General features: G+C 31.5%; 5 protein-coding genes, 3 long non-coding RNA genes and 1 other non-coding gene across 11 annotated transcripts; 1 reads left to right on the top strand and 8 right to left on the bottom strand.

The window, feature by feature from the left end:
- Window positions 1-15,753: 15,753 nt before the first annotated feature.
- On the bottom strand, window positions 15,754-16,197 carry LOC137832340 (uncharacterized). Its single transcript, XR_011084559.2, has 2 exons — window positions 16,099-16,197; window positions 15,754-16,020 (listed from the first exon to the last, which is right to left on the bottom strand). It is a non-coding gene; the product is annotated as an uncharacterized LOC137832340 (long non-coding RNA).
- Window positions 16,198-19,882: 3,685 nt separating this feature from the next.
- LOC137832695 (uncharacterized) lies at window positions 19,883-20,270 on the top strand. The gene is made up of 2 exons (XR_011084603.2): window positions 19,883-19,977; window positions 20,055-20,270. It is a non-coding gene; the product is annotated as an uncharacterized LOC137832695 (long non-coding RNA).
- A 29,430-nt stretch (window positions 20,271-49,700) lies between these two features.
- Window positions 49,701-50,129, bottom strand: LOC137813380 (uncharacterized). Its single transcript, XR_011081759.2, has 2 exons — window positions 49,998-50,129; window positions 49,701-49,918 (listed from the first exon to the last, which is right to left on the bottom strand). It is a non-coding gene; the product is annotated as an uncharacterized LOC137813380 (long non-coding RNA).
- A 2,753-nt stretch (window positions 50,130-52,882) lies between these two features.
- LOC137821097 (putative inactive leucine-rich repeat receptor-like protein kinase At3g03770) lies at window positions 52,883-58,848 on the bottom strand. The gene is made up of 7 exons (XM_068625525.2): window positions 56,929-58,848; window positions 56,455-56,585; window positions 55,412-55,652; window positions 54,931-55,133; window positions 54,793-54,839; window positions 54,036-54,147; window positions 52,883-53,285 (listed from the first exon to the last, which is right to left on the bottom strand). The coding sequence occupies exons 1-7, from the start codon at window positions 58,445-58,447 to the stop codon at window positions 53,028-53,030; spliced, it is 2,511 nt and encodes an 836-aa protein (XP_068481626.2). The 5' UTR covers window positions 58,448-58,848; the 3' UTR covers window positions 52,883-53,027.
- Window positions 58,849-62,677: 3,829 nt separating this feature from the next.
- NOL (NYC1-like protein) lies at window positions 62,678-70,076 on the bottom strand. 2 transcript variants are annotated; one of them, XR_016517147.1, is made up of 13 exons: window positions 69,704-70,076; window positions 68,594-68,662; window positions 68,407-68,468; window positions 68,220-68,306; window positions 67,287-67,354; window positions 67,165-67,213; window positions 66,993-67,089; window positions 66,382-66,439; window positions 65,281-65,331; window positions 64,267-64,317; window positions 64,152-64,193; window positions 63,117-63,227; window positions 62,678-62,949 (listed from the first exon to the last, which is right to left on the bottom strand). XR_016517147.1 is itself a non-coding variant. In XM_068627979.2 (13 exons), exons 1-13 carry the CDS (start codon window positions 69,972-69,974, stop codon window positions 62,902-62,904), a joined length of 1,053 nt encoding a protein of 350 aa, XP_068484080.2. In that variant the 5' UTR covers window positions 69,975-70,076; the 3' UTR covers window positions 62,678-62,901. The 2 variants fall into 2 exon arrangements, 1 of the variants encoding a protein (XP_068484080.2); XM_068627979.2 differs by having other exon boundaries at window positions 66,993-67,078.
- A 644-nt stretch (window positions 70,077-70,720) lies between these two features.
- Window positions 70,721-92,298, bottom strand: ABO6 (DEA(D/H)-box RNA helicase family protein). Of its 2 annotated transcripts, none has more exons than XM_068623509.2 (19): window positions 91,900-92,298; window positions 91,316-91,470; window positions 91,097-91,184; window positions 90,763-90,999; window positions 89,638-89,733; window positions 88,653-88,841; window positions 88,302-88,461; window positions 88,076-88,206; window positions 86,895-87,065; window positions 85,638-85,910; window positions 84,348-84,542; window positions 81,863-82,066; window positions 80,280-80,349; window positions 80,029-80,177; window positions 72,820-73,128; window positions 72,650-72,709; window positions 72,067-72,219; window positions 71,858-71,968; window positions 70,721-71,678 (listed from the first exon to the last, which is right to left on the bottom strand). In XM_068623509.2, exons 1-19 carry the CDS (start codon window positions 92,140-92,142, stop codon window positions 71,196-71,198), a joined length of 3,477 nt encoding a protein of 1,158 aa, XP_068479610.2. In that variant the 5' UTR covers window positions 92,143-92,298; the 3' UTR covers window positions 70,721-71,195. The 2 variants fall into 2 exon arrangements, with proteins under 2 accessions (XP_068479610.2, XP_090153087.1); XM_090296961.1 differs by having other exon boundaries at window positions 88,302-88,475; window positions 91,900-92,193.
- Window positions 92,299-94,753: 2,455 nt separating this feature from the next.
- TRNAG-GCC (transfer RNA glycine (anticodon GCC)) lies at window positions 94,754-94,824 on the bottom strand. Its single transcript has one exon. It is a non-coding gene; the product is annotated as a tRNA-Gly (tRNA).
- Window positions 94,825-96,161: 1,337 nt separating this feature from the next.
- LOC150023338 (photosystem II CP43 reaction center protein-like) lies at window positions 96,162-98,136 on the bottom strand. Its single transcript, XM_090297814.1, has 2 exons — window positions 98,012-98,136; window positions 96,162-97,000 (listed from the first exon to the last, which is right to left on the bottom strand). Exons 1-2 carry the CDS (start codon window positions 98,134-98,136, stop codon window positions 96,286-96,288), a joined length of 840 nt encoding a protein of 279 aa, XP_090153940.1. The 3' UTR covers window positions 96,162-96,285.
- Window positions 98,137-114,621: 16,485 nt separating this feature from the next.
- On the bottom strand, window positions 114,622-123,185 carry DOT2 (SART-1 family). Its single transcript, XM_068622908.2, has 12 exons — window positions 122,989-123,185; window positions 121,816-121,939; window positions 121,662-121,713; window positions 119,578-119,691; window positions 119,400-119,496; window positions 119,224-119,290; window positions 119,079-119,138; window positions 118,336-118,945; window positions 117,606-117,982; window positions 116,062-116,282; window positions 115,070-115,154; window positions 114,622-114,995 (listed from the first exon to the last, which is right to left on the bottom strand). The coding sequence occupies exons 2-12, from the start codon at window positions 121,936-121,938 to the stop codon at window positions 114,921-114,923; spliced, it is 1,881 nt and encodes a 626-aa protein (XP_068479009.2). The 5' UTR covers window position 121,939; window positions 122,989-123,185; the 3' UTR covers window positions 114,622-114,920.
- Between the last annotated feature and the right edge of the window lie 461 nt (window positions 123,186-123,646).

Here is a 123,646-nt window from a genome sequence, read left to right as displayed (position 1 = left end):
TAATTAAAAAATAGTTATAAAAGTATTTTTTTTTTCAATTCAAGTTCACGAAAATAAAATCATTAGAATCAACTTACGTTAAATATGATTCGATTTGAAATTTGAGATTCGATTTGAAATTTGAGATTTCATCATGATTTTTCCTTAAATTTGAGATTTCATCATGATTTTTCCTTAAATATTGATAGACTTTATTTCGGCTCCTAAATGTAAAGAAAGAATGCTAAACGCTAGAATAGTTCTAATAAATGATTTAAGTTCAATCTAAATTTTTAAAATGTTCTATCTATATGCTAAAATGATTAATAAAATCCCGTAATCAACAAACAAATAGTGTAAAAAATTATTTAAAATGTATAAATTACATAAGAAATTATTTGAATACAAGATCTAAGATTTTTATTTTTCTTTACTCAATTAAAGTTTCAAATTTAGAGGATTATAAATAAAATATAATTAATTAAAAAATAGTTATAAAAGTATTTTTTTTTTCAATTCAAGTTCACGAAAATAAAATCATTAGAATCAACTTACGTTAAATATGATTCGATTTGAAATTTGAGATTCGATTTGAAATTTGAGATTTCATCATGATTTTTCCTTAAATTTGAGATTTCATCATGATTTTTCCTTAAATATTGATAGACTTTATTTCGGCTCCTAAATGTAAAGAAAGAATGCTAAACGCTAGAATAGTTCTAATAAATGATTTAAGTTCAATCTAAATTTTTAAAATGTTCTATCTATATGCTAAAATGATTAATAAAATCCCGTAATCAACAAACAAATAGTGTAAAAAATTATTTAAAATGTATAAATTACATAAGAAATTATTTGAATACAATATCTAAGATTTTTATTTTTCTTTACTCAATTAAAGTTTCAAATTTAGAGGATTATAAATAAAATATAATTAATTAAAAAATAGTTATAAAAGTATTTTTTTTTTCAATTCAAGTTCACGAAAATAAAATCATTAGAATCAACTTACGTTAAATATGATTCGTTTTGAAATTTGAGATTCGATTTGAAATTTGAGATTTCATCATGATTTTTCCTTAAATATTGATAGACTTTATTTCGGCTCCTAGATATAAAGAAAGAATGCTAAACGCTAGAATAGTTCTAATAAATGATTTAAGTTCAATCTAAATTTTTAAAATGTTCATGCTAAAATGATTAATAAAATCCCGTAATCAACAAACAAATAGTGTAAAAAATTATTTAAAATGTATAAATTACATAAGAAATTATTTGAATACAAGATCTAAGATTTTTATTTTTCTTTACTCAATTAAAGTTTCAAATTTAGAGGATTATAAATAAAATATAATTAATTAAAAAATAGTTATAAAAGTATTTTTTTTTTCAATTCAAGTTCACGAAAATAAAATCATTAGAATCAACTTACGTTAAATATGATTCGTTTTGAAATTTGAGATTCGATTTGAAATTTGAGATTTCATCATGATTTTTCCTTAAATATTGATAGACTTTATTTCGGCTCCTAAACATAAAGAAAGAATGCTAAACGCTAGAATAGTTCTAATAAATGATTTAAGTTCAATCTAAATTTTTAAAATGTTCATGCTAAAATGATTAATAAAATCCTGTAATCAACAAACAAATAGTGTAAAAAATTATTTAAAATGTATAAATTACATAAGAAATTATTTGAATACAAGATCTAAGATTTTTATTTTTCTTTACTCAATTAAAGTTTCAAATTTAGAGATTATAAATAAAATATAATTAATTAAAAAATAGTTATAAAAGTATTTTTTTTTTCAATTTAAGTTCACGAAAATTAAATCATTAGAATCAACTTACGTTAAATATGATTTGATTTGAAATTTGAGATTTCATCATGATTTTTCCTTAAATTTGAGATTTCATCATGATTTTTCCTTAAATATTGATAGACTTTATTTCGGCTCCTAAATGTAAAGAAAGAATGCTAAACGCTAGAATAGTTCTAATAAATGATTTAAGTTCAATCTAAATTTTTAAAATGTTCATGCAAAAATGATTAATAAAATCTCGTAATCAACAAACAAATAGTGTAAAAAATTATTTAAAATGTATAAGTTACATAAGAAATTATTTGAATACAATATCTAAGATTTTTATTTTTCTTTACTCAATTAAAGTTTCAAATTTAGAGGATTATAAATAAAATATAATTAATTAAAAAATAGTTATGAAAGTATTTTTTTTTTTCAATTCAAGTTCACGAAAATAAAATCATTAGAATCAACTTACGTTAAATATGATTCGTTTTGAAATTTGAGATTCGATTTGAAATTTGAGATTTCATCATGATTTTTCCTTAAATATTGATAGACTTTATTTCGGCTCCTAGATATAAAGAAAGAATGCTAAACGCTAGAATAGTTCTAATAAATGATTTAAGTTCAATCTAAATTTTTAAAATGTTCATGCTAAAATGATTAATAAAATCCCGTAATCAACAAACAAATAGTGTAAAAAATTATTTAAAATGTATGAATTACATAAGAAATTATTTGAATACAAGATCTAAGATTTTTATTTTTCTTTACTCAATTAAAGTTTAAAATTTAGAGGATTATAAATAAAATATAATTAATTAAAAAATAGTTATAAAAGTATTTTTTTTTTCAATTCAAGTTCACGAAAATAAAATCATTAGAATCAACTTACGTTAAATATGATTCGTTTTGAAATTTGAGATTCGATTTGAAATTTGAGATTTCATCATGATTTTTCCTTAAATATTGATAGACTTTATTTCGGCTCCTAAATATAAAGAAAGAATGCTAAACGCTAGAATAGTTCTAATAAATGATTTAAGTTCAATCTAAATTTTTAAAATGTTCATGCTAAAATGATTAATAAAATCCTGTAATCAACAAACAAATAGTGTAAAAAATTATTTAAAATGTATAAATTACATAAGAAATTATTTGAATACAAGATCTAAGATTTTTATTTTTCTTTACTCAATTAAAGTTTCAAATTTAGAGATTATAAATAAAATATAATTAATTAAAAAATAGTTATAAAAGTATTTTTTTTTTCAATTTAAGTTCACGAAAATTAAATCATTAGAATCAACTTACGTTAAATATGATTTGATTTGAAATTTGAGATTTCATCATGATTTTTCCTTAAATTTGAGATTTCATCATGATTTTTCCTTAAATATTGATAGACTTTATTTCGGCTCCTAAATGTAAAGAAAGAATGCTAAACGCTAGAATAGTTCTAATAAATGATTTAAGTTCAATCTAAATTTTTAAAATGTTCATGCAAAAATGATTAATAAAATCTCGTAATCAACAAACAAATAGTGTAAAAAATTATTTAAAATGTATAAGTTACATAAGAAATTATTTGAATACAATATCTAAGATTTTTATTTTTCTTTACTCAATTAAAGTTTCAAATTTAGAGGATTATAAATAAAATATAATTAATTAAAAAATAGTTATGAAAGTATTTTTTTTTTTCAATTCAAGTTCACGAAAATAAAATCATTAGAATCAACTTACGTTAAATATGATTCGTTTTGAAATTTGAGATTCGATTTGAGATTTGAGATTTCATCATGATTTTTCCTTAAATTTGAGATTTCATCATGATTTTTCCTTAAATATTGATAGACTTTATTTCGGCTCCTAAATGTAAAGAAAGAATGCTAAACGCTAGAATAGTTCTAATAAATGATTTAAGTTCAATCTAAATTTTTAAAATGTTCTATCTATATGCTAAAATGATTAATAAAATCCCGTAATCAACAAACAAATAGTGTAAAAAATTATTTAAAATGTATAAATTACATAAGAAATTATTTGAATACAATATCTAAGATTTTTATTTTTCTTTACTCAATTAAAGTTTCAAATTTAGAGGATTATAAATAAAATATAATTAATTAAAAAATAGTTATAAAAGTATTATTTTTTTCAAAATTCAAGTTCACGAAAATAAAATCATTAGAATCAACTTACGTTAAATATGATTCGATTTGAAATTTGAGATTCGATTTGAAATTTGAGATTTCATCATGATTTTTCCTTAAATTTGAGATTTCATCATGATTTTTCCTTAAATATTGATAGACTTTATTTCGGCTCCTAAATGTAAAGAAAGAATGCTAAACGCTAGAATAGTTCTAATAAATGATTTAAGTTCAATCTAAATTTTTAAAATGTTCATGCTAAAATGATTAATAAAATCCCGTAATCAACAAACAAATAGTGTAAAAAATTATTTAAAATGTATAAATTACATAAAAAATTATTTGAATACAATATCTAAGATTTTTATTTTTCTTTACTCAATTAAAGTTTCAAATTTAGAGGATTATAAATAAAATATAATTAATTAAAAAATAGTTATAAAAATATTTTTTTTTTCAATTCAAGTTCACGAAAATAAAATTATTAGAATCAACTTACGTTAAATATGATTCGTTTTGAAATTTGAGATTCGATTTGAAATTTGAGATTTCATCATGATTTTTCCTTAAATATTGATAGACTTTATTTCGGCTCCTAAATATAAAGAAAGAATGCTAAACGCTAGAATAGTTCTAATAAATGATTTAAGTTCAATCTAAATTTTTAAAATGTTCATGCTAAAATGATTAATAAAATCCTGTAATCAACAAACAAATAGTGTAAAAAATTATTTAAAATGTATAAATTACATAAGAAATTATTTGAATACAAGATCTAAGATTTTTATTTTTCTTTACTCAATTAATGTTTCAAATTTAGAGGATTATAAATAAAATATAATTAATTAAAAAATAGTTATAAAAGTATTTTTTTTTTTCAATTCAAGTTCACGAAAATAAAATCATTAGAATCAACTTACGTTAAATATGATTCGTTTTGAAATTTGAGATTCGATTTGAAATTTGAGATTTCATCATGATTTTTCCTTAAATATTGATAGACTTTATTTCGGCTCCTAAATATAAAGAAAGAATGCTAAACGCTAGAATAGTTCTAATAAATGATTTAAGTTCAATCTAAATTTTTAAAATGTTCATGCTAAAATGATTAATAAAATCCTGTAATCAACAAACAAATAGTGTAAAAAATTATTTAAAATGTATAAATTACATAAGAAATTATTTGAATACAATATCTAAGATTTTTATTTTTCTTTACTCAATTAAAGTTTCAAATTTAGAGGATTATAAATAAAATATAATTAATTAAAAAATAGTTATAAAATTATTTTTTTTTTCAATTCAAGTTCACGAAAATAAAATCATTAGAATCAACTTACGTTAAATATGATTCGTTTTGAAATTTGAGATTCGATTTGAAATTTGAGATTTCATCATGATTTTTCCTTAAATATTGATAGACTTTATTTCGGCTCCTAAATATAAAGAAAGAATGCTAAACGCTAGAATAGTTCTAATAAATGATTTAAGTTCAATCTAAATTTTTAAAATGTTCATGCTAAAATGATTAATAAAATCCTGGAATCAACAAACAAATAGTGTAAAAAATTATTTAAAATGTATAAATTACATAAGAAATTATTTGAATACAATATCTAAGATTTTTATTTTTCTTTACTCAATTAAAGTTTCAAATTTAGAGGATTATAAATAAAATATAATTAATTAAAAAATAGTTATGAAAGTATTTTTTTTTTCAATTCAAGTTCACGAAAATAAAATCATTAGAATCAACTTACGTTAAATATGATTCGTTTTGAAATTTGAGATTCGATTTGAGATTTGAGATTTCATCATGATTTTTCCTTAAATATTGATAGACTTTATTTCGGCTCCTAAATGTAAAGAAAGAATGCTAAACGCTAGAATAGTTCTAATAAATGATTTAAGTTCAATCTAAATTTTTAAAATGTTCTATCTATATGCTAAAATGATTAATAAAATCTCGTAATCAAGAAACAAATAGTGTAAAAAATTATTTAAAATGTATAAATTACATAAGAAATTATTTGAATACAATATCTAAGATTTTTATTTTTCTTTACTCAATTAAAGTTTCAAATTTAGAGGATTATAAATAAAATATAATTAATTAAAAAATAGTTATAAAAGTATTATTTTTTTCAATTCAAGTTCACGAAAATAAAATCATTAGAATCAACTTACGTTAAATATGATTCGATTTGAAATTTGAGATTCGATTTGAAATTTGAGATTCGATTTGAAATTTGAGATTTCATCATGATTTTTCCTTAAATTTGAGATTTCATCATGATTTTTCCTTAAATATTGATAGACTTTATTTCGGCTCCTAAATGTAAAGAAAGAATGCTAAACGCTAGAATAGTTCTAATAAATGATTTAAGTTCAATCTAAATTTTTAAAATGTTCATGCTAAAATGATTAATAAAATCCCGTAATCAACAAACAAATAGTGTAAAAAATTATTTAAAATGTATAAATTACATAAAAAATTATTTGAATACAATATCTAAGATTTTTATTTTTCTTTACTCAATTAAAGTTTCAAATTTAGAGGATTATAAATAAAATATAATTAATTAAAAAATAGTTATAAAAATATTTTTTTTTTCAATTCAAGTTCACGAAAATAAAATTATTAGAATCAACTTACGTTAAATATGATTCGTTTTGAAATTTGAGATTCGATTTGAAATTTGAGATTTCATCATGATTTTTCCTTAAATATTGATAGACTTTATTTCGGCTCCTAAATATAAAGAAAGAATGCTAAAAACTACAATAGTTCTAATAAATGATTTAAGTTCAATATAAATTTTTAAAATGTTCTATCTATATGCTAAAATGATTAATAAAATCCCGTAATCAACAAACAAATAGTGTAAAAAATTATTTAAAATGTATAAATTACATAAGAAATTATTTGAATACAATATCTAAGATTTTTATTTTTCTTTACTCAATTAAAGTTTCAAATTAAGAGGATTATAAATAAAATATAATTAATTAAAAAATAGTTATAAAAGTATTTTTTTTTTCAATTCAAGTTCACGAAAATAAAATCATTAGAATCAACTTACGTTAAATATGATTCGATTTGAAATTTGAGATTCGATTTGAAATTTGAGATTTCATCATGATTTTTCCTTAAATTTGAGATTTCATCATGATTTTTCCTTAAATATTGATAGACTTTATTTTGGCTCCTAAATGTAAAGAAAGAATGCTAAACGCTAGAATAGTTCTAATAAATGATTTAAGTTAATCTAAATTTTTAAAATGTTCATTTTAAAATGATTAATAAAATCCCGTAATCAACAAACAAATAGTGTAAAAAATTATTTAAAATGTATAAATTACATAAGAAATTATTTGAATACAAGATCTAAAATTTTTATTTTTCTTTACTCAATTGAAGTTTCAAATTTAGAGGATTATAAATAAAATATAATTAATTAAAAAATAGTTATAAAAGTATTTTTTTTTTTCAATTCAAGTTTACGAAAATAAAATAATTAGAATCAACTTACGTTAAATATGATTCGATTTGAAATTTGAGATTCGATTTGAAATTTGAGATTTCATCATGATTTTTCCTTAAATATTGATAGACTTTATTTCGGCGCCTAAATGTAAAGAAAGAATGCTAAACGCTAGAATAGTTCTAATAAATGATTTAAGTTCAATCTAAATTTTTAAAACAAATGAATAATAAGAGAAAAAATAATAATTATAAAATAATTAAAAATAATGAATTTTTTTTAAAAAATAGTGTTTCAATATCATTCTAACATCGAGATATGTCATAAAAAAATTGTATTCTTTGATTAAAAAAACTCATGATTTTATGATGGCAAAACTACATTTTGCATTATTACTATCCTAAATTAGAACACTCACTATATTCATTAGTAAGGTTTTGGGAAGAAGAAATTAGAATATGATAATTGTAGAAAAGATATAATAACAAAATAACGATTTTATTTATTTAAATCCACGATGACTATAAAGAAAGTTTGATGAATTGAAACTAAAGACTTAACATCGTCTACAACAAATGACCATAAAGAAAATTTGATGAATCGAAACTAAATCTTAACATTGTCTACGACAAATACAGACTTGAGGATTAAAATTACAAAAACCAATTGCTCTGGCTCCAAATATCTTTGGACAATTATTGTAACAGTCCTCATCACAGTAATCATACAATTTCACGTCACAAATTTTTGCCTCTGTAACTTTTATTGGCCCTTCATTTTCTGCAACAAACAAAAATTTATGTAAAAAACACAACAATCTTTCAAAACAAATAATGGAGGTACGATGAAGAATTGAAAAACAAAGCATACCAATTCCAATGGAAAGAAGCAAAATCAACAAAAGTGAGAATGCGATCTTCATCGTAATTCAATTCTAGAACAATATTTCTTCCTTGAATGCAATACTAAATAGCTAGAGAATTGGTGAACTCTTTTCGAAATTGTTCTGTTGTTTGTAGTGAGTTAGAATGTCCTAATACTCCTATTTATATTATTCTTTATTAATGATAAAAACGGAACAAAATCTCTCTCTATATAATATATAGATACACACAATATTTTTCCACAATCAAATAATTTCATTTAATGCAATTGATGCATGTATATATTCACCAATTATATATACCTCGTTATTGATGTAATTTTTTTCTTAATTTATTTATAAATATTATTAAATAATATTTTTATTTTTAGTAAAAACTGCTATATCTATAAACCTGGATATTTCTATGGTATAATTATATATCTTAATTTAACTAGAAAACATATAATTCTTTTTTTATAATTAGGATTTCCATATTTTGTTTTCACACCCTCCTTCGCAAAGATTAGGGTAAATTATTGTAGATAACTTTTAAGTTTTAGTTTGACAAGTTTCAAGAAAATTTCAGCCAGTCATTATGTTAAAAACTGAGATATGATCCTCTCAAATTTTTTTAAAAAACTAAAATTTACTTATTTTAACAGTTAAATAATTAATTTTTATGGGAAAAATATAACATATTGTGCTAAACTGTGTAATTTTATTTTTCCAGAAATTCCTAAAGTATAAAAGAAGTTTACTAAGTTAAAACTTCTCCACATAATACAGGGTACTAAGTCCACATCATAACCTAACCAGCATAAAGATAATATCTAACAAGCCTACAAATTTAGCTACATGATCATAAGAATAACTTTTATTTAATTATAAATTATTATATACTAAATTTATTTTTTTATAATTATTCTCTTAAAATTTATACTAATAATTATTTATCATAATTACCTTAAAAATTATACTAATAATTATCTTAAAAATTATACTAATAGTTATTTTATAAACTTAACAATGTAAGACTGTATAAATCTGCTCTACTTATATCTATTTATTTTATTTCACTTTATTTTTATTCTTATTAGTTTTCTTTTTTATTATATAACTATAATATCTACATTAACTTTATGAATATTTTATTATTATTTATATACGTATGGACAAAAATATGAGTGAGTAATACTGGAACCCTCGTAAGTCTATTTGTCCAACATCTTTAAAATATAAATATTTATCTATATTATAAAACTTGTTATTAATAGTAATAGTTATTATAATTTTTTTTCTTTCCAATATCATTTATTTCCAATATCTTTAAAATATAAATATTTATCTATATTATAAATACTTTTTTTTATCCAACCATTCCTGTTGGGAATCCGTCCTTAATTGATTGAGACTATAACCAATGAATCTTGAAAATTGATCCATTAATTATATTCAGTGATGATCATTCCAAAATCTTGAAATTATATATATCTTGAGGACTATGAAGTCCAACCTTGAATATTGAACATAGTATTTTAAGGTATCTTGAACATATGACAAACAACATTATATCTTTATTGGAAAGTCTTCCTCTCCTTTTCTATATAAAGGGAACTAGAATGAAAGCATTTGGACTAAGCAACATAAAGAGTAAATGAGAAAATAAATAATTTTATAAATGAATTTTTAAAATTTATGCCAACTTTATAACTTTCCTAAACTAAAACATTCAAATTTTTTTTATAATTTAATTCAATTTTAATATTTATAATACAAGATTTCTAAGTATATATTTAATAATAATAAAATAAATATCATTAGAATTTCCTAAATTAATAACAGTCCATTTTTTTTCAATATTGATATGATATATTTTAAATTTATTTTATACTTAAGTTTGAAACAGATTCCCTCAATACTAATATTCCAGATTATATGAATATGAAATTTATTTTATATAAATTTAGTTTTTATTTTTTAAATTTGTTTTAATCAGAATATGAAATATTAAGATGTATTTTTGAATACTCATGTCTAATAAAAATGATAATGTGTTGTGAGTTGTGACATATTATTTCTATTTAGAAAAATATTAACAAGATAACAAATATTTAAATATATTTTATAGCTTTCAATTATTGTGACTGTATTTATAATAATTCTCTAATTCAAATTCTAAACATATATTAAAATTCAATAAATTTTTTAAAAAAGAATTACATATTTTTCTTTTTGTTTAATATATTAAATAACTATAAAATTATTTGTGTGTGTCATATTAATGAAATTTTGAATGTATCTTGTTTTGGTTACTTCGAAAGAAAATTACCCTTTCCCATCCATATCATTCCAAAATTTTTACAAAACCAAAATTTATAAATATTGCAGTTTTTACTAAAAAATAAAAATATTCTTTAATAATATTATAAATAATTAAAAAAAAATTACATCAATGACACGGTATATATATTATACTAAAAAGGAAATTAAATATTAGTATATATATATATATATATATATATATATATATATAAATAACTTTTAAACCCTTATCACTGCAATCATTACAGTGTATATGTAGATGATTGCGATGACACTTAGGATTTGACATGTTTGCTATAAAGTTATTAAAATTATAAAAATAATTTTGTTATTATTTTTTTCTTTTAAACAACTTATGCTTGGTTTTCATATTTTAATTTTAGGAGAATTCTTTATCCAAAGTTGTTTTCTTTTAGAAGAATAAATTGAAACCATTGCAATGAATAAAAAAAGCTTGTTTATGAGAGTATTTAAAATAATACTATAAGAGTAATTCTTTTAGACTATTGTCAGTTGGCAAAGTGATGATGATTAAGAATAAATATAATTTGTGTAGATTGACAATTTTATGAATTAGTAAGGGTAGACTTTATATTTAGCAAGATAAAGATAAGGTATTACCAGAATTTGTTTAACCTTGACTTTTGTAGTTGTCTTTATAAATGGTATTCTATAACTAGAAAGGAACATGAAGAGCATTTTAAGTATTATGTTGTAGTTTCACAAAGAAAGGTTATGACAAATAGTTTTATGCTAGTTGTTAAGTTTTAGTTTTGGTTTGAAAATGTTAGTTTCTTAAGTTATGTGATTTTTACAAGGGAGTATATTTCTTTTAAGTAGAGGTTATTCATGGAAGTTTCTAACTTTATGAGTGAGATTCAAAGTTTAGTTGGTTTAATAGTTTATTAGAGGAGATTGGCAAAGGGTTTATCTGTAATGTAATGTGTAGGAATAACAAAAGATGGTAGTTTTTAAGAAGAAGCTAATTGTTTAAGAACTCTCTAATCAATATGTTTTGTGATGATTCTAAGATGAGTTTAGGAGGACTGTAAACTGGTAAAGTAATGGCTTATACTTTTAGAAATTTAAAAACTCATCAGAGAATACTCTATACATTATTTTAAGATCATTGTGTTAAGCTTTGCTTTAGACATATTACATGTATAATTTTTTAGTGATTATAAAAGTATTTTTATTTTGTTTAATAAAGAAGAATTAGACATGAGAAAAAACACTTGAATGGAGTTTTCTTGAAAAGGGAGGACCTAATTTCAATATAAAACAAAGATTATATAAGTCTAGCTTTCAAGATTGATTTTGTTGGAAGGTTTTTAAGTTCCTTTCTCTGATGATATCTATTGGCTAACCCTAAGGAATGTGAGGGAAGAAACTTAGATAGACTAAGGGGACTTCTTAGAATGCTTAAGGTGAGTTTTAGTAATGTTCTTGGAGGGTTTCTTGAATAAGAGGTAAAGGTGCGAAAGATGTGATTTAGGTGGGTGATGTTCTTGATTATCTTTCTTAGTGTTTTTTAAAACTAATTGGTAAGATTTGTTGGGGAATGTTAGGAGAAGGTATCAATCAAGGTTGTGTGAATTTGGAGGTGATTTGGATGGAGTAAGGTGGCTTGGTCGAGACCTATTGCTACATTTTGCTAACTACCTAGTTATGGATCTCACAAAAGACCATACATCCTACTGTTGAACAATGAAACTTTGATAATTTTCCCAAATCTATATTGAAGACCTGCTATTATGTGTTTGTGTGTGTCTAGTTAGGTAGATTTTGTCTTGTAAATTCACATCTTATTAGTGTGATGAGGACTGGATGTAGCTATTGGTTAAGAGGGAACCAATATAATTCTCTTGTGCATTATCACTCTCTCTTACTCTTATATCTGGTATATAATCTATTTTGAAGTGTTCTGCGAGTATATCAATGAATTGAATTCTCAAAACTGCTAGTTTATATGTTGGTTATATACATGTTATGCTTTTTATAATCAGTTGAAGAGGTAAATCAATTAGTTGATTTAATTGTGTTTTCAATCTAACTCCAGTATTTGTGAAAATCTTGTGAAAACAATTAATCCCCCTCTTGTTTCAAGCCTCCTATTCTAACACTTACTATAATAATAGAGGAATACATTACAATTGGAACAATTTTCTTAGATCAAATGTTTACCACTAGTTCAAAAGTATAGCTAATTATTAGAGTGCAACTCTTTATACATTCTTAAGAGCGTAGCAACTCAAATACCATAATTTAATTGTGATGTAGCCTACCTGGTGTACACCATGTTACAACTAATGTCACCTGTAATAATGTCCACCTCAACAATTACTCAATTGAGAATAATTTCCACCTACAACAAATCCATCATAACTCCCCATGCATTCATGATCACCTCCTAATTCTCTACATAATTCACTAACATTGTACACTTTCTTTATAGTTGTGACATTGTCTTGGTTATTCTCCTTCATAGACAATAAAATGTTCATGGGTATTACTAAACTCTTAGTAATGTCAACAACCATGAACTGCTCATTATTTTTTAATCCGTAGCATATGGATGACTATATATATATGTTAGCTATATATATATATATGTTATATATATATATATATATATGTTAGCTCATAATTATGAGATCCACAAAGTAACTTCAAAATTCATACTCGATCATTGCTCTATCAATATATGTCACTTGTCACATTTTTAATATAAATAACAACATATCTCGTTCTTTTTGAAAGATTTACTACATTCCTCTTTAACTAGTTCCTTTGAATCACATTTCATCGTACGATGAACTTCCTCCATATAAGTAATAATATTTGTATGACATTTTACTTCAAAATTGATCATCTGTTTATATTAAACACAAACATCTTTACTACTTTCCACAACACAAATATCATTTTTTAAACAATAAAATTACTATTTTCTGAAACATGTAATATGGAAGTTAAGAATAACTTTCAAATTACACAATTCAAAAGTCAACTACGTGCTTCTAGATTGTTCTAAAAACAACTTACGAATTCCACAATCTAGAAGTGAAAATTACAATTTTAGATTGCACAATTAGAATTCTTGTAGTGGAGTTCTTCTCCTCTATGCAATTAGAATTCAATTCATTACACCTATGGATTGTATAATTTGAAATGCTACAACATGACTTCTAAATTGTAAAATTTGTAACTATATTGAATATGAAATTACTATTCCATATTGCATAATTTGGAAATCTTTCGAATTGTACATTCCATAAATAACTTGAAAACTAGTATTAGTGTCATTGTTGTTCAAATATTTTGAAAAAAAGAATGAAAATAAAGTTAGCTAACTTCAACCTCTATAAATTCTTCACCTTCAACAATACTCTTTGTGAAATCTAGTATGTGTATTGTTGATGAGATTAATGGCTTTTATTGATGATGTTTCTTATGTTTGATTGAAAAGTTAGCTCATTCTTTTTTTATTATGTTACGATTGTGTTTTAGCACTAGAATAAATAATTCAACAGAAGTAAATGTTGTTGAGAGCTTTAGAGTTTAGTTTATGTTGTGTATATATTTTGGTTTTTCTTCTAAATATGGGTTTGTAATACAAAGACATACTAAATACTAGTTTCAAAAGCAATATCTAGTTTGTAGATTTTACTTAATTTAAAACTACAAATTTTAGAGTGCTATGAAGGTGATTTATTATTAAAAATAAAATAATGATAAATAGTTTTTTTTTTCAATTTTAAAATTATAAATTATAATATTACAAAGTTATGTATATAAATATGTGAGATGATATTTTACATTAAAGTGAATATAATTGGTGTAGAAAAGTTATAAAATAAAATTTTAAAATTGTATAGATAGTTAGAGAGATACACTACACTAGGAATACCAAAATTGTGTGTGATATCTATATTCTCAAAGTGTTGTGAAAGTGATAGCGGTATAAATGAATATGACATGAATATTTATTTGTTTATATTTTAAATTTACTTGAAAAGTCTTATATGAAATAAGTTTTTGATAAAAAAATATGTATTGTGAAATATGTTTTGGATTAGTATATGTTATAAAATATGATAAAGATAATTGGTATAAATTGTAAAATATGTTGCAAAAATATGTGAAATGATGGATGTGATACTAAGAGTAAAAGAGTAATATATCTAAAAGTTTGATTTAAATATGGTTGATAAATAAATTTTAAAATAAAGATTTGTTTTAGTGATTATAATATTATTTAATTTCTAATTATCTTATGTTTATGATGATCTTAATTCTTTGTTGCATGGTTGTTTAAAAGGTTACACATAAATCATTATCATGAATACCAAAGTTTAGAGTATTATTTTAGTTAAATTTTAGTGATAAGTATAATAATCAATAATTATGAAACAATTGTGTAAAAAATTATTTGAAATGTATTCATTGCGTAAGAAATTATTTGAAGACAAGATATAACGTTTAAATTTTAATTTTATTTATTTAATTGAAGTTTCACATTTTAAGGCATTATAAATAAACATCATTATGAAAAATAATTAAAAAAAGTAAGGTATATGTTTTTTTTCTGAATTTAATTTCGTTAAAATAATATTGGTAGGACCGATCTTGACATCTCAAGCATAGTTTATTTTGGAGTTTAAAATTTTATTACTATTTTATTTATAAAAGGCATTTCAAATAGGGATGACAATGCAGGACGAGTCATGCAAAAAGTGCATGGCAGACTAAGTAACTCAACCTGCTAAGTCGTCCCTCATAACCGGCAGTCCGCGTGAGTCAAAAAGAAAAACAAGTTGATGTTTTATCTTAATTATTGAATTATTAATGTTTTGACTATGTTTGAGATGAAAGAATATTGATGTTTTATATCAGTAGCAAACATATGTTTAATTTTTTATTCAATTATAATCAATTTATATTCAATTTTTTTATAATTATTCAAGTTTTATATTCAATTTTTTAATACCAATGCAAAAAGTAACAAATATTTTGATTGAATTCCTTTATATTCAATTTTTTTATAATTATTGAATATAAAAGTAATAAATTAATTATTGATTGTAAATAAAAGTAATAAATTAAGAAAATAATGTCACCGTGTTAAAAGATGATAATTAAAAAAAGAGTTATTATATATAAAATTGCAATTTTAATCCACCATGGTCTTACATAAAGAAACTTTTTTGTGTTGAAGAATTTGGTGAATACTTAACAGTGCATACGACACATGCATACTGGAGGCTTAACATCATAATTACAAACACCAACTGCAAAATTTGAATACTTCCTTGGGCAATCATTGAAACAGTTCTCTTCACAGTAATCATACAACTTTACATCACAAATCTTTCCCTCTGCCACTTTCATTGGCCCTTCATTTTCTGCAACAAACAATAACTTGTTTAAAAACACAACATCTTTGAAAAAAAAAAGATGAACAGTTGAAAAGCAAAGCATACCAATCCCAATGGAAACAAGCAAAATGAACATAAGTGAGAATGTGATCTTCATCGTAATTTAGTTCTATAACAATATTTCTTACTTGAATGCAATTATGAATAAAATGATATGAAACTATGATAGACACTCCATATATATATATATACACAAATGCATATAATTTTTTTCAAACAAATTTTTTTCTTACTTGTTTATAACAATTATTGATGTAATACTTTTTAGTATTTTTATAACAAATAATTAAATATATATGTAATGACATTAAGTTGAATTAGTAAATTTAATAACATTTAATATATATTCAATACTTTTTTAAATTTTAGTTTCAAAAATTTCCAAAACTGCTTTAAATAAATTAGTCAAATTTTTTTATCTTTTTTATAAAAATTTTCATGTTAGGCATCACTATGCAACTTGACATCTCAGTTAGGCAGTCATATCATGTAACAACAATCATCTGTCATCACATGAAAAAAGTATTATTAAAAAAAAAGAAAAAAAAAGAAAAAACAAAAAAATGGGGAAAATAGGTAGACTATACCTATTCATAAAGAATTCTAAAAACAAACTAGATGAAAATCTATTATACTAATGAAATGATTCTCTATGAATAAATCATAAATTAACAAACTTATCACACACATTCCCTTCACACTATAAATCAATTTAAATTAAAGGTAACAATGATTTATTTCCATGTACGTGTGTATGCATGTATCATTATATAAAAGAAGTGGTACAATATTTGTTAAAAAAGTTAATAATCTTTTAATTAGATAATTTCACTTTCAAATAAATAAAATTAAATTATCATTTTATAAAATAAATAATTCAATAATTTTTTCATTTTAAATATTAAATAAGTATTCTTTTAAAAATAATCATTACATAATTTGCTTAACAATATTCTTATCAAATTATATATATATATATAATTATTTTTATAAAATGTTTTGTCAAGCATAGTTGTCATTACATATTAAGATGTGAACTTTAAGTCTAACTTAATCTTATAAAACTAACTTATAAAGTGAAGTTCGTACCTACTTATATATTATGAAAGATCTTTTATCTCTAGTCGATGTGAAATTTCCAACACACCTTCCTCGTGCCGAGACTTGTCAACTCGTACTCAAGACTATGTATTTGTGGGTGGTGCGATAATGGTCTGATAGCGAGTGACCTGATAAACCCAATAAATTCTTGATAAGATATGTTCTAAATTACTGTGATGCCAAATTAAGAAGTGTACTTTAAGCCTAAAATAATCTTATAATTTTATAAGAAATAATGTAATATACATGTAATTAATGACATTAACTTCAATTATTAAATGTATTAATAATTTTTAAATTTTGAATTCACGATTTTTCAAAATTGCTTTAAAATAACTCAATCAATTTTAATTAAAGGTAACAGTTATTTATTTCTAGGTACGTGTGTGCGTGTATCAATTATATAACAGAGGTGATACATTATTTGTTAAATTTTTTAATAATCTTTTAATTACATAATTTTAATTTTAAATAAATAAAATAATTTATTTTATAAAATAAATAATTAAATTAATTTTTTAAAATATTAAATAAATATTCTTTTAAAAATAATCCTTACATAGTTTTCTTAACATTTCTTACAAAAGTTTATATATATATATATATATATATATATATTTCAAATTCTATATTTAATATATTTTAATATTATTTTTACAAAATTAAATATATTTGAAATTATATTATTTTAGTGTAATAAAAGTATGAATATATTTTATTATTTTTAGAATATATATATGATAAAAACAAACCAATACAATCCGTTATACAGTTTCGGATCCGATTTCAACTATCCGATTGTATAAGCCGATATTCAAAATAAATAAAAAGTTTTTTATTTCACCAATCCGATAATTATCAAGAATATTTAGTTTTTTAAAATTATATGAAAGTGCAAGGAGAATTTACCAATATAAATATACGAGTTATCCTAGTTTTTCTTTAACCTTTATTTTAATAATATATTTTGGTTTTCCTTGTATATATTTGAGTCTTTAATGTAAACAAATACTAAATACAAGTGTCAAATGGCAATATCTAGTTTGCATGTTTTACTTTACTTAAAACTACAAATTTTAAAGTGTTAAAAAATTGATTTTATTTTAAAATCCAAAACAAATGATAAATAAAATTTTGTTTAGAATTATAGTTTATAATATTAAGAAATATTATATAATATGGTGTGTGTATGTATTATATGTGTGTATTTAGGATGACATATAAATTAAAGTGAATATACTAAAATAAAATTTTAAGAGGATAGTTATAGAGATATTGTGATAACAGCTTATAAAAATATATGATACATTTATTTGTGATAAAAGTACGTGTTGTAAAATAGGTTTGTGAAAAAAATGTTGGTAAGTGTTGTGAAATATGCTTAAGGTATATGTTATGAAGTATGATAAAGATAGTTGATATGCATTGTGAAATATCTAACAAAATTATGTGAAATAGTCAATGTCATAGTTATATGTGTAAAAGTTTGACTTAAATATGCTTGATAAATAAACTTTAAAGTAAAGATGTGTTTTAGTTATTATAATATAATTTAATTTCCAGTTTTGTATATTTATCATTTTAATTCTTTATTGTATGTTTATTTCAAAGATTATACATAAATTATAAAAATACTAAAGTTTAGGAATTTTATTTTAGTGATAAGTAAAACATCACCGTTTTTTAAGTAAAAAGTCTAACACTATAATAAGAAACAATCTTATAAATATTTTATAAGATAAACTAATTTTATAAGATTGAATTAGATATATCGTATACTTTTATTAAAATAAAATAATATAATTTAAAATATATATAATTTTATAAAATTAATATTAAAATAAATTAAAAAATATATAAATGCAAAATTTGGTAAGAATATTAAGAAAATTATGTAATGATTATTTTAAAAGAATAATTATTTAATATTTAAAAGGAATACTTTATTGAATTATTTATTTAAAAAAAGATAATTTTACTTTATTTATTTGAAAGTAAAATTATTTTATTAAAAGTTGATTAAAAAAGTTTAACAAGAAGCTCTTTTATATAATAAATAACTGTTACATTAAATTTAAGTTGACTTTTTAAAGCAATTTTGAAAAATATTGAAACCAAAATTTAAAAAATTATTAATACCTGGAAATAAATAACTGTTACATTAAATTTAAGTTGACTTTATTTAAAGCAATTTCGAAAAATATTGAAACCAAAATTTAAAAAATTATTAATACCAGAAAATAAATAGCTGTTACATTAAATTTAAGTTGACTTTATATAAAGCAATTTTGAAAAATATTGAAACCAAAATTTAAAAAAGTATTAAATATATATTAAAATTTATTTACATCTTAACATTAAATACATTTACTAATTCAAACTAATGTCATTACATATATACTTCATTATTTCTTATAAAAATAGTAAAAGTATTGTATTAATAATTGTTATAAATAAGTAAGAAAAAGTTTCATAATTCTATCAGTTAAATTAAGAAAATAATTTGATTGAAATAAATTATATAGTAAATGTTATTTGCATGTTAGGATTAAAATTTAATAAACAAGATAAATCCTAGCATTTTTTTTGGTAATAATACATTGACATTATGTAGTTGCACAAAATAGAGTCAATGAATTGTGTTGTCTCCTATGTATGAATTGTGTTGTCTCTTATGTATGTGTGTATATATAGACCGTTTATCATAGCATTGTATCAATCTAATCAGAATTGCATTTAAGGAAGAAACATTGTTCCAAAGTTAAATTGCAATGAAGATCACATTCTCACTTATGCTCATTCTGGTTCTTTTCATTGGCATTGGTATGCTTTGCTTTTCAATTGCTCATGTTTTTTTTTCAAAGATTTTGTGTTTTTACACAAGTTTTTGTTTGTTGTAGGAAATGAAGGACCAATGAAAGTGGTAGAAGGAAAGAATTGTGACGTGAAGTTGTATGATTACTGTGAAGAGAACTGTTTCATTGATTGCCCAAAAAAGTCTCAAAACAGAGCAATTGGTTTTTGTAATAATGATTTTAGACCTCCAATCTGCATGTGTCGTTACAGGTGTTAAGTATTCATCAAATTCTTCAAATAAAATTTTGCTACTTTATTTATATTCGATTATTGTTTTAATTCCAGTACAATAATAGTGAAAAATATAATTTTTTCATCATAAAAAAATTTAATTAAATTATTATAGTAATTTTTTCCTATGCATTAAGCTCTACTTCTCATTATTAATTTATTTTAATAACTTAGATTTACCTTAAAATATACATTTTATAAGATTTATTTCATTCAAATGGTTTTATACATTGAATAATTTTTCATTACTTAAGAGTAAATATCTTAAACAATTTAGATATATTTTTCTTTCTTAACTCTTTGAAATCTCTCTTAAAAATAAAATTATAATAGAATCAATCTACGTTATCTTAATAAACTTAAATTAAAAAAAAAAACATATACATTTACTTTTATAATCAACTTTTCATAATGATAATTTATTTTTAATGTTTAAAAAAATGTGAAACTTTAATGAGTAAATAAAAATAAAAATTTAAACATTAGATATTGTTTTTAAATAATTTCTTATGCAACTTGTACATTCAAATAAAAAAAAATTACACAGTTGTTTCGTAATTACATATTCTTAACAAAATTATATTGGACATCTCTAACTCTTATATTTATACAAAAACATATCATTAAAGTAAAATTGGAATATTATAACTCTTATTAAACATCACATTAAAGTATAATATGAATATTTTTAGCATATAGATAGAAAATTCTATGCTCAGTAGATTCCTATTCTTCAAGATGAAGTAAGAAACATTCTAAAAACTTATTCATCTGCTTTTTTTTTAGTGTTAGAGATTTTACTTGAAAAATAAATTGTAAGGGTGATGGTTCTACTTATCATTAAAATCCAATTAAAATAAATTATCTATATTTTCGTATTTATAATTTATGTATAATCTTTTAAATAAACATACAACAAAGAATTAAAATGATAAATATACCACAATTAGAAATTAAATAATATTGTAATAACTAAAACACATATTTACTTTAAAATTTATTTATAAGTATATTTAAATCAAACTTTTACACATATAACTCTAAGAAAAGTAAAACGTACAAACTATATATTGTCCTTTGAAACCTGTATTTAGTATGTGTTTATTATATTAAAGCCTTTAATAATGTAAAGAAAATAGGATAAATTCATAATGTATATTTAACACATAGACTTATATTTTTATAAAGATAAAAATATATAGAAGAAATAAACGAAAGGTAGGTATACTTATGATCCTCTCCTACCTTTCGTTTATTTCTTATATATGCATTCCAAAATCTATAGGTGATGCATTAGCCTATCATGGTTGACATCAAGTCATGCTTGATGAAATGAGTGTACTTCAAAATAATGGAACTTCGTAACTCGTTCCTTTACCCTTTAAGAAATCTGTTGTTGGTTGTAGGTTGATTTTTTCTATCAAAGTTGGTCTTCATTGTACTATTGATCATCTCAAAACTCAACTTGTGGTTAAGGGTTATACCTAAATTTTTGGTTTAGACTATGGTGATACTTTTTCTCCAATGGCAAAGATGGTGTTTGCTTATTCATAACCATGCTTGCTCTTCAATGATGACCTCTTTATCAATTGTATGTTAAAAATGAATTTCTTAATGGGGATTTGTAGGAAGAAATTTATATGGAGCAAACCTCTCAACTTTGTTGCTCAAGGGGAGTCTTTTGAATTGGTATGTCATCTCCGCAAATCCTTATATGGTCTTAAGCAGTCTCCTAGGGCTTTGTTTGGAAAATTTAGCAATGTTATTTAGATGTTGATTGGGCATGATCTCCATTTGGTAGAAGATCAACTTTCGAATATTGCGTCTCCATTGGTGGTAACTTGATATCTTTTGGAAGAGCAAGAAACAAAGTGTTGTGGCAAGATCCAGTGTAGAGGTAGAATATAGAGCTATGGCCTCGACTAGTTGTGAGCTTATTTTAGATACTTAAAGAATTGCAATTTGGAAAGGTGGCTCAAAGGACACTTGTATGTGATAATCGGGTTGCTCTTCATATTAGGTCAAATACTATTTTTCATGAAAGAACAAAGCATATTGAGATTGGTTGTCATTTTATTGGAGAAAAGTTTGTATCGGGAGATATCAAGACTGAGTTTATTAATTCAAATGATCTATTAGCAGATATTTTTATTAAATCCCTACAAGGACCTATGATTGATTATATTTGTAACAAGTTGGGTACATATGATTTATATGCACTAGCTTAAGAGTAGTGTTAGATATTATTAAATATTATGATAAATTATTAAATATTATGAGATATTATAGATATTGTTAGATATTATAGATAGTTTTAGATATTTCTATCTATGTATTAGGCTTATACCATATTTTCTATATATTTTTATCTTTATAAAAATATAACCTTATTTGTTCAATATACATTATGAATTTATCCTATTTTTTTTCTTTATTTTAATAATATATTTGAGTCTTTAATATAATAAACACATATAGGTCAGGTTTAAAAGTACAATATACGGTTTGTACGTTTTACTTTACTTAAAACTACAAAATTTACATGTTACGAAATTATGTGAAATAGTGGATGTCATACTAAGAGTTATATGTGCAAAAGTTTGATTTAAATATACTTATTGTTCCTGCCGGTTGACTTGAAACGCCTTCGTGCGCCTATGTCACTCTCACGCTCAGATTCCTTGCATTCGCGTGTGCCTTTCCTGTGATGAACACCTGAAAACACAAAGACAAAAGGCGCCCTAACGACCATTTGCACTCCGACGCTCAAGTCAGTACTAGGGCTATGAAACACCGAAACTGTATAATCTTGCTACTGTGTGTGTGTTTAGCGACGCAAGAGAATTCTCCCTTGTCAAGTTTGTTAACTTACTATTTATAGACTGAAACTAGGGTTTCCTCTTTACCTAAAATGGGCATTTCTCATGGGCGGGCCCAACACTTTTATTACCTTACTCTCAGGATAACCTAGCATGTGGGGTCCCTAACTGGAGTGCAACCTCTAACGGGATGACCACTTGGGTGCCTCCTCATGCACCTGATCTCTGGGGTCACCCGCCTCCAGGAGTGCCCTAGTTGATCACGTGCCATGCATGCAGCTCACCCCTGAACATGACCCTTGCAGGTCATATCCTTCCAGTGGCTCTATACTTTGTGTTACGCCTAAACGCGTCATCCACTCTACATGCATGGGCCCTCGTGATCTAGGTTTCTCCCTTACTGATAATTAGCGTGTGATTTGGGATCCACTTCTCGTGGCCCATCTCTACTGTTTGGGTTTCCGATGTCCGACCTCTCCACACTGTTTAGTGGCACGTCGGTACATCCTGATGACCGATGTTTGACCACTCTTGGCTCCTTGGCGCACGTGCTTCGCGAGGTACCCGCTTACATGGCACCCACATTAGTAATGGTCAGTCAACGCCCGGGGACTGGTCAGTACACAAGACCCCTAGCCTCGATCTGTAACGCGTTCAGCAAAGAGGCTAAGTCCTTGCCCTGGGTGACCTACGTGGCTCTGTGCGACAGGACGTAAATACGACGCCAAAGTAACGTCTTTTTGGGCCTGTCTTATCTGTGCACACGTGTCTTTGATCAACAGCTAGGGTTTAACGTCGTTTACGCTTCTTTGTTTGCTTTAAACTCTTGAAAACATGCGCGTCCAATCGCTTATTACATCATTCTCTGAAACTCTTCGATCGTTTCGCCTTCTTCCTCAAGCATTCTCGCGCTTCCTTTACGCATTTATGCATTCTCTCGCTATCGATCGTAGGTAGCCTTCATTTGCACGAAAATTTCTGAAAAATTCTCCCGAAATAGTTTTTTTTTTACTGAAATTCCACGTAAGAATCTCCACTGAGTTTGGGACAAAACGCGACAAATTCCAGGTCAAACGGATGAGTATTCACCCACAAAAAAATCAAACAGTTTCACACACAAACGAACCTTCCTTTCAGCCCCGGAAATGATCAATAAAAAATTTATTTCCAATCTTGTGGCACGAATCTGGGGCTCAAATCTTAGCCAAAACTCAATAGACACAGTGACGAACGTGTGGTATAAATTTCAGAACAAAAAACCCAAGGAGTAAGGCGTAATAAGTCCTAGATCGAGAATGAACAAAATTGTTATCGAAAAACAAAACGTCTTGGCTTTTCTTCCCCGTATCTTCCTTTTGTGATTTGTTTATGCACGTGCCTCCTTACCTGGGTGCAAAGAACATGTGAAAGTACTTGCGTAAATTTTTTAGGCGCAATACGGACGCAGAATAAAAATTGCAGAAAGTAGGAGAAAATTTCACAAGTTTTGGTAGAGGATAGCCTTGGTTTGCACAAAAATTTCTGAAAAATTCTCTAGAAATATTTTTTTCCTGAAATTCCACGTAAGAATCTTCACTGAATTTGGGACGAAAACGCAAAAATTTCAGGTCAAACGGATGAGTATTCACCCACGAAAAATATCAAACAGTTTCACACACAAACGAAACTTCCTTTCAGCCCTGACAGTGATCAATAAAAAATTTATTGCCAATCTTGTGGGACGAATCTGGGGCTCAAATCTCATCCAAAACTCAATAGACACAGTGACGAATGTCTGCTAAAAATTTCAGACCAAAACACGAAAGGAGTAAGGCGTAGTAAGTCCCAGACCGAGAGTGAACAAAACTGGTTTTCCGAAAACAAAACTTTCTGGCTTTTCTTCCCCATATCTTCCTTTTGTGATTCGTTTATGGATGTGCCTCCTTACCAGGGTGCAAAGAACATGTGAAAGTACTTGCGTGAATTTTTTCAGCGCAATACGGACGCAGAATAAAAATTGCAGAAAACAGGGGAAATTTCAAAAGTTTTGGTAGAGGATAGCCTTAGTTTGCACAAAAATTTCTGAAAAATTCTCCGAAAATAGTTTTTTCTTGAAATTCCACTTAAAAATCTACACTGAATTTGGGACAAAACGCGACAATTTTCAGGTCAAATGGATGAGTATTCACCCACGAAAAAAATCAAACAGTTTCACACACAAACGAACCTTCCTTTCAGCCCCGACAGTGATCAATAAAAAATTTATTTCCAATCTTGTGGGACGAATCTGGGGCTCAAATCTCAGCTAAAACTCAATAGAAACAGTGACGAACGGGTGGTATAAATTTCAGACCAGAACACCCAAGGAGTAAGGTGTAGTAAGTCCCAGACCGAGAGTGAACAAAATTGGTTTTCGGAAAACAAAACGAATTGGCTTTTCTTCCCCGTATTTTCCTTATGTGATTCGTTTATGGATGTGCCTTCTTACCAGGGTGCAAAGAACACGTGAAAGTACTTGTGTGAATTTTTTCAGCGCAATACCGACGTAGAATAAAAATTGAAGAAAGTAGGGGGAAATTTCACAATTTTTTGATAGAGGATAGCCTTGGTTTGCACGAAAAATTCTGAAAAATTCTCCTGAAATATTTTTTTTTCGGGAAATTCCACGTAAGAATCTCCACCAAATTTGGGAAAAAACGCGACAAATTTCAGGTCAAACGGATGAGTATTCACCCACGAAAAAAATCAAACAATTTCACAAACAAACGAACCTTCCTTTCAGTCCTGGCAGTGATCAATAAAAACTTTATTGCCATTCTTGTAGCACGAATTTGGGGATCAAATCTCAGCCAAAAGTCAATAGACACAGTGGCGAACGTCTAGTTAAAATTTCATACCAAAACACCCAAGGAGTAAGGCGTAGTAAGTCCCAGACCGAGAGTGAACAAAACTGGTTTTCCGAAAACAAAGCGTCCTGCCTTTTCTTCCCCGTATCTTGTTTTTGTGATTCGTTTATGGACGTGCCTCCTTACCTGGGTGCAAAAAAATATATGAAAGTACTTGCATCAATTTTTTCAGCAAAATACTGACGCAGAATAAAAATTGCAGAAAGTAGGGCGAAATTTCACAAGTTTTGGTAGAGGACAGCCTTTGTTCGCATGAAAATTTTTGAAAAATTCTTCCGACATAGTTTTTTCCTAAAATTCCACCTAAGAATCTCCACTGAATTTATGACAAAACGCGACAAATTTCAGGTCAAAAGGAAGAGTATTCACCCACAAAAAAAAATCAAATAGTTTCACACATAAACGAACCTTCCTTTCAGCCCTGGCAGTGATTAAAAAAAAATTTATTGCCAATCATTTAGGACGAATCTGGGGCTCAAATCTCAGCCAAAACTCAATAGACACAATGACGAACGTCTGGTCAAAATTTCAGACCAAAACATCCAAGGAGTAAGAAGTAGTAAGTCCCAGACCGAGAGTGAACAAAACTGGTTTTCCGAAAAAAAAACGTCCTGCCTTTTCATCCCCGCATCTTATTTTTTTGATTCGTTTAGGGATGTGCCTCCTTAGCTGGGTCCAAACAACATATGAAAGTACTTGTGTGAATTTTTTCAGCAAAATACGGATGCAGAATAAAAATTGCAGAAGTAGGGCGAAATTTCATGAGTTTTGGTATTGGTTTGCACGAAAATTTCTGAAAAATTCTCCCAAAATAGTTTTTTCCTGAAATTCCACGTAAGAATCTTCACTGAATTTGGGACAAAACGCCACAAATTTCAGGTCAAATGGATTTGTATTCACCCACAAAAAAAAAAATCAAACAGTTGCACAAACAAAAAAATCTTCCTTTCAACTCTGCAGTGATCAATAAAGAATTTATTGTCAGTCTTGTGTGACGAATATGGGGCTCAAATCTAAGGCAAAAATCAATAGACCCAGTGACGAACGTCTAGTCAAAATTTCAGACCAAAACACCCAAGGAGTAAGGCGTAGTACGTCCGAGACCGAGAGTGCACAAAACCTGTTTTCCAAAAATAAAATGTCCTAGCTTTTCTTCCCCGTATCTTCTTTTTGTCATTCGTTTATGGACGAGTCTCCTTCCCTGGGTGCAAACAACATATGAAAGTACTTGTGTGAATTTTTTTCAGCGCAATACGGACGCAGAATAAAAAATGCAAAACGTAGGGAGAAATTTCACAAGTTTCGGTAGAGTATAGTCTTGGTTTGCACGAAAATTTCTGAAAAATTCTCCCGCAATAGTTTTTTCCTAACATTCCACGTAAGAATATCCACTGAATTTGGGACGAAACGTGACAAATTTTGGGTCAAACGAATCAGTATCCACCCACGAAAAAAATCAAACAGTTTCAGAGGTAAACAAACCTTCCTTTCATCCGTGGCATTGATCAATAAAAAATTTATTTCCAGTCTTGTGGGATGAATCTAGGGCTCAAATATCAGGCAAAACTCAATAGACACAGTGACGAACGTCTGGTCAAAATTTTAGACCAAAACACCCATGGAGTAAGGTGTAGTAAATCCCAAACCGAGAGTGAACAAAACTGGTTTTCCGAAAACAAAACGTCCTGGCTATTTTCCCCGTATCTTCTTTTTGTGATTTGTTTATGGACGGGCCTCCATCCCTGGGTGCAAACAACATATGAAAGTACTTGTGTGAATCTTTTCAGCGCAATACGGACGCAGAATAAAAATTGCAGAAAGTAGGGCAAAATTTCAGAAGTTTCGGTAGAGTATAGCCTTGGTTTGCACGAAAATTTCTGCAATATTCTCCCAAAATAGTTTTTTCAGAAAATTCCACGTAAGAATCTCCACTGAATTTGGGACGAAACGCGATAAATTTCGGTTCAAACGGATGAGTATTCACCCACGAAAAAAATCAAATAGTTTCACACACAAACGAACCTTCTTTTCAGCCCTGGCAATGATCAATAAAAAATTTATTACTAGTCCTGTGGGACAAATCTAGGGCTCAAATCTCAGCCAAATCTCAATAGACACAATGACAAACGTCTGGTCAAAATTTCAGAACAAAACACCCAAGGAGTAAGGCGTAGTAAGTCCCAGACTGAGAGTGAAGAAAACTGGTTTTCCAAAATCAAAACGTCCTGGCTTTTCTTCCCCGTATCTTTTTTTTTCATATCTTTATGGACGTGCCTCCTTACCTGGGTGCAAACAACATATGAAAGTACTTGTGTGAATTTTTTCAGCGCAATACGGACGCAGAATAAAAATTGCAGAAAGTAGGGCGAAATTTCACAGGTTTTGGTAGAGGATAGCCTTGGTTTACACAATAATATCTGAAAAATTCTCCCAGAACAGTTTTTCCTGAAATTCCACGTAAGAATATCCACTGAATTTGGGACGACACGCGACAAATTTAAGGTGAAACGGATGGGTATTCACCCACGAAAAAAATCAAACATTTTCACAGACAAACAAACATTCCTTTCACCTCTGGCAGTGATCAATAAAGAATTTATTGCCAGTCTTGTGGGACGAATCTGGGGCTCAAATCTCAGCAAAAACTCAATAGACCTAGTGACGAACGTCTGGTCAAAAATTCAGAGCAAAACACCCAAGGAGTAAGGCGTAGTACGTCCGAGACCAAGAGTGCACAAAACTTGTTTTCCAAAAATAAAACGTCCTGACTTTTCTTCCCCATATCTTCTTTTTGTGATTCGTTTATGGACGTGCCTCCTTACCTGGGTGCAAACAACATATGAATATACTTGTGTGAATTTTTTAAGGGCAATACAGACGCAGAATAAAAATGGCAAAAAGTAGGGCGAAATTTTACAAGTTTCGGTAGAGGATAGCCTTGGTTTGCACGAAAATTTCTAAAAAATTCTCCAAGAATAGTTTTTTCAGAAAATTCCACGTAAGAATCTCCACTGAATTTAGGACGAAACGCGACAAATTTCGGGTCAAACGGATGAGTATTCACCCACAAAAAAATTCAAATATTTTCACACACAAAGGAACCTTCCTTTAAGCCCTGTCAGTGATCAATAAAAAAATTTATTGTCAATCTTGTGGGACGAATATGGGGCTCAAATCTTGGCAAAAACTCACTAGACACAATGACGAACGTCTGGTCAAATTTTCAGACAAAAACACCCAAGGAGTAAGGCGTAGTAAGTCCCAGACCGAGAGTGAAGAAAACTGGTTTTCCGAAATCAAAACGTCCTGGCTTTTCTTCCCCGTATCTTCTTTTTGTCATTCCTTTATGGACGTGCCTCCTTACCTGGGTGCAAACAACATATGAAAGTACTTGTGTCAGTTTTTTCAGCGCAATACGGACGCAGAATAAAAATTGCAGAAAGTAGGGCGAAATTTCACAGGTTTTGGTAGAGGATAGCCTTGGTTTACACGAAAATATCTGAAAAATTCTCCCGAAACAGTTTTTCCTGAAATTCCACGTAAGAATGTCCACTGAATTTGGGACTAAACGCGAAAATTTCAGGGTCAAACGGATGAGTATTAACCCACGAAAAAAATCAAACAGTTGCACAAACAAACGAATCTTCCTTTCAACTCTGGCAGTGATCAATAAAGAATTTATTGCCAGTCTTGTGTGTCGAATATGGGGCTCAAATCTAAGGCAAAAATCAATAGACCCAGTGACGAACGTCTAGTCAAAATTTCAGACCAAAACACCCAAGGAGTAAGGCGTAGTACGTCCGAGACCGAGAGTGCACAAAACCTGCTTTCCAAAAATAAAATGTCCTAGCTTTTCTTCCCCGTATCTTCTTTTTGTCATTCGTTTATGGACGTGTCTCCTTCCCTGGGTGCAATCAACATATGAAAGTACTTGTGTGAATTTTTTCAGCGCAATACGGACGCAGAATAAAAATTGCAGAAAGTAGGGAGAAATTTCACAAGTTTCGGTAGAGTATAGTCTTGGTTTGCACGAAAATTTCTGAAAAATTCTCCCGCAATAGTTTTTTCCTAACATTCCACGTAAGAATATCCACTGAATTTGGGACAAAACGTGACAAATTTTGGGTCAAACAAATCAGTATCCACCCACGAAAAAAATCAAACAGTTTCAGAGGTAAACAAACCTTCCTTTCATCCGTGGCATTGATCAATAAAAAATTTATTTCCAGTCTTGTGGGACGAATCTAGGGCTCAAATATCAGGCAAAACTCAATAGACACAGTGACGAACGTCTGGTCAAAATTTTAGACCAAAACACCCATGGAGTAAGGCGTAGTAAATCCCAAACCGAGAGTGAACAAAACTGGTTTTCCGAAAACAAAACGTCCTGGCTTTTTTCCCCGTATCTTCATTTTGTGATTCGTTTATGGACAGGTCTCCTTCCCTCGGTGCAAACAACATATGAAAGTACTTGTGTGAATCTTTTCAGCGCAATACGGACGCAGAATAAAAATTGCAGAAAGTAGGGCAAAATTTCATAAGTTTCGGTAGAGTATAGCCTTGGTTTGCACGAAAATTTCTGCAATATTCACCCAAAATAGTTTTTTCAGAAAATTCCACGTAAGAATCTCCACTGAATTTGGGACGGAACGCGACAAATTTTGGTTCAAACGGATGAGTATTCACCCACGAAAAAAATCAAATAGTTTCACACACAAACGAACCTTCTTTTCAGCCCTGGCAATGATCAATAAAAAATTTATTGCTAGTCTTGTGGGATGAATCTGGGGTTCAAATCTCAGCCAAAATTGAATGGACACAGTGACAAACGTCTGGTCAAAATTTCAGACAAAAACACCCAAGGAGTAAGGCGCAGTAAGTCCCAGACCGAGAGTGAACAAAACTGGTTTTCCAAAAACAAAAGGTCCTGGCTTTTCTTCCCCGTTTCTTCTTTTTGTGATTCATTTATGGACGTGCCTGCTTACCTGGGTTCAAAGAACATATGAAAGTACTGGTGTGAATTTTTTCAGCGCAATACGGACGCAGAATAAAAATTACTGAATGTATGGCGAAATTTCAGAAGTTTCGGTAGAGGATAGCCTTGGTTTGCACGAAAATTTCTGAAAAATTCTCCCAGAATAGTTTTTTCTTGAAATTCCACGTAAAAATCTCCCCTGAATTTGAGACGAAACGCGACAAATTTCGGGTCAAACGGATGAGCATCCACCCATGAAAAAAATTAAAGAGTTTCACACACAAACGAACGTTCCTTTCAACCCTGGCAGTGATCTATAAAAAATTTATTGCCAGACTTGTGGGACGATTCTGGAGCTCAAATCTTAGACAAAACTCAATAGACACAGTGACGAATGTCTGGTCAAAATTTCAGACCAAAACACCCAAGGAGTAAGGCGTAGTAAGTCCCAGACCAAGAGTGAACAAAACTGGTTTTCCAAAAACAAAACTTCCAAGCTTTTCTTCCTCGTATCTTATTTTCATGATTCGTTTATGGACGTGCCTCCTTACCTGGGTGCAAACAACATATGAAAGTACTTGTGTGAAATTTTTTAGTGCAATACGGACCCAAAATAAAAATTGCAGAAAGTAGGGCGAAATTTCACAAGTGTCGGTAGAGGATAGCTTTGGTTTGCACAAAAATTTCTGAAAAATTCTCCAGGAATAGTTTTTTCTTGAAATTCCACGTAAGAATCTCAAATGAATTTGGGACGAAACGCGTTAAATTTGGATTCAAACGGATGAGTATTCACCCACGAAAAAAATCAAACAGTTTCACACACAAAGGAACCTTCCTTCCAGCCCTGGCAAGGATCAATAAAAAATTTATTGCCAGTCTTGTGGGACGAATCTGGGGCTCAAATCTCAGCCAAAACTGAATAAACACAGTGACGAACGTCTGGTCTAAATTTCAGATCAAAACACCGAAGAAGTAAGGCGTAGTAAGTCCCACACCGAGAGTGAACAAAATTGGTTTTCTGAAAACAAAATGTCATGGCTTTTCCTCCCCGTATCTTATTTTTGTGATTCATTTATGGACGTGCTTGCTTACCTGGGTTCCAAGAACATATGAAAGTACTGGTGTGAATTTTTTCAGCGCAATACAAACGCAGAATAAAAATTGCATAAAGTATGGCGAAATTTCACAAGTTTCGGTAGAGGATAGCCTTGGTTTGCACGAAAATTTCTGAAAAACTCTCCCAGAATAGTTTTTTCTTGAAATTCCACGTAAGAATCTCCACTGAATTTGGGACGAAACGGTCAAATTTCGGGTCAAACGAATGAGTATTCACCGACGAAAAAAATCAAACAGTTTCAAACAAAAAGGAACCTTCCTTCCAGCCCTGGTAAGGATCAATAAAAAATTTATTGCCAGTCTTGTGGGACGAATCTAAGGCTCAAATCTCAGCCAAAACTGAATAGACACAGTGACGAGCAACTGGTCTAAATTTCAGACCAAAACACCCAAGAAGTGAGGCGTAGTAAGTCCCACACCGAGAGTGAACAAAACTGGTTTTTCGAAAACAAAAACGACTTGGCTTTTCTACCCCGTATCTTCTTTTTGTGATTCGTTTCTGGACGTGGCTGCTTACCTGGATTCAAACAACATATGAAAGTACTGGTGTGAATTTTTTCAGCGCAATACGAACGTAGAATAAAAATTACGCAAAGTAGGGCGAAATTTCACAAGTTTCGGTAGATGATAGCCTTGTTTGCACAAAACATTTCTGAAAAAATCTCCCAGAATAGTTTTTTCCTAATATTCCACGTTTGGATGTCCACTGAATTTGGGACGAAACGCAACAAATTTCGGGTCAAACGGATGAGTATTCACCCACAAAAAAAATCAAACAGTTTCACACACAAACGAACCTTCTTTTCAGCCCTGGCGGTGACTAATAAAAAATTTATTGCCAGTCTTGCGGGACGAATCTGGGGCTCAAATCTCAGCCAAAACTGAATAGACACAGTGACGAACGTCTGGTCTAAATTTCAGACCAAAACACCCAAGAAGTAAGGTGTAGTAAGTTCCAGACCGAGAGTGAACAAAACTGGTTTTCCGAAAATAAAACGTCCTAGCTTTTCTTCCCCGTATCTTCTTTTTGTGATTCGTTTATGGATGTGCCTCCTTACCTGGGTTCAAACAACATATGAAAGTATTGGTGTGAATTTTTTCAGCGCAATACGAACGTAGAATATAAATTACGCAAAGTAGGACGAAATTTCACAAGTTTCGGTAGAGGATAGCCTTGGTTTGCACAAAACATTTCTGAAAAAAATCTCCCGGAATACTTTTTTCCTAAAATTCCACGTTTGGATCTCCACTGAATTTGGGACGAAACGCGACAAATTTCGGGTCAAACGGATGAGTATTCACCCACGAAAAAATCAAACAATTTCACACAAACGAACCTTCCTTTCAGCCTTGGCAGTGATCAATAAAGAATTTATTTACAGTCTTGTGGGACGAATCTGAGGCTCAAATCTCAGCCAAAATTGAATAGACACAGTGGCGAATTTCTGGTAAAAAATTCAGACCAAAACACCCAAGGAATAAGGCGCAGTAAGTCCCAGGCCGAGAGTGAACAAATATGGTTTTCTGAAAATAAAACGTCCTGGCTTTTCTTCCCCGTATCTTCTTTTTGTGATTTGTTTATGGATGTGCCTTCTTACCTGGGTGCAAAAAACATATGATAGTACTTGTGTGAACTTTTTCAGCTCAATATGGACGCAGAAAAAAAATTCCAAAAAGTATGTCGAAATTTCACAAGTTCCGGTAGAGGATAGTTTTGGTTTGCATGAAAATTTCTGAAAAATTCTCCAGGAATAGTTTTTTCTTGAAATTCAACATAAGAATCTCCACTAAATTTGGGACAAACGGATGAGAATTCACCCACGAAAAAAATCAAAAAGTTTCACAGACAAACGAACCTTCCTTTCAGCCTTGCCAATGATCAATAAAAAATTTATTGCCAGTCTTGTGGGACGAATCTGGAGCTCAAATCTCAGCCAAAACTGAATAGACACAGTGACGAATGTCTGGTCAAAAATTCAGACCAAAACACCCAAGGAGTAAGGCGCAGTAAGTCCCAGGCCAAGAGTAAACAAATATGGTTTTCCGAAAACAAAACGTCCTGGCTTTTCTTCCCCGTATCTTCTTTTTGTGATTCGTTTATGGACGTGCCTGCTTACCTGGGTGCAAACAACATATGATAGTACTTGTGTGAATTTTTTCAGTGCAATACCGACGTAGAATAAAAATTGAAGAAAGTAGGGGGAAATTTCACAATTTTTTGATAGAGGATAGCCTTGGTTTGCACGAAAAATTCTGAAAAATTCTCCTGAAATATTTTTTTTCGTGAAATTCCACGTAAGAATCTCCACCAAATTTGGGAAAAAAAATGCGACAAATTTCAGGTCAAACGGATGAGTATTCACCCACGAAAAAAATCAAACAATTTCACAAACAAACGAACCTTCCTTTCAGTCCTGGCAGTGATCAATAAAAACTTTATTGCCATTCTTATGAAACGAATTTGGGGATCAAATCTCAGCCAAAAGTCAATAGACACAGTGGCGAACGTCTAGTTAAAATTTCATACCAAAACACCCAAGGAGTAAGGCGTAGTAAGTCCCAGACCGAGAGTGAACAAAACTGGTTTTCCGAAAACAAAACGTCCTGCCTTTTCTTCCCCGTATCTTGTTTTTGTGATTCGTTTATGGACGTGCCTCCTTACCTGGGTGCAAAAAAATATATGAAAGTACTTGCATCAATTTTTTCAGCAAAATAAAGGCGCAGAAAATAAATTGCAGAAAGTAGGGCGAAATTTCGCCTTGGTTTGCACGAAAATTTCTGAAAAATTCTCCCAAAATAGGTTTTTCCTGAAATTCCACGTAAAAATCTCTACTGAATTTGGAACAAAACGCGTCAAATTTCAGGTCAAACGGATGAGAATTCACCCACGAAAAAAATCAAATAGTTTCACACACAAACGAACCTTCCTTTCAGCTCTGGCAGTGATAAATAAAAAATTTATTGGCAATCTTGTGGGATGAATCTAGGGCTCAAATCTTAGTCAAAACTCAATAGACACAATGAAGAACTTCTGGTAGAACCTGTAGACCAAAACATCCAAGGAGTAAAGCGTAGTAAGTCTCAAACCGAGAGTGAACAAAACTGGTTTTCCGAAAACAAAACGTCCTGCCTTTTTTTCCCCGTATCTTCTTTTTGTGATTCGTTTATGAACGTGCTCCATACCTGGGTCCAAACAACGTATGAAAGTACTTGCGTGAATTTTTTTAGCAAAATACGGACGCAGAATAAAAATTGCAGAAAGTAGGGCGAAATTTCACAAGTTTTAGTAGAGGAAGCCTTGGTTTGCACGAAAAATTCTCCCGAAATAGTTTTTTCCTGAAATTTCACGTAAGAATCTCCATTGAATTTGGGACAAAATGCGACAAATTTCAGGTCAAACAGATAAGTAATCACCCACGAAAAAAATCAAACAGTTGCACATAGACACGAACCTTCCTTTCGGCCCTAGCAATGATCAATAAAAAATTTATTGCCAATCTCTTGGGACGAATCTGGGGCTCAAATCTCAGCCAAAACTCAATACATACAGTGGCGAAAGTCTCCTAAAAATTTCATACCAAACCATCCAAGGTGTAAGGCGTAGTAAGTCCCAGACCGAAAGTGAACAAAACTAGTTTTCCGAAAACAAAACGTTCTGCCTTTTCTTCACCGTATCTTCTTTTTGTGATTCATTTATGGACGTGCCGCCTTACATAGGTGCAAACAACATCTGAAAGTATTTGTGTGAATATTTTCAGCGCAATACGGACGCAGAATAGAAATTGCATAAAGTAAGGTGAAATTTCACAAGTTTCACAAGTATCTGTGCCTTGGTTTGCATGATAAATTTCTGAAAATATCTACCGAAATAGTTTTTTCCTAAAATTCCACGTAAGAATTTTCACTGAATTTAGGACAAAATGCGAAAAATTTCAGGTCAAACAGATGAGTATTCACCAACGAAAAAAATCAACCAGTTTCAGACACAAACGAACCTTCCGTTTAGCCCTGGGAGTGATTAATAAAAAATGTATTGCCAATCTTGTGGGACGAATCTGGGGCTCAAATCTCAGCCAAAACTCAATAAACACAATGACGAACGTCTGGTAAAAATTTCAAACAAAAATACCCAAGGAGTAAGGCGTAATAAGTCCTAGACCGAGAGTGAATAAAACTGGTTTTCTGAAAATAAAACGTCTTGCCTTTTCTTCCCCGTATCTTCTTTTTGTGATTCGTTTATGGACGTGTCTCCTTACCTGGGTGCAAACAACATATGAAAGTACTTGCATGAATTTTTTTAGCGCAATTTAGACGCAGAATAAAAATTGCATAATGAAGAACGAAATTTCACAAGTTCTTGTAGCGGATAGCCTTGTTTTGCAAAAAAAATTTTTGAAAAATTCTCCCAAAATAGTTTTTTACTAAAATTACATGTTTGATAATCCACTGAATTTGGAACAAAACACAACAAATTTCATTTCAAACGGATGAGTATATACCCACGAAAAAATCAAACAGTTTCACACACAAACGAACCTTCCGTTCAGCCCTGGCAGTGATCAATACAAAATTTATTGCCAATCTTGTGGGACGAATTTGGGGCTCAAACCTCAGCCAAAACTCAATAGATACAATGACGAATGTCTGGTTAAAACTTCAGGCCAAATCACCCATGGAGTAAGGCGTAGTAAGTCCCAGACCGAGAATGAACAAAACTGGTTTTCCGAAAACAAAATGTGCTGCCTTTTCTTCCCTTTATCTTCTTTTTGTGATTCTTTTATGGACGTGCGTCTTTACCTGGGTGCAAACAACATATGAAAGTCCTTGTGTGAATTTCTTCAGTGCAATACGAACGCATAATAAAAATTGCAGAAAGTATGGTGAAATTTCACAAGTTTTGGTAGAGGATAGCCTTGGTTTGCGCGAACTGAAAAATTCTCCCAAAAATAGTTTTTTCCTGAAAATCAACGTAAGAATCTCCACTGAATTCGAGACAAAACGCGACAAATTTCAGGTCAAACAGATGAGTATTCACCCACGAAAAAAATGAAACAGTTTCACACCTAAACGAACCTTCCTTTTAGTCCTGGCAGTGATCCAAAAAAAATTTATTGCTAATCTTGTGGGACGAATCTAGGGCTCAAATCTCTGCCAAAACTCAATAGACACAGTGACAAACTTCTGGTTAAAATTTCAAACCAAATCACCCAAGGAGTAAGGCGTAGTAAGTCCCAGACCGAGAGTGAACAAAACTGGTTTTCCGAAAACAAAACGTGCTTCCTTTTCTTCCCTGTATCTTCTTTTTGTGATTCGTTTATGGACGTGTCTCCTTACCTGGGTGAAAACAACATATAAAAGTACTTGCATGAATTTTTTCAGGGCAATACACACGTAGAATAAAAATTGCAGAAAGTAGGGCGAAATTTCACAAGTTTTGGTAGAGGATAGCCTTGGTTTGCGCGAAAATTTTTGAAAAATTCTCCTGAAATTCCACATAAGAATCTCCACCAAATTTGGGACTAAACGCACCAAATTTCAGGTCAAACTGATGATTATTCGCCCACGAAAAAAAATTAATTAGTTTCAGGTATGAACCCTGATTCCCGTTCACACTTGTTTACTAATTCCGGTTCTGGTAACTGTCTGTGTTACTTAATTTCTGTATCGATCACCCTCTGTTTTTGGGTTTCCTTTGATTCAAGAAACACTAAACTCGGGGAGGTGTTGATTCTTGCTATCGTAATGTCGCGTTTGCGCGTTCTACTTTCGGACATTCGCATGCTTTATCTCTGTATTTCTTCTTAAATTTTTACGCAGGCATGGTTTTGAGCGAAGGAAAACGGGCTAGGCTAAATGATATCCTCACTCTTCTTCACGGGATTTCAAAGGACGTGGGCACCTTTCTCCAGCACGCCCTTGCCTTTGCCACCACCGCGCCTTCGCCCATTCTTTCCAATTCTGGGGTTTCGGTCCCTCTTACCGCTGTCCAACCGTCTCCCACCCCACTCCCTTGCAAGGGTAAAGCGGTGGTGATTGAGTCAGACGAGGATTCTTTCGAGGGGCCAATCTGCAAAAGACCCAAGCCTACGCTGGCGATGGTTTTGCATTCTTCTTCTACCGGCGTTTCCCTTTTCCCTGACCTTGGTGGGACTGGTACTTCTACTCCTCCTGTCCCTAAGCTGCCCCTTGTCCTACAACATGCCATCAAGGACTTCCAACAAGGGGTGACTGTGGATTTGGATGAGGTCGTTGCGAGGGAGAGACTAGGCTTCAACTTTGGGGCGCTTCTCGCTCAGTTCAACGCTCTACTATCCAGGGCTGAGTCGGGGAACTCCTCGCTAGCTCACTCGTTCGCTGCCTGCGAGGCTACTCTGAGGGAGGAGGTGGTCCATCTCTCGAAACTACTCCATGCCAAGCGCCAAGAGGTTACTGCATTGGAGGCAAGAGTTATGTCCCTGCGGGTTCGGTCCAATGAGGAGTCCAAGTCCAAGATTATGGGACTTGAACAAACGTCCATCAGTCGTGAAGCGTAGTTGGGTCGAGCGGAGGCTGAGCTTCATCAACAAGCTAAGAGGTTTGAAGAAGCGGAGTCTGAGCTAACCGGGGATGTTCTCGAAGCTTATGACGAGGGATTCAAAGACGCTCTTGCTCAAGTTGCTTGTGCGCACCCTAGAATGGATATTACGCCCTTCACTGTATCGAACCTTGTTGAAAACGGGCAGATAGTTCCCAGGGTCCTTCCTTGATTTGTATTTGGTTGATGCACAAACTCTTTATTACCTGTCCGCAACTTTTACTTTCCTATTGCATGTTCCCCTCATCGTGGGAGGGGTTTTAACTGCGAACTGGGTCGTTCCTCCTTGGTGTTCTTCGCAAGGGGAACAAACTCTCAACTGACCTCGGCTTCGCTTAAAGGCGCAGAGGATTTATCTGTCAAATTATTTCATTTTACCTTGGCGCTTTCACTCACGAGGGAGGTGTTCTCTTACGAACCTACCTCTCTGCTCACTAGGCTTCTAGTGCAAGGGAAATTAAATCTTAACTGACCTCGACTTCGCAAAAAGGCGCGGATGATTTATCTGATGACTATTAACTGACCTCAGAGGAAGATTTAACTTGAACTATTAACTGACCTCAGCTTTGCTCAAGGGCGAGGAGGATTTAACTTGAACTATTAACTCGAACCTACCTATTCGCCCACGAGACTTCTAACGCTAGGAAAACAAATGTTTAACTGACCTCAGCTTCGCTCAAGGGCGAGGAGGATTTAACTGGCGAACTATTTCGTTTAACCTTGGCGTTTTCACTCGAGAGGGGAGGTGTTCTCTACAAACCTACCTTTCCGCTCGCGAGGCTTCTGTTGAAGATGGTTGCTGCCCCTTCAAGATTATGTTTGATGAAGACTTTTTATGTACATTTCATATGTATTTTTGCTTTGCTTTAAGTGTGTCTTAGGTAGTGCTTAGAGGTTGTTTAAGAGTGGGCCTTTTACTGAGTAACTCACCTCATAACCACTGGCCATGTGATAAGAACAAGCATAAGTTTTCTTAAACTGTTTTTCACATGTTTTACAAAAAACATGTTTACTGCATAAAAATAAATCTGTTCTTTTCTAAATAAACAGATTCATTTTTACATTGATGCCTTGGCTAAGTCTTGTGAAAATTAGATTTTGTGCATCATGTATTTTGACTAAGTCTTCTATCTTTCAAAACGACTGTGTTTCAAATAGTTAAGCTTTTCTGTTTTCGTTTTGAAAAATAAATTTGTTCATCTGTAAATGAATAGATTCTTTTTGTCTCTGGTGCCATATCTAGCTTAAACGTTTTTCAGTTTTATCTCTGCACCAGAATGGTTGACTAAGTCTCCTCACTTAACAAATTCTCTAACTGCTTTCGAAAATAAATTTGTTCATTTTATTTTCAATCTGTTCATTTTATAACAGCTTTAACTGTTTTTCAAAATTCTGTTATAAGTTGGTTTTCTATAAAATGAAAACTTGTTTCTGAGTTTAAACATCGTTCATACATTTGCAAAAACAAGTTTTACAGCAGAGAATTAAGAGTTTACAAAGGATTACCATTTGTTCTTCAAAGGTTTCGAAAATCACAAAGCTCTTGTTCTTGGTTTGGTTCCAAAAGCTTGGTGTGAGGTGTTGTTACTGTTCTAGCAATCTTGCCTACTGGTTTAAGGTAGATCTTTGTATCCTCAATCAGGTGTAGTCGTTTCACTTTTCATTTTCTGTAATAGTTTGGTTGAACACTCTTCTTGATAGGTTTTCTTGAAGAGTGTGTGTGAGCTGAAATAGGCTTTTTTCAGCAAGAGTACCTAAGTTCTTGTAGGTTTCAAGAACAGTGGGAATTGTGTTTGCTTGTACTGTGATTTAGTGAATTTCACCTTGGTTTTAGGTGAAGACTGGATGTAGCTCAGTTGAGTGAACCAGTATAACTGCCTTGTGTTCATTCTCTCTTAATCTCTGCACTTGAGTTTCTACATAACTGTTAAAACAGGAAAGGAATAAATTTGTTCAATCAATAATAAATCTGTTCTTTCTGGGCTCGGTTCATACTGTTCTTAATTTCTGGAAAAGTTGTTTGATTCTGATAAGAACATATAAAACTTGTTAAAAGCCACTGGAACAGATTGATTGTGATATGTTGCTCAAGAAATTGTCAAAGCTATTAATTGAACCTTAATCAATTGCTTAAAATTGAAGCTTGCTGTTCTGTGATTCACTGTTCTTAATTTCTGGAAAATTGTTTGATTTCAAGAAGAACACTTATAATTTGTTAAAAGTCACTGGAACAGGTTGATTGTAAAGGTTACTCAATTAATTAGCATGCTATCAATCGAACCTTAATCACTTGCTTGGAATTGAAGTTTGTTGTTTTGTGTTTCACTGGTTTTTGTTCTAATATCAGTGTGTGAGCATCTGGAAAATCTTTCTGCATAATCTTGTGATTACCCTTGCTGTATAAACGCTTTTCAAACACAAACAGTGCCAAAATAAATCTGTTCATTTTCACATAAATCGATTTATTTTCTGTAAACTGTGTTAAACACTGTTTCTGCGAGAAAGTTTTAAAAGGTCAATTCACCCCCCCCCCCCCCCCTCTTGAACTTTGGCACTATTAAACCCAACAACTTCTAATGCAAGGAAAACAAGTTCTTAACTGAATCGTACATAACTCGAGAAAATATTTCAATCGTAACTTATCTGGTGACCTCATTAAAAAACCCTTGTAAGGGAAAAAGAGTGTCCTCTAATACCATGTACAATACTCCTGCTTAACTGAAATAAAACTTGAAGTCAACTACATTCCATGTGCAAGGAATCGAGCCTTGCTTCAGCGCCTCAAGCCTGTGTGTTTCGTCCCGAGGTTCTCTGTTCTTCTGGGAGGATTGGTCCACACGGGAGAGACCGATCGTGAAACTAGCGGAGCTGCATTCCTTGGTACCTGGTGTTTCTCTCCAAGCCCTTAGCATACTCTGCTTCCCCTGTATGTAAGGCCTTGAAACTGATCCTGTTTCTATCCGGGGTACCCCGGTTCTAGACTCTACGGTCTTTTCAACCGGGGTTTGCGTCGTTTGGCTGTGAATGTTTCTTAGGTTGGAGACTTTCTCTGCAGTCTCTCTTTTCCCAGAGTTTCAAAACGGATCAGATTTAGTCCTGCGGGCGATTTATGCTATGGTCCCGTCGGGTTTGGAGCGACTAACCTTAGGCAGGGGGACCCCCTCAGTGTACGGTGGTCCATTGGTGACCACAGATACCCCTCGCCTTGTTTTAAGGCTATTCTCATAGCATCGCTTGGCCTCCTTGTAATCTGATTTGATGGTAATCACCTTTCCAGTCAGGTTCGGTAGCTTCATCTTCATGTGCCTTGTCGATAGCACCGCCCCTAACCTGTTCAGCGTTGGTCTACCCAACAACATATTATAAGCAGAGAAGGCATTGACGATAAGTTACCTGATACTCTTCGTACGTGACGCGGTGCCATTCGTGAAGGTGGTCCTCAACTCCAAGTATCCCTGCACCTCTACCTGGTCTCCTGCGAAACCGTAGAGACAGTCGCCATAGGGCCTTAGCATGTTGGGGGATAGTTGTAGTTTGTTGAAAGTCGTCCAGAACATTACGTCTGCTGAGCTTCCCTGATCTACCAACACACGGTGCACCTTCCTTCCTACGGTTACCGCTAAGATTACCACTAGATCATTGTCATGAGGGACAACGTCTTCCAGGTCGGCCTTGGTAAAGACCAGGTCAACGTCAAAGGCGACGTCGGTTCTTTGTGCTTCTATCGACATCACTGTTCGCGCGTATCTTCTTCGCTGAGAAGCGATACAACCTCCATCCGAGAACCCTCTTGCGATGGTGTGGACCTCACCGTGTACGGGGACTTCGTGCCCCGGGCCACCCCCTGTTGCCGCCACGTCCTCGGTCCCCTGTTTTTCTTGCAGATAATCCCTTAGGAGACCGTTCTTCACCAACTCGTCTAGTTGGTGTCTCAGCGCTAAGCAATTGCGTATGGGGTGGCTGAATGCTTGGTGGAACTCACACCAAGCGTTCTTGTTGAGCCCGAGCCTCTTGTCGGTCTTGGGAGGCACCTTCAATCTCTCCGCTATGTTTGGGATAGCGATGAGGTCTTTCAATTCTATTATGAAGTCGTGCCTTGGCGGCACGTTATCTCCCCCGCTCGCATTGGGCTTCTGATAGGGTTGCTGCTTCGCGAGGGCATTCATCTCTGTCGTCGCCTCGTGCCCCCTTAGGGTTTGAGGACGACCTATCGCGCGCGGCCGCGTGGGACTACGCATGTGCGCTTTTCACTAACTTCTTCCTCTGCCGCAACATGGGCCACCACGCGGCGCCTTATCTCGGCGAAAGTCTTGGGGTGGTTTCGGATGAGTGACTTGCTGAAGGGTCCCGGCATGATTCCCTTCACAAACGCGTGCACCACCATCTTTTCTTCTGTGAGGTTCAACCTCACCATTTGCGCTCCAAAACGGTGGAGGAACTCCTTCAAAGACTCTCCTTGATATTGTCTTACATTAAAGAGGTCATAAGAGACTGACAGGGGGGCTCGATTCGCGAGGTATTGTGCCCTGAACAGCTTTGTGAGTTGCGGGAACGACGTTACATGGCCATCAGGGAGGCTAATGAACCAGTCCATCATTGTTCCTGCCGAAGTGCTCATGAACAGCTTGCATCCCACCGCATCGGAGCCCCAACCAACATCATCTATGTATGGAAGGCCGTAAGGTGGGCCTCCGGGTCTTCCATCCCGATGAAGGTCACCTTGGGCCTTACGAGCGTGGCTGGTATTACTGCATCAACGATCTCTGGTGAGAACGGTGTTGGGAACTCTCTGGGTGGTGTCATAGGCTTCTGATCTGCACCCTCACGCTCAGTCGTGTGGGTTTGCAGGTCTCTGTGCAGTTCCTCGTTTAAACGGCGCAGTTCTTCGCTTGTAGCTTGTGACGCTACCAAGTCAGCTTGGATGCGTTCTTGGTTTGCTCTCGACGCAGCCATCTCTTCCTGAAGGGCTCGCATCGTCTCCATAACCTGTTGCAGGGTGAGGGCTTCACCCCCGTTTGGTGCAACGGGTCCTTTCCTCGTACTTCTCATTTCTTGGATCTTCCTGGTTCTTGCTAGTGGGACAGTGTTTTGTATCGTGCCCCACGTTGGACGCCAAATGTTCCTGCCAGTTGACTCGAAACGCCTTCGTGCGCCTACGTCACTCTCACGCTCAGAGTCCTTGCGTTGTGCCTTTCCTGTGATGAACACCTGAAAACACAAAGACAAAGGGCGCCCTAGCGGCCGTTTACACCCCGACGCTCAAGTCAGTACTAGGGCTAGGAAACACCGAAACTGTATAATCTTGCTACTGTGTGTATGTTTAGCGACACAAGAAAATTCTACCTTGTCAAGTTTGTTAACTTACTATTTATAGACTGAAACTAGGGTTTCCTCTTTACTTGAAATGGGCATTTCTGATAGGCGGGCCCAGCACTGTTGTTACCTTACTCTCAGGATAACCTAGTGCCTTGGATTCCTAACTGGAGTGCAACCTCTTACGGGATGACCACCTGAGTGCCTCCTTGTGCACCTGATCTCTGGGGTCACCCGCCTCTGGAAGTGCCCTAGCTGTTCACGTGCCATGCATGCAGCTCACCCCTAAACGTGACCCTCGTCATGTCCTTCCAGTGGCTCTATACTTTTTGTTACGCCTGAACGCGTCATCCACTCTACACGCATGGGCCCTCGTGATCTAAGCTTCTCCCTTACTGATAACTGGCGTGCGATCTGGGATCCACTTCTCGTGGCCCATCTCTATCTACTGTTTGGGTTTCCGATGTCCGACCTCTCTACATTGTCTAGTGGCACGTCGGTACATCCTGATGACGAATGTCTGACCACTCTTGGCTCCTTGGCGCACGTGCTTCGCGAGGTACTGACCCACGCCGCTCGTGGGACTCGCTTACATGGCACCAACATTACCAGTGATCAGTCAACGCCCGAGGACTGGTCGGCACACTTATAAATAAATTTTAAAGTAAATATGTGTTTTAATTATTACAATATTATTTAATTTCTAATTGTGGTATATTTATCATTTTAATTCTTTGTTGTATGTTTATTTAAAAGATTATACATAAATTATAAATACGAAAATATAGATAATTTATTTTAATTGGATTTTAATGATAAGTAGAACCATCACCCTTACAATTTCTTTTTCAAGTAAAAAATCTAACACTAAAAAAAACACTCATTTACAGATGAATAAGTTTTTAGAATGTTTCTTAGTTCATCTTGAAGAATAGGAATCTGTTTATCTATATGCTGAAAATATTCATATTTTACTTTAATGATACGTTTAATAAGAGTTATAATATTCCAATTTTACTTTAATGATATGTTTTGTATAAATAAGAGTTAGAGATGTCCAATCTAATTTTGTTAAGAATATGTAATTACGAAACAACTGTGTAATTTTTTTTTATTGGAACGTACACGTTGCATAAGAATTTATTTAAAAACAATATCTAATGTTTAAATTTTAATTTTTGTTTACCCGATTAAAGTTTCACATTTTTCAAACATTACAAATAAAATATCATTATAAAAGTAAAGATATATGTTTTTTTAATTTAATTTTATTAAGATAAGGTTGATGTCACATTTCAAAACTTAGAAATTTTATTATAATTTTATTTTTAATAAATATTTTAAAGAGTTAAGAAAGAAAATTATATTTAAATTGTTCGATGATTCTTTAAGTAATGAAAAATTATTGAGTGTTTAAAACAGTTCCAATGAAATAAATCTTATAAAATGTGTAAATCTAAGTTATTAAAATAAATGAATAACGAGAAGTAGAGCTTAATACATCGAAAAAAATTTATTATAATAATTTAATTAAAAAAATTATGATGGAAAAAGTATACTTTTCACTAAAGTACTGGAATTAAAACAATGATTATATATAAATAAAGTAGCAAAATTTTATTTGAAGAATTTAGTGAATACTTAACACCTGTAACGACACATGCAGATTGGAGGTCTAAAATCATTATTACAAAAACCAATTGCTCTGTTTTGAGATTTTTTTGGGCAATCAATGAAACAGTTCTCTTCACAGTAATCATACAACTTCACGTCACAATTCTTTCCTTCTACCACTTTCATTGGTCCTTCATTTCCTACAACAAACAAAAATTTGTGTAAAAACACAAAATCTTTGAAAAAAAAACATGAACAATTGAAAAGCAAAGCATACCAATGCCAATGAAAAGAACCAGAATGAGCATAAGTGAGAATGTGATCTTCATTGTAATTTAATTTTTGGAACAATGTTTCTTCCTTGAATGCAATTCTGATTAGATTGATACAAAGCTATGATAAACCTTCTATATATATACACATAGGACACAACACACTTCATTGACTCTATTTTGTGCAACTAAATAATGTCAATGTATTATTACCAAAAAAATGCTAGGATTTCTCTTGTTTATTAAATTTTAATCCTAACATGTAAATAACATTTACTATATAATTTATTTCAATCAAATTATTTTCTTATTGTAACTGATAGAATTATGAAACTTTTTCTTACTTATTTATAACAATTATTAATACAATACTTTTACTATTTTTATAAGAAACAATGAAGTATATATGTAATGACATTAGTTTGAATTAGTAAATGTATTTAATGTTAAGATGTAAATAAAAATTAATATATATTTAATACTTTTTTAAAGTTTGGTTTCAATATTTTTCAAAATTGCTTTATATAAAGTCAACTTAAATTTAATGTAACAGTTATTTATTTTCAGGTAGTTATTTATTTCCAGGTATGTGTGTGCGTGTATCATTATATAAAAGAGCTGCTTGTTAAATTTTTTTAATCAACTTTTAATAAGATAATTTTACTTTCAAATAAATAAAGTAAAATTATCTTTTTTTTAAATAAATAATTCAATAAAATTTTCATTTAAATATTAAATAATTATTCTTTTAAAAATAATCATTACATAATTTTCTTAACATTATTCTTACCAAATTTTTTATTTATATATTTTTTAAATTATACTATTTTGATATTGATTTTACAAACTTATATATATATATATATATATATAATTTTCTTTCTAAAATTTCATGTTAGTCATCACTGTCATGTAGATGTGAATTTTAAGCCTAACTCACTTAATCTTATAAAATCAACTTATCAGGTGAGGTTTGCACTCACTTATATATTTTGAAAGGTCTTTATCTCTATTCGACGTGGGATATCCAACACACCCTACATGTCGATACCTGTCATCTCGTTCGTGAGACTATATATTTATGGGTGATTTGATAGCGAGTGACCGTGTTCAACAAACTCTTGCTAATATAGGCTCTAAATGACTCTGATAACAAGAAGTCAACTTTAAGTCTAACTCAACCTTATAAGTTTTATAAGAAATAATGAAATATATATGTAATTAATGACATTAATTGTTTCTCCCCCAATATTTTTTTTCTTTTTTTTTAATAATTTTTTTTTTCATGTGATGATAGATGATTGTTGTTACTTGATATGTCAGTCTAACTGAAATGTCAAGTTGAATAATGATGCATAACATGAGAGTTTTTATATAAAAAAAAATTAAAGGTAACAATTATTTATTTTTCCAGGTATGTGTGCGTGTATCAATTATATAAGAGAGGTGATACATTATTTGTTAAATTTTTTAATAATCTTTTAATTAGATAATTTAATTTTAAATAAATAAAATAAAATAATTTATTTTATAAAATAAGCAATTAAATTACTTTTTTAAATATTAAATAACTATTCTTTTAAAAATAATTCTTACATATTATTTTATTTTAATATATTTTATATAATTTTTTCCAAATTAAATATATTTGAAAATATATTATTTTAGTGTAATAATAATATGAATATATTTTATTTTTTCTAGAATATATATATATATATATATATATAATATGAGTTTTGTATGATGAAGTTGAATTGAAATGAGTGATATATAATGTTAGAATAATTTATGAATTTTATTAATTATTTTGAATTTGTTTGAGAAAAATATTTTTTTTTTATTTTTTTTATCAATAAATTTGTTCTGTTGTATGAGGTTAATAATATGATTTTTTTTTTCAAACGAGTAAACTCTTCCTCAAGTCAAAATAACACTACAATTTAACTCAACTCCTACAAATTATTATTTGATAATTATTCTCACTTCTTTTATTTTTTATTTTTTTGTGCTATCTTATTTCATAAAATGATAGAGATTAAATATGTATACATTGCATCTCGATTTGTAGGACAATTAAATATTCACGATTAATTAACATAATTTACTTTCATATGATGTATCTCAAGGAGAATAATATTTTTAATATGTGTGTATGTTTGGACATGACACTTTGTAGTCACTATGAAGTCTTTTTTTTTCTTTTTCTTCTTGAGTATGATTTGAAGCTTCAAGACACATTAACGCATTTAACGCATGTGGCTCCTATCGTAATTCCTTTAGAGCATGGTAGAACTTCCCAACCCAAGGTAGGTAGTTTCTCTCCACCTTTTGAGAAAAAAACGTAGGGCCATAATTTAGTAGGAAAGAGTGCGATAAGTGTCATAATTCAATATATTTCATACAAAAAGATAGGTACTTATAGACTTTAGTTGATAAGATAGTTATAATTCACCCCTAATTTAGGAATTGAACCTTTTTTTACATATTTTTGGATTATAAGATGAATGTGAATGATTTATTCCCAAATTTGTGTTAATTTCAGGATTCTAAAGAAAAATGAAGATAAAAAGGTTAAAGGAGAATGAAAAAGTTAAAGACAAAGATGAAAAGATATTGCTAGATATTATAGATAGTTTTAGATATTTCTATCTATATAATGGACTTAGTCCACATTTTATATATGTTTTTCTCTTTATAAAAAGATAACTTTATGTGTTCAATGTACAAAAATGAATTTATCCTATTTTTTCTTTTATATGTGTAAAAGTTTGATTTAGATATGCTTGATAAATAAATTTTAAAAGTAAATATGTTTTTTTTATAAAAAGTTTTAATGTTAGGCATCACTATACAACTTGACATCTCAGCTAGGTTGACACATCAAGTAACAACAATCATCTGTCATCACATGAAAATGTATTATTAAAAAAAGTAAATATGTGTTTTAGTCATTACGATATTATTCAATTTTCAATTGTCTTATATTTATCATTTTAATTCTTTGTTGTATGTTTATTTAAAAGATTATACATAAATTATAAATACGAAAGTTTAGAAAACTTATTTTAATTGGATTTTAATGATAAGTATAATCATCACCTTTACAACTTATTTTTCAAGTAAAAAATTAAACACTACAGCAAGAAGCACTCATTTACAGATGAATAAGGTTTTAGAATGTTTCTTACTTCATCTTGAATATGAATAGTTCATCTTGAAGAATAGGAATCTACTGAGTATAGAATTTTCTATCTATATGCTGAAAATATTCCAATTTTACTTTAATGGTATGTTTTATACAAATAAGAGTTATAATATTCCAATTTTACTTTAATGATATGTTTTTGTATAAATAAGAGTTAGAGACATCCAATTTAATTTTGTTAAGAATCCGTTACGAAACAATTGTGTAATTTTTTATTTATTTTAATATATACGTTGCATAAGAAATTATTTAAAAACAAGATTTAATGTTTAAATTTTTTTTTATTTACTCAATTAAAGTTTCACATTTTTGAAACATTACAAATAAAATATCATTATGAAAAATTGATTATAAAAGTAAGGATATATGTCTTTTTTTTTAATTTAAGTTAATAAGTTTTATAAGAATGACTATTTTTTTAATAAAAAACTTTTATGTTAGATATCATTATGAAACTTGACACCGTTTCGACCTCAAGTTGGCTTTGGAGGTTTTAGCTCCGTTATAATTTTGTCCTTTAAAAACGTCTCGGTAGATTAAGGAAGGAAGATGTATTTAAACTGTCTTTGACCTCGACTGCTAAACTATGTGAAACTATATTGACCGTATCGGAACAAAAAGTTATAAATTAAAAAATATATATTTTTCACTATTAATATACTGGAATTAAAACAATGACGGTATATAAATAAAATAGCAAAGTTTTATTTGAACTATTTGGTGAATACTTAACACCTATAACGACACATGCAGATTGGAGGCCTATAATCATTATTACAAAAACCAATTGCTCTGTTTTGATATTTTTTTGGGCAATCAGTGAAACAGTTTTCTTCACAGTAATTATACAACTTCACGTCACAATTCTTTCCTTCTACCACTTTCATTGGTCCTTCATTTCCTGCAACAAACAAAAACTTGTGTAAAAACACAAAATCTTTGAAAAAAAAGCATGAACAAAATTGAAAAGCAAAGCATACCAATCCCAATGGAGAGAATCAAAATGAGCATAAGTGAGAATGTGATCTTCATTGCAATTCAGTTTTGGAACAATGTTTCTTCCTTGAATGCAATTCTAAGTAGATTGATACCAAAGTATGATAACTACTCTATATATACTAGCGGAAATACAGGCGTTGTTGCACCTGTGTATCCACATTTTTCTCTTTTACTCAACTTTCATAATAATAGAAATTTAACATACATACAAAAGTAATTTTGGATGAGTCGAAATTGAAAAACAAAAATTAACATGTAAAAGAAAAATGATGAATTAATTAAACAACCTCTTTTTTTCTTTTTCTCTAGTTTAAGTCTTTCTTCTTCTTCAAGTTTTTTCTCTTCTTCCATTGACAATTTTGAGTGTGATGGTGTTTACGTTGAGGTTAGGATTGACTTGATGGTAGATACACAAGAATAATGACTTTATCAAATAATATAGTTGCTTTAATGGAGTGAAGAGAGTGATTGAAAGTGAATGTTATTTTATTTGATATATGAAATTTGATGTGGAAATGAGTGAGAGTATGCTCTCTCTTTCTTCTTGTTATTACTTTAAACTAAGGAATTAGGGGAAGAGTGGAGGAGTTAGTTTGCGTATAAAAACTATACATTAATATTAATTTAAAAAATTAAAAAATAATTTTATTTTATTTTTAAGTAGTTCATATGAAATGACAAAATACTACATTGTACTAATAAAATGAAATATATTAAATAAGGGTAGGATCCGACAAAAATTATGTACACGAAAAAACAGTTATAATGAAGAATCCCCTTTATATATGAGATAATACGATGTGTACAACTAAATAATTACGTAGGATTTCTATTGTTTTTTAAATGTTAATGCTAAGATGTAAATAACATTTAATATTTTTTTACAATCAAGTTATTTATTTAATGTAATTGATAGATCTATGAAACTTTTTCTTACTTATTTATAACAATTATTAATACAATACTTTAACAATTTTTAAATGTAATGACATTAATTTAAAATAGTAAATGTATCTAATGCCAAGATGTAAATAACATTTAATATATATTTAAGACCTTTTTAAATTTTGGTTTCAACATTTTTCAAATTTGCTTTAAATAACTCAATTAATTTAAATTAGAGGTAATAGTCATTTATTTCCACGTACGTGTGTGTCCGTGTATCATTATATAAAAGAGGTGCTACAATATTTATTAAATTATTTTAATAATGGATAATTTTACTTTCAAATAAATAACATAAAATTATCATTTTATAAAATATATAATTCAATAAATTTTTCATTTTAAATAATTCAATTATTATTTTAAAAATATTCATTTCCTAATTTTCTTAATATTATTCTTACCAACTTTTATATATATATTCTGAAAAAAAATACAATATATTCACAGTTTTATTATAATGAAATAATATAATTTCATATACATATAATTTTATCACAATAATATAATTTAATAAAATTATATATATATATATATATATATATATATACACACACACCGGTGAGGGTTGTATGACTGATCACATGTCTTGGTCTCCACCCATGGGTTGATCGATCCTCATGGTCGTTCGCCATCTGGGGGATGGACATTGTTGGTCCCTTTGCCCCAGGGAAGGGTCAGGAAAAATTCCTCCTGGTCGGAGTGAACTACTTCACAAAATGGATTGAGGCCGAACCACTCGCATCCATCTCCACCAAGAACGTGCAGAATTTTGTATGGCGATGTATTGTGTGTCGGTTCAGCGTGCCGCACATAATAATAACTTATAATGACCGACAGTTCATCGACCAAGGACTTCAGTCTTTCTACAAGGACCTCGGCATCAAGTCAATAACCAGCTCGCTCGAGCACCCCCAAATCAATGGGAAGGTCGAGGCTGCAAGGCGAAAGGCCGATAGATTGAGGAACTACTGGAAGTCCTGTGGGCATATCGTTGTACCCCCAGACGTCCACACAAGAAACACCGTACAGTCTAACGTACGGAACCGAAGCCATAATCCCGGTTGAGGTAGGCGAGCCTACCATCCGAAGGCAACTGTTTGATCTGACTCTAAATGAATAGAGTCTCTCGGTTGGCTTAGATCTACTCAACGAGCTTCGCGACAAAAGCAATATCTGAGAGGCCACATGCAAGCTTTGGGCGGCAAGGCACTACAACACGAAGGTCCGACCGAGGAGCTTTCAGAAGGGAGTTCTTGTCTGGAGAATGAGAAGCGAAGCAAGGAAGAATGAAGGCAAGTTCTCATCCAACTGGGAAAGGCCCTTCCGGATCCAAGAGGTTGCAGTTGGGAGGTGTACCACTTAGAGTGGCTGTCGGGAAAATTAGTACCGAGGACGTGAAATGCCACACACCTAAAGTTTTATTACAGTTAAAAGCAATAAAACTTACACACTTTTTTCTCACCTGGTCATTTTTTCCATAAGGAGAGTTTTCGGTCAGACAGGTTTTAACGAGCCGTTTCTCTTCAATTCTTTGCAATTTAAAGTCAAATTCACGCATCTCTCAACGCTTGGTTTGGTCAAAGATGAAGTCCTAACCGACATACACTACCAACACCTACAAAACCCAGTTCGATCAAGGATGAAGCCTTAACCGACATATACTACCGACACAAAGACCTACATTATTGTGCATGGGACGCCATGTCCACACTAATTATGATGAAGCATCAATTTTTTTCAGTTTTTTGGTTGACATCTTTCTTGTAGTGAATTCATGGACCCTTTAACCTACTTTTTTTTTTAACATGACTTCGGTATATACTTAGGACTACTAATTTTGGATAATGGGAAAGTGAACAATTGAAATCTAAGACTTTATGCATTCCGAGAATGAAATGATAAAAAGGAAAAAAAGCAATGAAAGGAAAAAGTTTAGGCACACATAATTATTAAATTATGATAATGAAGAGTAATATAAAATTGTGACAATCATGATATAAAATTAAACTTTTGTACATGGTAACACAAACCCTTGCATGCTGGAAATATCATACAAATCTTAACTATATGTCCCTGGAGGATGGTGCAGGAGAGTAACTGTGATCACTTGAGTCTCTTTTCCATGAATTCTGAACTTGTGCTGCAAAGTGCAAGTTCCAGAGAATATCTTCAACAGAAGGCCTTTCAGTTTGGTCATCAGAGAGACACCTTACACATATCTCCATCATTGTCATTAATGATTCATCTGAGCATTCCTTGTGAACTGCTGGGTCAACAATACTTCTTCTAGCTATGTCATCAGTTTTGATGCTTACATGTAACTGCAGAAGGACCACACAACATTAATGATTTAGGTTATTTACCTTACCACCTCTTGTGCTTTACACAGCAAAATTTTGATGCACAATAAATACTTGAAGAAAAAAAATCAACTTAATGCACCTCTACTTATAAAGAAGTCAGATGAGAAAACTTTTATAAAATTTAAATTTCAAAGTTACTTTAACTCATAAGAGAAGTTTAACTTATTATACTTTTTACAAGTAATTAATGAGGAGACTTTCCAATTAAGACCTTACCATAATACAAGAAGTTAAGTAGTTTGGGATCAATATGATCTCTACTAATCTTCACGCAACAAGTAATAATTTGCTATTAGTTTAATCTAATAAATTAAGAAACTTGAGTTCATGTTATGCAAAAAATGGTTAAGAATAAGGAAAAATGGGGTCCCTTTTTGTTGTGTGGATTTTGTTGTGGATTGTTTTGTGTAAAGCAGATATGGGATGATGGCAAAGGGCTTTTGCTATCATTTTCTATGTTGTGTCGTGGATAAAATTATGTTACTTGTTTTAGTGGATAACAAAAAACTCAGTTTTGTGCTGTCTTTTGAGCTGGTTTTGTCTAGTACTTGTACTATTGCAAAACTCAAATTATGAACAATTTTTAATGTTGAATTGTTCATCGTTTGTTTAAGCAAATCAAGTGCATCCTTGACTTCAAATTGGGAAATTTATTCATAATTTAGTAATCTAAGATGCTTTAGTATGAAACTTGAAGGCAATACTCACAAGATCTTTTAGTGTTCCAACTTCATTGTGGAACATTATTGGTCGGCCCAGAATGATTTCTAGCAAGATTACCCCAATATCATAGACATCATTCTTGTCTTCACCCTTTATCCTGCATAAATAATTAATGCCAGTTAAGGCCAGGAGAAAAAACTATATACATTAATAGATACAATCAGCAAAGCACCCATGTAGTTGTATTGTACAAGACTGTGGAAAAGGCTTTATAACTAGTCCACATGATTGTAGACATTGAAAGCTTTAAGAACCAGGGTCAACAAGTTGAGTGCTTAACTAACATTTATTTTCATTAGAGATCCCAAGCAGAGATTTGTAAAAGGGTATATGCATCAGGAATTGAGAAAGAATTAATAAAATTCTTACCTATTTAACTATCTCTACAACTATTAGTATATTCATTTCAATTTTCAAGTGAAAGCATATATGATCAAATGCATTTCATGAGAAATTCCAATGACTGTGTGTACCCTTTCTTATTCAAAACATTCAATTCCACTGTGTCCAATTTTCTAACCATGACCCTGAAAAGTTCTACCTGAACACACTCTTTAGATGTTGAATAGGGAATGGAACCAACCTATTAGGAAGTGGGAACCACAACATTGACCAAGTTTTACAAGCATTCATCTTTATAATAAAGAACATATGGAAAAGAATGTGTTGATTGTATATTCCTACTTTCTTAGTTGCTAGATTAGATTCTATCACAATATCAGAAATTAATATTTTTTTTCACCTTGCTTGGATATTTCCTTTGAGTCCAGGGGAAGTTCCACTGCTGATCTGAAAGTTTAATAGAAAACAATTGTGCTGAGAAAAATCAGAAAGGGGAGAAGATATAGTAGTAATAAGGGCTTAAAAATTATCCATTTACCATTCTTTTATTTTCAGCAGAAAGTGACAGATTGTAGCTGCTTATTTTAACATTGTTACTGTTGTCCAAAAAAATATCTGTAATCCTGAGATTATTTGAATATAGTCCAGGTACTATCCCTGTGTGCAAAAATTGAATGCCTTTCACCACTCCAATGGTAGCTGCTATTCTCTGAATCCAAGAAATCTTTTCCCCAGAAGATCCTATTGAAAGCAAATGTTACATGAAAAATTCATTTCCTTGTATATGACTGAACATTAGAAAACATTAGGTCCTATTTGGTTTGAGAAGTGGTTCTCAAAGATTTGTTTTCAAACAAATATTTGAAGATATGAAATAAATTGGAAACAAACTGACATTTTTGTAATTATTTGTAAAATTAGAAAATGAAGATAGAATGACTATAGTGTACAAAATCATTGAAATTTATGGTATGTGGCAATACTATAGAAAGAAGATTTTGATGGAGAATTTTCCTTACCAGAAACGCAGGTTCTTAAACTTCTAGTTGAAACAAACTCAAATATGAGAAATACACGGTTCACACATGAATCGTCCTGGTTGCACTCAAAAGCATGCCCAAGGGCACTAACCAAGTGTGAATGCCTTAGCTTTGAAATCATCTCAACATGGTGCATGTAAGTTTGAGGGCCATGTCTCTTTCTCATTTTCAAACCTCTAATAGCAATGTGCATCCCATCAGAGAGAACCCCTTTATAAATCTGACATTACACTTAAAATAAATTAAAATTTGCTGAGTTTAAAGATAATAGAGCACAGTTATACAGAATTATATGCATGATCAGAATGGTGAATTACTAGTTGTCAGAACTTAAACAACACAGTTACAACAAAGGGAAACTGTAATGTAATAAGAAAATTTGAGTATGAAAACTCTTTAATATGTGTGGATTGATGTTTGATGCCTGTAGCAGAACTGAAGTTTTGCACTTTAACTTATCCTGTTCTAGGAACAGATGGTTAGTAGCTCAATAAATATAATTTAAAGGAATACCAGAGATTCAAATGTACCTTATCCAAAGACAATAACTACACATAGCCATGGACTTTGTACTTGTTTCAACCTCAAGTATGTTGAATGACAGGTCAATCACCACATCTGAGGTATTATCCGCTTAGGAGTTCCGTCACAGTTTTGTCCTTAAGAGACACCTTTTAAGGACAAAATGTTGACGGAACTCCAAGCTCCAAAGCAGACAATATCTCAAATGCGATGATTTAGGGTTTAGGGTTTAATGTTAACCCTAATGATGCTATCTCAACGGATTTGAGATCGGAACAGTACTTAACAAGTTTTCTCAAATGTTCTTATTTATATGAAGCTCAATTTTCGGTAAGGTAAACTTGTACCATATTCAGATTATTGACATATTTGTTCTACTATTGAGTTTCTAGAGTCTAAGTGGTAGTCATCGCAAATTACAGTCCTATAGGGTAGGGCATCATACATTTGGAAGGTAAATATGATTATACCCATCTAAATTGATAACTTAAGGCTCATACCTGACCATGTGGGCCTTCACTTATGAAACTTGATGCATCAAAATTATTTGTAGATTCCTTAAGTTCATCCAAAGCAAAGGTCCTATAAGCAGGAAGGCTGGCTCCCATCTTCATTGTTTGTGATATACACCCTGCAAACAAATAATATAAAATGACTATATGTGACAAGTGATAATTAATAGAAATAAAGGTTTTGAATGACATGCTCTAATTCCTAGATTTCAATGATACATTCTGCACTTCAGCACAATAGGTGTGCATTTTTTTGAACTGATCCAATCTAAAGAAGAAATAAAATTAGAAATTTCTCTCACTCTAATTCAATGTTTTGGGCGTACATGCCTAGCTGGAAAGAAAGAAAAACATGTTCCCAGAATTTTGTTTTAGCCCTTAAACCATGTACTTGTTAAAAAATAATCTCATTTTTCAAAATAAAAATTATGTACCAATTAGGCAAAGGATTTGAGGATTTACTTGCATCTGTGAGTAGTTTTGCTGTGTTAACTGATGATACATGTTCAATTATGGACCTTGTCGATGCCCTTACAACACGCTTATTTTTCACTCGGCACATTACATGCTCCTTTATGGATCTTGTAAGTGCTTCCACAGCAAGTTTGTCAGGAACCCTTCTGATGATGTGCTCCATTATGGATCTTGTAGTAGTTTTCACTTCATCTTCATTATGTAACTGGCTGGTGACATTTTCCAAAGGGGACTGTGAAGGTATTTTCACTACTTGTTTCTTATGAACTCGGCTAACAACCAAGATAACTACTCCTAGAATCAGCACTACACCAACAACACCTCCCATACTTGATACAATTACTGTTTTACCAGTTGTTCTCTTGTGCTTTGGTTGACGGGGTATGATTTTCACTGCCAAAGCCTCATTGCTGCAGAAATCTGAAGGGTGCTGATCTTGGTTCTTAGTTGATAAGCAGTTTCTAGCATACAGAACAACCCTGGTCTTTGGTTCCAAACAAGCGGGAATTTCCCCTTTGAGAAGATTTGAAGACAAATTTACAAAGTGGAGATCATCATTGCATGACATGTTATTGAAAAGCATTCCAGTGAATTTATTTGAGGAAATATCAAGATAATTTATGGAAGGAAGTGACAATAAGGATGATGGAAATGGCCCCACAAAGCCATTCAATGAAAGGTCCAGCCTTTGAAGCAGATAAGAAGAACTTAAACCAGAGGGGACACTTAGCTTGAAGCTATTATTTCTGAGCACAAGAGAAACTAACTTGGTGGGGAGTGAAGGAAAATGAGGTCCAAATGTGTTGTTTTCCAAGTTAAGAACTTGAAGATTTGCCAAATTCTTGAGATGAGGAACTTCCCCAGATAACTGATTACTTGATAGATCCAATACCCTCAGGGTCTGAAGAGCATCCAATGAAGTTGGAAGGCTCCCACTAAGCCAGTTTTTCTTCATACTAAGGACAGCCAAACCTTGAAGTGAGCCAACCCAGCTAGGAATTTCAGCACTGAAGCTGTTATCATCAAGTACCACTGACTGCAGGTTCCTGAGAAGTGAAAGTTGAGATGGAATGGCTCCATTGAAGTGGTTTGAGCTAATGTTAAGTATTTCCAATGAAGACAACTGTGCAATGCTTTCAGGTAAGGGCCCCCAGAGTCCAAGAGAAACCAGAGAGAGGACTTTCAAGCTTGATAGAGTGCCTAGTGTAGCAAACAGAGTATCTGAGGAGAAGTTTGGAGGCAGTGGAGCATACTCATTGTTGCCAACAACATGCAGCTGTGTCAAGCTATCCTCATAGCAGACTATTGTCAAATATTGGGTAGGTTCAATATTACAAAAGTCTGTGGTGCTGCTGAGGGTACTTAATGCTGATGGATAGCCAAGAAGTTGCTGAACCTTGAGAAGTGTTTGAGACTGAGAAAACTCTAACTGCTCTGAAAGTTGGATGGTGGCAAGAAACAAGACTAAAAGGAGTAAATGAGAAAGGTAAACTGGTTTTGGTGCCATCTCTCCTTCCAACAAATCAGAGAGATCGGTTGAATAAATAAAGACACAAAGGGGTTTTGGATTAGGCCTCTAGGAACAAGCTTATGCCTCTGCCATTCATTCAATACAAATGAACCCACTATCTTTTACTCTAGTTCTTTCTGATCTTCAAAGAAAAGCATTGAGAAGTATAGGCACACAACAAGAACTAGACACTACAAAACATGAAACATTTTACTGTGGACCATGTTCTCAGTTCAACCGTTAGCCATTTTTGCAAAAGGAGTGCTATGTGCTTGTGCTTTTGTGTTGGTTTGGCTGCACATGATAACATGACAACACGCTAGTTACCTCATGGCTAAGGCTAATTTTATATTCTATAAAAATGTGAACCTTTTTAGTTCTGTGGTTTTGTTTGGCATACTTATTGTCTCATCTAAGACACAATATAATGGACCCTTTTTCAGAATTTCTGATAAATTTGTAACAAGGTAATAATAGTAATAGTTTTATTATTATACAAATTTATAAGTATGCATAGATACACTTAAGAAGCTAAATGCAGTGACAAATGAGCTGCCAAATTCATATCCTAGAGAAAATAATTGGTGGGCAGACTTTAAATTAAAAATAACTCAAATCTAAAATATATTTATATATAAAATGTATTATACATGAACAATTGCTTATCTGTATAGAAACCAGAGTTTCATATATATGACAGTTTGTTACTTTCTTTCTAACTTTGATAAACTTTTTAACACATACTAAATCAGTCATGTGATGTTATAGTTCTCACTGCTTTCTTGATCTCTAGCCATGCATGTACCTATGATTTCAAAAACAATAATTGTTCTAGTATAAGACAATGTAAAACAATAATTGTTCTTGATTTCAGTCTATTATTTTTCTTACTGTTAAAAATAATTGTGACAAACTCCATCAACAATGATCCTAGTAATTTGTGTGGGGAAAAAATGAAGATAACCTTTGAAAACTGTCGAATCATAACATATATGTTCTGCATTCCCATGGCACAGAAATCAATAATTGTGTAGTGGTAATATACAATAGCATGGCACCAAAGGGCACCAAAATGTAAAAGAAGTTTGTCCTTTTACATAGGAAGTTGCACTCACAGAACTGTTTAAAGTTATTTCGAATATAAGATTAGTAAAGATTATGTTTGTGGAAACTAGCGGATACCTTAAATATTAATTTATAAACTTTAATGAATGACAAATATATAGATCTTTTCACTACACTTTGATCATTACTTACTAAAATAAATAAAATTATTAAAATAAATAAATTGTGTCAAATTAATAAATATGATATGATTTTTAACTGAAATTATGTGAATGTAACCAAATTTCAATTAATTACAAAAAAATCAAATAATATTAAATATATGGTTGTCACCTTAACACGATTTCAATTTCACATAATCAATATTGTGTCATCTTCAAAATTAATTTTACATTATTTATTTATTTAAATAGTTTCTTAAAATTTTAACTATTTGTGCAGATGGAGAAGGACTCTTATCATCATCACTTGTGTTTTGAATGGAGATTAGTTTGGTTTGTGTAGAGTCAATTTATTGTTTGGCTTGGAGCGACATTCGTGTTTCATAATAATCATTTGTCAATTTTTTTTATTGTTCATGATGTGTAATGCTTTCAGTTAATGATGTATGGGAAGCAATTTGGGTTAGAGTAGTAAATATAGGTTTGATCTTAGATTTCTTTCAAGTCACGCTTTGTTTCGTTTCTTACTCTGAGTGAATCTTTATGAGATTGGTTTCTTGATGTTGTACCTTGCAGGTTTGTACTTTTTTTTTGTTTTTGAGATTTTTGTTAGGAGAGTTGCTCTGTTAATTGTTGGAAGTGTTTTTGGCGATTAGATTAATTGTTGGAAGTGTTTTTGGCGATTAGAAGAGATTAATGTGATTTTTTTTATAAGACTTGAACCACCCTTAAAGTGGTTTATATTTATTAATTCTTTGTTGTTAATAAAAAAAATTAATAATTAATCTATCAAATTTGGTAGAAATATTACCATCCTTCATAATTTAACATTTTGAAAAATCCAAAAAAATCAGCAACCTTCACAATTTAACATTTTGAAGAGATTGGATAGGAAAGTACAAAATTTGATCGGGTCATGTGTCACGAGAAGAAGTGAAATATTATTTATTAAGTTAATGATTTAGTGATGGATTAGTATTCGAAAATAGGTGCATTGATGTGTCAGTGTAAGAAAAGGAAGTAACAGATATTGTTGAGCTCGTGACACATTTGATATGCAAAAGCTAACCTTTTAGGGCAGAGAAGTGAAAGAGACAAGTGGTGGTGGGACCCTTCTTCACGGGTCTGCTTTTCCTTTCCCTTCTCGTGACACAGACAAACCACACCCATGTCAGTCACAACCTCATGCAAACACTCTTCAAATACCTATCTTATTATGGCTAAGTCTAAAATTTGTACTACAAATTCTAAATTTACTTCAATTGTAAATTAAAATTTTTAAACATTGAATTATTGGAAGTAAAACCAATATATATAGAAAATGATTTTGCGAATAAATAAATGTTTATACTATTTTTTTTTCTTCACTTTCATACTACTTTGATTGCTGAATTTTATGAAGTTATATATGCTTTAGAGAAAACTTACAAGTTGGGAACTTACTAATGTCTGGCTGGAACATGACTCTCTCTTAGTTTTTATTGTGTTTACTACTATGACAAATGTTCCTTGGAATACTTGTCTGAATTACTGTGAAAAAATCAAGTTTAGGGTTACTCATATTTTGTGTGAAGGGAATGCATGTGCTGATAAGTTGGCTAATTTAGGATTTATTCATAGAGAATTTTTTCATTGGTATAATAGGTTTCCATCTAGTATGTTCTTAGAATTCTTTATTAATAGGTATAGTCTACCTATGTATCGTTTTTGTTAACATATGAGTTTTGGTCTAATCCCCAATATTTTTGTATTTTATTTTTAATTTTACTTTTTTTATGTAATGATAAATGATTGTTGTTACTTGAGGTCTCAGCCTAACTGAGATGTCAAGTAGCATAGTGATATGCCTAACATGAAAACTTTTTATAAAAAAATGTTTATATTCATTTATATATTATAAAATAATTAGAAAAAGATGAATTAACTCTCTTTATAATAGAATATAAATAACTTTGATATCATATAAAAAAGTTGATTGAACCAGATAAAAACGTTCCTAAGATAAGATTTGTATTTATTTATATATTGTGAAATATTTTTATTTATAGTTAAGGTGATATTTCTATAAAATATAAATGATTAGGTTTAATGGATTTTAACATTTTTCTTATGTTGAGATAGTTAATATACTAATTTTGTGGAAAGATATATAGTTACATTGTGGAGAAGATTACGGTGGTTGAAGAAAGAGTTATGATGACATCTATGGATAATGTATTTGTAGTTGATTGTGCCTCCAAAACATGTAACTGAAAATTTACTGATATAAGCTTTTATAGTGATTTAGGCTGATACATTTCTATAAACTTTCTTTTCATTAAGTTGTTGGTACAATAGAAATAGAAGTGTTTAGAGTTTAAGTAAATTGAGTTTTTGTAGAAAAATTATAATAGAGAAAAGAGAGTCCCCTAAGAAGTAATCATGTTCATAAATAAACATTAGTCATAAATGAAGACATGGATACTTCACACTTATGAACATTAGCACATAAATTTTTCTTTATTTTCCACTTTCTCCTTTTAAAATAAATTTTGTATTGAAGTCAAATGAGTCATATTTAACCCACTCTCTTATTTTAGAATAAATATAATGGTTTTAAATTACTACTAAAAATATCTCGTTAATAATAATTACTCATATTTTTTACATCAATTTTAATAACATAGTTGCACACGAAATACCTTCTTACATCGATTATTTAAATAAATATCTTTTAAAATGTGTTCTTAAGTTAATAAAGGTTTAGAAATATTTGGAAGTTCAGTTAGAATTCAAAAAAATTTCGACTTTTTTTTACTATGATTTTTTTCTCCACTACACTTTTTTATTGTTGAAAATATTTGTTTACGAACTCGTGTTCTCTCTCGTGATCAGTTCTAATAGTACAATACATAAGTCTTTTATATTTTGGACTTTCTTATAAGATTTATAGAAGAACTCGAAGGATAAAATAGTAATCCCCACAATAATTCTATATGGTAACAATAATATTACTAATGAGTTTCACATTAAGAAACAAATAAATAAAAAGTTATTATTGAAAATCATTTACATCAAATGACTTCTATGTTCACGATTTAATTTAACACCTCTTTCTCATTACCTAAAGGTAGTTTATCACCTATATCTGCCCTTAAACGTGTAAATTCTAGTTCACTGGGACCAATAATAGAAAAAAAAATGGCAAAATAAAAGTAGAGCACATTGCACAAACTTTTATGAAGTTCAATCTTCAAGAATGTATCGGTTCCTCCTTGCCCCGAATGCGAATCTCTGTGAAGTTACAGAAAAGGAAGCATTGAATTATAAACAAGATTGAAATGCTAGATCATGCTATGGAATGGAAATTGAGCACATGCTCTAAGGAAATGTGCATGGGTGAAACTAACGATAATGCATGTAATGAAAGTAGGGTACTATAGATTAGGCTTTATCTTAACTGAAAATATCTGGGAATAGGCTTTCAAACCAGTGAGGAATCGAATGTATGTTGGTTTCGTTGATCCGTTTGCAGGGATGGATCTAATGTTTGGAACTAAGTATTCTGCAACCTGTCAACACCACAGCGTTTGATAAATGAGCTGCATATTTCATGTCATCCAACTCATAAAATAGAAATCACATCATATACCGTTATGTTCCAGCAATTCAGAGACAACAAGTTGTAAACTAGGATTATTAAATGATTCTGTTTGATTAAGCAATTATCAAGTAAATCATATCCCATCAGTTTAGACAATTTATCCCTCGAGATTTTGCAGTCTAGAGTGCTAGCACTGTCATGAGGAGAATTGTTCTTCTTCTGTTTTAGCTCTCTTAATTGTAATAAAAGCTGCCCATGAACACAAACACTAACAAGATTTCCAACAAGCCACAGAAAGACCAAATGAATAAAATCATAAAGCATTTTCCTCAAACTATAACAGAGTGTATATGATCAGGTGGTCTAGAGTTTGTCCTTGCCGACCCATTAATTCAAATAAGGTTGATATTTAGATGGGGTTTGGGCTTTGTCCAGGCCCAAAGCCCTCGAGAATTGTGAGGGACATTTTAGAAATTTAATATAAGAACGTTCCCAGGTCTTAATCTAATAGTTTAATCTTTTGGGTCTATGAAAGTAATCATGAAGGATTTTACTTGCAATATTTAATGGATTGTTATCACTCTTACTTGAATTTGTTTGCATGAAGTTAGTCTTATAGACTTGGCTATTACGAGATGTTTGAGTCTCACATCAAGTAGAATAGAATGTGGGATAGAGTATTCGAGTGTTTAGTTTTCTTATATGAACGGCTGGCTTATAAGAGTAGGTTTTCCAAGTGTTTAGTGCTTACACCATAGTCACAAAAACCAGGAAAATTTTGCAGTTTGAATGAACAAATAGTTCTAATGATTATCAGGTAAGCATAACGATGGTACACCACAGAGTAAAGTGCTAGCTTATGTATCACCATTCCCTGCTGTGAAAATCTTACCACTTCAGCTGGTTCTGCCAAGACATTAATGAAAAACTTTGCCTGCACATAACAAAGAAGTCAGTCCAAAAACACATTGAAAAAATATAATAATATAACGTGGCTGCAAATCTACCTGCTTTGTATTAACACCAGACATGAGAAGATCCGTTGTAACCATTCCTGGCTGCAACATTGAAAAAGGAAAGAAAAACAAGTGCTATAAACATGGATGTGAAAACCAACCATTAAAACTTTACAGGGAGTCCAGCATAATGTGCTTCATGTCTTCACGGTGAAACAAAGAGAAATTAACACTAATTATGCTTAGTTTTATAGAGGACTTAATTGACACAAAAAATCTTGGGAGATCAAATTTCACATAGTCCAAACTAGAGAGTCCAGAATGAAACTAAACAAAAATGCATGAGTACCATAATTGTCTGATAGGAAATAGAATAGGTAAAATGATTTTTTGTGACTAAGGCTAACAACATCATTTAACCTAGTGGATGAGCAAGGAAGTTACTGTTGCTGTAACACTAACATAACTTTGCAACAAGTTCCTTCACCACCAAGTACCATCACAGTGTACAAGGTAATAAATATTTATATGTTCTTGAGCACACATTCAAGCCTCCTCAGTAAACTAGGCTCTAAAACTAAAGGGATTCAATCAGTTCTAGTAACACAATAAAGGGAACTGGAATGACTCTGCAAATGAAATTTCATGTCAAATTGTTAATTCTTTTCTGGAAGGTTGTTAAATTTATTATATGAAAAAAGTGAGTTTTTAGACTCTGTTAAATGAGAACAAGGTCCTTGCATATATTAATAAATATTTAGTCCTTAAACTATAAAAAAAATGTGTACTTAGTTCCTTTCTAACATCTTAAAACATGATGAATTCTCTCAGAGAGAAGACTAAATCCATATGTTTTTAAGGTTTGAAGATCAAATTAATCAATATGAAAATATTGTAAGCTTTCACTACCTTTGATCAAAAGTATATGAATAAAAAAAACTTGTTTTCATTTATTATAAATTAATAACAACGACAACACTTAAATTGGAGAAACATGTAAGTTTTTGTATCCATGCATCCATGCCCATCATATATTATCATAGGATATGAAAAGAAAAAACCTACCGAAAGATTATGCACTAGGACATTTTTAACATCTTGCATCCGCAATTCTGCCTGTGAAATGTCAAGAAGACGTATTATATATGTACATGTGTATGTCCGTAGCCATAACTATAATTCTTATTCAAAGAACTCTATTAGTAAAATGAAGGAAGACAAAAGGAGAAAATTTGTATCCAATGTGTCTCATGGAAGAATAGGGAAAACTCTACTAGCTTAAAACGGAAAAATATAACTACAAATTTCAAAATACCATCTTGTAAGCAGCTAAAGAATTTTGGTAGAATAATTTAACTTGCAACTCTACTAGATACAATCGAGTAATGAATGTCAATGCAGGAGCCCAACACATACTTTAATTCTAAATATTGTTTAGTTTTTGCTGATTACTCAGCAATATTATGTGACATGTTCATTTATTTTTTAACACTGAGAATTACATTAAGAGAACGACAGTTAAATCTATGACTTCTCAATGAAGTCGGGTTCATCTAGATGAATCAAATTGTATTATAACATTATATTGTAAAATCAAGTATTATATAGACAAATCCTTGACTTTTAAATCCTTCTTGAAGGTTTCATCTATAGTTTTTCTTAGTTGCACTCTTGACTAGGGCTTCCACAAGCTCAAACCACCTAAGCCAAAATTCTACAAGAAGTGCTGCAAGCTTTCTCAATGCATTCTTTTCTGATTCCATCTTGCTTAGCATATCCCATAACATTCTTACCCTTGCTAGTAATCCTATCTTGCCAAAACATTTAGAGAATGACAATACAAAGTATGTTTTGGTAGATTTTTATTGGTGTCATATTCATCTTTTCTTTTGTGTATAGTAGATCAGAGCCATAGTTTTTTTAAACATGATAAAGCTGGTAATTTTGTAATACACACACCTTTTATTTATTAGAACAGCTAGGAGTCAAAAAAGGAAGAAGCAATGAAACACCACAAATTAGTAACCTGACTTGATACCAATAAGACTAAAAATACATTATAAAAACTTATAATTAAAAGAGCACAAATGGACAGGAAATAACTAGAATCATAGATACTCAAGGTACATGAACAGAAATAACAATTTTAAAATGCAAAACATTAACCTGTAACGACTTTGTTAAGTGCACCACACTTCTCTTTGTTGCTCCATATGCAGCAAACCTAAGAAATAAAGCTAGAATTCGTGAATTTTCACCATCATATGTAGTACTGGTGATAATTTTGTAAGTTGACTAAGATTATGACTTCAAGTGGAATCTACAGTGCTCTTTTGGATTTCATTCAAAAACTAACTTCAATTGACACCACCGGTAATATGTAACTCCTAGGCTTTGCTGCCTTTGCAAGTATTGAAGAGATTATAAGACTTAATAAAGTGAAGAAACTACAATAAACTTAAAAAGTACTCATAATCTATCACTTTCATCAAAATGTGACCAAGTGAGACTGCTCTATGATTACCAAATGGTTAACAAGAACTGATTTAGTATGTTAAACAGAAACTGATTAATGATTATTCAGCATCATAAATTATTTTTATTATGCTGCTAACTAAATCATACAAGACTTCTGGCCCAAGAGATCAATATAGAAGCAAACCTTTCTAGATTTATAGAAATAGGAAGCAGTATGCATCAATAAGCAACCATGTCTAATAAGCAGAAAATTGCACCAAAACCATGAATGAAATACTCCAGTAAAGCCAAAAAAGTACCTAGGAGTTGGCCTCCCGTCCGAACCTGCTCCATCAATATTGAAAATATGACCTCCTCGAGGTTGGTCCAACATCATCTTGATTGCCTAAATGGAAACTAAATATCTATGCATAATAGTGCACCCACTTTGTTCATATTTCATAGTGCCTCTTAGATAAGAATATATTTTACCTCTCGACAACATATCATCAAGCCAAGTGTATTTGTTGTAACCACCTCACTGCAAGCAAAGAATAAAAGATGTTATAATTAAAAAATTTGACATTTAGGGTAGAAGGTGCATTGAAGCTCACATAAGATCTTCATCTGAAGCCTCAACAAGTGGCTTATAGCTATATGCATTTGATCCAGCATTGTTGATCTGCATAGTTCTCAAAATAAAGTGAGAAAGATTAGAATTAATGTACTTAGAAGCATATTGAATGAAAGGCTGGAACTAATAATAAAATTGATAGAAAAAAGTCAGTATTCCTCTAAGGAGGAGCGTGGAAGGGAAATCCTAGTTGCTAGTTGTGAAAGACAGCTGAGCTGATAGTAAACGACATGTATGAAACAAGATAATTAAAGAATTCTACAAAGCCTATTTGTCAAGTGCTATCTAAAGTGTTGACTCAAAGAGCCTAACATGAGCAAACTGACACAAGAAAATAAGTAATTAAGAAAACAGAAGTTTCCAGGTACTGATGGCAAACATTTACTAGAGTCAGGTCTCTGATCCAGGTCCCACAATAAGGAAGTAACAAGTAAATAACGGTGTGGGTAGTAGTAGTATAAGCTACCCAACTTCCAAATAAGCCTCATTTGCTAAAATTCAGTTTATATATAAACCGCACGCTTAAGCATACTTTTCATAAAGTTAGCACAGTAGCAGATAACGAGGCAAGCCGCTACTAATTCTTTAATTTGCAGATATAACTGCAGTCAGAATTGCTTATTTGCAGAAAAGAAAACACATGCCACTTCACAATAAAAAAAAAGGATCCGAGTAGAACATGTCATAATGCCATTGAACTTATCATATGATATCTGGCGCTACAGAAAGTAGTTTAAAAGATCATTTCTAAAGTCACAATTATAATTATGTTAAGAACAGCAGCTTACATAGTTGGTCAGACGACCATGACTTCAACAATAAGAACTAATTAAAATGAAATCTTAGCAATATTTTCCCACCAATATATGCAAAATAAACAATCACAGCAGGAAAAGAAATCAGACACTAATACCCATATATCAATGTATTTCAGTTTTTCTTGAGCAAATGAAACTAAATTCTTCACATCATCTGCATTTCTGACATCACATTTAGTTCCCTGCACGAAACAAAGCATGTACGTAAGAACACAAATGCAAACCGACTATATATTTATCATAGACGGATTACTATTAACAAAGAAGTTTAAGAGGAGGTACCCACACATACTGCTCCCCAAATTCTACTCTCAAGCTATGGACAGCAGCCTCTACCCTTTCATCTATTAAATGAAAATAGAGATATAGAGAAAGACAATATTTCCTTTGTATTATTCTCAAATAAAATCACAAAAGTAAACAAAGTGCATGTATGAAACAAATTGAAACACCAAGAATTTTTGCACACCTGATCTTGAGCAAATCAGGACGTTGTCACCAGCTTTTAAAAACTCTTTCGCCAATGCATACCCAATTCCTGAATCATACCATATCATATAGTATAAATAGAAAATAAGTTAAAACATATCCAAAAAAAAATTATGATATGGTGCCCTTGTGGATGCTTTTACTTTTGACAAACAAATTCTACTTATCCAAGTTCCAACTCATTTGAATCTCTTTAATTCATTCGATACTTAGAATAAAAGTCCAAGAAAATTATAATTTCAACTAAATTCTTAAATGGAAGTTAAAAATTGAATTAGTATTTTAGCATAGAATAAATATTTTTCAAATTCACGATAAATAAATACTTCATATACATAAATTATATTTAAAATTTATATCGAAAACATTATATACAAAAGTTAATTATGCACACGAGTCGGTTATTTTGGCTAATATTACATTTAGAGCCTTCAGAGTGTTTAATTATAGTTGACTCCAATGTTGTCTTTGAATAAAGAATATTGAGACAATTTATTTTTAAAATTTAAAATACTTTATGGTAAAATATGTAATAAGCAAAAATTAAAAATCCTAATTTTTTTTATGAAGATGTTTAGATTATTTGAATATATAAAATATCAAGTTTCTAAAAGAAAATGAGAATTTACTGATATTCGCTCCTCTCTCCTACTTCTTTCTTTTTTGTTTTCCAGCAAAAATTAAATTACGTCATTTATACCTATGTATATATACTATATCTAAAGTCATCTATACCAATATCTATACATATATCTAAAGAGATTATTATAACCTTTTTTTTTTCGTTTACACAAATTTTTTCGACTCTAAATATAAATTTTATCATTTCATATCAATTACTTAAAAAAAAAATTATTTTTAAATTAATATTAATGTACATTTTCACATATTTTCACATTAAATCTCACCACTTTTAATCCGTATCTTCTGCACTTTATTCTATGTTTCCGTAATTTATTATAAAAAAATTAAGTAATAAAATATTTGAATATGTGGAAAATGAAATGAAGTAATTTAAAAGTTCCTCTTTCAAACAGAAGCTATGTTTTATCATTGTAATTCACAGTGAAAGAGTGTGTGTTGTGTTAACCTTTGGTTGAGCCAGTAATCAGAACGTTGAAAGGAGGGAGCATGGGCTGAGTGTTCCGAGAAGCCGTTGCGAGAAACGTGGGAGAGTTTGCGTTTGGAAAAGCAGAGAGAGTGAGGGCAGTGGCGGCGGTGGTGGAGATGCGGAGGTTATGGCGGGAAGCAACAGTGTAGGGTTTGAAGAGCGAAGAAGGTGAAGAGAGGGAAAATTGAGAGTGAGAAGAGAGCGTTGGATATGGAGAGTGGAAGAAGGAGAGAGTGGTGGTTGCAGCCATTGATTTGATGCGAAATGGGAATGAAAAAAAATGGGAAAAGAGATTTTAAGCAGAAACACAGTTCACGTGGCACGCCACGCTTCTTCGTGTGGCATCCACTTCATCCCTACGTGTCTACTATGATCAATTAAATTAATTTATGGTAATTATTTTTTATAGAAAAATTAAAATTCTTCATAAAAAAATGTGCTGCTTAGTTTAAAATTTTGTTAAAGTAAATTTCATACTTAAAATTTAAAACAATTATATTGACTGAATTAAGAATTTGAAATTTTATATGTTAATTTTATTATTTTTATTAGCTCAATTTTGATTGATCGGTTTGATTAAAATTAAAAAATTTCGGAATAATTAATCTTTTATTAAGGTTGAATGGCATTTTTTTAAGTAGATGAGTTATTTTATGATTTAAATCGTTAAAATTTATATTTTTTATATTACTTAGGATTTTTTTTATCAATATCGAAGAAGAGATTATTGTTTGGGGGCGTGAATTAAATTTTTTTTAAAGTGATTTTGTTTTCATCGACGTAAATATTAACTAGGAAAACTTTCAATCAATGTTATCTAAGATTATTTTTTTACCACTATCAATCGAGATAATTTTTCAATTGAGTTTCATCAAAAGGTCAAAAACCTACAACTATCCACATCATAAAAATAATCTTAAACAGTATTAATTTAAATAATTATAGTTAAAATCAACAAAAATAATATCAATTTTATAAATAATATACTAGAACATGCACCAAAACATAAATATTGATTTTATTGAGTGTTGCTATAAGAAATTGCAGGGCATTTCATTACTAACTAATACCTAATAACTAAAAACTAATACAACTTTATGTATCTTGGTCTTGGACACAAGATATATATATATATATAAATATTGGTGTACAGAATGATACCAAAATTTGGTGGGCTAAATATACAGTGAACTTCTAACCGCCAGAAAACTGCCAGGACCGAGCATCTTATATTAACTATTTATCCTAAATCAATATCAACCCCTCCAAAAAGGGGAGAAATGAGAAAGCAAAGTGCCTAATATCACAAAAATTAAATTTCAGTCAAAAAAAGGCTTGGTAGGATCACATACCATGTCTCCTAAAATCCCTTCCATTCACAATCATGCAACAAGTTTTGCTTGGTGCTGGGCTACTGATCTAAGTTGAAAAGGATGGGATCAAATAACCCTAAACCATCTATGGATGAATGTTAATCATGGCGTCGCTTTGATTTTCTACGCTTCCCTAGGATTTTTAGCATGTTATCAGTGACATCGGGAGGAGATTTATCATCTTCATGCTGATTGTTGTCAGAAGTGTGAGTCAACCAAGCCAATGCCTCTATAGCAGCATCCCTTTCTGCAAGTTGCTTGTTTCTCTTCGGTTTGCCAACAAATTGCATTCCCTTAAACTCCACCAGTGCCCTAAACTCATTCGTCTTTAGATGTTTGGTTTTGTATTTTGGAGGGGAGTGTCCTGCTCGCATCAACAGTGTTTGCAGCAAGCTCTTGGGATTTGTCCCATCTTTTGTGAATTTATTTTCATCATTAGAGACCCTATTAGAGGCCCTAGGCTTCTGGCTTTCACGACCAAACACAAATCTTCCTTCGCATTGATCCCCGGAAACCAGCTCCTGAACAGCAAGCACCAAGTACTTCCCTTCCTTGTGAATGTCAATGCTAGGATCTTCAAGCTGCATTAGTACAAACCCATTATCGTTTTATTTATCTTGAACCATCATAACAGATTAACATTATGAGTTCAACTAAAAATAACATTATTAGAAAAAGTTAAAGCAAACTTCATGCACCAACCTCTCATATTTGGTCAGTAAACAAAGAATAGTATTGCAAGGAAACAATATCTACTAACCTTCTTCTGGATAAGCTTATCGAGCTCTTCCTTAAGCTTCAAATAGCAGTCGGCTAAATTAGGATCCATGAAGAAGTCAACATATCCATCTAACATTTTCAGATGCCCAGCCTAAAGACATGAGAGGGGAGAAGAAAGAAAAGGGTGATGTACTGAAATCCATGGAGATGATCTACTGGAAGAAGCATGTGAATCAATTAACTAATCACCTGTATCCCATTACTTAGAGCACCACCAAACAGGATAAGTATTGAATCAGATACACCAGTGGAATCACGGATGAAAACTGCATTGACCTTAACTTTCTCGCCAAAAACCAACCATGGGTATGGAATGGTCTGGTAACGTGCATTCACTGAATTCTGGTCAAAATGATAAAACTAACCATCAGGAGAAGAAGAATACTATAGGGGCAGGGAAGGGTATCTCATAAACCACAGCGAAGGAGACATACTAAAAAACAGGCACTGAAAACAAAACAATGTTTCCTTAAGAGCAAAACTCAACAAAAATTTAACTGGGAAAGGACAGATATAACACCATAGGTAATTTTCGTATCATTTTCCAATTAAATTGGCTTTTCATCTCAGTAATTATTACTGCCGATTTAAATAACTGAGATGAAGGCAGCAGTTACCAAGATGAAATTTTAATTTTAAATGGAACAGTACTCAAAACATAATATATCTAAGTTTCATCAGTTGCTAAAAGGATTGAATATGAACGATTATATATGACATAATTTTATACATTGAAGGTGATACGATAAATTTAAATTCGTCTGTCACTTACAGCATATAATAAAACCTGGCCATCATCCATTGTTTTAAATGACATGGATGTCTCCCTGTGCTGCACAGAGGAAGAACTAATTAAATAAATAAACTGATAAAAACTCAACTTGTAAGCTAGATGTGAAACTTACTACGGAGAAAAAAAATTATACGAAACAAATAACTCACCACCACTGATGCTATGCCAGGAAAGAGTCCAGAACAAATGATTGCACGCACAAGAGACTGATTGTGACTCAATTTGTTAATCATGCTTGTATCCGCATCTACCAAGCCAGCATCTTTCAAGATGAAGCTAAACTGCTTCCGAAGTGAATGAATAGCCTGAAGAGTTTGGGCAGAGAGAAAATTTCTCCAGCAGTATTCATAAGATGATCCTTCTCTTTCTGCATCTTTCCATCCTTCATATGCTCGAACAAGAGCCATATGATCACTGTAATCTTTGGCAGAAAACCTAGACTTTGCTGTCCCTGCTAACTGAAAACAAGCTATACTTAGTTAGTTTAAGTGTAAACTCAACCTTTCTGGTCAAAATAATGTGTGACAATGGGCATATAGCACAAAAAATGAAAAGGTTCAAAGACTAGTTAATATGGCCCACCTTATATCAAATTATTACTATTGTAGTACATGGGAATCACAACATCAGATACCAAGATGAAGGGGAAATTAAGTCTAGGGTGAGGTGATAACTAATGCATAACCAACCAAAAAAAATGTGCAAGTTCTAAGCTGAAAGTCCAAATTTAGTCCAACAACAGTAGTGAGCACACCTTCTAATGCATCCCATAGTTAATTGTCACTATGTTAAGCAGACAGTGATCACTAAGTTGTGGAGCAAAAAAAAGGGAAAGGGTAGTGGGGACTGAAGGTTTCTGTGAGAATGAAGGGAATGTGATTGGTAATCAACCCAGAGAATGGCAATGTAACAACCTGCACAAGAGGCAGGTTGGGGGAAGGAAGCAGATTGAAAGAGAGAACGGAAGAAGGTTTGAGTACAAATTGGAAGGGAGGTAACTGTGTTTTTTAAGAGTCTGTAGTGTCTCTATCTCTAACACTAACTTTTATCTCAGTTAGTGTTAGTATTTGTTTTGCACAAATCATTATTTATAATGATAAGTGGAAAGAAATAGATGAAATATATTTCTGAGATATCTTACAAATGTGATTACAGTCTCTATTTATAGACTGTTTTACAACCTAATTAAAGAAAGAAATAATAGACAATGAAAGCCAGAAATAATGAGTGTTTAAAGTTGTACAAATCAAATCAAATCAAATCACTACCAAATCTGTCCTAATAAATATAAAATGGAATCTGCACTTAATTATAACATAATTCTCCTGATTATGCAACACTCCCCCTCAAGTTGGTGAATGTATATCTATCATTCCCAACTTGCAAGTAAGATCTTCGAATTGTTTTGTGGAAAGTCTCTTAGTAAACATATCTGCCAATTGGAGTCTTGAAGGGATGTACTCAGTGGCTATAAGACCATCATCCAACTTCTCTTTAATAAAATGTCGGTCTATCTCTACGTGCTTTGTTCGATCATGTTGAACCGGATTGTGTGCAATACTGATAGCGGACTTATTATCACATGCCAAACCCATAGGAGCTTCATATTTTATTTTTAGGTCATCAAGTATAATCTTCATCCATAAGAGTTCACACACCCCTTGAGCCATGGCTCTAAATTCTGCCTCTGCACTTGATCTTGCAACTACATTTTGCTTCTTGCTCCTCCATGTCACCAGATTTCCACCCAAGAACATGCAGTACCCTGTGGTGGATCTCCTATCAACAATCGATCCTGCATAGTCAGCATCAGTATATACTTTCATGGATAAGTTTTCCCCCTTTTTGAATAGCAATCCTTTTCCTGGAGAGGCTTTTAAGTACTGAATAATTTTATCTACTGCCTGCAAGTGTCTTTCTCTTGGATCATGCATAAATTGACTAACCACACTAACTGCATAGGCTATATCTGGCCTAGTGTGTGAAAGATAAATGAGTTTTCCCACAAGTCTTTGATATTGTGTCTTCTCCACTTTTGGGTTTTCCTCATCATTCCCAATCCTATGATTTTGCTCTATTGGCACTCCAGTGGGCTTACAACCCAACTTACCAATCTCTTTGAGAAGATCAAGGATGTATTTCCTTTGAGAAATAAAGATGCCCTGTCTCGAGTAAGCAACCTCTATCCCAAGGAAGTACTTCAGCTTCCCAAGATCCTTCATTTCAAATTGAGCAGCTAGTCTCTCCCTCAAATTTTGTTTTTCAATCTCATCATCACCTGTAATAATCATATCATCTACATAGATCAAAAGTAGAGTGAGTTTACCATTCTGAGAATGTTTTATAAACAGAGTATGGTCACCTTGGCTTTGTCGGTACCCCAAAGATACCATAGCTTGAGTAAACCTTCCAAACCAAGCACGAGGTGATTGTTTAAGACCATATAGGGCCTTCTTAAGTCTGCACGCCTTATTCCCTTCATTAACAATACCATAACCAGGTGGAATCTCCATGTATACTTCTTCCTCCAAGCTTCCATGCAAGAAGGCATTTTTAACATCAAATTGATGCATTGCCCAACCAAAGTGTGCTGCCAGGGAGAGAATAATCCTGACGGTATTCATTTTTGCCACTGGAGCAAAAGTCTCCTCATAATCGATCCCATAGGTTTGAGTGTACCCTTTTGCAACCAACCTTGCTTTATACCGATCGAGTGTGCCATCAGACTTATACTTAATTGTGTATATCCACCTACAACCCACTGCTTTCTTATCTTTTGGTCTCTCTACAATCTCCCAAGTCTCATTCCTTTCTAACGCGCTCATTTCTTCATTCATGGCTCGAATCCAGTTCTCATCTTTTAAGGCTTCTTGTACCGATGAAGGGATTTTGATAGAATCAATAGCTGAAAGAAAACTCTGGTGCTGCATAGAAAGTTTTTCTGTAGACACAAATTGGGATATAGGATATTTGGCACAAGATCTTTTTTCTTTTCTCAAGGCAATAGGTAAATCATTTAGGTTAGGTTCAAAAGCAGTATTTAAGGTGTCCTCAAGAGTCTCACTGGTATGAGTTCTTACCTCCGGTTCAGACAATTGAAGTTGCTGTTCGACCAGGACGGGTTCTTGTTGCCTTCGCTGATATTGTTTTCCAAAATATTTGTCTTCATTATTCTTCTCTGGTAATGATGTTGGTGTAGGGTCTTTGTCATCCTCCCTAAGAACGAAATCCTGCAACAAAGGAAAAGGTGGCAACTCAAGGTCCTCAGCTTCTTGAATACTCTCCCCCTGAAGCTGAGAACTAGGAAAGAAAGACTCTGTTTCATGGAAGGTGACATCTTTGGAAATATACACTTTACGACTTTGAGGATGATAACATTTGTACCCCTTTTTGTTGGGGGCATAACCGATGAAGACACATTTGATGGCACGAGGATCTAACTTACCCCGATAAGGACTATGAACATGGACAAAAGCAGGACAACCAAAGACACGATTCTGAAGACTATTCAACATGGGAATAGAAGGATAGAATGTGGTCATAACCTGAATAGGAGTAACACTCTCTAAAACCCGAGAGGGTAATCTATTAATCAAATAAGTGGCAGTCAGGACTGCTTCCCCCCAGTAAGATCTAGGAACAGATGTTTGGAAAAGTAAAGCTCGAGTAACCTCAAGGAGATGACAATTTTTCCTTTCAGCAACCCCATTTTGTTGAGGAGTGTCCACACAGGTTAATTCATGAACAACTCCATTTTCCTCAAGGAACTTGGAAAGGTTTTGGTTCACATATTCTCTTCCATTATCAGAACGCAATCTCTTAATTGGACTTTCAAATTGTGTTTGAATCATTCTGTAAAACTTTACAAACAAGTGAAAAACTTCAGACTTATCTTTCATGAGGAATATCCAAGTAACCCGAGTACAATCATCAATAAATGAAACAAACCATTTTGCACCCGAGATATTAGGAATAGGTGAAGGTCCCCATACATCTGAATGAATAAGATCAAAAGGTTTAGAACTTTTATTACCATTGGGAGGAAAAGTTGTCCGATGGTGTTTAGCAAACTGACAAACATCACAATGAAATGACTCAGCAGACACTTTTGTAAATAAAACAGGAAATAAGGACTTTAGGGTACTAAATGGAGGATGACCAAGACGTCTGTGTTGAAGCCATATTTGAGAGGATGACCAAGATTCACGACCTTGCTGAAAATTAGAAGTGTGTGCCTGTAGTCTAGCACCCTTTTTACTTTCTTCATGTTGTAAATAATATAACCCGCCCTGCTCTTTAGCAATTCCAATAGTCTTCCCCGTGGCAAGATCCTGAAAAACACAATGGGAAGGGAAAAATACCACTGCACAATTTAAATCTTGGGTAATCTTTTGAATAGACAAGAGGTTATTGGATAGTTTGGGAACATGAAGCACATTTTTTAAAGGAAATGAAGGTTGAAGGTGAATGTTACCACAACCATTAATGGGGGTAGTGGAACCATTAGCAACAGTAATATATGGCTTACCGGATAAAGTAGTGTAGGATGAAAAAAAAGAGGAATGAGGTGTCATATGATCAGTAGCACCAGAGTCTATAATCCAGATATTTTCAGTACTAGAAGCATTAAAGGATAAAAAACTAGAACTCTTACCACTCATAGTAAAGGAACAATAGCTAGATGGCTTACTAAGGGAGTCCATGAGAGTTCAAAACCAACTTTTTTCAGATTGGCAAAATTTGATCCTGTTCACGCACAAAAAAAAAATCCGCCGGAAAAATTTTCCGGTGGCGGTTTCCGGCGAGCAGTGGCAGTTCTGGCGAGCGACGGAAGTAGTGGTCGGTGGTGGTGGTCGGCGGTGGTCAATGGCGGTGGCAGTAACGGTCAATGGTGCAAGGTGGTGGTGGTGATCAATGGAGAAAGGATAAGGAAAATAAAAAGTTGCAGCAATGAAGGCTGTCCAACAAAAAAAAATAATTGCAGCAATGAAGGCTGTCAAGAAAAATGATTACAGCAATGAAGGCTATCAAGGAAAATGATTACAGCAATGAAGGCTAAAAAAAAAAATTGCGGAAGCAGAGTCTCCTAGATCAGGAGCTCTGATACCAAGTGGAAAGAAATAGATGAAATATATTTCTGAGATATCTTACAAATGTGATTACAGTCTCTATTTATAGACTGTTTTACAACCTAATTAAAGAAAGAAATAATAGACAATGAAAGCCAGAAATAATGAGTGTTTAAAGTTGTACAAATCAAATCAAATCAAATCACTACCAAATCTGTCCTAATAAATATAAAATGGAATCTGCACTTAATTATAACATAATTCTCCTGATTATGCAACATGATATTTTACATGAATTAGGAACATAAAGAACATTATCAATAGATAAAGAAGGAAGATGAATAGTACCAACATCATGTGATGAAACCCTAGAGACATTGATGATCATGGTAACAGAAAGTAAATAACCTGAAGTAGACAGAGAAGAGAAAAAATATTTGTTACTAGTAATGCGATCAGCGACACCTGAGTCTATAACCCAAGGACCAAGAGAATAGGAGGGAGTGAGGCCAGAAAAATATGTACATGTGTGTGCAATAGAAGCAAAGCAGTGGAACTAGTGTTCTGACGATCTTCATACCATTTGACATATTTCATTGAAAATAGAAGGTTGTCCTGAGTTATCAGCTGAAGTAGGGCCCAAAGTAGATGGTTGCAAAGGAGCGCTTTTGAACAACTGCAACAGATCCAGGAGAACTATCATGTAAGGCATAACAACTATCAATTTTGTGGCCTAGCTTGTACATGTTCACACTTGTGACGCCCTTTGCCCGACTTGCGAGGGTGATAGCGATCATCATGTTGAGATACCAGAGGGGAAGAGTCATTATCGAAAGCAAGTATATAATTGGTTGGCTTAGATGGCACTCGTAAAAGGGTGGAAAAAGTGGAATTAGAATTGGGTACAACTGGGGATCCCAAAATTTGATCACCAACAAGTGAATAATCATCAGGAAGTCCATGTAAAACCAATAACATGAAGAACTTTGACATTTACTCGAGTTCTTTAGAAAGAATGGGAGGCAAGAGGCAATAACTCATTGAAGTCGCGAAGAAGAGCATGAACTTTACCTAGATATTCAGCCATTGTACCATCAAGACATCTAGGGGAAATAATATTGAAGAGATTGTGACAAACACCATAAAGACATTGAGTATCATTGGTATACAATAATTTGGCCTATTCCCAAACTTTTGAACATGTCTCAAAGCACGAAATACTTTTTTAAAGATAAGTGAATAGTAGACTTGAAACAATGCATAATTAAGCATCAATTTTCAACCAGTGGGAAATCTCATTTTCAACAATAATGGCCACACTCTAGGTAAGATGATCAACATAACCCTAACTCTTAAGCGATAGTACTCGCAATCGGAAAGGGTCAGACGTGTCACCACGCGCTACGGAAAACAGTGGCGGTGACGCTGCTTGGAGAGGCACACAAGGGCGCATCAGAGCTCTGATTGTAGCAATCTTTGTGACGTGTGGGTTGCCTAGCCAGGACAATCTAAACAGAGGTGTCACCGGTCCAAACCGTGGTGGCAGCGAAGCAATGGATGTGGCAAAAAAAAAAATCACCAATGAACAAAGTGGGTTCACCAAGAAGGAAATGATTTTAACCTAGCTTTGATACCATGTGAAAATAAAGTAAAAAAAAGTACAAGATTAATCTTTTGTGTATAATGAACACATACGGTTATGCATTTATAGATAAGAAAGATACAAAACGTATGAGCTAAGCCCGTTACATCTAACAAATTGCATGCACCATTAGACTCAGTTATGAGAAGCCATTTTTAATTTATTTTGTTAGAACAAAGAAAAGAGACATAGATAGATTGAAATTGTGTCTCTAAATACTGCACAGGTAAAGGTTTATACAGATCTATAGAATAAATACACATGAATGGAGGATATAAGATTTCCTCTAAACAACAAATAATATGCCTATAAACTATATTTATTACAATAATATATTTTATTTCCAGATTTTCAACATATTTATTTACAAATCTCAATATATCTAACACTATTGTAGTCACTATTCATCCTAAAAATGAGATTATCCATTTCCGTTAAACGTTTGCTTAATCACATTCAGGGATATTGTATAAGTTATTCATCATGTATTGACCTAACAACTTAACCTTTTGGAATTTGGTACATGAAATATTTACCAAAATTAGTCATAAAATATTGAAGCACAGGTTTGTATTCATTGTTTTGCTACATAGCCAAACTCATAGTTAGAATCAGTTGTGCACAAAAAGGTAAATGAGATGACTCACATCCTTCTTGTCTTGGGGCAAAAGAAATGGATCCCTGACACTAAGGCCAGCTACAACTGTAAGAACAGGATCAAAGCATCGAAATATAGCTCCCATTATTAACATTTTGCCCAGCTTGGGATCTACAGGAAGTATAGAGAGAAAACTCCCTGATTGAAAGAAAATGGAAACAAAGTAATTACTTATAACCATGAAAAATACTCATAGGCACATGAAAAACCAAGCAAATAGTACAGAAAAAATAGACTCACCAAGATTTGTAAGATTTTCTTTTTCATCTAGTGCACCAATCAACTTGAGGAAATCAATAGCATTTTGAACCTGTTCCATTACAGCCCAATCAATCACAAGGTCTCAAATAGCATGTATGTATGCAAACTGCAGGAAATTAAATAATGGATTGATGCGCTCTCTCCATTTGTCCAAGTTCAAAAACAATCAGAAAATGGAATTTGACTTAGTTAACAAATATAGTCGAATAGTTCAACATTTTAATATTCAATTTCTCAACACCATAACACCTTTTAGATATTAATAAGCACCTATCTCCAAGCCAATATCATTATTTTCATACTGAAAAACAAAGGTTTGAGGCTAAATTGCTTTCATTTAAATTCCTTATATTTTAAAAATGTTTTGTTCTGGCAAACAATTCAAATTTTCAATTTGGGTAAGGTAATTTAATTTCTACTATATCCAATATATATGTGTGAGTTGTGTGTAAATAATATAGGACAAAGATCAAATAACACCAGCTTAAGTTACACCAACTATGACACCTTCAATAACATTCTATAAATGTACCTTTTTAGCTTTTATAATTTATCCGTTGAATCGAAATTACATATTACCTTGATTGTGTTATACTTTAGGAAAAAAAATAGCAACAATAAAATGATAATTAATAAGTTCATATTTTTGGATATATGCTAAGAATTTTATATTATAAATTATATCAATTTTGATGGATAAAAATAAAGTAACAAATAATTTTAGACTAATATAATTTCTTGTAGACATCATCTAAATAATAGGAACTTTCAATCCAACAGAGTGTTTTGAAAATAAACTATCTAACAAAGAGTTAATAAAAATGTTATAGTAGTGTAACTTAAACTGATGTCATTTTATTGCTCTTCTAGATTTTATGTGTCTGTACGTGTATGGGTCAAGATCCATTTACACAATGTGTAAGAGTTAGTTAAATTACACCTTTAAAAACTTTTTTATAGAAAGCAAATTTAATTAATCCAATGGTTGAATTTCATATTCTAGTTAATAATATCATGTCATGTCTACACAATTTCATGCAATCTAAAAATTATTTAGAAATTTATAACATCACTTAACTTTAATATATAATATGATATTTAAATATATATATATATATATACATATTCATTATTAGATAACATATATATAAAAATTTAAATTATGTGAAAAATTTTATACAGGATCCTTAAGAATCATGGCTAGATTGGTTAAATTTGCATTGTACAAAAACTTAGTGAAGGTGTAATTTTAACTAACTTTTACACATGATTTCAACATCTCAACATCTCAACGATGGAGAGAGTATGAAGAGAGAGAAATTAAGAGATGAACAGTACAGAGAATTTCAAAATCATACCTTTTAGGTAGAATTTGAAATTTTACAATTTCAGTAATTAAATTACTTTTTTGAACTTCTAGAATTTTAATTCTTTTAAAATTTACTGTCCCAACCGTATATTAGTCATTAAGCATTTTAAATTCTCTATAAAAATGAATTACCCTCTAAAAATTATAAGATTTATACAAATATACATTACAACGAAAGAGCAATGTCACTTACGGTTCGTGGCTCTGGTGCCTGTAAAGCTGCTGATAAGAACTCTCCTATGCTCTCAACCTGCAAACTTTTTATTTGCAAGCAAAGAGAGTTCAAAGGTGTTCTCAGTAGTTCAGGAAGTTGATATTCAGAAAAGGCTTCATAAACACATTTGGGGTAAAGGTGGTAGCATTCTCCTGGCTGCACACGACCAGCCCTACCCCTTCTCTGCAACCAAAGAGGCCAACAAAAAATAAGACAATTTGTTGCATGTTTGACTGTATAGCAAAAACAATAATGATTATGAACATGCAGCATAAAAAAGCATCCCCCAACTTTCAGAATTTAAAAGACAAATGACGAGAAAAAGGATGAATTTTGCAAGCAGCAAAAATATAAAGATCTAAAAATAAGGGGTTAATTTCACTTTGTTTCCTCTTCAAGAAATCCCACTTGTTAATGATGGGACTTTCATTCAAAACCCTTGATTATCAACACCCAAATTAGCCAATTTATAAGCACAATTATTGTCTTCCCTAAAACCTCATTTGACATTTCTTCTTTTCCATGTTTTTAAACAAATAATTGTCAATACTATACATACAGCTTGTATTAGTTCATTATGTAAAATGTATTTGAACTCTTGGTAATTTGCCAGCTTAGCAGAGTTAGTTACTGCCAGTTGTTGTTTTCTTGTAAAAAGGGTAACAATTCTCTATGTACCATAAATCCTGATTTCATAGTCTAGAGATTCAAAACTTCAATAACAAACTTTTCAGTTTACTAATTTTTTCTCAAATTCTCTAAATCTCTGAATTTTAATGTAATCAGAGCTTGACACCATTTCCATGGATTTAGATCCTTGTACTCTCACCTTCACAACCTCAAATGGAACATCTCAGGCCAGATCCATTGGCCTTGTGATCTCTTTCATGACTTTGTCCAAGCATATTGATTGCTAACACCCATGGCAATTTTGGGAAAAGATTCATCATTTTCAATCTAAAACACAATGTGAGCTCATCAGTTATTCTCTAAGCTTCACAACACCAAAAAAGGTGTACTTCAGAGACTAAATATATCTTGGGATCTTCTGCAGAGAGAAGATATGGCCTCTGCGAAGAACATTTATACTCCCCCCTCTGCCAACTGGAAGGTGTGCTATAGTTCAGATTATCTTGATGATGCTGCCACCTACAGGTCCATTGCAGGTGCTCTTGATTGCACGCCTATCACTCAGCAAGAGATAGGCTATGCAGTAAATAAGATCTGCCAATTGATAGGACAACTCTTAACTCTCAGTCAAATGGATTCTTTGTTATCATCCCGGTAGTACTTTGTACCTCAGTCTTACCATGCAGCCTGCTTTCACTAGTCTTCCTCTCACTCTGCAAATATTTTGCCATGCTGATTGGGCCTCTAATGTTGATGATAGAAGGTCCACATCTAGAGCTTGTAGTTGTGTGTTCCTTGGTCCAAACCATGTTTCATGTGGTCTAAAACCCTTGCTCACTCCAGTGTTGAAGCAGAGTATCAGAACCTTGCCTTGGCAACCTCTGAAGATTATTTGGGTCCAGTTGCTTCTGCATGAACCCCAAATTCAGCTTCCTACTCCAGCCTTCTAACTGTGACAATTGAAGCACTATTGCTTTAAGCCATAATCCAGTCCTTCATTTTCGGACTAAACTCATGGAATTAGACAAGTTTTTTGTCCGAGTAAAGGTCCTTAACAAGTCACTCATTCTTTCCTATGTTCTAGCTCAAGAACAAGCTGTTGGCATTCACACCGAGCCTTTGGCAAGCTTCAGTGTACTCCACTGAGACAAACTCAGGGTACTTAGATCTTCTCAGCTACCACCCTGAGTTTGAGGAGGAATGATACATTTTACACAGAACTTCTATTAGTTCATTATGTAAAATGTCTTTGTCTCCTAGGTAATTAGTCAGCTCAGCCTGATTAGTTAGTGAAAACTGCTTTTTCCAGTTAATAACTGTTATAAGTTCTCTACGTACCATAAATCCCTATCTCTTTAGAGATTCAGAACTTCAACAATAACCTTTTCAGTTTACTAATTTTCTGCCAAATTCTCTAAATCAGAATTCTTTAAGTACTATGACAAGTGAGCAGAAGAGTGTATATGGTAGACCTGGAAAATTTCACACCTTTCTCCATTTTCAGCCACCACTGCCATGGCACCAAGACAGTTTAGGTAGATGACTGTGGAACATCTTTTTTTAAGTGTTCTTTAAATTTACAGTAAGGTTTTTGAACCTTTTCTTCACCCTCTTCTACCATCACTCTCACTTTCTTCTTTTCTCCTATTCACCGTCCTCCACCAAAGGCTATATTATTTTCAAATAAACAACATAAATATTTACCAGGAAAAAAAATAGGAAAATATCAGATAACAACAGTATATACAGTAGGGAATGGAGCATCAGTATCAGCATGAACACTACAAAAGTAAAAAGCATCAACAGTGAATGCTTAAGAGATGTAGATACTTGCCTGACGTGCAGATGCTTGTGATATCCAAGAAGGTAGAAGACAAGGTGTGTTATTTAAAGCATCATATGTTGTCTCTTTTGCTTTTCCACAATCGACCACAAAAACTATGTCATTGATTGTAATACTTGCCTCAGCCATATTTGTAGCAAGTATTACTTTCCTTATATTTGGAGGTGGTTTCTCAAATATGAGTTTCTACAAACAATATAAAGCAAGATTTTAAATTATTTATCAGCAAAATAACAGGGGGGGAAAGATAATCAATTATCAGCAAAATATAAAAAAAAAAAAAAATTCTATTATCATCATAGAACTCAATACTGTCTACACCATCAATTAATTTATGATCAATTAGATTGATTCTATATTTATGTTAATAGCCTAAAATAGAGTAACTGAATATTCCGTTATTATGTTATCTCCCCTGTAAATGAATACTTCAGTAGTAATTTAAACACATAGAATTCATCATATACCTAGTTTCTCTCTTCTCAACAATAACAAAAAAGTACATGACAACAGATAACTTTTCAAATAAGAGAGCAAGAAAAATGAACTGCAAATTAATGACAAGGTCTAAGAAGGCATTCCCAGAAATATATATAGCAAGACTTGCTTTTGAACCTAGAAATTCTAATAATGTGATATGCCTATCCTATAACAAGATACAAAATGATAAGTGGATCCTTATTTATTTATTTATGCTATTTTCTTCGTATCCAGCCTCCTCCTAATCTATTTTCCCTTTTTTCCATAATACGATTTATTATCCTATCCAAAAACTGTTAAGGATAATGAGAGCTAAATAAGGGCAGTTGATAGTCAATTAGTCCACTATAGTTTTAAAATGGTTATAAAAAAGACATTAGATTAGAGTGGGTTTGGTATTTTATTCATGAAGGGAGAAATCATTTGTGAAGAGCAAATGTGAAATGCCTGGAGATAATATTCTTTGCTGTATACATTTTCACTCAATCAATGATATCATTCTTCTTTTATCTCTATTTTCCACTTTGGTTCCTAACAACAAATTGGTTGTAAATGTAAATCCTATAAGGAGATACTTGTTTTCCTTGTAAATCCTATAATTTATTATTACTTTATATAATTAAATTTCAAAGAAAAACATAAAATAATCCAATCAATGACTAAATTCAATGTGTTCCCAACCAAAAGACATGATAGGTTAATCACACACAAATACAGATCACATAAAGAGAAAAAATAAATGTTCACGAATAAATGGAGATACAATAGCACCAAAAGGATCCAACAAAGGAAATAATCAACCTGCTCTGAAGTTGCCATTGAACCATGACACGTTAGAAGTAGAATCCTATTGGGATCTCCTAAAAGAGGATGTGCTTTAAGTTGATCTCTTAAGGAACTTATATCCTCCCATCCCGTCATAAACACTAAGACAGCACCTGGTCGTTCCTTCCGACATATATGGCATAGAACAGCCTCAATGAGATTAAACCCTATGCAGTCAGGTGCCCAAGATGCCATTGAATCACGTGCCCTGGAGCTGTAGTTCTCAAAGTTTGATTTTGAAAGAGCATCCTGTTCAACAGTATGAAAATAAAAGATCATTTTTCCAACATAATTCAGCTTAAGTTTCTAAGACAAACAAGGAATATCCAGTCACATCATCTCATTTTAGAGATAACAGAGAACTGCAGAATATTACTAAAAAATAGGAGGCAATTGCACAAGAGGCACCACTTATTCCTGGAAATAGGAGCAATTAATCTTTCTTACTTTTCCTAGTAGTTAACCAGGTTCAATGTATCTTAGGAAGTTGTGATAATTGAATTGTTGTCTTGAAAATAGCTGAAGTTATTTATCACCTATCTAACTCTTTTGATTATAAATAGATCAATATACTGGGTGGAAAGTCAATCTCAAGCCAAAAAAGAGTATCTACATTGTTTTGGGCAACACAGAAGTTAAACATAGATGCAATTAAAAATATAAACACTCTATGCCATCACTGTTGTGATAAAAAAAATGTTGATGGCCAAGATTGAGAATAAACAATTCTGTTTTAGCACCAAAATAAGCCATAATTGAGAGGATGGACGATCTCTTTCTGTCTTCCTTCCTTATCATTATTCAATTTTTTCATCTCCTTCCCTATGGCTCAATGCACTGAAATATTGATAAGGAAACCGAACCAGAATGAAGAGGGTGGTAACTTTGCTATCACGTCAATAAGATAAATGTATAAGAGAATGTCAACATCCCAACAACCCAGACTACTCATTTAGTGTTGGCGGACATGGTGATAGGATCTAATATCAATTGAAAAGAACCGTAGCATGTAAGTGATATATTGTAAACCGCTTCTGGCTTTCCTTACAGTGGATAGTTGTGAGTGTGTTGTGCCAGCTGTCTACTAAACATTTTACAGTACATTTTCAGACTAAACATTTCTCACTTCCACAATTGCAGAAACGCACAGAAAAATCATGAAGAGAGATTCTTAAGCATCAATTGAACTTGTACATAAATATTAATAGCCAAATTTTTAAGGTTGCAGCACACCTCAACAAGAGAATTGATCTGATTTTTCCTCTTCCGTGGTGCTAATTGTTTTTGTGTTTTCCACAGTTTCTCTTGACCATAATCATCAATTTGGTTGAAGGAAGTCAACTTGTATCCAGTCATTTCCAACACATCTTCTAAAAAGTGAGATCTAACAGGATAGGTGAAACCCTGGGCAATGAAAACAAAACAATTGAAACCACATTGTTTTATGAATAAACATTGCAAAATACAGAAAAAAAAAAAAAGCTTACAACAAACAAGCATCTATCGCATGAAATGGTTGACACATTGCATGTATATGATATAGCATCTAATAAACATTGCGAACAAAAACTATCAACAATTTGTTGCTTATTTCCTTTTCTTTCACCAATTATCATCAGAGAAACTGAAGCTAAAAAACATTGTTAAAAAAGGAAAGGAAACTGCAGAAGCCTTACTGAATGCAACCTATTTTATTATTCTAGTGATTTGCTTTCATTCATCTTAAGCAGGTCTTCATACAATCACTCACTGTATATACCATATCTGACAATTCTATTGCTCTATTTTCCTTCTTCTGGAACCAAGGCTTCAAACCCACTCACTCAAAATATATGACATATAAGTAACTTATCGTTACTCTTTCTAGTCCTTCAGAGATATAGGTTTCATGTAGTCACTTTATGAGACCATTAAGGCTAAGAAGGGGAAGAATGACATCACCAGATAACATTTTAGTGTCCTTGGCAATTAGAAAGTCAAAAGTAAGGTCCAATATCCACAATGTGGGGCACTGCACTCAGGCTGAATCATACCATGCGTTACTGTTCATTCACATTTCAGAAATTGATCAAACAATCCTAGATGTGATTCGTTATGAGTTTGACAACTATGTTAATAACTGTTTTGTGGCCATAGGAAGATAAGCTAACCACATTCTAAACTTTGCCTCACAATGGAATATATAGCAGTTTAAAAAATGTCTTAAATGCATTAAAGATCGAGAACAAATTTGGACACACAAACTGCATGTACAGTCATCCAACCAATCACTAACATACCTTCCCGCCTAGCATACAACAATTTGAATGTCAAACATTTAATTGCATATACATGGGCTTCTAACATTTGGAATGATTTAAGTTCAACTGTCAACACAAAAAAAAACTCAACTAAAAACTATAGGATCATCTTACCGGAATTCGAAATGTGGGAGCACCTCCATAATAATTTGAAAAAAGCTCAGCATTCAAGGTGGCACTCATTAAAACCAACCTTAAATCCCGACGCCGTGGAAGCAGATCCTTTAGCACAATCAATAAGAAGTCTGAGACAAACACAAACCAACGGCGGAAAGCATAAGTCTTCTTAGATACTTCTTTAGCGCAATAACTGATATTAGATTGTCAGTTAGGAAACTACCTTCATTCATGCCTCTTTCATGAATTTCATCCACAAAAATATGGGTTACACCATTCAGATTTCGATCACTCAGCAACCTTCTAAGTAATATACCACTGGTACAAAATAGCAGATGGGTATTTTTCCCTTTCATTCCTTCCAATCGAACTTTGAAGCCAACCTATCAAAAAACCTCTGTTGTGGTATAGCAGCAAGAACAAAGATATTCCCAATTTTAAAATCCCATTCAAAAGCAAAAGAGTAGTTTATGAATCTTATATTTTCTTCATGACTAAGAATATGTGCATCTAAGTTTTCTTTACAATTACATGTATCTTAGTTTTGGTCCATTTCCAGAAATGCGGGGCTTACTGTTTCACCAAGAGGTTCTCCCCGCTCGGCTGACACTCTCTCAGATACTGCCATGGCAGATATCCTTCGAGGCTGCGTGCAAATAATGTTACAAAATGCTCCACGGCCAGACTCTATCTGTGATTCCAATACATATTGAGGAATTTGAGTGGTTTTACCACAGCCAGTCTCTCCAGATATAACTATCACCTACATCATTATTCATCAAAATAAGGTTTCAATTATGAAGACATAACCTCAACTGAGTTCATTCATTCAGTTCATTCATAGTGAAAACAATACAGTGATAACATATTTGATCTGAAAATTACTAGCACGATTTGAATAAGGGGGTTGAATTTAACTTAGTAAAATTCAATAAAATGGCATAATTATAAGGAGGTTGTAGAGCTGTTAAAAGTAACCTGATTATCACCACAAGCCTTCTCATCATTGTGAAATATTATATTAAGTACATAGCATTTATTAATTTTAAGTCAAATGAAAATACCAAACTATCATTCAAGGAAGGGGACAAAGGAATGATTATAAATCAATTTTAAAACATGTTTGACACAGGGCATGAAAAGGCCAATAAAACACCCAAATACCAAAAAAAGAAAAGGTGGTCTAATTTTGATGTGCCTTTCATTGCAATTTTTTCCACAGGGTGTAGTGCTGATTTCAAGGACCTATTACTGTATTTTAAGTGTTGGTTCAGTCCAATTCAGCTTAATTTTACCCACTTTACAGCTGCAGGTGATACTGGTTTGGTAGACAAAGACCTAATTGGTCTAGATTTTAGATCATTCAAATCTAACTATACTAAGTGTCAAAGTCCAGTTTCATTCTTCAGTTCTTATCTGTTTAGTTTTTATAATGATGTCCTAAAACCTTGTGGGATTATGGATACTCCATAGTGTTTGGTTTTCAAGGTTCAAAGTACTAAAGATGTGCTGATAGATAACCTGGCAGACATATAATGAAACACAATTAGCAAGCATACCTGATTGTGTGCTATAGCTTGAAGTAAACCTTGCTTTTCCATAAACGATGGTAGAGATTTCCGGAATTCCAGCATCTTCCTGCCTTCAGGTGATTCCTATACACAAAGAAGTACAACATACATAATTTAAAGCCAAAAATATGCAAATTATTTCAAGAACCTTCAACTTTATTAAAAAGAATTACAAAGACATCCATAAGTAAAATAAATGGTATTTTTGACAATCTCAATTCACTAAAAAATATTTGTTGGCTAAAAATATAGGCATAATGTAAGAAGCCCATTATGCAGACTCAATAAAACATATAGAAACCACATGTACCATACTCATATACCAAGAATCAGCGGAGCTATATGCAACAATACAAACTTGCATCTTGACTCTCTGTGTGTGCATCATGTACACAACCATTTTTTAACTATTTGGCTCTAGAGTTCTTAATGGCATGAAAATATCCTACGTTCATAGAAGTAGGGCATTTTTAAAAACAACGAAAATATGATTATTTGTTTGTAAGATTGCTAAAAGAAAACATGCATACCATCAACCAACTCCAAACTTCATTTGCAAGCTTTTAATACGAACATGCAAATATCTGATTGGTAAGCCTTCAGATAAATCATGGATTTTCAAATTTGAATAGCAATTAATACTAAGCTCTTCCATTTCTCAACACACAAGTGATCTCAGCCAGGAAGACAGCAATAGTATCATTTATGAGCAAGTAACTGATTTTAAAGGAAAGTTGTTACTTCTTCCAATACACAACAAAACAAAGGCAAACAAATAACATGCTACAAAAAGTACTGTACAACAAACAGCAGAACAGTGGCTGTTGGACAACCTAAAAAATTGGAACCTAGTCTCCTTGTAGCATTTAATCTTCAGTGAGTGTGTAATTGTGTATAAGATATCATCTATGCAAGGACAAACTATAGTTTCATTTTAAGTTAGAATAACCACCCAGACAAACTAATAATTTTGATATGAAATTAGAACAAAAAAGAAAATTAACAAATTACAAAAATAAACCCAACAGTCACAGACTCTTAATTGTGACTAATTCAAGTATGTGTGATACCAAACAAAAATCTAACAGGAAAATTCAAGAAATCAAACAAAACCTGCCAAGCTCTTTGCATATTGCGCATCCTCAAACTCCTCTTCTGGAGAACCTTTTCCATAACAGATTCATCCACAAAAGAATCAGTATTTTCATCCATGTCTATTTCTTTGACTTCATTGGCAGAGTTCACATCATCCAGGCTGCCAGTTGCCTTTGCAGAATTCAACTGAAGTCTATCAAGGTATTCCTGCAGCAAACCCTCAACCCTCCTTTGCAAGCTTAGTGGAATAACCACCTGTGACAATGGAATGTAGGAGAATTATTTTTCTAGGATACAACCAATCCTAGTACAAGTTGAAGTTTTCTACCCACAGTCGTAACCAAGTTATTACCTCTCTTTGTGGACGTTTGTCATCCAAATCTGGACGGTAGTTGGGAAGAGGCACCTTGCTTGCAACAACCACCTTTCCAAACAACTCACTGTGCATTATGACAACCAAAAACACCAATCATTGATTGAAAACAATAAGACAAAGATTCTTTTAAAAGTTTGAATATCTCTTTTTTTTTCTCATTTCACAAGGCATGAGTAAAAGTCTATTATTTTTTACCTGTATAGCCCCATTCTTTTGGCAAGGTTAGCTATCTGTTCATAGTCCCTCCTATCTTTTCTATCTCTTGATACAATCTCCTGGTCCTTTTCGCTGCGTAACAGCATGCTGAGTTTCCATTTCCACTCGTCCACATTGGCCACCGTAGACGATACCTACAATAACCATTACATTTTCTCAGAAATAGTAGCCCTGTTACCAGAGCTGATCATGGTTTTCAGAACCTACAGAATACAGCAAACTAGCTTCAATTTTATCCAAGTTGAACCTTGATCAAATTCCATTTTCCATTGAAAAGCCTCAGCATTCTTAACAAACATATTTATTTTTATTGTACAAAACATATCCATAACCAGTTAATAGGTACTTAAATATCTTTAACTTCAGCAATCCATTAAATTCTAGCCATTATATTTCAATTTAATCCATGCAAACAAAACATATTGAAATAACCACACGCAAAGCGAGTTAAAATACCTAAACAAAACCAAAATCACTTCCACCAAAACCACAAGTGAAACATCTAAACATATTCCGTAAACAATAAAATTTTATATAAAAAAAACAGAGAGAGAAAGAAGAACCTGCTGGTTCTCAAAGTCACATTCGTATTCATCATCGGAGAACTGTTCGACGGAATAGTAGCTGGAGAAGAGGCGCGTGGCGGCGACGGACTTCGCGTTTCGTATGGAAGAAGGGAGAAACCTGAAGAGTGAGGTTGAGGTAGGAGAAGAAGAAGAAGCGACGCAGTGACAAGTGTGATGGTGAAGTTGGAGGGACTTGGCACGTGCTATGAGCAGTGACACTGCAAACTTTGAATTGCGCATCGTTGTAGAGGCATTGCGGTGTTGCTCTGCAACCTCTTCACGCCCAAGAGTGTCGCAATGGTGTTTGAAATGTGAAGAAGAGAGATTCGTCGGGTCGAACTCTTTCAACCCGAATCGTTTTAAGTTTTGGGTTGTTTTAGGGTTGGGTCGGACTACCCGTTTATGAAAATCGAATGAAAAAGGCAAAATATAAGGTTTTTTTAATGCAATTACGTAAACTTGAGAAAATTTATATTTAGATAAATATAGATTAATTTAGTAATGTAGATTACATCCTTTAATTAAATTTATCAATTTCATTATTTTTATAAATAAAACTTAGCTTTCTTTATTTTTTTCATTTTTTAATAAAATGTTAACTCATAGCAACAAACCAGAAGAGATGGAAATAATAAGTGGTGAATTTTTTTATTGAATTTATCGAAATGGATAAATTTTAAAAATTTTATAGAAATTAATAAATTATAACCTATAAGGCTCATATTTTTTTTTAAATGACTTATCCGTGTCAGACACATAATTTATTAGGTATATTGCCGCATCCCGAAGGATTAGGTCCATTTTTTACAGGTCAGTGGAATCTTTATGCTCAAAACCCCGATTCCAATAATCATATATTTGGTACCCCTCAAGGAGCAGGAACTGCTATTCTAACACTTCTCGGGGGATTTCATCCGCAAACTCAAAGTTTATGGTTGACCGATATTGCACACCATCATTTAGCTATTGCATTTATTTTTCTAGTTGCTGGCCATATGTATAGAACTAACTTCGGGATTGGTCACAGTATTAAAGATCTTTTAGAAGTACATACTCCTCCGGGAGGTAGATTGGGGCGTGGACATAAGGGTCTTTATGACACAATCAATAATTCAATTCATTTTCAATTAGGTCTTGCTCTAGCCTCTTTAGGGGTTATTACTTCCTTGGTAGCACAACACATGTACTCTTTACTTGCTTATGCGTTTATAGCGCAAGACTTTACTACTCAAGCTGCCTTATATACTCATCATCAATATATAGCAGGCTTCATTATGACAGGGACTTTTGCTCATGGAGCTATCTTTTTTATTAGAGATTATAATCCAGAGCAGAATAAAGATAATGTCTTGGCAAGAATGTTAGACCATAAAGAAGCTATCATATCCCACTTAAGTTGGGCTAGCCTCTTTCTGGGGTTCCATACTCTTGGACTTTATGTCCATAACGATGTCATGCTTGCTTTTGGTACTCCGGAGAAACAAATTTTGATTGAACCTATATTTGCTCAATGGATACAATCTGCTCATGGGAAAACTTCCTATGGGTTTGATATACTTTTATCTTCAACGAACAGTCTGGCGTTCAATGCGGGACGAAGCATATGGTTGCCTGGTTGGTTAAACGCTGTAAATGAGAATAGTAATTCTCTATTCTTAACAATAGGGCCTGGAGACTTCTTGGTTCATCATGCTATTGCTCTTGGTTTACATACAACTACATTGATCTTAGTAAAAGGTGCTTTGGATGCGCGTGGTTCTAAGTTAATGCCTGATAAAAAAGATTTTGGTTATAGTTTTCCTTGTGATGGCCCGGGACGAGGCGAAACTTGTGATATTTCCGCTTGGGACGCATTTTATTTGGCAGTTTTCTGGATGTTAAATACCATTGGATGGGTTACTTTTTATTGGCATTGGAAACACATTACACTATGGCAGGGTAATATTTCACAGTTTAATGAATCTTCTACCTATTTGATGGGATGGTTAAGAGATTATCTATGGTTGAACTCTTCACAACTTATCAATGGATATAACCCCTTTGGTATGAATAGTTTATCAGTCTGGGCATGGATGTTCTTGTTTGGACATCTTGTTTGGGCTACTGGATTTATGTTCTTAATTTCCTGGCGCGGATATTGGCAGGAATTGATTGAAACTTTGGCATGGGCTCATGAACGTACACCTTTGGCTAATTTGATTCGATGGAGAGATAAACCAGTGGCTCTTTCCATTGTGCAAGCAAGATTGGTTGGACTAGCCCACTTTTCCGTAGGTTATATATTTACTTATGCAGCCTTCTTAATTGCCTCTACATCGGGCAAATTTGGTTAATTTCATTCTTTATTCAATATATCTGGAAAGAATAGAATTTCCTTCTAGAATAGAATATCATTTCCTTCTATAGGCAAGAGAAGCCACTTATACATCTAGGATCCGACTTCTATCATTGATACTAATAGCAAATTAACCATTATTATGGCAAGGAAAAGTGTGATTCAGAGGGAGAAGAAGAGACAAAAATTGGAACAAAAATATCATTTGATTCGCCGATCCTCAAAAAAAGAAATAAGCAAAGTTCCGTCGTTAAGTGATAAATGGGAAATTCATGGAAAATTAGAATCACTACCGCGTAATAGTGCACCTATACGTCTTCATCGACGTTGTTTTTCAACCGGAAGACCGAGAGGTCCCTTTACCGTTATGTATAAATGGTTTATTCTATTTGTATATATATGGTAAAGGGATGCATTCAATCTTTGTTTTTGTTCATTAGTTATCAATTCTTTTTTTTATCATTATACGCAGTAAATTCTATGGCATTTGTCATACTATGACTATTAAATACATAGGGCGGATAGCGGGAATCGAACCCGCATCTTCTCCTTGGCAAAGAGAAATTTTACCATTCGACTATATCCGCATTTTCATTGTACTTGATATGCGATTCTATTTGTACAGAGATGGGCCTTATATTCTATTAGGGATAATTCAAAAGAAATGTATATAATATATATTTATTGTCTCCCAAATAAAATCTTTTAGATTACTATTCCTTTTTATCAAAAATTCCTATTTCTATTATTATATATTATTTTTTTCTATGTATCTATAGAATTGAATTGAAATTCTCATTCTATCGAATATTTTAATTGACTTTTTTAAGAAAAAAGAAAGTTCCTATGAATATTCATTTAATAGAATAAACAATTCTATTTATTTCTATAGAGATACAGATCAATGGTATATATTTTGAATTAATTACTAGACGATGTAGAAATAGATTTATAGTAGATTTATAGTATTTCATTTGAATATTCTATTCATATCATATTAATATGAATAGAATATTCAAATGAAATACAAATTTTTATATTTCATTTTTTCTATTGTATTTATTTGAGTTTCACAATGTACCACCATATAAGTATAAGATATAAGATTTTTCCAATAGAAGAAGTTTACTCTACTCCCCCTTAGAATGTAATGTGTTATAGTTGTCTTTTTTTTTTACTAACTGATCTATTCCCTTTTTGATATGCCTGACAATCCGAAAGAATTCTGAGGGAGGGGTCATTTCATTTTGAATCTAGAATAAAATTAACTTCAAGAAATGAGAGAATTAAGAATACCCACTAGAAACACTAATCCAATCCATAATGATGTACCAGAAAATAGAACATTTTTGTTATTTGACCAACCTTCAGGAGAAGCAAATAAAACAGGTACACTAATCAATAAAAGAAATGAAATAGCAATTAATGCAAAAACAGCTAATTGGAAAGCAATAGTCATGTTTCTAATCCTCCAATTTCCCAACAAAAGAACTTTACCATTTGATCCCCAACCCCTTAAAATACCTTTATTGAAAAAAAAAATTGTAAATGGAAAAATGCAGAAGGGTTTTATCATGAATTCATTGATTTTCTATAATTGATTATCAACCCTTTTGAGGCTTGGATCGAGGATAGTTATTTTACTTCACAAAAAGACATGCTGGATTTTGCACCTATATACATACATACCGATCGAAAACTAAACCAATAGATTCACATAGAATACCTTTCCTATGGATAGATAATAGAAAGAGTATCAATTCATATGCTCATGGTCTATTCAGTGGAATAATAATAAAAAAAAAAATATATATTAGATATTAGCTTTTGGAGAGATGGCTGAGTGGTTGATAGCCCTGGTCTTGAAAACCGGTATAGTTTGAAAGAAAGAACTACCGAGGGTTTGAATCCCTCTCTCTCATCCCGAAAAAAAAGATTCGATAGAAACTCAGAAAAAAGGAAAAGAAATTCGTCTTTACGCCTCGCTCCACTCAACCAAATATTTATAGTAAAAGAAAAGTGATTTCTACTTCATTGGATCTCATGTCTCAATTAAGAGGAGTCATGGAAAGAACAGGTTCAAAATCGCGATCAATTCCTTTTTCAAATCCTGCGACAGCTGCGCGAGCTCTTCCCGCGTGCCATAAATGGCCTACAAATAGAAAGAATCCTAGAACAAAATGAGAAGTAGCTAACCAACTTCTAAGAGAAACATAATTTACTGCATTAATCTCTGTAGCTACGCCACCCACGAAATTTAAGGAACCTAAAGGAGCATGAGTCATATATTCCGCAGAACGACGTTCTTGCCAAGGCTGTATATCTTTTTTCAGTCTACTCAAGTCTAAACCATTAGGACCCCTTAGAGGTTCTAACCAAGGAGCACGCAAATCCCAAAAACACATAGTTTCTCCGCCAAAAATAACTTCGCCAGTCGGGGAACGCATTAGATATTTACCTAAACCTGTAGGTCCTTGAGCAGATCCTACATTAGCCCCAAGACGTTGGTCTCTAACTAGAAAAGTAAATGCTTGAGCTTGAGAAGCTTCTGGACCAGTGGGCCCATAAAACTCACTAGGATAAGTGGTATTATTAAACCAGACAAAGCAACAAGCAATAAAACCAAAAACAGATAAAGCACCTAAACTATAAGATAAGTAAGCTTCTCCAGACCATACAAGTGCACGCCGAGCCCATGCAAAGGGTTTGGTTAAGATATGCCAGATTCCACCAAGTATAATCGGTGTGGATACTCGTACAACACTAATAGAATATTTATTGGTGAAGTGTTCATTTTAAAAATGTTTGTTAGATTCTTGAAAATTCTAGCACGGTTGTAATCTTTCGTAAATACAACTAAGAGCGATGAATATTGATATTTAATCTTTTCGTGAATGAAGAGAAAAAAAATTAATAAATATTCATGTATATCAAGTGGTATTAATTTAAAAAAAACCTATTCTATTGTTATTGGATCTGTTTTAAATATTATAATTCTTAATATCCAATGTTGAGATAATTGTTAAAAGTTACTTTTTAATATACTTTTTTTTATATTAAATATTAATTTTTAATTCACAATTTTAATTTCTTCTAAAAATAGTTTTTAAAAATTTATTTATAAATCTTAAAAAAAAAAATTATTGTTATAACAACATCTTTATTTTTGAAATATTTTTTAATATTTCAATATTGCGATTTAGCAAAATAATCAAATTTTAAATACCATGTAGTAAGTAGTCTTGATTTTAATAATTTCGTTTACGTGATTTTTCCTTGATTTAAGATTCTAGATTTTAAATTATTACTATTATTTAATATATTATAATTAATTAATTAATAAGAAGAAGAAATATTTACTATCTTATTTAATTTATTTTCATTATAAACTTATTTAAATATAAAATTACTTGTACTTTCTAATTGTCATATGCAAGAAGTGTGCTATTTCTTCTCATGTTTGGTTGTGTGATAATTTCTTTATTATTGTAACCCTTTTTTCTATTTTAAGTTTTATAGCCAATATTGCTTTTATTTCTTTTAACTAAACTATTTCTAGGTACATGTTTAAGCACTTGCAAGCCTTTTAAATTAGCAACAATATTAAAAATGAAAAAGTATAATTCCATCTTTATCATTTCATAATATAGGTAATTTTTACATTGGTCTAACTTGGTATCAAATCAAACTATTTCTCTACACACAAAAATGTATAAAAATCCAAATAGTAACAAAGGAAAAGAAATAAGAATACTCTTGGACATTGAATTAGACCCTTGTCTTTCCTCTTCTACAATGGTCTCTAATTTGGTAAAACTTGATCTTTTCTTATAATGAGATTTCATAACATTTGGTGCAACTTCTTCCAAATAGTACATGCATTTTGTCTTTCTCATCATTATTGGATAATGAATTTTTTTAAGTGAACACAAAGTGATGAAGTTGAAAATGATTCTAACAAAATGTTAGATGCAAGAAGAAGGTATTCAAAAGAGAGAAGTTATTGAGTTGGACATGGAAGAGAATTTAAGAAACTTGAAATATATAGCTGAGGTGTTAGTTATAAAGAATCTAAATATAGTTTTAGACTCAAAAAAACATGGAATTTGTTGAAAGTCCAATCATGAAGAAAACAACTTCCGAACGACTTCCAGAGAAGTTGTTTGAATATTTCTTCCATGACAATTGTATATTTGGTGGCATGTGTGAAAATAAGGTATCTATAGAATTCTCAAAACAATTAATTAACATTATATTTTAAAGAAAAAGGAAATAAAAAATAAGAAAAAAAGCTAAATTAAAATTCAAACTAAGTTTAGCGGTTAAAATTATAAAAAAAATTCAATAGCTAATTAAATTATTTACTTCAAATACTTGTTTTTTATTGTTGGAAATCTCATATCGACTAGAGATTAGGAAACTTCATAGTATATAAGTGTGTGTAAACCTCACCTCATAAGCCGGTTTTATGAGGTTGAGTTAGGCTTAAAGTCTTCTTCTTAATATTTACTTACACAAGAGGATTGAAATATTCAAAAAAAATGTTAGTATAGTGGAAATGCAAAGGAGCATTAGTATAATGTGTATTGAACATGAATTTTATTTACATCTTTGCCTAGTATTGAATCCAAGCAATTGACTAATCTTAAATTAAGTTCTGAATTACAAAAAAGTTTATTTGGAAGACAACAATTTAAGAGATTCTCAAAATTCTTCCAAATCAAGTTATAAGTGCATCAAAACGAGTGATCACTATAACTTATATTTAAAATAATGGGTTTTTACTTTTTTTTAGAACAATTTATATGTAGATCATTATTTATGGGAGTTTTGAATGTGTGTTTTAATGCATCACTTGAGTTGGTTTAGTTTCATCTATATTTTAAATTGAATTCTTTTTATCTAGCGTGTCTTATGTGTCAAGTTTAAAGATGTTTTTTAAAGTAAACAATTAAAATTAAATTACATGTTTTTTTTAATTTAAGTGATATTAATAAAATTAATATAATTTTAAATATAATATATTGATAAATAAATTAATATATTATTAAGATTGCTTAGTGGTTAGAAGTCCTCCCAAGTAGATACATTGGGGGTTGGATCGAGCCTACAATCAATTCATGGAGTATCAACCAATTAAAATAACGATTAAACAAAAGTAAAGTGAGTTGGGGTGTTTCAATCAAGAAGTTGTTTGAATATTTCTTTCATGACAATTGTATATTTGGTGGCATGTGTAAAAATAAGACTCAAAGATTTCTCAACCCATTAATCAACATGATATTTTAGAGAAAAATACAATAAATAAAAATGTTAAAAAAAACTAAATTTAAATTCAAATTAACTTTAGCACTTGAAATTATAAAGTTTTTTAATAGTTAATTAAATTATTTATTTCAAATACTTGTTTTTATACATACACAAAAGATTGAAATATTCTAAAAAATGTAAAGGTTCATTAGTATAAGGTGTATTGAACTTGAATTTCATTTACATATTTGCATAATATTAAATCCAAACAATTTGCTACTCTTAAATTAACTTCTGAATTATTAAAAGTTTATTTGGAAGAAAATAATTTTAGAGCTTTTTAAAAGTCTTCCAAATCAATAAGTATATCAAAACGAGTGATAACTATAAATTATCCTTAACATAATGGGTTTGTACTCTTTTTGAATAATTAATAGGTGGATATTTTTATGGAAGTGTTGAATGTGTGTTTTAATGCATCACTTGAGCTAGTTTAGTTTAACTTATATTTTTAATTGAATTTTTTTTATCTAGCTTGTTTTATTTTTCAAATTAAAAATTATGTGTTTTTTTTTAAAATTTAAGTCATATTAATAAAACTTAAATATAATAAATTGATATAAATTAATATTTATTATTAAGATTGTCTTGATGTAGTGGTTAAAGGTTCTCCTTTGTAGACATTTGATCTTTAGTAATAACTTTATTATTAACTTTAATAACTTTAGTAATACATACACCCATAAAAAGTTTCTCAATATAAATTTTTTCTTACAAATCCTCATTACAAAAATATTTTTGATACCTAGTTGGATTTTGGGTATAATGTTTACCTTTACGGAGGACAATCGGAGTATCAAGTTCAATCAATGAAGCCAGAAGGGGCGGAGAAGTTGATACTAGAAGATGAAGGTTAATTGACTATAAAAGTTGGGGATGAGTGGAGCCTACACTCAATTCATGAAATATCAAACAATTAAAATTATAGTGAGAGAAGTAGATAGATATTTAAAATGTTTCACTAAACAACAAGCGCTACTTCTAGTCCCCTCAAGCAACCCGTTCAAGAGTCTTTCAAGCAACCCGTTCAAGAGTCTTTCACTAAGTATTCTTCATCTCTTCAAGACCACAAGTATTCTTACACATTTTCAGGTCGACAAATATTTTTGCACTTCTTCAAGTCACCTAGTATTCTTGGACCTTTGTAAGTCACCCAAGTTTCAATATCTATTGTAAGGGTGTTATTTGAGGAAATGATTTGATTGTATGTTGTGTGAACATGTAAAAATATTTAACTTTTATATTTTGGTAGTTAAGTTATTTTTTTATATTTGAACGGTTCTTGAATGTTATGTGATTGAATAATATGAATTTTATGTTAATGATGAAAATTGTATGAAATTAATGTTAAACATTTGTTGGGATTTTTTTATTCCACATAAGCTTATAATTATATAAGTTTTAACAATGTATTAGTAATATTTTTTAAACAAAACTTAGTTTTATAAAGAAATTTATAGAATTTGCATTGTAGTTGTTAAAAATTATTGGAATGTTACATTTAAAATTCTCGATTTTAAAAACTCATTACTATTATTTAATATATTATAATTAATTAATAAGATTAAATAATATTAATTATCCTCTTTAATTTATTTTTATTATCAACTTATTTAAATTTAAATTACTTGTACTTTCTAATTGTTACATGTAAGAGGTGTTCTATTTCTTCTCATGTTTAGTTGTGTGATAATTTTTTCAATAGGTTGTAACTATTTCTTTCTAATTTAAGTTTTATATAGCAGATATTGTTTTCTATTATTTCTTTTATCTAAACTATTCCTAAGGTACATATTCAAGAACTTTCAAGCCTTTTTAATTAGCAACAATTAGATAATATTATTAAGAAAAAAAATGAAAACATATAATTCCACCTTTATCATTCCATAATATAGGTAAAATTATTTTTACATTGGTCTAATTTAACATCAAATCAAACCATTTCTTTACACACATAAATGTATAAAAATCCAGATAGTAATAAAGGAAAAGAAATAAGAACACTCTTATACTTTGAATTAGACCATTGTCTTTCCTCTTCTACAATAGTCTCCAATTTGGAAAAAGTCGATCTTCTCTTATAATGAGATTTCATAATATGTGGTGCAACTTCACCCAAATAGTGCATGGTTTTTGTCTGTCTCATCATCATTGGATAATAAAATTCTTCAAGTGAGAACAAAATGTTGAAGTTTAAAATGATTCTAACAAAACGTTAGATGCAAGAAGAAGTTATTCAAAAGAGAGAAGTTCTTGAAATTGACATGGAAGGAAAATTAAGAAACTTGGAATATATAGTGGAGGTGTTAGTTATAAAGAATCTAAATATAGTTTTAGACTAAAAAAATGAGGAATTTGTTGAAAGTCCAATCATGAAGAAAACAACTTCCAAAGAAGTTGTTTGAATATTTCTTCCATGACAATTGTATAAATAAGAATCCTATAGAATTCTCAAATCATTAATTAACATGATATTTTAAAGAAAAATGAAATAAAAAAAATGGTGCAAAAACTAAATTGAAATTCAAATTAAGTTTAGCAGTTAAAATTATAAATTTGTTCAATAGTTAATTAAATTATGTACTTCAAATACTTACAAAAGGAATGAAATATTCCAAAAAAAAAGTTATTATTGTGGAAATGTAAAGCAGCATTAGTATAATGTGTATTGAAGATTAATTTTATTTTCATATTTTCCTAGTATTGAATCCAAGAAATTTGCTACTCTTAAATCAACTTCTGAAGTACAAAAATTTTATTTGGAAGACAACAATTTTAGAGATTTTCAAAATTCTTTGAAATCAAGTTATATGTACATCAAAACGAGTGATGAATATTACTTATACTTAACATAATGGCTTTGTAATCTTTTAGAACAATTAATATGTAGATTATTATTTATGGAAGTGTTAAATGTTTGTTTTTATGCACCACTTCACTTGGTTTAGTTTAATCTATATTTTAAATTGAATTTATTTTATCTAGCTTGTCTTATGTGTCAAGTTAAGAGTTGTTTTTTTAAAGTAAAAATTAAAAATACATCTTTTTTAAAATTTATTTATATTAATAAAAAATAAATTAAATTTAAAGCTAATAAATTAAATAAAACAAAGTAAATGATTTGTATGATTCAATTGGGAAATTTGGGATTGAGGTTCATCCTTCTCTCTCATTTGTATTTTTCAAAAACCTATAATATTCAATCTTGATTGATATTGATGCACATACAATAATCATTCATATCAAATCCTAAACCCTAAACCCTAAACCGTATACAAGATTATTAAGAGAGTCTTCTAAATATTAATTTATCGCATATTTATAAAAGGTCCTTATCATTATGAACATATGTTATAAATCAATTAACATTTCATGTTTATTCATAGAATTCAAATATGTTAAGTATTATCATTTAGGTCAGATGCTTAGAAGTACTTTCCAGTCAAATCTAAGAATCAAAATCATGAAAAAATCAAGTTTTGAAAATAAAATGATAATACAAATCATCAATCAAGAACTGAATGTTATAGATAAATATCACCTCAATACATAAGAGTTTAAACATATTATTCTCAATCCTAAAGGGGAGAATTAGCCACTCATGTTGGCCATTACAAGCATGGAAATCAAGAAAATAAGATCTAGGATGTTTCTCCTTGACGGTTGCCTCCTCTAGGGTTTTTCTATCTCTCTCTATTCTTCCAATGATGTCTAGGGTTATGTCTCACGCCTCCTATTTAACCTAATTGAGTTTGGGTTAAGTGACATCTCGCTTAAGCGAGTTATTACTTGTTTAAGCGAGTTTGATGAGAAAAAGCCTAACTTCATTAGAGTGAACTCGCTTGGGCGAGTTCCTTTAGAGGGATCATACTTGGGCGAGTTTGAACGAGTTTTAGGTGAGTTTCTAATGTTCCAGCTTTCTCTTTTCATCTTTCCATCCTCCTTAATCCATTTTATCTCCATTTTTCCATAAAATCCTAGAACTAACACAAATTTGGGAATAAATCGTTTACATTCATCTTATAATTAAAAATATGTAAAAAGATTTATAACTATTTTATCAATTAAAATCCATATGTGTCTATCTTTTTATATGTAATATTACTTAATTATGACACTTATCAATGTGGAAGGGACGTGGTCCCAAGTCTCAATTTCTATTGTAGGGATGTTATTTGATGAATTTTTTTTTATTATATGTTGTGTGAACATGTAGAAATATTAGATTTTGAGAGTTTGGTAGTTAAGTGTTGTTTTTTATGTTTGAAATGTTCTTAAATGTTATGTGATTGAATTATATGAATTGTTTGTGAATAATGAAAATTGTATAAAATTAATGTATGAGTGTTGTTTGATTATACATTAAGTATAAAAAGTATATGTTTTAACAAAGATGATCTAACTTCACTGATGATCTAAATAATGCAAACTAAGATATTAGGCGGAAAGAAGTTTAAGAGGGACTTCATACACATTGTGGGTGCTTGTAGTCACACAGTACTGGATGTTTGAACTTACCATGATCCTTAATGTATGGATTATATGTTAATCTCTAGTAGAGACATACTTAATGAGTCTTTCGGAAGAAGATGGATGCACGTGTATTTAATATGACTGTTGTGATTGTAAATGGATCCATGTATGGTCAATATGATTGAAATTAAATCAAAGTATAATGGATTGAAATGAAATCCAATTATTGTGATTGAAAATAGATCCATGTGTGGTCTATATGAATTATGTAATTGATATTGAAATTTTATATGACAGTGTTTGAAAGAATTCATATGAATGACTAATTTGATATGTTTTTTTTGTACAATATTAAGTATGTTATGAAATTTCTTTTCATTAACTTACCTTAGTTTTTTTTTTTTGTGAATTGTGATGGTTGTACTACAAACACGAGTAGATGTTGATACATGTGCACAGTATCAAGAAGGAAGGTCATAGGTGTTATGTTGGGTTTTTTTTTGTTCAGTATAAGCTTATAATTATAAAGTTTTAACCATGTATTAGTAATATTTTTAAAATTAAAACTCTTAGTTTTATAAAGAACTTTATAGTATTTGCATGGTAATAGTTAAAGAATATTGGGATGTTACATTTAAGATTCTCGATTTGAAAACATTATTACTATTATTTAATAAATTATAATTAATTAATTAATTAATAAGAAGAAAAAATATTTAATATCCTCTTTAAATTTATTTTTATTTGTAAACTTAGTTAAACTAAAAATTACTTGTACTTTCTAATTGTTATATTGCAAAAGATTATAATTCTTCTCAAATTTGGTTGTGTGATAATCTTTTCATTAGGTTCTCACTCTTTCTTTCAAATTTAACTTTTATATAGTCAATATTGTTTTCTATTATTTTTTTTATACAAACTATTTCTAGGGTACATGTTCAAGAACTTGCAAGACTTTTTAATTTGCAATAATATTAGATAACATGATAGGAAAAAAATGAAAAAGATATAATTCCAGCTTTATCATTCCATAATATAAGTAAAACTATTTTACATTGGTTTAATTTAACATCAAATCAAAACATTTCTCTACACACAAAAATGTATAAAAATCCAGATAGTAAGAAAGGGAAAGAAATAAGAACACTCTTGTACATTGAGTTAGACCCTTGTCTTTCCTCTTCTACAATAGTTTCTAATTTGACAAAACTTGATCTTCTTTTATAATGGGAGTTCAGAATATTTGGTGCAACTTCACCCAAATAGTGCATGGATTTTGTCTTTCTCATCATCTTTAGATAATGAAATTCTTCAAGTGAGAACAAAGTGATGAAGTTGAAATGATTCTAACAAAATGTTTGATGCAAGAAGGTATTCAAAAGAGAGAAGTTCTTGAATTGAATATGGAAGAAAATTTAAGAAACTTGAAATATATAGTTGAAGTGTTAGTTATAAAGAATCTAAATATAGTTTTAGTCTAAAAAATAGAAATTTGTTGAAAGTCCAATCACGAAGAAAACAACTTCCAAAGAAGTTGTTTGAATATTTCTTCCATGACAATTGTATATTTAGTGGCATGTGTAAAAATAAGACTCATATAGATTTCTCAAACCATTATAATTTTTTTAATAGTTAATTAAATTATTTATTTCAAATACTTGTTTTTCTACATATACAAAAGGATTGAAATATTTTAAAATTCGTGGATTGAAATATTGTAAAAAAGGTAGTATTGAATCCAAGCAATTTGCTACTCTTAAATCAACTTTTAAAAAACAAAAATTTATTTGGAAGACAACAATTTTAGAGATTTCCAAAATTCTTTCAAATCAAGTTATTTGTACATCAAATATATGTACTCTTTTAGAACGATTAATATGTATATCATTATTTATGGAAGTGTTGAATGTATAGTTTTATGCATCACTTGAGTTGATTTAGTTTAATTCATATTTTAAATTGATTTTTTTTAATCTAGCTTGTCTTATGTCGAGAATAAAAAAATATTTATATTTGAAAATTAATTAGTAAAACACTATAGTTTTATGTGATATGTTTGTTTTCATCTTTAGGTATATTTTTGACATTATTTTAATTATATTGCATTTAGTATTGTTAGGTAATGTTTTAAATCTGAAATGATTTTACACTTTCAAAATTGAATCAATTTCTATGTTGAGACTCTAACCAAAATACATCCAAACATGTGAGTGTTTTCTGGTCGAGAAGATTATATTTCACATTGTTTTCTATTATTTCTTTATATATATATATATATAAAGGTTTTGTATTATTGCAAAAGTAATTGTATGATATTTTAATTTAATTTCCTATTATTATTGTTAAGACTTTACAATGTTTATTTCAATCTAAGATGTTTATAAGACCCACATTTAAATAATTTTTTATTTCATTATTGAGAAAAAATGTTTTTAAGATATAAAAATATATTTTTTATTCTCATAATTTAAATTCTTAAATTTTATATCATATCATTATATTTCAATAGAAATTTTTTGTAAGATCTAAATATTAAATTTATTTCCCTAAATATGATCTAAAAAAATTTAGAATGCAAGTAGTTATTAACTTGTTTTTAATTAGCAACAAAACTATATCTAACACATTTAACAAAAGATATTTAAAAATATAATTTTAGTCTTTATTGTTCCATAATAATATAGGAACTTTTTTTTTACATTTGTTTGATTGAACACCAATTCAAACCACTCCTCTGCACAACAAAATGTATAATAATCCAGATAGTACTAAAGGGAAAGAAACAAAAACACTCTTGGACAATGAATTAAACTCTTGTCTTTCATCTTCTACAATTGTCTCTAATTTAACAAAATTTGATCTTCTTTGATGACGAGACTTTAAAACGAATGGTGCAACTTCATCCACATAGCACATGGATTTTGGCTTTCTTGTCATCATTTTAGATGATGAAATTGAAGTAAGAACAATTGGAGAATGTTATATAGGAGAAGGTATTCAAATGATATTGAAGAGAGTAGTTAATGAATTGAATATGGTAGAGAATTAAGAAATTTGAGATATATAGTCGAGAGTGCTAGCTGTAAAGAATCTAAATATAATTTTGAACTAAAATTGGAGAACATATTGAAGATCCAACCATGATAAAATTTATTTCTAGAAAAAGTTAGCTTGATAATATTTCTTCCATGACAACTATATCTTTGGTGGCATATGTTAAAATAAGACTTTTATGATAAAGAGTCTTAAAAAAAATTCCTTGAAGTTATATTCCTTTATTCAAGTGTTAAATTCTATTATTGGTAGCATTGTAACTTATTATTTTAAGGTATATCACTGACCTTCTAAAGTATTTAAAGACTTGGATTCGTAACTTTATATGTTATGAAGACATCCAGAAAAGATGCTTGGTCTCAATTAGGCAAAGTTGGACTTGTAGTCCTAAAGAGGAAGGTGATCTTAGAGTATTCAGTTAGAAAGAAGAAAATCAAGTGTATTTACTTAAAATTACTTGAGTTTTATCTAACAACTTTCAGTAGGTTGAAAACGTGGGTAAGGTTCATCACCCCCAAAAACCAAATTCTTGGTAGGAATACTTCTTCTTTTACGTGACATGGTAGCATATTAAAGGATACGGATACCACAGTTATAGAAGGATCCTAATATTAATTGGGTGTCTTTTCTAATTATCAGTTGTTTCTCTTTATAGAGGAGAATAATTTGGTGTCTTTTCTAATTATCAGTTGTTTCTCTTTATAGAGGGGAATAACCTTTATTTTGTCTTGTGTGTTATGATTCTAGTATTTAATTATTGATTCTTTTCCTCTTTAGTTAAACGTAGAATGAGTGTACTACTTGTATATATTCAGACCATTTGTTTTTATTTGAATAACAAGAAAGAAGAGATATTCATTCTCATATAATTTGTCTTCAGTTTACTCTTTTGTTCATCTCTGTTCTCTTTTGTTCATCTCTATTCTATTTTGTAATATGGTATCAGAGCTCTGGTTGCTACATTTATCTATGGGTGAAATTGTTGATCCCTCACAAGATCTTTATTCACCTTACCATGTTAGTTTATCAGATAATTCATCCTTGAATAGAGTTTACTCTCATTACACAACAAGATAGGCAAGTTTTTGGTGATCAATTTAAGGCAATGATTGCTACTAGTAAAGGAGGTTATAATAAAAATGCTATGATCTATGGCATGGGTGGTGGATATGGAAGAGGAAGTTATGGAAGAGGATATACTTCCAAAATTTGCAGTTATTGTGGAAAGACAGGGCATACCATTGATACATGCTATAAAAAGCATGGTTTTCCACCTTATTTCAAATTTAAAAATCAGAACCATCATCAAAGTCATGCAGCCTTCACAATACAAATTTTAACAATAATGAGCAGAATCATGAAGGTTCAAAGTCAGAAGTGGAGTCTCAACAAATTGGTTTTACTCCTGAGCAGTATCAAACATTGTTAGCTCTTTTACAACAGGTCAAATCCAGTGACAATGTTTCTAGTCAAGTCTCTATTATTCCTTCCAACATGACAACACAAACTGGTAATAATTCTATTTCTTCTTCTAGTTCTTAGATTATTGATAGTGGTGCTACTGATCACATTTGTTCATCCTTAACTTACTTCACTTCGTATCGTCAAATTGATCATATTTATGTCAAATTACCAAATGGAAATCAAGTCATTGCCAATTATTCTGGAAGTGTTTTACTCAATCAAAATCATGTCATAGACAGTGTTTTGTATATTCCTTGCTTCACTTTTAATCTTCTTTCAGTAACAAAATTGGTTGATAGACTATCTTGTGTTCTTACCTTTGATTCTAATGTTTGTCACATTCAAGACAAAAACTCCTTGAAAATAATTGGTTCTCCTAAGATGCAAGATAGACTTTATATACTCAGGATCCCATCTTACCAGAAATTTCAAATTAAACCCCTTGAATCTACACACATCATCAATACTATTAATGTCAGTGCTAATGATCTAGAAACCCTTTGGCATTTTCGATTAGGTCATATTTCAAATAAATGTATTGATGTTATCAAGAATAAATTTCCTTTTGTTAAATATAACAAATCTTTTGTTTGTGATGTTTGTCATTTTGCAAAGCAAAAAAGACTTTCTTTTCCTATTAGTACATCTAAATCGGAAAAATGTTTTGATTTGATTCATGTAGATATTTAGGGACCATACTCAATACCATCAATTCATGGTTATAAATATTTCTTGACCATAGTTGATGACTATTCGAGGTACACATGGATTTTTCTTTTGAAACAAAAATCTGAAGTTGTTAAGGTTTTGGAACATTTTCTTATTTTTGTTCAAACACAGTTTGAGACAACAATAAAAATAATAAGAAGTGATAATGGAACTAAGTTTGTCATGACTAATTTTTTTGTCAGTAAAGGAATAATACATCAAACATCATGTGTCAATACTCCACAACAAAATAGTATAGTTGAAAGGAAACATGGTCATTTATTAGATGTAGCAAGAGCTCTTATGATACAATCTCATTTACCCAAAATTTATTGGTCATATTCTGTGATACATGTTGCGCGTATTATAAACATGTTTCCCACACCTGTTTTAAACTATTCTTCCCTTCATGAAATGCTTTTCAAAACTGATGCAGATTTTAATGGATTAAAGGTGTTTGGTTCTTTATGTTATGCTAGCACTTTGTCAACAAATAGAAGAAAATTTGATCCAAAAGCATCAAAATGTGTTTTTATTGGTTGTCCAAGGTGGACAAAAGGATATATTTTGTTGAATATTCAATCAAGAGAAATTTTTGTGTCTAGCGATGTTGTCTTTCATGAACATGTTTTTCCATACCAAAGGGTTCAAGATACTAGTAATGAAACTAACAGTCCTGATATTGATGATCAAATTTTGTTTGCTGAAGATCAATTTGTCTTAAGTCAGCCATCACAAGTCATTCTTGCACCTTGTGAAAATACACCTTGTGATAATGTTGAAAATGGCAGTGATAATAATTGTGAGTCACAAATTGAGGTTTCAGACGTAGATTGTTTCCATATAGACCAAAACCTCAATGAAAATCATGCTATAGAACAAAGTTCTGAATCAGATCCATCTGTTCGAATGAGCACAAGAATAAAAAGATCATCTGAGTATTTAAAGGATTATCATTGTAATCTTAATGTTTCCAGTACATCTTCAAGAGTTAAATATCCTTTGAATTCTGTTTTGTCTTATAGCAATTTATCATCTTCTTACAAATGTTTTGTTATGTCTCTTTCTTCAGATGTTGAGCCAAACACTTATTCTGAAGCTATGAAACATGACTGTTGGAGAAAAGCTATACAATGTGAGATATCTGCTTTAGAGTCAAATCAAACTTGGGAGACTGCTCTTCTGCCTAAGAACAAAGCTGCCATAGGTTGCAAATGGGTATTCAAAATAAAATATAAGGTTGATGGGACAATTGAAAGGTATAAAGCAGGGTTAGTGGCAAAGGGATATACACAAACAGAAGGCATTGACTACCTTGATACTTTCTCTCCAGTAGCAAAGATGACCACCATAAGGTTGTTTCTTTCTTTAGCTTTTATTTATAATTGGGAATTGAAACAATTAGACATAAACAATGCCTTTTTACATGGAGATTTGAAAGAAGATGTATACATGGTTGTTCCTCCTGGATTGACTTCTATTCCACCAGGAAAAGTTTGTAAACTAAAAAAGGCTTTATATGGCCTTAAACAAGCCAACAGAGAATGGTTTGCCAAACTGTCATCATTTTTGCTTTTTATGGGATATACTCAATCTATGAATGATCATTCCTTGTTCATTAATTCTTCTGAAGGATCTTTTACAGCATTATTGGTATATGTGGATGATATAATATTGACAGGAAATGATAAAGAAGAGATTGCTCGAATCAAACAAGCCTTGAATCAGACATTCAAGATTAAAGATCTTAGGAATTTAAGATATTTTCTTGGTCTAGAAGTAGTAAGAAGTAAGACAGGAATAATGGTAAATCAAAGGAAATATGCATTGGAATTATTAACAGATGTAGGTCTTTTAGCCTGCAAACTTGCACCCACTCCTATTGATAATCATGAGAAATTCTCTTCTACTAGAAGTGTTCCTTTCACAAACATTCAAGCCTACAAAAGATTGATTGGAAGACTTATGTATCTCACTAATACCTGACCTGACATAACATTTTATGTGCAACAACTTTCTCAATTTCTTGCTAAGCCTACAATTGCTCACTATAATGCAGCAATTAGAATTCTCAGATATATCAAAGGGGCTCCAAGTCTTGGTCTATTTTTCTCCTCCACTACCTCTGTTCATCTGAAAGCCTTTTGTGATAGTGATTGGGGCACATGTAGTGATTCAAGACAATCAGTGACTGGTTTTAGTGTGTATCTTGGAAATTCTCTCATATCTTGGAAATCAAAGAAGCAAGGAACAGTATCAAAGAGTTCTTGTGAAGCTGAATACAGGGCAATGGCCACTGTTACATGTGAAATTCAATGGCTAACTTATCTTCTTCAAGATTTCAAAGTTCCTTTTGAGCAACCATCTCTTTTATACTGTGACAATGACTCAACAAGATACATTGCAGCAAATCCAGTGTTTCACGAGCGTACAAAACATATAGAAATAGATTGTCACGTGGTCCGGGAAAAATTAAAGAAGGGTCTCATCCATTTGCTTCCCATTTCCACCACAGAGCAACTGGCTGATATTTATACCAAAGCTTTAAGTCCTCAATCTTTTAAGAATATTTGTTCCAAGCTGGGTCTCATCAATATTTGCTCCCCAGCTTGTGGCGGGGTATTAAAGGATACGGATACCAGAGTTATAGAAGGATCCTAATATTAATTGGGTGTCTTTTCTAATTATCAGTTGTTTCTCTTTATAGAGGAGAATAATTTGGTGTCTTTTCTAATTATCAGTTGTTTCTCTTTATAGAGGGGAATTACCTTTATTTTGTCTTGTGTGTTATGATTCTAGTATTTAATTATTGATTCTTTTCCTCTTTAGTTAAACCTAGAATGAGTGTACTACTTGTATATATTCAGACCATTTGTTTTGATTTGAATAACAAGAAAGAAGAGATATTCATTCTCCTATCCTTTGTCTTCAGTTTACTCTTTTGTTCATCTTTGTTCTCTTTTGTTCATCTCTATTCTATTTTGTAATATAGCAAAACTTGGATTAGAGCTTTTGAAGATCATTCTAGATGGGTGTTGGATTAAAGAGAGGATATGTCGTAATTGCATATGGTTAAAATTCTAGAGGAAAATGCTTATCTTTTAAAGACGAAGGTAAAGGATGTTTGGAATGGCCAATTTACAAGTAAATGTACAATATATAAGTGGGGACAATCGTTATCTTATAAGTCAATTTTGTGAGGATGAGTTAAACTTAAACTCACTTCCTAATATGGTATTAGAGTTTATCCTGACGAGGGGCCTTTTGTGTCACTCACTATCATATCATTATCGGACCACCTACAAATATGTAATCTCGTGTACAATATGTTTATGCCTCAACATAAAAGGAGTGTGTTGAAGATCCTACATCTACTAGAGATAAGACCAATTTACTATATATAAGTGGGGACAATCCTTACCTTATAAGTCAATTTTGTAAGGATGAGTTATGCTTAAACTCACCTCCTAAAATAGATATTCTTACCAATGTTTTGGATGATATGAAGTTGGCGTTATTATCAACCTATGTGGACTAGGGTTGTAGATGGATTTATGTCTCATAAAGTTATGAATTGAAACAATGTGGGATTCATCTTAGTTCAGTTTGTCAACTTTGACATGATAATTAGGAAAATATAAAACATTAATTTTACATTGCAAAAAAGTATAACTTATTTTTTGTATTGGTTATAGGATGTCTTAAATTGTGTTATTTAACATCACTCTTTCTTAATGAGTGTTCTAGATTATAGTTCCAATTTTCAGGTTCTAGTAAAGAAAAAGACTATCATTAATATGGATTATTTGGAAGATGAGAAATGCTTCTTAACTTGCATATATCAACTTTATCCATTATTATTGGCAGTTGTGATCTAATGGGAAACATGTCTAAGGATATAATGGCTAATAGTGGATTGGTCTTTGAACTTTGATTTATTGTGGTATTCAAGGTCATGCTAGAAAAGCTTCAAAAGTATTTCTTATGTTTTGGAAAGTGTCTTGTATTGGTTTTGTAAAGTGATGTTGATGGTGCAACTATAGGAGCTCTTGGTTTGATAGTGAAATTTTTAGATATAATGTTAGTGAGTACATTGAAACTCTTCTTTTTTGGGTGTTGAGTTAGCTTTGAAATAAAAATTTGTGTGTATCATCTTGATTACTTAAATCACGATTGCTAATGGATATTTTTTTTTTTTAACTAGAATGTGATTATTCTTTGGTTGTGATTGTCTTTAAAATTACTTTCATTATGTCATAAATAATAGATTCATAAATAATAGAATGATGAACTTGTTATATGTGAATGTATAAAGCTATTAGTTATTTTGTTATCCACATTTATAAAGAAAATAACAAATATGTTGAAAAATTGACTAATATTGGATTGAACTAGTATTTCTCAATAAATCCATTTGGACTTCTAGAATATAAGTTTACTTAATTTTAAATGAGTTTGATGTGATCATCTATGGTTTGTTGGATTTATTTGCATCTTTTCTTTTTATCTTTCTAATAAACTTTTCTCTAAAAAGCACATAATTAATGAAGTCAAGGTGTTAATCTAAACAAAAGAATCTAAATTCCAATTCAAATTAAAAACTAAGAAAACTAAATTACAAATTGTATTAATAGACTTATTTAGTTAAATTATTTACTTTAAATACCTGCCTTCGTGCCTACTTTAAAAGGATGAAAATATCTTTAAAAAAATGTATTATAGAAATGTAAAAGAGCATTATTGGTCCAAAATAAAATGAATTTAGATATTGTAGATAAAATGCAAGACTAATTATATATTATTCTATACATATATCATCTTAAGTTTACATCACAAACTCAATATTATGCTCTTATTTAAAATAAAAGAAACAATAAACGTAATATATACTCAACTTTTACCTATAATGAAAAGGTTTGTAATTATAAATTAAACAGTATAACAAATTGAATAATTTTATAGGAAGATTTCATAATGAGGCATCCTATGAATTAATTTGGTTTAAAAATATTCAAACTCCGTATGAAGTCAACAAGGTTACAACTTGCCCATGTTTGACTAAGGGAAGACCTAAAAACATAATGGATTTTACTAAGAATAACATCACTCTTTCTTTTCTTTACTCTTGTACATTTTCTTCTTTTACACACGTTATTTTAACTCTTCCTCTCTTACATTCACGCAAGTACTCTTCTTCATCTCACCTTTCTGGTTCTTCTTTCCCTCACTTAATTTATTTTCCATCCTTTTTTATTCAATTAAATGTCACATTCTCTCTCCTAAGGTGCAACATTAGATTTTTCTCAAGGAATTGTCTGTCATTGTGAACCTGGATGTGAACAGTAGGTAATAAAGTTCTAGACCATCCAAAGAGAAATCCACAATCCAAAATTGTAATTAATATATTGAAAATAAACTCTTATTTGTACAAAAGGAATCGCGAATTCTGGACCGCATGGAATGGAGAACAATACAGCCACTGGCGTTGTGAGGTTGCTAGTTCCTTAAATTTTCTACCAACATACAACTTCCAAGAAAATCAAGTTTTACCAACGAAATTAAAACTAAATTCTGCTGCAAATCATCAGCAGTCAGCAACAGAATAGATGAAGACGAAGGGTCCAACTTCTAAGCTTACAGGAATATTATCTTAAAATACAAGTACACCAAGGAATTATGATTTGGGCTTCTTTGGGTTATCCGAGTTTGATGTCTCAGCTTTCCTCTTAATTCCCAGAAAATGCTCTACCTGAAACAATTAAAAAATATTAACATAAACATCTGAAAAATATACCATAAAAGCTTAAACACGCCCTGAATTACCTTTCGATCACCAAGCATAGGTGTCAAGCCACCAGGAAGATCCTTCTCAACAGTTGCAAAACCACTTTTTGGGTCACTAGTTTGTCTGCCAATAAAAAATCAAACAGTCCCATACATTGGTATACCAACTAAGCAAAACAAGGAAATAAGAGAAGATAGAAGAAACTACACAAAACCATGCTTGCAATATTTACATAATTCCTTTGATATTTTCGAAGACTTTCGAAATTCAGTACAAGACCTTTAATTTTTACTGCCATCATATCATAGGGAAAATAATAAAAATAGGTTTCGTAATGCAACTCCTAAAACAATACACTGTTCCAACTTCCAGAGCAGTTAATCTGGAAACACTACAAAATGGCCAACCCCAAGAATGCTACGAAGGATCACAAAGCAGCAGACATACTAGATAGTGAATACAATACAAAAGGTGACCAGCATCCCGTGACAGTCCTATTGGGCCCAATCAAAGCAGTTTGACATTAACTCTAGTTACTTCTTAGCATGCCAAAATCACTTTTTGCCACCAACAATTTCTGTAAATTTTAAAATGGGTTCTGAAAGCTGGTAAGGGGAATAACTGGACTTTTTTTGCCAAAAAACTGAGATGAAAATTAAATGACAAGAAATGGACTGGCAATCTCATCATGAAAAAAGGAAAATACAAGGAATTAATAGAACTAAGTTATATACAATACAAAGCCTGCCCTCTATTCTAGATAAACAATCAAAGATACAGATCACTATATGCACCAGCACAAACTGGCCTTTACACCAAAATGAGACATGAATTAAAAGAGAGTACAGTGTTTTCAGACTATGGAAAGGAAATTATCTTAGTTTCAGATGCATGTCCCGTCATCCCAACAATAACTTTATCAGTAAATCACAAAACGAGACATGCTCCAAGTTTCTCATTTCATTTCATGCACACAGATTTTAAATTAAAACTTCAGGAATTATTGGTTTGCATAAAATTAAAAACATACCCTGGTTTAACATGACCACTAAGAACAAGATAGGGGGTCTGCAAACGGGCTTGAGCTTCCCTCATTCTCTCCACAGACAGTGATGGTGTATCTGAACTCTTCATTTGCTTCATCTTCAATTCTTCTTGATATTGCTTCATACGCTTCTCTTGCTTCATTTTTCCTGGTCCTTTACCGTGGAACTTATGAGAAATCATTCGAAAGGCTTCCTTAGGGGTCAACTGGAATCAACAAAAGAATAAGTCAAAGAAGGACGAGTGATGTTCCACAACAATTTGAAAACTGAAACTTGGAAAGAATTTACAGCTGATTAATAAATGCACTTATGATAGTAGCAATTTCAAGGTTCAGTTTCATTTTTATTATAATCACTGAGCACCCAAACCATGAAGAACTAGTTAAGGTAGATGTAGGGGATAGGAGGGGTAGATTGTGACGGCGGTGGTGTAGAAGTAGTGTCCACAGCTGTTGACAGTGGTGGTGGAGATGAATTAACAAGAGCAAGATCACTAATCATCGTTGTGGCTTCATCAAGCTCTGGATGGATACCATGAAGAAACTAAAACTAAGCTGAAAGAGAAAGGTTTATGTACACTACAAACAGTGTTGGCAATAGTTGACGGTGGAAAATTGCAAAAAGCTTAAAATCCACTATATCATATAGAGGATAATGCCCTCATCATATTTCTGAGAAGCTTGAAGATAAGAATTTTCTTCTCTAGTGACAGCAAATTAAATCAGTAATCAAGGTTCATTGTCTCCAATATCTCATTGTACGAATCATACCAATCCAGAGTATATCTCTTGGAAACAGGATCAACTCCTTCTTGCATGGTTACAAACTTCTTTCTTTAGTTCAATCCTTTCTAGGTACACTAATGAACTAAAGTTCACTCATTAAAGGTACACTAATGTACTAATGTACGACAATTACAATCTGAACTGTGCAATTACATACTTAATAATTGTCTTGTCAATGAATTTTTACTTCCCATTAAAGCGTTAGTTGATTCTCTTCATTCAATTGGTGAACCTTTTTCACTAAAAAACACCTCAATGCAATTCTAGAAGGCTTACCTCAAGAATGCGATTATGTTACTGCTCTAATAAAAAGTCGACCTGATGATATATTACTATTGAAGAGGTTGAACGTCATATTCTCAAATAAAAGAAAAGGATAAATCCAACAAACTTGCTCCACTTAATAAATAATTCTAGAATACAGATTTGATAAACCCAACTGCTGAATTATGTGGCATTATCTTGATGATCACGAATGTCAACTTTTAGATGAATTAAACTTGCATGTATTCCTGTAACTAAATTATATGAAGTTTTTTATATTCAACTTAATCATTGAGAACTCTCAACAAAAAGTTGAATTAATGAAATTCAATGTGTATAAAGCATTATCAAGTGACTGATCTTAAAGTTTGTCTAATTATTTTATTCCAAGGAAAACATATCAATGCAGTGATCCTGCACAATGCTATATTGGTGCCTTTAAAAATTAAAATAAAAGGTAAAGAATGTGGAAAACTTACGATTCTCCCAAATTCATCAGTCCTTTCAATGCGAATCTCCCTTTTTTTCTGAGTTTCCTTCTCATCATCATCTACAATTCCAACCAATTTACTTTTCTTCTTGTCCATGTTTCTGCCACCCCATTCAATGCTTTCCTTAAGTGTCCCTCGCTCTTTAAGCAATTTCAAAGCACCTGACAATCCTTTCCCTACAGCAACTTCATGGATAGTTTCATCAGGAACTATTTCCTCTTTGTCTTCTGTATTGGGTTGTTCATCTTCATTAGTTTCTTGAACTTCGGTCCATCCACCAGCCACGTTAGTCTTTTCTTCATCAGGAACTATAGCCTCTTCATCATCATGCATGAAAACGTCTTCACTTTCTGGTTTACGTGCCTCTGAAAAGTATAAAGTAACATACCTAAGTTATATCTACTATCAGCTTCCCCATAATACACTGTATGGGCAACCACTTCCAAAATGCTTACAAAGAATTTACAAGTCGGAGCACATACTGTACTCAACATAAAAATGAAAGATCACATCACGAACATTCAAATTATTATTGTCATTGACATAGATGTAATGGAATAAATATTATATAGAAGATAGCCAACAATCACCAGAATTCTAGCAATCCAAATGGAAATAAAAAGAAAACTGATCCACTTTTACACTTAAACAGGACAGTCATACTCATGAAGTAGTATGAAATTCATTATATTAGAAACCACAAATAAATCAGAATTACCTTCATCAATGTGGAGACCCCAGACAAATTCTTCCATCTCTGTGAAGACCACCTTGTTTTCTCGTGACTCTCCAGCCGTAGGGTTTTGACTATCAGTCTCATTATCATGATTAGAAGTAGCAAGCAACGCGATAGCTTGAGGACCAGATGCCCCTCCTTCTTCATGCTTTTTAAGAGCTAATCTTCTTGCTTTCTCTAAGGATTTACGAAGATCCTCATCATCATCTACAAAAGCTGGAGTTTCATCATCTTCTGTTTTAACATTGAGAGTTTGTTCCCGCAGCAATTTGGAGGCTTCATCTGCTTTAGCATAAGCAGACTGGTAAGCATTACTTCTCATCTTAGCATCTAATCTTTCTTGCTCTTCTTTAATAGCTTGCCTCCTCACACTGCTCCGAGAACCCAGGTCACCAACACCCAATCCTGAAGAAACAGCTTCAGCTTCAAGGGCCTTAATGTCCAGCTTATCTTTCTTCCGCAAGGATTTTTTCTTCTTAGGCTTCTTAAATTTTAGCATTTCTTCATGAGTATAGTAATCTGATGATACCTTTCCATATGAAGTAAGATCTTCAAAGGTATTCGTGGAAACACCTGATAACCTTCTTCGCAGCTGGAAGGTAGAAAAAGATACCCCTCAGGAAAAAATGAAAAAAGCAAAACAGATAAAAAGAATGTCCATCACAATAGGAAGAGAAGAACAGAATGGCCATGACAATATTTCATAAAACAAAAGCATAATTAACCTCTTCAAGTTTCTTCTCAGCTTCACCTGAGAATCGTCCCTTTTCATCCAAAGTTACACCCTGAATAGAAGAATCTAATGAGTACATGAATTCACAAAAACTACCCTACTCATCCTTTTTTTGGAATGTAACAAGAGTAGCAAACCTCTTCTGCAACTGGATCATCATATTGTGGCAACATTTTCTTCTCCGAGAAGGGATCATCATTGAACCTGAAATTGAGAGAACAGTCTTAATACAAATTCTTTCTTTTTCATTAGTTCATTTTAGTTTATATCCCATTATTTCACTAACAGATTCAAAGCAATGAGAACGTCTTACTTATCATCATAAACACCAGTTTTCTTTTTTGCCGCTTTATAAGCCTCGTCTCGTTGTTTCTGCTCTCCAATTTCAATGTTCTCGAGCATATCAACATCTGCCATGTGAGAACAAAAACTCTAACTAAGATGTGTCACACACTTCAAACTTACACAAACTGTGCAGCAAGCAATTGTACCTTCATTAACATCACCATCAGCAAGTATGGGCTGATCTTTAATAGTTAGAACTACTGTACCGCCTTCCATAACTTTATCAAGGCCATGGAGAACTTTCAGCCCCGCCAAGTTCTCTGTCAGATATTCAATATACAAGTATATTTTGTCAACCAGATTATCAACAATCAAACAAAGATTCATAACCCTCCAAGAACTTAAATGCCCTAAGCTGTTGGATATAGTGTTTTAACTTTTAACAACAGTTTTTCAGGTGGCATTGGACATCATCAATACCAATCAGGTTGTTCGTCAACCATAGTTGTCCATATCAAATGGTGGCAAAGTGTTCGACTAATCAACTGCTATTGTAGTATAGTGGATAGGTGAATGCCCGCACTATAAAAAATGCAATGGATAAATTGCATATAATTTATACAAATGGTAAAATACATATATAATCTAGATATTCTTGATTATATAGTATATACTCCTTATTTCTATCATTATAACAAGTTTCTTAGCCATTTATAATAAATAAATCTGATTCAAATGGATTTGTTGACTTTGGTGGTCCAGGTGGTTTTACATTTTGACCATAGTCACCAACCTAATTTGTAGGACATGCACAATGTAGAGTACAAGTACACATTGGCCAATGCAGACATTGATAGAATACAACTGGAATTTTAGACTTAGGTCCCACATAGAATAGAAAATTACAGCAGAAGCCAGAGTTTTAACAGAGAATCCAAAGAACTTTCAAATGCACTCTCTAACTAGCCCTATTTTCATACAGAACGCATCATATGCAAAAAATTAAATAAACAATTCTATAAAACATAATAACTAATAACCATCAGATCATACATAAAAATAAATGCTCCTAAAAATACATTACTGAACCTAATAACCGTATGTTATCACACCAGACATAGAATAATTGCTAATATAATCTGCCACAAGGCAGATTCCTACACCTCTTTCTGGAATAAACCTACCAAAAAGGTTAATTAGGCATGAATCTGCCAACAGATCATCCAGTCAACTGAATTTCTCAGTTCCATCAGCCACGCTGACAAGTCTCCCATTATACACACAAATAGCTTTATTTATTCTTATTGCCAAAAGTTTAACCAAAAGAAAAGAAAGACTCACGAGAGAGAGAGAGAGAGGAAAGAACAATCAAAAGATAAGAAAGAGGATTTATAATCTGTTGAACAATCAGTCCAACAATAATTTCTACAAAAAAATAGTTTGTGTTTCTCCTGTTTTTATCCTTGTAGTTATTCCCTCACTAGAAATAAGTCATAAAATCTAGATGTTGATTTTGAAAAGACAAATTAAGATGAAATGAAGGGAAGAATTTGCATTTCTGAAAGAATTTCCTCTTTGCCACTACCAGCAATGTTGGATACTTCATTAGTCCCAGTTAGAAGAATTTCCTCCACCAAGGTAATTAGGTATTTGGAAACAAAATGCTTTTTGGAAAATAAGTTAATGCGAAAAAAATAAGATGGGCAAGGGAAAGATGGGGATGGCGCAAAAAATGCAAGTTTCACCTATAAAATAATATGTCAACAGCAGCTAATGCAACTTGAAAAGTTTTAGCTTTTATGAAGTTAATTATAAAACTTTACGACTACAAGGACTTTAAAGTTTTAAGCTGCAGGGAGCTTATAAAGAATTATAATGAAATAACAAGGAGCTACCCATTGATTAAATGCCTAACTTTAGTTGTGAATATAATTAGTATAATGGTGTTAAAAGTAATTGTGCTTAAAGAGTAGTAAAACTTTTATTATTTATTCTTGACACTTCATTTTAATAAGAAATAAAGAAAAAATCACCATTAATGAAAATATGCCAGCTCATTGCATAAAAATATGAATCTTTCATGTTTTATTTAATTTGAATATACATCTATTGTATAATCTTTCATATTATTATGCAACACAGGAGTAAAGTCATAACATTTATCAACCCCAAAAGTTTCTAGCTGTTCTTAAAAGTTATCCCAAAACCTCTAACAATAAATCGGGAATTCAAAAATAATTTCTTTGGACAATAGGTGGGGAAGGGAGGAAAAAGAAACGGAGAAATTTACCAGTGTGTTGGGCTGTATCCTCATCGTCACTTCCCTCTACTGCAATGTTGTCCTGTGAAGTTTTTAGCATGTTGTAATGATTACATCTTTAAACTGGGAGAAACAGTATCTTACAGATCATAAAATATAGGTACAACATGAAGTTGGGGAAAACCTGCTCCTCAAAAATCTTTGAGAGCTGCAATGCTTTTTTCTTTTCTATCTTGCGGCTTTTTGTAACCCATGCTGAAATCTCAGAATCGGCTTCAGACTGTTTCTTTGTCCTTGATTCTTTCATACTGTCCAAAATAAGAATATTATCAAAACATAAAAGTCTCATGCTTTCAAGTTTTAAGCCTAGAAATGTAGTACTAAGAACACAATCATCAAAATATGCCAGTAAGTTGACAGCAGAAATGCTAGCATAAAAAAAGCCAAAATTTAAATAACATTATGTTATGTTCGGATGGAGGTAAGGGGAAGGAGGGGGATATGTAACTAAAATCCTTGTTTAGAAGATTTTTAAGGAGGCAAATTGAGAGATATGTGATCCTCTTCCTTTCACCCCAAGGTGAAGGATTACTTTTATTTAAGAGACATTTGCTTAAAAAATTAACGAAAATAATATCTAATTTTTTTCAATTAATCATATGTTCTGAAACAAAAACTGAAAAGGGAAACATTGCTTTCTAAGAAACTAGAGAGAACCTTATGGTAGGGGTAAAAAAAAGCTCCTAAAGAAATCATAACATAATGGCATTTCATTTTTAAAACATATCCAAACAAACTAACAAGAGGGATGGCGACTTCCTTCCTTTAATCTTAACTACAACACCTAAACAATAGAAGCAAGCAAAAGCTTTCCTTACTTAAACATCCAAACAGTGGGAAGTAATTCTACATCCACCTCCTCCAATTCCTTTCCCGTCTGCACGAAAACTTTAAAAAAATACACAAGTTTCTAATATCCTACCCTAATGAAATTGACACAAACTAACAAACCAAAACCATCGTACCCAAGATCAAATAACTAACTAGCTCCTAATTAACAATTAAACCAGAAACCTACATCATTCTCTCAGCTAATAAACAAATAAATAAATAAGTTTAACAAAGTATAAGCTCCTGTATTACAAACCTAAATTCGAAAGTTCTGAAACAGAAATTCGAATACAAAATAACGCAATGAAAACATTTATCAAACACCTTAAAGGCAGACACCAAACCCTAGATGGGAACGCAAACTCAGGCGGTGAAGAACCGAATTCGCGAATTTGAATAAACAAAAAGAAAAAACATGATGAATTGAAATTGAGAATGTTGAAAAAATATGTTGAAACCAAAGTACCTTGAGAGAGCTTTCGAATTGAAACGAAACCTTCGGATGCGAACGAAAACAGGCTTTGGTTCAGTTCAGAATTTGGGTGTCACTACTGACGCTCGAAACGCAGCGTTTCGTCTACCAAAGGATGTTGTTTTTGTTCAGTGGGAGGAGGAACGAAGACAAAGTTGCTTTGTAAAATCTCCTTGAAAATTTTACCCTTTAATAAAAAATAATTTTAATAAAATAATATATATTTTAAAATGCATTACTTTTTTTATTATATTAATTAATTATTCATAAAAATAATAAAATACATTTATTAACGTTACAAAAATATAAATATACATACTTGAAAGGTATGTATCTTTAAAAAGAAGTTGCAATTACCTATAGCATTATAACATTCATAATGTCTCAAATTGAAAAATATATAAGAAGTCTCATTTATCTTTATTATAAAATAATACTTACATACAGATGTTCTAATTATTTGTTCATAAACTTTAATTTTTGTCTCATTCTTACATAATAATTATATACTATAGAATAATTATATATTGTGTAGAAAATACGTGGAAATATTAAGTAATAGACTATTTGTAAAAAATCTTAAAATTAATTTGCAACTCTCTCATTCTTTAGTTAATGCATTACAATATATATGCAATGAACAAGGATAACG

This window comes from Phaseolus vulgaris, chromosome 11 (assembly GCF_051622355.1).
Source record: "Phaseolus vulgaris cultivar YP4 chromosome 11, ASM5162235v1, whole genome shotgun sequence".
Taxonomy (NCBI): Eukaryota; Viridiplantae; Streptophyta; class Magnoliopsida; order Fabales; family Fabaceae; genus Phaseolus; species Phaseolus vulgaris.
This window is presented reverse-complemented; position numbering and strand designations above follow the sequence as displayed.

Excerpts from the sequence above, each read along its gene's own strand:
- LOC137821097 (XM_068625525.2), bottom strand. The coding sequence starts at position 58,447 with ATGGCACCAAAACCAGTTTACCTTTCTCATTTACTCCTTTTAGTCTTG. Across the intron at positions 56,586-56,928 it reads AAAACTACTCACAGATGCAA|GGTGTATATCACAAACAATG; the intron begins GTAAATCCTCAA and ends ATTTGTTTGCAG. Across the intron at positions 55,134-55,411 it reads TTTAAGAACCTGCGTTTCTG|GATCTTCTGGGGAAAAGATT; the intron begins GTAAGGAAAATT and ends TGCTTTCAATAG.
- NOL (XM_068627979.2), bottom strand. The coding sequence starts at position 69,974 with ATGGCTGCAACCACCACTCTCTCCTTCTTCCACTCTCCATATCCAACG. Across the intron at positions 68,469-68,593 it reads CCTGATTTGCTCAAGATCAG|ATGAAAGGGTAGAGGCTGCT; the intron begins GTGTGCAAAAAT and ends TTCATTTAATAG. Across the intron at positions 67,079-67,164 it reads TGATGATATGTTGTCGAGAG|GCAATCAAGATGATGTTGGA; the intron begins GTAAAATATATT and ends GTTTCCATTTAG.
- ABO6 (XM_068623509.2), bottom strand. The coding sequence starts at position 92,142 with ATGCGCAATTCAAAGTTTGCAGTGTCACTGCTCATAGCACGTGCCAAG. Across the intron at positions 84,543-85,637 it reads CAATGGCAACTTCAGAGCAG|AAACTCATATTTGAGAAACC; the intron begins GTTGATTATTTC and ends TATTGTTTGTAG. Across the intron at positions 72,710-72,819 it reads CTGGCATAGCATCAGTGGTG|CACAGGGAGACATCCATGTC; the intron begins GTGAGTTATTTG and ends TCCTCTGTGCAG.
- LOC150023338 (XM_090297814.1), bottom strand. The coding sequence starts at position 98,136 with ATGATGAGAAAGACAAAATGCATGTACTATTTGGAAGAAGTTGCACCA. Across the intron at positions 97,001-98,011 it reads GTAGAAGAGGAAAGACAAGG|TGTTGTACGAGTATCCACAC; the intron begins GTCTAATTCAAT and ends ATATTCTATTAG.
- DOT2 (XM_068622908.2), bottom strand. The coding sequence starts at position 121,938 with ATGAAAGAATCAAGGACAAAGAAACAGTCTGAAGCCGATTCTGAGATT. Across the intron at positions 119,291-119,399 it reads ACTGGTGTTTATGATGATAA|GTTCAATGATGATCCCTTCT; the intron begins GTAAGACGTTCT and ends TCTCAATTTCAG. Across the intron at positions 117,983-118,335 it reads GGGTCTCCACATTGATGAAG|AGGCACGTAAACCAGAAAGT; the intron begins GTAATTCTGATT and ends TATACTTTTCAG.